We start from the raw sequence: 144179 nt of genomic DNA on the forward strand, positions 1-144179 counted from the left end.
AACACCACTCTAACGAAACCAGGAAAGTCATCATCACATGACAAGGCAAAAATACGAGAGTCATCTATACTCATCTAGCATCGTCACGAGACATCGTCGATCGTAACGTCATTAATCGTAACTAGTCAAGCACACCATCGTTAGGGAACCACCCCAACGATATCACTGGAGAGTCACCACTCCAAATGACCTTCATTAGAGAATCACCACTCTAATGGCATCGCTAGCGAATCACCACGCTAACGGCATTGCTGAAGCGTCACCACCCCAACGATATCACTGGAGAGTCACCACTCCAAATGACCTTCATTAGAGAATCACCACTCTAATGGCATCGCTAGCGAATCACCACGCTAACGGCATCGCTGAAGCGTCACCACCCCAACGATATCACTGGAGAGTCACCACTCCAAATGACCTTCATTAGAGAATCACCACGCTAACGGCATCGCTGAAGAATCACCACTTCAACTGTATCACTGGAGAGTCACCACTCCAAATGACCTTCATTAGAGAATCACCACTCTAATGGCATCGCTAGCGAATCACCACGCTAACGGCATTACTGAAGAATCACCACTTCAGTATCGTCATTAGGAAATCACCATCCTAATGGCATCATTAGCGAATCACCATGCTAACGGCATCGCTGAAGTGTCACCACCCCAACAGTATCACTAGAGAATCACCACTCCAATGACCTTCATTAGAGAATCACCACTCTAATGGCATCGCTAGCGAATCACCACGCTAACGGCATCGCTGAAGAACTACTCCATCCAACGGTACAGTTGGCGCTACCAGGAATCACCTCCTGAGCCAACACACCACTATCCTTCAGACAGTGGTGGGGGAAACAAAATTCCCGCAACGCTCTCTCACGAGCGGCAATGCCCTGGAAATCGGTGTCGAGCCATCCCCAGAACACGCCCTCTCAGGAGTCCAATGCCATCACCGGCATCCCACATAACATGCAAAGCACGAAACAACATATACGTTCTCATCACCAAGAACGACTGGGAAAAATGACAGTGTCAAGTATTCGCCTACGGGATAAGTAAGGGCTCACTGGCACCGACGAGGCTTCTACCTCTCTGTCTAAAAAGGTTCACATCAAACGAGATACCCTTCGTCAAGGACAGGACTACCACAATTCTAACGAGGTTGGAAAAGAGGGAAAACATCCACACCTGAACCTCACATGATGGTTCTCATCGAAGCCATCTCATCTATAACACGATAAGGCTAAAGCTCGATAATTGCTATGACATCTCAATCGTTTCCACTAACACAACGTGGAACGAGAAGGGTGAACTACGCAAGTAGCTCCCTAAATCTCAGTCGAAACTCCTACTCTCACCGGAGTCGACTCGATACAGCTTGGAAACTATATCCACCAGCACAAACGAACACTTAGGTTCCGATAAACGATGTCTCAAGCCTGTTACACGAGGCTTAAGCACGAAATGGGGCCTCACATCAGAAGACACCCGAAAGCACACCATTCATCAAATCATGCAGAGCAACTACTAAACAACAGAAACTGGGTTAGAAATACTCACAGTGCGATGGCTGATGCGTGCAGAGACTTGAACCACACTTCTTAACTCCGTTTAAAAACACTGCTCTGATACCAATTCTGTAGCGACCCAAACCCAGATTTCCCGACCTTTAAGGAAAACCTTTTTTTTTTTTTGAAAACCAAAGCACAAGCGCGGAAGAAACCAAAAGGGGAGACCAACAAGCGGGAAGCCCTGGGCGGTCACTACAGGTGTGAAACAACATTTAAATGAAACAACCTTTATTAAATACATCTTTACAAAATTGTATATCCAATCCCTTATACAAAACACTGCCAGGATCCAACAAGCGAGGTTCAGAAGTGTGGGTTCGAAGTCCGCTGAAGCACATCGAGCTCCACCGCACGTCGAAGTAAACCTGTATCCCCATAAAACGGGGTCAGTACTCTTTCGAGCTGGTGAGACAAACCAAGACACATTACCCAAGTGTGGAATACGAAAGCAAGCTATACAAGGTAAACTTAGCATGCCATTATACAATATTTGAGCAGTTGCAGCATAGACAAGTATAGAACAGTGATATCTACACATGGAGCATTATCAACGATTCTTATAGCATGCATCAAGACACATGATTTAGCAATGGATCAACATTTGTAACAAGGTATGCATCACAGAACATAAAGTACAAGTGTATCAACATGAAAGACTGTAACTAGCATACATCAATGCAAGTAGTCAAAGCATGAGTGACTATTATGCATCACAGAACATAAAGTACAAATGAACAGCCTTGTGCATTGTGTCATAGGTGAAAGAACTATCCTATGATGATTCCAACATCGTATGTTATGATGCTATGATGGGACAGTTAGAAGCATTTGGCATGAAAGGCTTAACTCACAAGCAGTGCCAAGGTTCCCAACCCGTACGTTGCAACCATAAGCGAGCTCATCTCGCTAACCACTCGCCAAGGAGTTCCAAGGTTGCGTAAGTCTTGCACCACTGCAATATCCATAGGCTAAATTGCATGTGTCTCGCACTACTGCAATATCCATAGTGCATCCCAAGGCATAGCAAGCACAATAATGCCCACGTTCCTTAATTGACAAACATACGAGATTTGTTAACATGAGTTAGTGATCACATTCATCACGCGTGTCATCTATGTACTTAAAAATTGTGTACCAACTATGCTAAGTCGAATCATGATGCATTACATCGATCCTCACACTTACATCGCATAAGTCAAAACACTTAGTGCACTTGTTGGGATATTGGATCCCACTCCAAACACACTTGCAGTCCTTGGCTATAGCTCGGATGTCTACTAACAAGGCTATAGGCACGACAATAAGAATGAAAATTTATATATAAAGTTTGCTTCGGTTTGACGAGCACAATCCATTTGTGATACAATGAGTCAAATCCATCACGTTGCTGGGGTATTGGACCCCGCGGTACGTATGCACATGCATCCGCATAGGCTGCAACTCAGATTGCCATAAACCAGCACTCAATGCGCAACCACGGGAGAAAAAATCATCTATTAGGACTGCCGGTCATTTGTTGTCATGTGGCAACTTGCGCACGCGCACCGGGTGCAGCTAAGAAAGAAAACCCAGGTCTGGACCGACTGGTCCAGACCTCACTTGGGGCTCGGCCAATACCAAAATGCAAGGGGTGCAGGATTTGCACCCGAAGACGACCCACCTGCTGCAAGTTGGTTGCAGCAGGCTGGCCCAACACAGTCCAGGACTGGACCGACTGGTCCAGATCCAGGTTGGCTTCGGCCAAAGGTCCAAGAGGTGTGCAGGCCTTCCAGCCTGCGTCTGGACACAGCCCAGCTGCTGCAACTACCACAATATGCCCAAAAATCTCAGCTGGCAGACGAAAAAGGGCTGACGCCCAATCCGACAATCATGGGACGGCCTTTGACAGGTCTGGACCATTTCGGTCCAGACCATGTCAGGCCAGAGATGGGGAAACCGAACCCACACCAACCCGTGTTGGTGGGTTCGGTTAATGCTCGAACTGAACCAAAAAGGGAGGAAGAAGGAAAGGGACGCCCACGCTGGGGACGGTCTGGGCTAACCTTGCTGGAACGTCCAGCAACAGGAAAATAACCAATGGTGCAGGCGTTATGGTCAAATGACAAAAAAAATGGAGTGTTAAACGAAATGGTGCGATTCCACCACAGCTCGGCTCGTTTAGCCCAAGCCGGCAGTACCCAAAATGGGCTAACCCGAATGGATGGGTTGGCTGGGCAGGTGCCATCCGCGGCCTCCTCGCCAATGAAATGAAGCATGGGAAAGAAGATTGATGCAACCACTAAACCATGCAAGACACAAACTTGAAACTTTTGAGGAAAAATGAAAGGCTAAAACATTTTCTTGTAAACACGTTTTACCAATGCTAAAACGAGGTTTAAAAAGTAACAATAAGCGTGCAAATATGAAGAACTGTATGGCCTTAAGCTATAGTGCCCATTTCGCACGAGGAGAAAGCTTAAAAATGTACTTAACCGAACATTCGTAATGCATGCCCCTCAATTCGTAAAATACATAAACGAGAAATGAGGAAAAAGGAATGGAAATGCTCAAATTGCAAGCCAAAGTAGAACCTTGCTCAAACGAAATCCAAAATAGGCATAGGGAAGGAGGTGTCTCACCTTCGCGGCTTTAAAATGGAGGAAATGAGGAAGGTGGAGGCAATGGTGTCCACGGCTGGAGTTGCTCCACACCACACCCACAAACTCACTCTCACTCGGTTTTGGAGAAGAAGAGGAAGAAGGGGAAGAGAGAGAGGTTCCTCCAAGAAAATCGCCCAAGAGGTCCTCTCTTTCTCTCTCTTGAAACCTTAAGTACATAGGGTTTACAAAAAAGAACGGCTAGGATTAAAACTCATAAGATAGAGGGATGGAGTGCTCCACGCCCCACCCATGGGTATCCACGCCCAATGCATGTTGAGCTTTTAAAACATTTCAGAAATCTTTCAAAAACGCCATTGCAAAGTGCCTTTAGTGTTCGAAAGTTTTACAAAAGAGCCACCCAAGCTCACCCAATCGGATTTTAGCATTTGGATTCTTTTGAAACAATTACAAAAACGCCATGGGGCGCCAACCCCATGGTCCCCTTTATTGAAAAACACCTTTCATGATGAGCTTCAAGGCTCATCATGAGTTTCAAAAAGAAGAAATGGCCAATCGTGGGCTATGTTTTAAAATCCATGAAATTCTTTACAAAAGTACCACTCAGCTGGTCAAACCTTGACCAGTTGGTCAAACATAGACAAAATCGTCCCCCCCCCTAGAGGGGCGCCCAAAGGTTTTGGGTCCTCTAGGTGACCCGGATCCAAGATCCAAAATCGCCAATTGATAAGTTTCAAAACACCACTTAATTAATGCCTTAAAACACTGAATAAATCCAATTAAATCTTTCAGTTCTGTTTATAACCTCAATTACTACGAAATGCATGAAGTCTTATAAGGAAATTCTCATCCGATTGCAAGAATTAAGCGTATTATGATTCGGGTTCAAACTTGGGCCCAAACTCGTAATTCACATGCACTGACGAGGTTTTTACACCGTATAAGTCCCAAATTTGAGGACAAACCATAAAAATATAATATAATTCAACCCTTAAATTCTTAGAGGCTAATTCATCCAGAATTAGACACTTCTTACTTGCACATTATATTTACACGATTTTCAGGTCGCGAATACAAGGCAAAAATACAAAGCATAGTCAAATTTCATCAAATCACGTGCTACTTCACAAGTACACACAAACATACATTCCAACTCAAATCACACAATAAAGCACTCAGAAATTCGCGGGTCTTACAGGAGGAGATTGTTAGGGACTTCTTTGACAGAAAAGAAACAATTCCTCGTTACACCTATGCTCGCAGCAAGCGCTATAGATTGCTTGGCCCCTTCTTCTGTGTTGATTATCAGCTAGAAAGATGTCTCAGACAGTTCTCGCAGCGGCAGGTTCGTGCCAACACCCGCTTCCCGACAGGCAACATGCCAGAATTCAACCTATAGTCAGATCAGTGGTCCGAGGCATACCATGTCACCAAATATACTTGGGATTCCTTCATTTCTCTATCTGTATTTCCTGGACCGAATGTATCTTCTAAATATCAAGAGTGGTGGCAAACTGTCTGCCCACCCTCTCTTTGTCTTTGAATATTACTATCAATAAAAATTACTTTTTGGGACAAATTTTATTTCTTGTATTATTTTATAGCACAAGTGGTCACGATTCTGGTGACAACCTCATCTCGGGTAAAGGGGACATTCCTCCTACTTTTCTTTAATATCTTTTATCATGGTTGACAACCTCACCTAGGTAATAAGGCACATTTCTCCGTTATCATCAAAATGGTAACACAATTGTCACAAATCTTGTGATGACCCAATCTCGGGTAATGGGATAATCTCTTGAAATTGTCTACCAAAATCCTTCATTCTTTTTCCTCAAAAAATTATGGTTTTTTAAAAGCTTCTCCATACTCTAACCATTCCCATATTCTGCAGAAAAACTTTGGCATCTCAAAAAAATGGTTCAGACGAGAACAGGCAAGCAGACTGTTCAGCAGCACAGCGACAGCGAGCAAGAAGAGATGAACTCTCCTCGATTATCCAAGAAACACAACTCAGGGGACGAGAGTGATGTTGATCCGGCCATGTACAGAGTCTTCCAAAAGATGATGTCAAAGATGATGGCTGAGCAGGCTAAGGCTGGTCCGAAGAAAGCAGCTGCTAAAGGCAATATTAAGAAGAAGCCCATGAAAAAGCCTGTCAAAATCAGTAAACAGAAAGTACAGCGTGACATCACCTCTGAGGACTCAGAGTCAGTAGAAGAAGTCTCTGAAGAAGAAGAGCAGTTGATTTATATCCCCAAGCATCTGCGGCAGCCTAAGAGAACAGTTGAAGAGCCTGTGCCAGTAAGCAAACCCAAATATGGGGCCCCTGCAGAAGATCTGATTCAGGCATTGACGAAGATAGTTAAGGATTTGTAGATCCGAGACAAGGGAAAAAGGTCATACACCAGGCAAGATTTCTACCTCAGCTTGGAAGTGGATAACAATCTAAAGAACCTCCCCCAAAAATTCATTAAGTTTGATGGATCCAGAGATCCTAAGGCCCACCTTGCCATGTTTTTCGCAGAATGCGCCCGGTTCAGCGAAGATAACCGTGACATTTTCCTCTGTTTCCCCCACAGTTTGGAGGGGATAGCTGCTAAATGGTATGCCGAGCATGTCAATCCCATTAAATTGAGGGATTTTGACAAAGTTGCTAACATGTCCATTGAGCGCTTTTTGTTCAATACAGAAGCTCTGCCTACGCTCAACCATCTGTGTAACCTCAAACATGAACCTAATGAAAAAGCCAGAGATTTCATCCATAAGTGGAGGAGCATTTGTAATAAGATGAGGAATCCTATTTCTAAGGAACATGCCCTTCAAGTCATTCTCAACAACTTCTCTCAGCCCCTAAAAAGCCTCCTTTTCCCATACCCATCCAAGTCATTCATTGAATTGACGGAACGAGCAGAATGGGTCGAAATGGGGGTAGAGAATGGAATGTATGAAGGTGTCACTTTGGCCAAAAATGTCCAAGATCCAAAGAAGAAGACACACTTTACTTATTCAGCCGATGCTCCTGGGGACAATCAGGGTAGTAGCAGCAAGAATGGCAGCGGCAGTGACACAAAGCCTGAGCAGAACAGAGGTAGAAAAGGAAAGTTCTTTAAAAATAATGATAAACCTCTCTCGACCGGTCCTCAACAAAAAGGGGATCTTCAGGAAAAGCCCAAGCACATCAATTGGAGCAGGGATTGAAAATTTACTCCCTTGGACCAGCCTTTGGAAAAAGTTCTGAAATATTTACTGTCCCACGGAATGGTGAAACTTCCCAAAGTTGCAGATCCGCTAGTGATCATGAAAAAGTTCAAGGAGCAGTATTGCAAGTTCCACAGAGCGACAGGGCACGATACAGAATATTGCTTTGTCCTGAAAAACTTGATTCAGGACTGCATTGATAAGAGCATCCTCATCGAAGATGAAGAGGAAGGCAAAATGGAAATCCTGTCCGCCCCATTCCCAAAACATTCTGCCACAATCATTTCAGAACATGCATTTCTTCTGCAAAACCATAGACATCCATGCTCCACTGAAGAATTAAGTCTCTATCATCAGGTCATGGTTCTACATCAAGATCAACCTGCATCTCAGAAGAAGGATATCTTCTCGCTTCTTAACCAAAGGAATGCATTAATTGAGAACGGAAAAACTCAAGTTTTTCCAAAAAGATTTCTTAAAAGGGAAGCCTGCGCAGAGGAAGCAAAAACCTCTAAGGCAGCAGAAGAGCGAGCCAATAATTTCAAGAAGCCGATTACAGCACTCTCCAACATTTCCATCTTCGAATTAACTCATGATTCTCCCAAGCATCGAGAAAAGCTAGATGATTTATTAAGAAAGATTAAGGTGAAGCCAGACACCACGCGAGAAGATATGGCGCAGATTGTAAATCAGGCGATGACTAACGCACCTATCACCTTTTCAGATAAGGACCTGTCAAAGCCTCATTATTTTCACAACAACGCATTATACATAGTGGTAAGGACCAGGGGCATGACTGTCCCACATGTACTTGTTGATGGTGGCAGCAGTCTAAACATTTGCCCAGAGATGACAACGAAGGCCTTGGGATTGAAGGAAGAAGAATATGTGCCTGATCCCATTACCATCTATGGCTTCGACAATCACGGGCAGACTGCAAAGGGCAAGATCTTTTTGGAAACTTTCATCAACTATTCAGTGCATACCGTCCTCTTCCATGTCGTCAATGTGCCACCAACTTATAATCTTCTGTTGGGACGAACATGGATCCACAATGCTAATGTCGTTCCATCATGTAACGACCCCAACTCATACCTTTGAAAAATGCAGAATTTTTTTTTCTAAGAGTTGCAGAAAACTTCCCAAAGACCTGGGGTCCTTACAGTTCCAATTTCAGTTAGATAACTACACACCACAAACAAACTTACATTTATCATCCATAAGAACCAACTGAACTCTTTTATTAATGAATCAATACGAGTCTCATACTCAATGTCAGCAGTGAAATAACAATTTGCAGGAAATAAGAAGAACTAAAAGAAAACAAAAGTAGAGCCACTATGTCCGTAAGTAAAGCCATCTGAAACAAATGTGACCCTCGTATCCCCTCAGAAGCGAGTCAATTTCACTGATCACCTGTGTCTGGGAAAAACCAATAAAAGAAGAGGGTCAGAAATCCGAAGAAATCTGCGTACAGGTTTCCCTAATGAATCAAATAAGAAAAAGAACATAAATAAGATCCAGGTAATATTTTTAGAAGGATACAATTATAACCAAATTATAAGGCAATTAACCATTCATGCAAAATAAAATAAACATTATGCATGAGGGAACACTAACTAAGTAACAGTGATTATAATTTAATCAATAAGGGCATTTGAATGCAAAAGAGATCAACCAAGTGAATAGGTAAACAGGCATGAACTAATGCATAGCATGAATATGCATGATTTATGTGCAATGTATGAACCCTTATTATCTTTCATTTAAGTTCCTCTCTTTTCATATGCATGTCCTATTAAATACACATAATCTTTAAATTCCTCTTTTTAATTTATCATTGCCCGCGGATACACCAAACAGTTACAGTCCCAGAGGTCAAGTAGGGTTCCCGGGGTAACTTCACACACAATTTGTATTTTATTACTGGGTTCCAAACTTAGCCCTCGACTGATATCAGGAAACAGCACCATCCATCGGAACCTTGGAAAACATCATCCAAAGTCGGGGACACCATGAAAAACAGCATCCACTGGCGCCACTTTATTGGTATACCAAAACAACAACAGCTGTGTCAAAACACACCACCCCCAGAAAAATTGGCGGACTCTCCCTAAACTGTGGCCAGGAGAAGAACCTCAATATCGAGTTCAGGGGTAACAACACACATGAAGTTTTTTGTATCCTCACGGTTTTCTCCAAACTGCAACATCCACGATTCCCACGCTAAAGCAGGGACATCAAGGAGAAGGTGAATTACACTGTTCTTTACTTTCTTTTATATGATTATTAATTCATTTCTTTTACATTTGCAAATTTACATGCAGAATTAATAACATAAGCTTGCACATCAGCATGCTAAGCTTTTCACGGGACCACAGCTCGTGACAACATAGAACAGTGCGATAAAACAATAATATCACATTTGATTTGTTGCAATACACCAAAATAACTAAAACAGAGAACTGGTTCTAGAGGCTCACCCAGCCCCTGATGATCCAATTTGGCCATCAATGCATTCACAAGCAAAACTCATCAATCGCATGCCCCTATGCAATAATTTCCACCCACCTTTTTCAATATACACTCATGAATGCAAACTTTTGAGTTGTGCAATAAACCAATTCTCATATGCATATGATCATATAATCACGCCAATTTCATGCTTCTATTTACGAATCTTCTCAAATGAACAAATGAACAATCATGCTATGGTGTACTTGCCAACCGCATAAATTCAATGTACACCCATGCAGAAGATGCAACCTTGTCATATTACTTTAATTCAGCATATTTATGACTAGTAGAGGTGTAGGAAAAGATTTAATTCTTTAGCATGTAGAGGGCTAGTTTTATACATAGACTATTATAGCTACTACATTCAACATCTATTTCTTGCAGATTGAGTGATTGTCCAAGATTGATCAACTTTAACACTCCCTAATGGAGAACAAAGTTATTGGCAATTAAAATTTTAGATTCCAATTTGATTTTTTTCCAACCAAAATTCTTTTACATGTCAGAAATCAGATTGTTATGGCATACCAAACATCAGGCCCTCAACCTGCTTCCCAAAACCATAATTAATGAAATCAAATTTTTAGAACTATTAACAAAATAATTTAAATCAGATTGGAGAATGCAATTTTCCACACATGAAACTATAACCAGATTTAAAAGCATGACAGTCAATGCACTAACTCCAGATTAACAACATAAGCAACACATAATTATACTAAACACAAGGTAAACCATTTTCAAGTAACAACACATAGGCAATGTATGCAAAAAAAATCAGGATCGTTAGTCAAGGAATCAACACATCAAAAACTTCAGAAAACTTTAACTGCAACCCTGAATGCATATACATATACATGCTGATCTGCGTGTGTATATATATATATATATATATATATATATATATATATATATATATATATATATATATATATATACCAGAATTTGTATGTTGACAGACCTATTTCAATAAACACACAAGAGTTCTACATACCAGGAGTTGTTACTACTGGTCACTGAGAGCAACCCAAAAAGATTGGTATTTAATAGACTTTCTCTTTGTGTTTTTCAACAAATATATATATATATATATATATATATATATATATATATATATATATATATATATATATATATATATATATATATATATACCCGTGCAAATTTAAATGGACCAATCTAAGATTTTATTATATTTCTCAGCCTCAAAACGTATTTCAGATCCACCCATCAAGATACTGCAAAAAGCCTAAGGTAACTCTGATTTTCATGCAGATGCAAACCCCTGATATAGTTATATGGAAAAAGAAAGAACAGATATGAACATAAACAAAGGACATCAAATTTTGGGACACTGTACAGATGTATGATGAGTATCCTGAGGGTGAGCAAGGTACTGATGCAGATAAGAACTTCTCCCCAATCTTAATTTAAATCGTTCTAACATTTCAATATTTATAAAACCTTAAATCATGAAAAATCTGGACCGTGATCCTTACGTAGATATTTTTTTTTCTAATCTAACCCACTTTCTCATGGGCTTTTCTCAAAAAGAAAAATACCACATGGAAACAAAATCCATGTTCTTCTTCTCATCCGAAACAGGAGAGAAAACCTGTACGAGCTGAAATTCCCCTAGCTTACTGAAACCAAATCCTTCTCAAGGAACAATGTGAAGATATGAGCATGTGAAAAACTCATAATTTAACCCCTCTGTGATTCAACCCACTTAAAGCCCAAAAGAGAAAAAGAACAGGAATTTCAAGATGATATTTTCCCAAAAAGATTACATGGAATCCAGTCCATACCCATTTTCTCACCCGATTTCAAGAGAGAGCATGCACCTCTTGAAGAATTTTCCGACGATCGAAGGCTGCAGTCGCGTGGGTAGGGTCGACTGATGTTGCCCCACCCACTGCTGTCGTGACAAGGGTACCTACCGTGGCTGCGGGTGGCTGCGGCTTTCCGGCAACCTCCACCTCCCCAATGCTCGCCCACACGAGAGAGAGAGACAGAGAGAGGGAGAGAGAGACGAGGGAAGAGAGATACGAGGGAGATGAGGGAAGAGGGTGAGACCCCCTCTTCCACCTCCCTTTTATCGCCGACCCCCCCCCCCCTCTTGCCGAGAGGCACGGGGTTTCGGTTACGCCCTGCGTACCCCCCCCCCCCTGCCCCTTTCTTGTTTTGTTGCAGACCTAACGGGCAACCCTTATCGGGTTGCCCCTTTCATTAAAAGGGCTTACACAGGGGCGTGGCTCGGGTCTGGACCCGAGACCCGTAACCCGACTCCAAGCTATATGGATCCACAAGTTGAATCTGAATGGATCCAACTGTGGATCCTTGGATAAATAAGAAAAAATTTAAAATTTTATTTATTTCTTCTTCTTATTCTTATTATTATTAGTTTTATTTAAAATTAACCCTATTCATACAATTTAACCCCCCATCAATATGGATCTGCAAGTCGGATCCATGTGGGTCCAATAGTGGATCCTCGAGTTTGTTATATATATATATACATATGTATTTATGTATATTTCTCTTTTATTACTAATATTAATATTTTTTTAGTGTAACGCAAATATTTAGGCATAAATACCCCTTTATGGGTCCCGGATCCGCGACTTGGATCCCAAACCCAAATCACATTGTTATTAAATATATATCATAATATATTTAAATAAAAGCCTAAAAATTAAGGTTATTACACATCAACCCTCCATCAGTGCATAAAATGGTCCAAAGGAGGAATGATTACCACCATACTAAGCAAAGATCCTGAAGAGAGGCTGCCACAACCTATGATTCCCCGTCCCACATTTACGGCAGATATTCCAAGCATCCGGGAAGCGGATGAAATCAACCTCAGTGAAAGTTTAGAAATGCTGAAGCTGAAAGATGTCATGGATGAAGAAAATGTTGCAGCCACGGTCCAATGGCAGGGACCTTGTTTCTTCAAATTAGGAGGGTGTATCAACTACACCTCCTTTAGAGATCATCCATTATTTCCATAATTTTCCAAAGCCAGAAAAGGATTCGATCTGCTGATAAAACATGGATATTAGCCATTCCGAGGCATGGGAAAAAATAAAGACGACATAATGGAGCCAATCATTCCTGCTTAGCATTCAGACAAGTCAGGGTTGGGATTCACAGGCCAAAATTCCAGTAAAACAACAGTTTTTGTCAGAGGAAGCCAATGAAAAGATGATGCTTAGTTTTTCCTACTTTTTTCATTCCTGTCCTTTCAGTTAACTCTTGTAAGGTTGACACAATTCCATCTCTTTTGTCAATCTTGTAAATATTATATTTCAATCAATGAAAGATCAATCTTCTCTTCATATTCGGGCATCTATCATTCTTTCTTATATTTTGTCTGTGCCATTGTTCTTTGCTTTGTACAAAAAGCTTGTTTTTTTGCTTGTATTTTCTCTTAAAACCCTTTCTTACATTTTCAGGATCATAACTCCTGAATCAATGAAGAAATTCATTATCAATCCCAAATATTTAAAATTGGCAAAAATTCCTTAGATAAAAAGAGCAAAGGTCAGCCAGGCAGCAGAGCAGATCGAAGAGCCAGCAGAGTTTGATTCAACTATCCAAGAATTGCCAGAATTTGCTCACATTCAGAAGCAGGATGAACCCTCATCTTTGGTTCAAGATCTGACTGAGGATATCAACATTGGATCGGAAGATGATCCGAAAATTCTCAAAATCGGTTCGGGTCTAAATGCGGATGAAAAAGCAAGACTCGTCCAATTCCTTAAGACGCATCAAGAAGTATTTGCCTGGACTTATGAGGATATGCCAGAATTAGATCCCAAGCTAGTTGAGCATGATTCCAGACCAATCAAGCAGAAACTAAGGAAATTAGACCCTCGAATTGAGTAGCAAGTTAAGGAAGGACTTGAAGATTTATTGAAAGCAGGCTTTATCCGAGCCATTGACTATCCAGATTGGTTGACAAACATCGTAGCAGTCCCTAAAAAGAACGGAAAAGTTCAGATCTGCATTGATTTCAGGGATCTTAACAAGGCTACCCCGAAAGATGATTATCCACTCCCCAATATTGATCTGTTGATTGATAGCACAGTGGGTCATGCCATATTTTCTTTTATGGATGAATATTCAGGCTATAATCAGATCAAGCTGGTCGTTCGCGATCAGTCAAAGACTTCATTTACTACACCATGGGGAACCTTTTGCTATACAATCATGCCATTTGGGCTCAAAAATGCTGGGGCAACTTATCAAAGGGAAATGACCGTTATTTTTCACGATCAAATGCACAAAAATATAGATGCATATGTGGATGACATTTTGGTCAAGTCTAAAGAAGAAGAGGATCACCTTGATGCTCTTAGTCAAGTTTTTGAAAGACTTATTCTCTACAAGCTGAGACTTAATCCTCAAAAAAGCGTTTTCGGAGTTGAGTCCGGCAAATTGCTCGGCTTCATTATCAGTAAGAAAGGAATAAAGGTGGATCCGGCCAAGGCAAAAGCCATTATTGATATGCCACCACCAACTAATCTCAGGGAATTGCGAAGCCTTCAAGGGCGTATTCAGTCTATTCGCAGATTCATCTCCAATTTGGCCATGAGATGTGAACCTTTCAACCATTTGCTAAGAAAAGGAGTTAAATTTGAATGGGAATCAAAATGCCAACTCTCGTTTGAGCGCATCAAACAATATCTCCTTAATCCCCCAGTTTTGAAGCCGCCAAAATTGGGGAAGCCGCTCTTACTATATATTTCCGTTAATCAGAACGCCTGTGATGGATTCCTCACACAGTATGAAGAAGGCAGCCTGATAGAGCATGCTATCTACTATGTGAGCAAAACCTTCATTGATTATGAAAAGAAGTATTCTCAGATGGAAAAGAATTCTCTAGCTCTGGTTTGGATGTGCTAGAAATTGAGACATTACTTGTTGGCATCTGAAATCAAATTTCTATCAAAGCTTAATCCCCTCAGATACATTCTTGAGCAACCATTTCTCACTAGACGGATTGCGAAGTGGCAAGTCCTTCTAATGCAATATGACTTAGAGTATGTCTCTCAAAAGTCAATTAAAGGCCAAGCGATCGCAGATCAGTTGGCAGATTTTCTTTTGACAAAAGAAATTAAAGCAGAGGATGATTTTCCTGATGAGCACATCTGCAATATCCAACAACCCCCAGTTTGGAATTTATTCTTCGATGGCTCTAAAAATATATCTGGCATAGAGATTGGAGTTTTGTTAATCACTCCAGAAAAAGAAATGATCCCTTATTCTCTCAAGCTTGGTTTCCAATGCACTCATAATATGGCCGAATATGAAGCTTTAATACAAGGCCTCAAAATTCCGCAAGGTTTCAATGTCAAGAGAGTGCATGCCTTTGGTGATTCATTACTTGTTGTTAGTCAAGTTAACACTGAATGGCAAGTGAAAGATCTCAAATTGATTCTGTATTAGAAGATCGTCCTAGCTCTTGTGGACAGCTTCGACGAATTTCAGCTCAATCACATAAGAAGAGAGCACAATCAGATAGCTGATGGTTTAGCCAGCCTGGGATCCATTTTATCATTCAAAGGCAGTGAATCATGTCGTTCTTTTGAAGTTGGCAGACTTGAGCAACCTGCTTTCATTTCAACCATGCGAGTAAACCAAATCAATCAAAAAGAGAAGCCTTGGTATCAAAATATACAAAGTTTCATTGAGACTGGTGATTTTCCACCAGAAATGCCAAAAAGGGAGCAGCGTGCAATTCAGCGCATGTCTACCCGTTATTTCATTCTGGCCAATGTCCTCTACCGCCGTGGGTTCAGTATTGAGTATTCAAGATGCTTAGACAAATAAAAAGCTATGGAAGTTATCCAAGAGGCACATGAAGGGATTTGTGGTGGCCATGTTGGCTATCAAACTCTCGTCAAGTAGATCGTCCGAGAAGGGTACTACTAGAATACCATGCAGCAGGACTGTCATCGATTTGGGAAGAAGTGTGTCAAGTGCCAAATGCATGCGACTTCCATCCATGCACCGACCATATATCTGCAATCAGTTGTTTCTCCCTGGCCATTTTCTATGTGGGTGTTCGACGTTGTAGGCCCAATTACTCCTTCTGCTTCAAACGACCACAAATACTTTCTGGCTGTGACAGAGCATTTCTCCAAATGGGTTGAAGCTGTTACTCTACGCACAGTAGAAGGCCGCCATGTGGTTTCTTTCATTCACAAGAACATTCTTTGTTGCTTTGGCATACCACATGATATCGTTTCAGATAATAGAAGCCATTTCAAGAATGAGAGGATGAAAACCTTCTGTTCTAAATTCAAAATTTGCCATCATTTCTCAGCTCCCTACTATCCTCAAGGGAATGGCCAAGCAGAGGCTACCAATAAGATTCTAATCCACATTTTGGAAAGGACCGTGAGAACAGGTCGAGATTGGCATGAGAAAATTCATGATGCACTTTGGGCTTACCGAACCACCATTCGGACTCCAACCAATGCCACTCCTTCAGAACTTGTTTACGGAACTGAAGTGGTGTTACCTCTCCATGTCCAGAAGCCCGCTCTCAAATTTGCTTCCCTTATAGAATTGCCACTTGATCAGTATCAGCAGCAGAGATTGATGCAGTTGGATTTACTGAATGAGAAGAGGCTCAAGGCAGCAGAGCATACTCAAGCTTATCGATAAAGGATAGCCCGACATTATGCCAAGTCCGTCATTGAGAGAAAATTTCGAGTTAACGATTTGGTGCTCAGATCAACGGCTTATCTCAAGCATCGACCATGGGGCAAGTGGTCACCCAATTGGGAAGGCCCTTATGTGGTTAAGGAAGCATTGCCTCGCAACTCGTATCGTCTAATCAACGCAGATGGGGTGGAAATGCCAGATCCTGTCAACGCTCTGCATCTGAAGAATTTTTATACTTAGAATTTTCATTCTAAAGCCTTTTGTACTATTCAAAGAGCCATTTCAATAAAACAATGATCTTCTATCAATTCTTACATTCTTCCCCATGATACTGGGCATTTTTATTTGTGATCTATAATTATCTTCCTTCATCATATGCAGGCAGGATTAGATAAAATTCTTTCCTCAAATTCTACTAATTTTCAAATGATCTTACAATCTGTAATGATTTCCTTCGTATGTTTTATTTTCTCAAATTAATCAAATTTTCATCAAATTATTATCAATGTTTGTCAAGTTTTAAACAATTTTCATCAAACTTATCTTTTATCCACCTTTATCTTTAAAAAGTACCCTTTCAGGTTAAGGGATAAACCTGATGCCTCCTTTCAATTAGTCATTTATGCGCAAAGAAATGATACCTTCTGAATGCCTTTAAATAAAATAAAGTTTTTACGTAATTAAGAGGGTTATGGAACTTCTCTTGTCATACACGACACAGCACAAATTATGTATTTATTAAGTGTATCATCACGTGTTATGTGTTGCAAGATATCGTAACAAAGTGCCCAATAATATGATAAACCCATCAATACGGGTAATGTGGATGCATACTTTTGTGCATGTGTTCGCTTTTGTATAGAACGCAAAGTGCCTGCAAATGATGACTTATCAAATGCCTTCAAAATAAGGTTTTTGCATAATTAAGTAACCTATGGCGTATGTCAAACCAATGAATACAATCATCATGCTCATAGCTGTTATTTTTTAATGTACGAATCAGCTTGACAATTATATGTATTTCCCTAAGTGCGAAGGGATCTCGAGATACATGTATAAGAATTATAGTCTTTTGAGACTTATGTGAGAATTGGAACTCCTTGGCGAGTTTTGGTGTGGGTGAAGGCCCCACCTTGCGAGATGAGCTCGCTTACGTTAGAGATACATGCTTTATATGCTTTTGCACGTCTCTTGATTCGTTTCTAGAGATGCCTTACCATGGAAAAATGTTTCTAACTATCTCATCGCAATGCTCAATGCTTTGTATCATCACATTGCTAGTTCACGTACTTGTGGTACGATGCACATACATGCACACTTGTATCTACGTACAATTCAAGGCAAATTATCTGTTCTGCATGACATATTTCCTTGCAATGTTACATTGGTTGATTATGTTCTGTGATGCATACCATGTTACAAATGCTATGAATTGTGTAATGGATAGTCGTCGTCATTTGTTCATATGTTGCCTAATTGCATCGACTTACGTTTTAAGAGCCTGTTATTGATAGTAGTTAACACTTATTGCTCCATGTGTAGTTTCGTTACTCTCTTGTATACTTACTCATGCTATACCTATTCAATTATTGCGAATGAATAAGAAGGCTATGTGTTTCATGACAAGCCTTGCTTTCGTTTTCCATATATTGGTATATTGTGATTGGTCTGTCTCATCAGCTCGCAAGAGTACTGACCTTATTTTATGGGGATACAGGTGTTGCTTCTAGGCGTGCGATGGAGTTCGATGTGCGACAGAGGACTGAACCGACTCTTCCAAAACATCAAGGATCTTGGCAGAGTTTTTGTAAAAAGGGAATGGTTATACTAATTGTAAAATGTAATAAATAAAAGTTGTTTCTTATCATTGTTGTTTCGCCCTGTGACCCGCCCAGAGCTTTTCACTTGTTTTCCCTTTTGGTACTTTCGCACTTGCGCAAATGTTTTCAAAAGAAAAAAGTTTATCCAAAAATCTAAAGGATTTTCAAAGTCGGAAATCCTGGGGCGTCTCACTCGCACTTAGTTCGGAATTAATTGAATGCACTTGTTTGACAATTCGAACACTATATTTCCCATTAGGGGTCTATGCCACTTAACACTTACACATTTTCTCGATGCACATAACCTTTGTTTGCGTGGGTTATGATAATTCTCGAATTTGAGAGATAGCTTTGGGAAAAGGCATGTGACTATGATGGAGTACGTGTCAGACATGACAATAATTTGTGTAACCATGTCATAGAACTCCTCGACAAGTTATCGTGGGCAACAAACCCACCTCGTGAGATGAGCTCACTAATGATAACAATGTGACATCATACATACTTTCTCTGCTAAGTGCATCTTGTGCGACGTATTTCTAGAGAGGCCTTGCCTTAGATAATCAGTTGACGAAGTACACCTTATTGCTGTTAAAGGCCATCACAGTTACGCTTGGTTCCTCTCTTTAAATAAACAAAATTGTATCACTGCAATGCACATACACGTATGCATACACTGTTTAAGTTATTTTACCGTGGCTAAATGTTTCTAACTGTCTCATCATGATGCACCTTGCTTCGTAATGTTATGTTGTTTGTTCTCGTACTTGTCACCGAATGCACATGTATGTTCACACACACACCTGTGCATTACTTGCATAATTTGTTTAATTGTAATGAATTATAAAGCATTCTATCACTCGATTGTCATCAAATATTGTTTCGTACGCACTCTTTACTGCCTCTTACTTGCTTATAGTTATGCATGTTCAATTATTGCAAATGAATGATAATGCTATGTTGGTAAATGGATTGTTGTGGTTGATTTCTCACCAGCTCGCAAGAGTACTGACCCTGTTTTATGGGGATACAGGTGGGCTGCTTATAGGTGTGCGATGGAGCTCGATGTGCGGCGGAAGACATGAACCTACACTTCTGGGATGTCAAAGATCTTGGTTGTTGTTTTTTTGTAAAAAGGGAAATGATTATACCATTTTGTAAAATGTATTAATAAAAGATGTTTCATATCTATCTTTGTTGTTTCACCATGTGATCCACCCAGAGCTCCCACTTGTTTTCCCTTTTTGGTATTTCCGCATTTGCGCAATGCATTTCAAAAAAAAATTAAAAAATTTACCCTGAGAATCTAAAGGATTTTCCAAGTTGGGAATTCTGGGGCATCACAGTTTTGGTATCAGAACCATGTTTTAGAAGAGTGTTACAGAAGTGTGGTTCAAGTCTCTGCACACATCAACCATCGCACTGTAAGTATGCTTAATTCAGTAGAATTGTATTCCTGTTGTTTAATTGCTTCTTCTGCATGTTTAGCTCAAATTCTATGATATTTCGGGTGTCGTCCGATGCGAGACACAATTTCGTGTTAGGCCTTGTAATTTTGGCTTAAGGTATCAAATGTCTGAACCAAGAGGTTCGTTTATACTTGTGGATATAGTTTCCCAAGCTAATTTGAGTCGACTCCTACAAGAGTTGAAGTTCTTGACTAAGACCTAGGGAACTACTTGCGTAGTTCGCTCTTCTCGTTCCACATTGTGTTGGTAGAGACGATTGAAGAATCGTAGCGATGATCGAACTTTATCCTAATCATGTTGAAGACAATGTGGTTTTGATGAGAATCATCGAACGAGGCTCTAAGTTCATGTTTTTCCTTCTCCAACTTCATTGGAATTGTTCGTAACCCTGTCTTTGACGAAGGGTATCATTGCAGATATGACCCTTTTTGGACTGAAGGCTGAAGCCTTGTCTGTGCCAGTTGAGCCTCTGTGTATCCCGTTGGAGGATGCTGATGATCCCCAGTTGTTCTTGGCGACTAAGAACACATACGATGTTTTGCCCTTAGCAAGTTGCTTTTGTGTTGCCGGTGATGGCATTTGACTCTTGAGAGGGTCGTATTTTGGGGATAGCATAACACTGATCTTCAGGGTATTGTTGCTCTTGAGAGAGCGTTGCAGTAACTTTTGTTTCCCAACCACTGTCGGGCGGATTGTGGTGAGTTGGCTCAGGTGGTGATTCCTGGTAGTGCCAATGATGTCATTAGAGTGGTGATTCTCTAACGATGCCGTCAGGGTGGTGATTCTCTGATGATGCCATTAGGGTGGTGATTCCTTAATGATGCTGCTGAAATTGTGATTCTTCAGCAATGTCATTAGAGTGGTGATTCTCTAACGATGCCATCAGGGTAGTGATTCTATGATGATGCCATTGGGGTGGTGATTCCCTAATGACGCTACTGGAGTGGCGATTCTTCAGTAATACCGCTAGGGTGATGATTCTCTAGCAATGCCATTAGGGTGGTGATTTTCTAATGAAGGTCATTGGGGTGGTGATTCTCTAGTGACACCGTTGGATTGGTGACTCTTCCACGATGCAGTTAGAGTGGTGATTCTCTAACGATGCCATCAGGGTGGTGATTCTCTAATGATGCCATTAGGGTGATGATGCTCTAATGATGCTGCTGGGGTGGTGATTCTCCAGTAATGCCGTCAGGGTAGTGATTCTCTGATGATGCCATTAGGGTGGTGATTCCCTAATGATGCTGTGGAAGTGGTGACTCTCCAGCAATGCCGTTAGAGTGGTGATTCTCTAACGATGCCGTCAGGGTGGTGATTCTCTGGCGATGCCATTAGGGTGGTGATGCTCTGATGATGATGCTCGGGTGGTGATTCTCCAGCAATGTCGTCAGGGTGGTGTAAACACCGCAAATTTTCCACATCCATTCTCAAATAACCCTCCTCGTGCAGTGCCAACCCTGTTAGGTCAGTGTAGGAGTCAAACCTCGAGTCAATTTCAGAAAATTACCACTTTACCCATTTTTATTAGGAAAAATACCATTTTACCCCTAGGTCATCCCGGACCCCAGTCAGTCGGAGTCAACAAAGCTCATTGGTCAGTTCAGAACAGTTAGAATATCAGTGATCTCAAGCTCACCCGAGCTCATAATGAACAAACCATTTTTATTTCTGACAATTCCTGCCAAAATGGGATCATTTCTTCAGAAATGAGCTCATTTCTCACTCGAATCCAAGCCAATTGTCTCTGAGTCAGTCATTCACAGTCAGTCATGTTTCTCTAAGTCTAACCTGAGCTCACTAGGAGTTCAAGTGCTCCAGTTTCAGTTCAAAACCATTTCCAAGTGTCTAGGAGCCCATTTTAGTCCATTTTAGCTCTTTCAGCTGAAATTGAGCTGAGTTCAGTCAATTGAGCTAGTGTTCAAGCTTTGATTTGAGTTCATATCAGTATTACTGACCTTTGTTCTAGCTCAAACCCAACTCAGGTTCATAATTCACTTCGCTCAAGTGACCATTCCGTACCATTTCTTTAAAAATGGCAGCTTTTCTTGAAAATTCAGTCGAAAAGGTCAGTTGAGTCAGTATCATTGTCAGCTCATTGGAGTTCTGAAACTCTAAAGCCCAGCTCAATATAGCTCATCTCAGTTCAATCCAGCTCGAACCCTAATTTCCAGTGTCATTCTAACCCAGTAGAGTCCAAAAACCATTTCTTCAACCATTTTGCAAATTTTATTAGTTTTAATGCTTTTTAAACTGGTACAAGTGTTAATCGGGGTTTAAAATCCAAAATTCTTCATTCAGGGTCTGCATTTTGCATGTCATTTCTCATCATTTCATATCATTTCTCAGCATTTCATAACATTTCATCACATTTCATTTCATTTTCGAAGTCCAGAACTCCAGTTTTATAAATTTCAATCCAGATCGAGTTTTAAAAGCTTTCATAAATCAATTTCAAACCCCAGGTTTCCAAAATTGACATTTTTACCCCCGAGAGTCTAAATTTGGAAATATTTTCTCAAGAAAAATAATCTGGATTTATTTCAAACACAAATTTTTGAATTCTACACTAGATTTGCTTCACAACAGGGTATTGAACTTCAAAATCCGAGCTCGTTTCAAAAACTGCCAAAAATAGTTCATTTCGTTTGGAAATATTTTCTTGAGAAAAATAATCTGGATTTTTTTCAAAATCAAATTTTCAAATTCTACACTGGATTTGCTTCGCAACGGGGTATTGAACTTCAAAATCTGAGCTCGTTACAAAAACTGCCAAAAATAGCTTGTTTTGTCTGAAAATTTTCTTAAAAGACTATTTTACCCCCTCTAATTGTCAAAATGAATTTCAAAAGTGGAATTTGGACCCGCTCTGAGATGGCCCACTCATTTATATTTCTGTTTTATTAAAAAAATATATTCATTTATTCCTTTCAATTTTCTTTTTATTTGTTCATTTTTGTTTTTTTTTATTATTTATTTTGCATTTTAGAAAGGTGGGACCCACAAGGTGGTCGCCCAAGCCTCCAGCCCCACTTTCCATTTTTTTTCTCATTTTTCTTTCCCTTTTCCTTTTTCCCTCATTTTCTTTCTTTCCTTTCTTTTTCCCTTTTCTTTCTTTTTCTTCTTTTTCTTCTTTCCTTCTTCCTTCCTTCCTCCGTTCCTTTCCCGAGCCTCCAGCCATTCACGTAGAGGGCTGTTCATCAAGGTTATCTCCTATTAGGAAACTTAGTTTAGGAGATTATTAGACCCTAAGTTATGATAAAAAGAAAAAAAAAAGAAAGGGAGATACGGCTGCCCACCTCTTCACGCATCTCTCTCCCTCTCTCTCTCTCTCTCTCTCTCTCCCTTGGTTTCCATTACATAGCTTCTCACCTCTCTACAGCAGCTTCTCCTTCACCACCTCTCCTTGCAGCAGCAGCACAACATCTTCACCAGCTTGCAGCTCTTCTTCAGCCACCACAGCAACCGGTATCACCACTACAGCCCTCTCCAACACAGCAGCCACAACTGTGGCATCCACCCTCAACCCCCTCTTCAACAGTTGTTGTTACATTTCCAGTAACCACAACACCTTCAGTCATCCCTACTGCATTCAGCCTCCAACAAGGCTAAGTTGCTTCAGCCCAAGCAGCCAACTCCTCCGTTTGCATTCATTCCAACTGATGTAAATAAGCAAGGCTTTCAAGGTAAAGTGCCTATTCCTTTTATTATTTGGAGGCTTTTTCTTGCTAACATGAGTTTTTTTTTTTTGTATTAGGCTATGAATACCATGTAAAACTAATTAAAACTGGATTTACATTGGTAAGAGACCTTGCTTTATGGATTTGAACAACATGAAATATTGGTTTTGTTATGACATGGCTATGCAAATGAGGTAATCCATCCGATAAATGGATTGGATCCCTCTACCACCAATAGCCAACATTAAAATGGATCATACCCTGTCAACTTTATTTTATTCTCATATTCCATGTAGTTTCATTTTTAAGTAATGCATTTAATTCATTTTCATTATTCATTTTATTCACTTTGTGTGGTTTTTGTTAACCTTTAGTTTAGAATATATAAGTTTTCGGTTATAGGTATGATCCAGATGTTATTTTGCATAGATTACTTCATCAATAAATTTTCAGATTTTATGATCTTTATATTTATGTGTCATTAAACTTCTGTAAAAAAATTGGATTAGCTTGAAAATCGGAACTTCATAAAAAAATAAAAGATTGACATTGGGTTTTTAACCCCTTGGAAATTTCCAATTTCTGCTTTAGCAGAAAAGAACCTCCGACACCACCCTTGTGAGAGATTTGGATCATCCTCCAAAAATCACAGTGGATTAATAATTGAATCTACTAGTGATATGAAAATTTTTATGTTTTTCTAAGCAGTGTTGATCTCTGTCAAAAACAGGTCTTCCCAGACCCCTGGGAAAATCTCGATTTTCCTTTGTCAGGGTATAGACAGACCCTAATGCATCAAGTCCATTCAATAAGTAGCCTGTCTGCAAAAACTTTCAACACAAAAGTTGTTCATAACATATTTTTCTGTCATTTCCCAAAATTTGGGGATTTTTGGAACTGTTTCCGTATTTTTCCCAAAAAATTCTTTTCTGTCTGACAGATTCCAATATCCAGAAATTCCAGAGATTTGGGTCTCTGATAACAGTGTGACCTTTTCCAAACCGTAACCCAAATCTTAATGATGTAAAAACATAAAATTTTACCCTGTTTGTCAGCGGCAGTTTTCCACAATTTCAGATATTTTACCATCTGTTTGATATTTTTCCCACATTTTCTACCGAAACCTGTCTGTTTCTCCTAAATCCTAGAGTCGCCGGATTTCGATCCGACTTGCCAGAACTGTACAGCTCCGACCATAGGTCAAAATTAGAAAGTGTAAAAGTAACAAATCCTTGCCTTAATGTCCTCTGTCACCCCATAAAATTTGGGAAATTTTTATGGAAGTTTGATATCCGAAATCCCCTTTAGAATCAACATTTTAGGCAAAAATCACAAAATTTAGGGTTTTTACTTGAATTTCCATATTTAAAAATACAAAAAAATTAAATTTTCGAGCTCCATTCTGTTTTTAGGGATATTTTAGGTGTCTATGCCAAATTTGGCTTAATTACAAGTTTATTTGCTCCATGTGTTAGTTTATCTTTAAATTCAGAAGCGAAAATCAGGCGAAAATCATGTTAAATTTGATATTTTATGATATTTTCGTCATTTTAGGGATTTATTCATGTAAATTAGCATGTAGAATCATATTAGGGTTAATTTCAATGTCATTTGCATTTCACATTTTCCATTTTTGCAAAATTTATTTCAAAAAACCCTGGTTTCAAGGCCATAGTCTTGTTGTCTGGGGTATTTTGGTCATTTTGACCATAATTTCGAAATTTCAATTTCTAATTTCATAAATTTTCATGCATATCATCATATTTTATCATATTATGTTTGATTTATTTCATTTGATTTTCCAAATTCCAAAATTCCAAAATTTACAAAAATTCTTTCAGAAAACCCTGATTTCAAGGTCATCAGGGGTATTTTGGTCATTTGGACCCCAATTTCGAATTTTCAAGTTTATTTTCGAAATTTATTCATTATTTATCATGTTTATATCAAAGGGGGTATGATTTTGGGTTTATATCTGAATAATATCTGATAATTTCCCATATTTTCGGATAAATTCAGAAAAACCTACATTTTTGTGGTAACCTTGTTTTCTAGTTTGCAGGAACATTCAAGAAGAAGATTTAACTTTTATTTCTTTTATTTATTTTATTTCAATTCAATGTAAAAATCAATGTAATATTTGGAATAAGAGTTACTTTTCTGCTTAGAATAGGGCTGCATTGCATATAGTTTAATTTCTGCAAAATTCCAATATCTGATGTATGATCCATGTGTATTTATTTCAAATCCACTATGGTTTACATGAATGGCACGTGCACAAGATTTTATGGAGTTTATAAACTCGGTGGGATTCGTATTTATGGCCATAGTCAGAATACGAAGAAAACCAAGATTTATGATCTTTATATCAGCCACATTCAGCCTACACTCTTAGGCTAACTTCAAAATGCACTGCATTTCTCAAAGTTTTAAAAGGATTTCCCAATTCCTCAATGAAATTTCCTTTTCAAATTCATATTCATTCATTCATATCATTCAAATTGCATCATTTTCAAATTCATTTTCCAATTTCAATTTTAGAAAAATCAATTTTCTCAAGGATTTACCAAGTCTTTCTTAGGATTTGATTTTCTCAGAATCCTAAGTTTTCAAATGACATTTCAAAGCGTTTCCTAAGTTCAAACCAAGACTTTCCAGTATTTTAAAATTCTCAAATTTCAAAATCCCAAGTTTTTAGAAATCGATTTTCTCAAATTTCCTATTTTCCTGAGAATCCAGTTACCTGAGAATCTATTTTCCATTTCAAAATCCTTTTCCAATGAATTTCTTAGATTTTCTCAGAATTCTCAAATCCATTTTTCTCAGAAAAGTAATTCCAAATTTCAAAATCGATTTTCCAAAGTTCAAGTTCTTGAGAAATCACTTTCCAATGCAAATTTTTGATTTCCAATGAAATTCAATTATTTTCTCAAGAATTCAATTTTCAAGTACTTTTCCAATTAATTTTCAAGCATATTTCAATTTTCCAAAGCAAACATCATATATTCTCAAACTTGCATTATTTTCAAAATTTCATAGCACAAGCCTGATTCTTTGTGCATTCTTGGAAAAATAGAGCATAATTTAGCTATTTGAGTCGAGTTAAAGCACATAATTGGTCCTTGGTTCAATTACCCCTAGTAAAGGCGCCAGGAACGGTTGAACCTCGTACCGACAAGCGGATCCCATTCCACGGAATTTTCCCACAAATTTTCAAATTGGAGGCGAGTTAATTTTCAAAAACCATTTTCAAAACTTTGGTCGAGTTTGACTCGAGAAAGTCGTTTCTCTCTCGCAAGGGAGGGGAAAAATTTTGCGATGATAACAGGTGGTGATTCTCTGACGATGCCATCAGGGTGGTGATTCTCTGATGATGCCACTAGAGTGGCGATTCTCTAACGATGCCGCTAGGGTGGTGATTCCCTAACGATGTCATATGAATGATGATTCTCTTTGTTTTGTTGTGTTAGAGTGGTGATTCTCTAACGATAGTTGTCTAGAATGGTGACTTTCTAGCGATAGTGGCCTTGTATGGTGACGCTTGAGGTTGTTCGTGAAACGTGTTTATATGTCGTGTTGCTGCATGATTTAGTTGTGACGTATTTTGCTTGAATTATGTGTAGTGCACCCGATAATTTTTTTGAATGATTGTTGCGATTATCGTTTAACAAGCATGGTTGTCGGACCGATCGATTAATTACTATATCTTTTTGTAAGACCCGCGAGATTTTCTGAGTAAATTACTGTTTGCTTTGAGTTGATATGTATGCTTTCGTGTGTTTATGAGGCTATAGCACGTAAATAAGTATAAATTGACTATGCTTTGTATTTCGGCTTTGTGCGCACGACCGAAAAATTGCGTAAATACACTATGTAAGTAAGAAGAGCTTCATTCCGGATGAATTAACTTCTGAAACTTTAAGGATAAGTTTATATTCTATTTGTATAGTTTGTCCCCGAATTTGGGACCTATACGACAAAAAAACCCCATCAGTGCATGTGAATTACGAGATTTGCTTAACGATAATACGCGAATCATAATAAGCCTATTTATCGCAAACGAAGGGGAATTTTCTTAAGAAGCATTGAACATTCCATGTTAATTGAGGGTTTAAAAATAACTAAACAATTTATTGAAGTCAATTTTATATTTAGAAGCATTAAATAAGCATTTTTTCAAATATGTTGCATTTGGCGATTTTGGATTTGGATTCGGATTGACTAGAGGAGGCCCAAACCTATGTGGAGCCCCCTCTAGTGGACGTTTTTGTCCATGGTGGACTAGCTGGTCCAGGGTTGACCAGATGGGTGGCATTCTTGCAAAAGAATGCATGGGTTTTGGAATAGAGGGCCACGATTGGACATAGTCATGTTTCTAGACTCATGATGAAGCATAAGGCTTCATCATGAGGGGCAATTTTCAAAAAGGGGAGCATGGGTCTGGAGCCCCATGGTATTTTTGAAATTAATTTGAACTATTTCAAATAGCTAAATTCGGTTGGATGGGTTGGGCGGCAGCCAAGGGCACACCTTTGTAAAATCTCAAAACCTTAAATGCATTTTAAAACCCCTACAATGGCATTTTTGAAAACTTTTCTAAAAGTTTAAAAAGGAAGACATGCATTGGAAAGCTGGGCGGCTATGGGGGGGCGTGGAGCACCCCAGCCCTCCATCTCCTCTCCTTAAGATCCCAGCCACACATTTTGTTTAGCCCAATGTATTTAAGACTTTAAGAGAGAGAAAGAAAGGCATTTCCTTGTTGGGCGATTTTGGTGGAGCCTCTCTCTCCCCTTTTCCTTCTCCAAACCGTGAGAGAGTGTTAGTGAGTGTGTGTGGGTGCTAGGCACCACGTTGTCTGAAGTTCTTCAAACCATGGCACCACCTCCTCCATTGTAGAAAGCCTCGAGGGTGAGATTCTCCATCCCCTTTATCTCCAATGTGTGGTGAAACCGTGAGCTACCTTTTCTCGTTTCAGTTTATACTTGTAGATTTTGATAAGTATGTTTGCATGCATCACATTTGTGTAGCTTATTGAGCATACTAACATGCATATTCGTTGTACAATATAGTAGTAAGGGACCACGAAATCGTTTTGGGTTTCCTTTGCTCTTGTTCCTTATTGGATGTATTTCGTTGAGCAAAATAGGGGTAGGACGCCATGAGATCAGATTTCGATGCTCTTGCTTTTCCATTTCACGTATTTGCTTTTTCTCATTTTTGCAATATCGCTGCAATATCGTTCGAAGCCGTTTCACATTTTCCTGCATTTTCCTTGTTTCAACGCACCTTGTCCTTTATGGCTTGTTGCGTGGCAGCCATGGTTCTGCCCGGCTGTGCAACAGATTTGGATTTTTGCTATAGGGTTTTGGTTGGCAAGGACACCATGAACCAGCCCCACGCCATGCAGCTTACCAATTTGAGCCAACCCCATTGGGTTAGGTGTTGTTGGCCTGGGCTAGTCGGGTCGAGCCTTGGTGGAAGTGCACCAGCAGTTTATACCTTTCCATTTATTTTTCTTTTGTTTCGTTCGGCCATAGATAGATGCCTTGGGCTGTTATTTTTGAGTCGTTTAAGCAAGTCCAGGCTGTTGGATGTGTCCAGCAGCAAGTGACCAGACCGCCCCCAGCTGGGGCGTTTCCCCCCTTTTTTTCCAACTTTTTGGTTCAGCGTGGACCTGGGCCGAACCCCACCAACTCGGGTTGGTGTGGGTTTGGTTTTCCCTCTTCTGGGCTGACATGGTCTGGACCGAATATGGTCCAGACCTGTCAAGGGCCCCATGTCCTGAACCGAGTTCAGTTGGGGCGTTAAACCCTTCGCATTCTTCTGTTTTGGGTTTTTGAACCTGCTGCACCCTTGCGCAGCTGTTGGGCTGCAGCCGGGTGAAGGCAGGTGGGCATGCTCCCCTCCCTTGGCTGTTGGCTGAAGCCAACTTGGGTCTGGACCAGTTGGTCCAGACATGGGCCGTTGTTAGGTGGGCCTGCTGCAACCAAGTTGCAGCAGGTGGGTCGCATTCGGGTGCACGCTGTAAAACCTGCACCTTCTGCGTTTCGGTAGGGACCGAACCTCACGTGGGTCTGGACACCTAGTCCAGACTGTGCTCTAGCTGAGTAAGCCCAGCATGGTCTGGACCAGTCGGTTCAGACCTGGGTTATGCGTGGGTAGCCACAACTCGGGTGTGTATGTGCGGACGTTTTCCCCGGACCCGACACACCTTGTCGTGGTGTTTCGGCCCTTGCAATAGGGTCACGTTGGCGCTGTGTGACAGCACAACCGACCGTCTGTCCTCTTCGTTTCAGCAGGGCCGCCCACTTTGGGCCTGCTGTGTGCGCATGGTGCCCCGTGGCACCGGGTGGCCGGTGGTCACAGCAGCTAGAATATATGTATTTTTTCCATTTTACTCGCCACACTTTGAGCTTGTTAGCGAACCTCCTTGCTGCAGCCTATGGGGCTGCATGGGTGCTTATGACACCGGTTTCAAATATCCCAATAACTTCATAATTAATTTTGACTCGTTATGAATTGTATGACAAGGGCGCGTTGTCCAATGCAAAATTACGTAAAAATGGTTACGTATGCGCAATGATATGGTAAAAACTGCCAATTGGAGTAGTATAGATTCACCCTCGTTGTGGGTATGGCCACCTTAGCGTAGAACGCAAAATGTTCGCAAATGCTTGCAAATGATATCTTGTTAAATGTCTTTTTATAAAAAATAAGGTTTTTTACGAAGTTAAGACGTTGATGGCACTTCTCTTGTCGTACACGACACGACACCAATTACGTGTTTATTTAAGCAAATCAACACGAGTTATGTGTTGTAAGATATTATAACAAAGTGCAAAATAAAATGATAAACCCATCGACACGGGTAATATGAATGCATATTTTTATGCATGTGTTCACTTTTGCATAGAACGCAAAGTACTTGTAAGCGATGCCTTATCGAATGCCTTCAAAATGAGGTTTTGCGTAATTATGAAACCTATGGCGTATGTCATCAAATGAATGTGGTCACATGGTCGTGCTTATTTGATTGCACGAATCACTTTGGTAATTGAATGTAATTTCCCTAAGTACGAAGGGAGATTGAGGCACACGTATGGAGATTATTAGTCTTTTGAGACTTGTGTGATAATTGAAACACCTTGACGAGTTTTGTTTTGGGCGATGGACCCACTTCGCAAGAAGTGCTCGCTTTTGGTTGAGATACATGGTTTATGTACTTTTACACAACTCGTGAGTCATGCCTTACCATGGCAAAATGTTTCTAACTATCTCATCGTAATGCTCGATGTTTTGTAATGTCACATTGGTAGTTCACGCACATTATGGCACGATGCACATGTATGCCTACTTGCATTTATGCATAAATCACGATGACATAGCTGTTATACATCACATACTCTCTTGTGTTTTTGTATTAGTTGGTTATGTTTTGTTCTGCATAACACATTGATTAATTATGTTCCTTGATGCATACCACGTTATTGCTAGTAATTGTCATTTATTGCTCCATGTGTAGATTTGTCACTCTTGTATACTTCCTCATGTTTTAACTGTTCAATTACTGTAAATAAGCATGCTATGTGTTTCGTGATAAAATGTGTTGTCGATTCTCACATATGGATATATTGTGATTGGTTTGTTTCACCAGCTCAAAAGAGTACTGACCCCATTTTATGGGGATACAGGTGTTTGCTTAGGTGTGCGATGGAGCTCGATGTGAGGCAGCGGACATGAACCCCCACTTCTAATACTTCGAGGTTCTTGGCAGTTGTTGTTTTGAAAAAGGGAATGGTTGTACCATTTTGTAAAATGTATTAAATAAAGTTGTTTCAAATCAGTGTTGTTTCACTCCTGCAACCCGCCCAGAGTTTTCCGCTTGTTTCTCCTTTTTGGTTCTTCCGCACTTACGTAATTGGTTTCAAAAAAAAAAAAAGTTTACCCAAAAATCCAAAGGATTTTACAAGTCGGGAATTCTGGGGGCATCACAAATTGGCATCAAAGCAGTGTTTTAAAAAGTAATACAGAAGTGTGTTTCAAGTCTGTGCACGCATCGACCATCGCACTGTAAGTATGCCTAATTTGGTATAATTGTATTTCTGTGGTTTGATTGCTTATCCTGTATGTTTAGATAAAACCTGTGTGTTTATCGGGTGTCGTTCGATGCGAGACACAGTTTCGTGTTTAAGCCCTGTGTATTTGGCTTAAGATATTGATTGTCGGAACCTAAGGGTTCGTTCGCGCTTGTGGATATAGTTTCTCAAGCTGATTCGAGTAGACTCCTGCAAGAGTTGCAATTCTTGGTTGAGACCTAAGGGACTACTTGCGTAGTTTGCCCTTCTTGTTCCACATTGTGTTGGTGGAGACGATTGAAGAATCATAGCGATGATAGAACTTTTATCCTGATCATGTTATAAATGAGATGGCTTTGATAAGAATCGTTGTGTGAGGCTCCGAGTGGATGTTTTCCCTCCTTTCCAACTTTGTTGGAATTGTTCGTAACCCTGTCTTTGACGAAGGGTATCTTGCTGGATATGATCATTTTGGACAGAAGGATGAAGCCTTGTCTGTGCCAGTTGAGCCTCTGTGTATCTCGTTGGAGGATGTATTTGATCCCCAGTCGTTCTTGGTGATGAGAACGTATCTGTTGTTACGCGCTTGGCATGCTGCGTTTGTGTTGCCGGTGATGGCATTCGACTCCTGAGAGGGTCATGTTCTGGGGATAGTTTAACACCGATTATCAGGGTGTTGTTGCTCGTGAGAGAGCATTGCGAGGATTTTTGTTTCCCCCACCACTGTCTGGAGGATTGTAGTGCGTTGGCTCAAGAGGTGATTCCTGGTAGTGCCAACTGTGCTGTTGAAGTGGTTACTCTTCAATAGCGCTGTTAGGGTGGTGATTCTCTAATGATGCCATCAGGGTGGTGATTCTCTGATGAGGCCATTGGGGTGGTGATTCCCTAATAACGCTACTGGAGTGGTGATTCTTCAGTAATACCGCTAGGATGCTGATTCTCTAGTGATGCCATTAGAGTGGTGGTTCTCTAGTGCTGCCATTAGAGTGGTGATTCTCTAATGAAGGTCATTGGAGTGGTGATTCTCCAGTGATACAGCTGAGGTAATGATTCTCCAGCAAGGCCGTCAGCGTGGTGATTCTCTGACGATGCCATTAGCGTGGTGATTCGCTAACGATGCCATTAGGATGGTGATTTCCAAATGAGGTTGATGAGGTGGTGATTCTCCAGCAAGGCCGTCAGCGTGGTGATTCTCTCACGATGCCATTAGCGTGGTGATTCACTAACGATGCCATTAGGATGGTGATTTCCTAATGAGGTTGTTGGGGTGGTGATTCTCTAGCAATGCCGTTAGTGTGGTGATTCTCTAACGATGCCGTTAGCGTGGTGATTCGCTAACAATGCCATTAGGATGGTGATTTCCTAATGATGCTACTGAAGTGGTGATTCTTCAGTAATGTCATCAGGGTGGTGATTCTTTTATGATGTCGTTAGAGTGGTGATTCTCTAACGATGCTTCTAGGGTGGTGATTCCCTAACGATGATAAGATTAACGATGTTAGTTGAGTAAAGATGACTCTCTTTGTCTTGATGTGTTAGAGTGGTGATTCTCTAATGATGTTGTTAGGGTGGTGATTCCCTAACGATGATGTGATTAACAATGTTATGTTTGACGATGTCATGCGAGTGATGTTTCTCCTCGTTTTGTTGTGTTAGAGTGGTGATTCTCTAACATTTGTCGTCTAGAATGGTGATTTTCTAGCGATAGCGGCCTGGTATGGTGTCGCTTGAGTCAGTTCGTGGAATATGCTTATTTGTCATGTTGTTGTTGCACGATTGAGCTATGATGTGGTTTTTGTCTGAATTATGTATGCTTATGATCTTTGTTGCGATTATCATTTCACGAGCATGGTTGTCAGACCTATCAATTGATTATTGTGCCTTTTTGTCATGATAGATGACTTGGAAGACTAGATGCAACAATATTATGGGCACTGTGAACAACCTTGCAAAGGTTGTGTAACAGCAAGTGGTTGCGATGCAACAAATGAGTGTGAACCTTCAACACGTAGCCCAAGGTGGGCAGAACACACATACAGTTACCTATAAGTGATTCATGGAATTGGATTCCTCTGCTTTTGAGGGTAAGACAGACCCTGAAGCTGCAGAATCTTGGATACGTGGGATAGAATGTATTTTTCGTGTTTTGGATGTCCCAGAAGAACTTAAGGTGAATTTTGGTACTTATTATTTGAAAGACCACACTGAGAAGTGGTGGGACACTGTCTCTTCAGTTAAATTCAAAGACACGAATCTTACGTGGGAAGAATTTGTTGAAGTTTTTAACTCTGTGTATTTTTTGAAACATGAGTGCAGTAAGAAGATGCAAGAATTTCTGGATCTGCAACAAGGAACAATGACTTTGTCTGACTATATTACTAAGTTTCGTTGTTTGGAACAATATTGTCTGAATGTTTACGTCGCGGAAGATGAACGAGCAATAAAGTTCGCTCGTGGTTTGAGGCCTACTTTGAGAACCAAAGTGTTCACTAGCGGGCCAAAGTCACTCGAAGAAGCTATTGAGGTAGCTACTCTATTGGATGAAGACCAAGTTGAGCCACAGACTCAAGTTTTTGCGATTACGAGTGAGAAGAATTCTAGTTGGATGAAGTCTTCGCCACCTACTAGAGAGCGGAAGTGTCAGAAAGTATCTCAGAACCGCCAGCAAAGGCGATCCCAGCGATCGAATGTCCAGCGGAAGTGTCGACGATGCGACGAAGATCATGCTTTTGGAGCTTGTCCTCTCTACGATGGCAAGTGTTTCAAGTGCAGACAACCCAGGCATATTGCCAAGTTTTGTTCGAAGAAGTCTACTAGAGACTTAGTTGTGGCCGATTAGGCACCATCAGAGGAGATCTGACCATTTTGTTGTTGCTTGTCGTTTTGTGATTTCGCGAACAAAATCCTTTTTAAGGAGGGTAGGATGTAAGACCCACGAAATTTTTTGATAAAATTATTGTTTGCTTTGAGTTGATATATATGCTTTCATGTGTATATGAGGCTATAGCACGTAATTAAGTATAAATTGACTATGCTTTGTATTTCGACTTTGTGCGTGCGACCCAAAAATCGCGTAAATACACTATGTAAGTAAGAAGAGTCTGATTCCGGATGAATTAACTTCTGAAACTTTAAGGGTAAGTTTATAGTGTATTTGTATAGTTTGTCCCCGAATTTGGGACCTATACGACAAAAAAAAACCCGTCAGTGCATGTGAATTACGAGATTTGCTTAACGATAATACGCGAATCGCAATAAGCCTATTTCTCGCAAACGAAGGGAAATTTTCTTAAAAAGCATTGAGCATTCCATGTTAATTGAGGGTTTGAAAATAACTAAATGATTTATTGAAGTCAATTTTATATTTATAAGCATTAAATAAGCATTTTTTCAAATATGTTACATTTGGCGATTTTGGATTTGGATCCGGATCGACTAGAGGAGGCCCAAACCTATGTGGTGCCCCCTCTAGTGGACGTTTTTGTCTATGGTGGACCAGCTGGTCCAGGGTTGACCAGATGGGTGGCATTCCTGCAAAAGAATGCATGGGTTTTGGAATAGAGGGCCACAATTGGCCACAGTCTTGTTTCTAGACTCATGATGAAGCATAAGGCTTCATCATGAGGGGCGATTTTCAAAAAGGCGAGCAAGGGGCTGGCATCCCATGGTATTTTTGAAATTAATTTGAACTATTTCAAATAGCTAAATTCAGTTGGATGGGTTGGGCAGCAGCCAAGGGTACACCTTTGTAAAATCTCAAAACCTTAAAAGCATTTTAAAGCCCCTACAATGGCATTTTTCAAAACTTTTCTAAAAGTTTAAAAAGGAAGACATGCATTGGAGAGCTGGGCGACTATGGGGGGACGTGGAGCACCCCAGCCCTCCATATCCTCTCCTTTAGATCCCAGCCACATGTTTTGTTTATCCCAATGCATTTAAGACTTTAAGAGAGAGAAAGAGAGGCATTTCCTTGTTGGGCGATTTTGGTGGAGCCTCTATCTCCCCTTTTCCTTCTCCAAACCGTGAGAGAGTGTTAGTGAACGTGTGTGGGTGCTGGGCAACACATTGGCTGAAGTTTTTCAAACCCTGGCACCACCTCCTCCATTGTAGAAAGCCTCGAGGGTGAGATTCTCCATCCCCTTTATCTCCAATGTGTGGTGAAACCGTGAGCTACCTTTTCTCGTTTCATTTTATACTTGTAGATTTTGATAAGTATGTTTGCATGCATCACATTTGTGTAGCTTATTGAGCATACTAACATGCATATTCGTTGTACAATATAGTAGTAAGGGGCCACAAAATCGTTTTGGGTTTCCTTTGCCCTTGTTCCTCATTGGATGCATTTCGTTGAGCAAAATAGGGGTAGGACACCATGAGATCAGATTCCGATGCTCTTGCTTTTCCATTTCACGTATTTGCTTTTTCTCATTTTTGCAATATCGCTGCAAAATTGTGATGCCCCAAACCCCGACCTTATAAAAACCTTTGGTTTTTGAGGAATTTTTTTTTTGAAGGGATATACAGAATGAAAAACACTAGCGGAAGTAAAGGAGGGAAACAGGGGCAAAGCAAAGGCCGCAAGTCTGAGCGAGCCACAGTGAGAAAACCAACCACAAGCTAAGTAGAATATTTTTCATTTCCACAATAGTTGCAATGATACAAAAACGAGACTGGGTACAAAAAAGGACAATCTCACAAAAAGGAGAGGTATAACCCCTTAAAACCCCAAAACCAGAAGAAGCCCAAAAACTGCTGCAAAGTGTGGGTCTCAAGGCTCCTGTTGTGCGCCGTCGCACCGCGCTGCATCTACTTGTCACCTGTATCCCCATAAAACGGGGTCAGTACTCTTGCGAGCTGGTGAGTCAAACCATCCATGCATTATCATTTTTAAGGAAAAGCAGAAGGTAAACAGCATGCTAAAAGTGTGCTAAGTACCAGGCTATAACTAGCATGATGGAACAGTTAGAAGCATTGGAAATAAAAGTACTAGTGCGTGTCAAGTAGGTGCACGTGCCACAAGACTGTAAATCTACAAATGAGTAACAGTGCAACAACTAGCATAACAAAGCAGAAACTGAACAACATAAAGTAGCAGCTAAAGTAACAGAGTAGGATCCAACCAACAGAGTGTAGCAACTGAACAATAGTATACACTACTCTAAGGTAACAACTACGGTAAGTTAGTCTGTTTGGTTAGTCTTTATGTTCTTCTTCTTACCTCCTTCTGGTACGCGAAGGAAAACCCTCGAGTTCTGTGAGACATGCACCCGGCGTCTGTTATTCAATTTCTAATGTGGTAACCGGGGATGCTACAGAATAAGAAAACCACCTGCGGGCGACACACAGCCAAGAGAAACCTTTTCCAAGGGTAAAGGATTGCAATCCGTGCTACTGCAGTAGCAAAGGTCCTTGTAGAGGGCAACCTTGACCTCCCTAACTCCGAGTGACTGGAGGTCAGAGGGCACATCGGCTCCTCTAAAGAACAAGTCGTAGTAACGACACGTCACTCGGGGATGTACCATTCACCCTGTCCCTGGGTGACCAAATTGTGAATGGGGCGCGACAGGTTTATCTTATTTAGGCTCAATCTTCCAGTCGTACCTCCTCTCGAGGTAGTCGTGCCTCGTGGTCCCCACGGGGTACGCAAACGAGGACTTGGCCTGCCTATTCACGTGCTCAGCCTCACACGGCCACCACGAGCACATCGCCTATGAAGACGATAATACACTATTTTATTTTATGCCTAGGGTGACACGAACATGTGAGCACATTCTCACCAACCCGGGCCATTGCCCGTAGACTCCAATCGAGTCTCAAGACCTCAATAGGTCAAAAGTGTCGTACCCTACAATAGTTCTAGTTCCTTTCCAAGTGTATGTCATGTCGAGTGTAAAGCATGCCTCTGTGCAGTGTACATTCGTCGATATACGAACGGAAGTCAAACAGGAAAGCACTCGACATCTGGGTCAGTGACATACTTGTCAAAACGTGCCGGCTTGCACGTACGAAACCCAGAAAACCCACACAGGTGTAAATTCATCCAAAAATGCGTGCCATTATCATAACGCGGCAGAATCTCGCGTAGCGAAGCCATCCGCCAGGGATGTTCGCGAGTCCGACACTCACGAGTGCCGAGGGATAGAATCCAACCTAATCCCATGCTAATGGGAATAACATTGGCATATCCAGATGCGCGGCCGCATGATTGGGGCACGAACAAGACCGCAACCTGAAAGGTCCGTAGAATCGGACAACCCCACGCAAGCGTGTGTCACGACACTGCTTGCAAGCTCAACCGCATGGCCACCCCTACGGGGATGCAGGATACGAGAAACCAAAACCTGAAGCGGCAATTACGTTGCTAACAAGCGACACATTCCGCTATAAGGCTCGAACACTTCCTATCGGCACAGATGAGCAAACGTCACCATGGGGGAGTTCCCGTGGGACTCCACGGGGTCATGCCCATCTTGCCGGAACTTGAGAGTGGTCCGGGCCCCAGGCCAGAGTCCAACAAGGGTTGCTTATACTGGCGGCAAGGTGGTCGGGTGCCTTGGCAACCGGTGCCGATTTGGCACCAACAGGGGACCAAAAACCCGGAGGGGCTGAACAAGTGGCCAAGCCACGGGGGCCCTGCCATCCTTGTCTAAGCCGAGCGGCAGTATAAGTGGGGCTGACAGCCACAATGGCTTCAGCCCACGCTGGCAAACCCGGGTGTGACAACACCCGGCTAAGCCTAGAGCGCCCGCAAGGGTGCTAGGCTTAGCCCAGGGCCCAACGGCCAACCAAGACCTCAAGCGAGGTCTGGTCCACACGTGACCAGACCTAGCTGGGTCATGAAAACCCCTGGTCTGAACCCAACCGTGGGTTCGGACCAGAGTGTTGGGCCTTAGCCCACACCCTTGAGGGTGCGGCTAACCCAACCACACCACCAAGTAGGTCAGACCCACTGATCTGGCCTGGGCCCTATTAGCCTAGGCTCAGCCGACTGCAAGGGGGCGTGCCCCACAGGCACCCCTGGTTTGGCCCAAGAGTGGGTCCAGACCAAGGTACCCAGCGGGTGCCTGCCAGCCCACAAGGGGCGCCATAGAGGAAAGGTAGGGCACCCACCCCAAACTGGGTGGCGCCACAACAAGGAGGTCTGGACCCCCCTGTGGGTCCAGACCCAGCCTGGTTACCCCAGCAACTGGAGTTGCTGGGGGGGGGGGGGGGGGGGGGGGGAAGCCACGCCCGGTCTTACCCAGCCATGGGTCCAGACCAGGCCCACAATGGGACCAGCGCGCCAGCAAGGGGGCGCACCCCACACAAGCCTGGGTGCTCTAAGCACCCGGCTTCAAGCTGCACAGCAGCCACACCTGGTCAGGGGGGGGGGGGGGTTAGCCACCTGCTATAGATCCTTGGTCTGTAGCATCTGGCTCAACCCGGCCCTGGGCTGAGCCAGGCCGCACCTACCTAGCACGCTTAACAAATGGGTGCGCCAAGGAGGTGGCCCGGGTGCCACACACACCGGGCCCTCAGCTGCTCCCAGGCAGCGAGCAAGGGGGAAGAGGGGCCTATACAGGCCCCTGGTTCGAGCCAAATGATGGCTCGAACCAGGGCTGTAGCCCTTGACCAAGCAGGTCAAACCCTAAACGAAAACCCCCGGGTGCTAAGGCACCCAGATGGTGTGTTTGGGCTAACCAAGGAGGGGGGGGGGGGCTCACCCATGGTGGGCTCACCAATGGATGGGTCCACTTCGAGTGGGTCTGGATCCAGGATGGCCCAGACCACCCTGCCAACCGTGGGCTGCAGCACGAGCTGCAGCCAGCCCAGCCAAAAGAGAAAAAGCCGGACTGACCAACTTTGGTTCAGTCCGGGGGCTCATTGCAGGGCCTGCAACGGCCCAGCCCACAAGCTGTGGGCTCAGCAAGGTCATCAAAAGGACCTGGGCTGGCCATGGAAAGGCTCAGCCCAGCACCCCACCAAGCACCAGCCCCAAAGGGCGTTCTACCACTATTGAAAAAAAACGAGCACGGACATGAATTTTTTTTTTTTTTACCATAGCTAAAATGCATAAGGGAAGGAGGAGCTCACCTTGCTGTGCAGGGTTGACCCAGCTGGAACCGCAGCTCAAGGGGGAGAGAAAAAGAGAGAGAGAAGTAGGAGAAGAGAGGAAAAAGAGGGCATCGACCCTCTCCCTCTTCCTTTTCTTTGCTTAAAAAGAGGGAGTGGGGCGATGGATGGTGGGGAGTGAAGGAGGGGAGATGTGTGGTCTCCCCCTCCCACGCCCCAACCTACTCTAAAGATCTTTGGGGGGGGTGGGTCCTAAGGTACCAAGTACCTCCCAACCACTCCCCTTAATCTAAGGGGAGTGGTTGGCCTTGACCTTTCAAGGTCAAGGTCAAGCCATCTTGTCGGAACCTGAGAGTGGTCGGGGCCCCAGGCCAGAGTCCAACAAGGGTTGCTTATACTGGCGGCAAGGTGGCCGGGTGCCTTGGCACCCGGTGCCGATTTGGCGCCAATAGGGGACCAAAAACCTGGAGGGGCTGAAAAAGTGGCCAAGCCACGGGGGCCCTGCCATCCTTGTCTAAGCCCAGCGGCAGTATAAGTGGGGCTGACAGCCACAATGGCTTCAGCCCACGCTGGCAAACCCGGGTGTGACAACACCCGGCTAAGCCTAGAGCGCCCGCAAGGGTGCTAGGCTTAGCCCAGGGCCCAACGGCCAACCAAGACCTCAAGCGAGGTCTGGTCCACACGTGACCAGACCTAGCTGGGTCATGAAAACCCCTGGTCTGAACCCAACCGTGGGTTCAGCCCAGAGTGTTGGGGCTTAGCCCACACCCTTGAGGGTGCGGCTAACCCAACCACACCACCAAGTAGGTCAGACCCACTGATCTGGCATGGGCCCTATTGGCCTAGGCTCAGCCGACTGCAAGGGGGCGTGCCCCACAGGCACCCCTGGTTTGGCCCAAGAGTGGGTCCAGACCAAGGTACCCAGCGGGTGCCTGCCAGCCCACAAGGGGCGCCATAGAGGAAAGGTAGGGCACCGACCCCAAACTGGGTGGCGCCACAACAAGGAGGTCTGGACCCCCCTGTGGGTCCAGACCCAGCCTGGTTACCCCAGCAACTGGAGTTGCTGGGGGGGGGAAGCCACGCCCGATCTGACCCACCCATGGGTCCAGACCAGGCCCACAATGGGACCAGCGCGCCAGCAAGGGGGCGCACCCCATACAAGCCCGGGTGCTCTAAGCACCCGGCTTCAAGCTGCACAGCAGCCACACCTGGTCAGGGGGGGGGGGGGGGGGGTTAGCCACCTGCTATAGACCCTAGGTCTGTAGCATCTGGCTCAACCCGGCCCTGGGCTGAGCCAGGCCGCACCTACCTGGCACGCCTAGCAAATGGGTGCGCCAAGGAGGTGGCCCGGGTGCCACATGCACCGGGCCCTCAGCTGCTCCCAGGCAGCGAGCAAGGGGGAAGAGGGGCCTATACAGGCCCCTGGTTCGAGCCAAATGATGGCTCGAACCAGGGTTGTAGCCCTTGACCAAGCAGGTCAAACCCTAAACCAAAACCCCCGGGTGCTAAGGCACCCGGATGGTGTGTTTGGGCTAACCAAGGAGGGGGGGGGGGGGTCACCAAAGGATGGGTCCACTTCGAGTGGGTCTGGGTCCAGGATGGCCCAGACCACCCTGCCAACCGTGGGCTGCTGCACGAGCTGCAGCCAGCCCAGCCAAAAGAGAAAAAGCCGGACTTACCAACTTTGGTTCAGTTCGAGGGCTCATTGCAGGGCCTGCAACGGCCCAGCCCACAAGCTGTGGGCTCAGCAAGGTCATCAAAAGGACTTGGGCTGGCCATGGAAAGGCTCAGCCCAGCGCCCCACCAAGCACCAGCCCCAAAGGGGCGTTCTACCACTATTGAAAAAAAAACGAGCACGGAGATGAATTTTTTTTTTTTACCATAGCTAAAATGCATAAGGAAAGGAGGAGCTCACCTTGCTGTGCAGGGTTGACCCAGCTGGAACTGCAGCTCAAGGGGGAGAGAAAAAGAGAGAGAGAAGTAGGAGAAGAGAGGAAAAAGAGGGCATCGACCCTTTCCCTCTTCCCTTGCTTTGCTTAAAAAGAGGGAGTGGGGCGATGGATGGTGGGGAGTGAAGGAGGGGAGATGTGTCTTCTCCCCCTCCCACGCCCCACCCTACTCTAAAGATCTTTGGGGGGGGGGGGGGGGGTCTAAGGTACCAAGTACCTCCCAACCACTCCCCTCAATCTAAGGGGAGTGGTTGGCCTTGACCTTTCAAGGTTAAGGTCAAGCCATCCCAAAGAAATCCCCCCCCCCCCCTTTTTTTTATTTATTTTTGAAATGCTTTGGGGCTACCCCCTAAGGGGCGCCCAGCTTACTCCCCCAAAACGTGGGCTGAGCCCACCCACTTTACAAAATTCCCTTTTAAGGCCCTAAGTTAATTATTTTTTAAACTTTTCAAAAATGCCTATGAAAGGTGAGTTTTTTTCAAATTATGTTTTTCATAAACTCTAAAAAGGACATGGGCTGAGGTGGGGCCCATGCCAAACCTTTCTAAATAGCAAAACCCACCCCATGTAAAAGTGTTTTCGAAAACCCTATTCTAGGTTTTGAGGATTTTGCAATTTACTTCTTCTTTTTTTTTGTAAAAACTCAATATAATGAGTATTTAAAAAGGACTCATCTAAACTAATTTAAAAATCAAAATTTTAAATTACATTATGTGAATTAAGATTTAAACTTTCATAAAGTATATTTAATTTCCCAATTACGGTGAAATTGGGCCTCGGTATGACTCATAATTACCGATATACCCCTATTTCGCCAAGATCCGTGAAATAACAAGATATTGTTCTCGTTTAGGCTCTAAATTCAGAGCGAACCCATGTAAATACAATATAAATAGAATCCCCAAGTATTGAGGTCTAATTCCTCTCGGTTTGCCCTGAATCACCTTGTAGAAAGAATCTACGCGATTCAGAACCTCAGACGGCGATAATTTGCCAGATTTATGAGCAATGCTCGTGCCGAACAAGGAATTTTCCAACAAAAAGTATATATCATTTAATATTCTTCAGAAAAACAGTAGGGTTTACATCCTTCCCTCCTAAAAGGGATTTCGTCCGCGAAATCACGAATGCTAGGCCACAAAAAGGTGAGGGTATTTCTCTCTCATACTGGCCTCTGGCTCCCATGTGCATTCTTCAATGCCATGGTGTTTCCACCGTATCTTAACCAATGGAATGGTCTTGGTACACAGAACTTGATCACGACGATCGACAATCTCAACCGGTCTCTTAGCCACAGTTAAGTCCTCTTGTACTTCGACATCTTCATATCGGATAACGTGCGATGGGTCCAGAATATACTTCCTCAGCATCGACATATGAAAAACATTATGAATTTGAGCATACTGCTGCGGTAGCTCAATCCGATAGGCTGCTCCACCGATCCTCTCAAGGATCCTGAACGGCCCAACGTACCTAGGACTCAACTTTCCTTTCTTTCCGAAATGAAAGACGCTCTTAGTCGGTGATACTTTCACGAAAATCATGTCATCCACATCAAATTAAAGCTCTCGCCACCTCTTATCGGTGTAACTCTTCTGTCTGTCCTGAGCTGCCTTCAGACACTCTCAGATCTTTTGCACTTGCTGGGTGTAGTGCTGAAGAACAATCGGCGATTCACTGGATCGATCGCTGATATCGTCCCAATATGACGGTGATCGGCAAGGCCTCCCGTACAAAGCCTCGTATGGAGCCATACCGATGCTAGCGTGATAACTGTTGTTGTAGGCAAACTCGACCAAGCACAAGTGTGAATCCCAATCACCCTTCCAGTCGAGCATACAAGCCCGCAACATATCTTCTAATGTCTGAATCGTCCTCTCCGACTGTCCATCAGTCTGAGGGTGAAAGGCTGTACTAAACTTCAACTTTGTTCCCAAAGCTGACTGCAATTGTCCTCACAATCGCGACGTGAATATGGGATCACGATCCGAGATGATAGATGTAGGTACGCCATGTAATCGTACGATCTCTCAGATATACAAGTCTGCTAAGCTCTCAAGCGGCTGACTAATCCGGATAGGTAAGAAGTGAGCAGACTTGGTGAGTCTGTCCACAATCACCCATATCGCATCGTGCTTTCGCCTGGTTCACAGTAAACCTACCACGAAATCCATCGTGATATCCTGCCATTTCCACTGAGAAATCTCAATCCTCTGCATGGAACCACCGGGACGTTGGTGCTCGATCTTGATTTGCTGACAAGTCAAACACCTCGAAACATACGCTGCGACTTCACGCTTCATCCTGTTCCACCAATACCTTCGCTGAAGGTCCTTAAACGTCTTAGTACCACCAGGATGGATGGTGTACTTCGACAAATGTGCCTCATCAAGAATCTCCTTTCTCAACTCAGGGTCATTTGGCACCCAAAGTCGACCCTTCATGCGGATACAACCGCCATCATCAACACGAAAGATTGAGCCCTCTTCACGAGCTCGGCCGAAAAACTTCTGATATTGAGCATTTCGCTTCTGCGCCTCGATAACCTTAGGCAAGAACTCTAATTGAATGGCCAACCCAGACAATCTGATCGTTCCATCTCTGATCGCGAATGGCTTCCAAGCCACGAAATCTTCGATCAACTTCTGGCTCCACACAAGACTAGCCAGAACACTGCTCGATTTGCGACTAAGCGCATCTGCAACGACGTTCGCCTTACCTGGGTGGTAAGACAACATAAAATCATAATCTTTGATAAACTCGAGCCAACGACGTTGTCTCATATTCAATTCCTTCTGAGAAAATAAATACTTGAGACTCTTGTGGTCAGAAAAGACCTCGAATGTATCTCCGTACAGGTAGTGTCGCCAGAACTTCAAGGCGAACACCACAGCCGCTAACTCCAAGTCACGCGTTGGATAATTTCTCTCGTGAATCTTCAGCTGTCGCAAAGCATACGCAATGACACGACCATGCTGCATGAGCACGCATCCCAATCCTGTACCTGAGGCGTCTGTGTACACCACAAAACCGCCTCGACCAAAAGGTAAAGCTAATACCGGAGAGGTAGTCAGCTTCGTCTTAAGGATCTGGAAACTCTCTTCGCAAGAGTCGGTCCACTCGAACTTGACTCCCTTACGCAAAAGCTTCGTTAAAGGAAGCGCAATCCTGGAGAAGTCCTGAATAAAATGTCGGTAGTAACCAGCTAACCCGAGAAAACTGCGAATATCGGTAACAGACTGAGGCTGCTTCCATTCCAACACTGTTTCGACCTTCGCTGGATCAACCGACACACCGTCACTGGATATCACGTGACCCAAAAACATGATGCGTTGAAGCCAAAACTCGCACTTAGAGAACTTGGCGAACAATCTGTGCTCCCGAAGTACTCCCAACACAATACGCAGATGCTCTCGGTGCTGCTCAGGTGTCTCTAAGTAGATCAAGATATCATCCATAAATACGATCACAAACATATCCATGAACGGACGAAAAATGCAATTCATCAAATCCATGAATGCTGCTGGTGCATTTGTGAGCCCAAAAGGCATCACAACGAACTCGTACAACCCGTACCTAGTTCGAAAAGTCATCTTCGAGACATCTTCTTCTCTGATCCGGAGTTGATGATAACCCGATCTGAGGTCGATCTTTGAGAATATCTTCGCTCTCTGCAACTGATCAAAGAGATCTTCTATTCTCGGCAACGGATACTTGTTCTTAATCGTCGCTTGGTTAAGCATTCTATAGTCAATGCACAACCTCAGGGATCCGTCTTTCTTCTTCACTAACAAAACAGGTGCACCCCACGGTGATGCACTGTTTCTGATAAACCCTTGCTCCATCAACTCTTCCAACTGACGCTTCAGTTCTTCGAGTTCTGCCGGAGCCATACGATACAGTGCGTTTGAGATCGGAGTCGTTCCAGGTAACAACTCAATACAAAACTCGATCTCACGCTTCACAGGTAATCCAGGCAGTTCCTCAGGAAACACATCAGAGAATTCCCGAACTACTTCAAGATCCTCAATAGGGGTTAACACCAATTCAACTGGGGCGATACTGACCAAGAAAGCAGTACCCCCATTCCGCAGATATTTCTGAACTTTAAACGACGAAATCATACGACTGTCTCGAATAGGTTGAGCAAGGCTGATCTCCAAAACCGGACGATCAGGAGGGTACAAAACCACCTTGCCTTCTTTGCACAGAACTTGAGCATGATACTCAAATAACCAATTCATCCCTAGAATGACATCAAACTCCGTCATATCTAGGAGGATCAAGTCAGCTGGCAAGTTCTGACTTGCCATCGACACTACTACACTTGGGATGTATAAAGTACACAAGGACTGATCACCAGTCGGCGTACGAACTTCCAACGGATAATTCAATAACACAGCAGACATAGGCAAAGAACTAGCAAATCTCGAAGCTATGAAAGAATGTGAAGCACCACAGTCAAACAAGGTAAAAGCTGCATGACCAGCGACTGGAATAGTACCTTGGACCAACTCTCCCTTGGTCACTTGCTCGATAGTGGCTGCGTAGGCACGCTCTGCCACCGTCCTCTAGTTACCCGTCTTCTGCTGGAAAGATTGCTGCTGCGGGTATGACTGTTGCTGCTGCTGCTGAGGAAGTCGCTAAGGTGCTGGCTGCGATGTTCCTGGCGTGTTCCTCCTTAGATTGTCAGACTGCTTCTTTCGATAATCCTTGATGTAGTGGCCCATCTTGCCACAATAGATGCATCCTCCGAGATCCCGTGGACACGGTCGGCCAGGATGATCCATTCGACATTTTGGGCAACCCGATGTTGCCACCATCTGTCTCTGCTGCTACTGGGGCTGGCGATTCTGTCGCTGCCGGTTGTTGTTGTTGTTATTCCTCTTTGCTGGCGGGGCAGACTTCTTTCCACCCGAATTCTGCTGAAACGAACGCTTCTTAGGCCAACTCTTTTGGCCTTGCTGCTGCTGGTTACCCTTGGACTGCGGAGTCTTCTGGGATTCTGTCTACTCCTGCTTCAGAAGTGTAGCCATCTCCAAGGCTTCCTCTAGAGTCGAGGGAGCATGCGTGAACACTCTTAGGCGTAGGGCTAACTTCAATCCACGAGCGAACTTCATTGCTCGTTCCTTCTTGGTCACATAGACATGAGGGCAGAAGCGCTCCAGGCTTCTGAACTTCGTGATGTAGTCCGCCAAGGTAGAGTTCCCCTGCTGAAGGTCGAGAAACTCCTGCATCTTTCGGCTGCGCTCGTGGGTCGGAAAATAGGCCGCGTAGAACACCTCTACGAACTGCTCCGCCTCCAAACTTGATATCCCAGGTGGTCGCCCACCACCTCTCGGCATCCTTCCGGAGCTGATACGAGCCAAAGTCCACTTTTCTGTCATCACTGACCTGCAACACATGAAAAATCCGCTCGATCTCCCGTATCTAATCCTCGGCTGCCTCGGGTGTAGACTTTCCGTCGAAGGAGGGAGGGTTCATAGCCATGAACTGCTTATAGGGCACGGCTGTCGCTGGAACTGGAGAGGGAGTAGGAACCGGGGTCTCTCGCTCCTGAGAGGTCCGCATGTTTGCTCCCATAGCACGCATGGCCTCAGCCTGCCTGCCCACAACCTCAGCCAGGTTGCTCATGGTGTCCATGATACGATCGCAACGCTCACGCCAAGCCATCTTAAACAAAAAGAAGACACATATAAGCGATGGGACAAGTCAAAGCATGAATTCATTACTTGAAATAAGGAGAGCATACATATGTCCAGTACAAGCCAAAATTACCCTTCTACAACAGGGTTACAAAGCATAAACTTCCGCAACAAAAGCGAAAACAAAGCAAGTCTTACAAAATGAACACTGACTCAGTGTTCCAACACACATGTTCACATATGAACAAACACAATCACCGCTGCCTACGAGTGTAGTAGTTGCGGTAGGTGTTCTGATTCCCGTATCGTCTCTGCATCGGACAAGGAGGAGAAGAAGGTGTGTACTCCGGAGAAACTGATCGAGAGTAGGAAGCTGGCGTGTACTCGGGAGAACCTGGTGCAACCTGTGCATCTCCAACTGGGTCAACTGCTGACTGTGCCTGACCGCCCTCAAAAGCCTCGTTCTCTTCGGTCTCAGCGTTACCCACTACGAGTTCTTCGCCCAACTTACGCTGACACTCGATCTCAATATGCCCCCTAAAGCCACAGTAGGGGCATATGCTCAAGGCACGAAGACAAATCTGTCCTGCGTGATACTGGTCACATCTCCCACAAGGAGGTGCCGGATGTGCAAGTATCCGGGCACTCCGCACAATCTGCTGAACCACTTGATCGAGGGTCTCCGTGCCTCGAATCAAGTCGATAAGAGCTCCGAGCATTCGCTCATTCCTCGAATCAGCAGGCATCTAACAATTACTTAACTAATCAAGCATGTAAAGCTACATACAACAGAAATCATTAAGAAGCAAATGAAAGCAATAATTCATAACATACTTACAGTGTGATGGATAATGCACGCAGAAGTCTTGGACCACACTTATAAACTGCAGCTCTGATACCAATCTCTGTGACGCCCCAAACCCCGACCTTGTAAAAACCTTTGGTTTTTGAGGAATTTTTTTTTTTTGAAGGGATATATAGAGTGGAAAACACTAGCGGAAGTAAAGGAGGGAAACAGGGGCAAAGCAAAGGCCGCAAGTCTGAGCAAGCCACAGTGAGAAAACCAACCACAAGCTAAGTAGAATATTTTTCATTTCCACAATAGTTGCAATGATACAAAAACACGACTGGGTACAAAAAAGGACAGTCTGACAAAAAGGAGAGGTATAACCCCTCAAAACCCCAAAACCAGAAGAAGCCCAAAAAGTGCTGCAAAGTGTGGGTCTCAAGGCTTCTGTTGTGCGCCGTCGCACCGCGCTGCATCTACTCGTCACCTGTATCCCCATAAAATGGGGTCAGTACTCTTGCAAGCTAGTGAGTCAAACCATCTATGCATTATCATTTTTAAGGAAAAGCAGAAGGTAAACAACATGCTACAAGTGTGCTAAGTACCAGGCTATAACTAGCATGATGAAACAGTTAGAAGCATTGGAAATAAAAGTACCAGTGTGTGTCAGGTAGGTGCACGTGCCACAAGGCTGTAAATCTACAAATGAGTAACAGTGCAACAACTAGCATAACAAAGCAGAAACTGAACAATATAAAGTAGCAGCTAAAGTAACAGAGTAGGATCCAACCAACAGAGTGTAGCAACTGAACAAAAGTATACACTGCTCTAAGGTAACAACTATGGTAAGTGAGTCTGTTTGGTTAGTCTTTATGTTCTTCTTCTTACCTCCTTCTGGTACACGAAGGAAAACTCTTGAGTTCTATGAAACAAGCACCCAGCGTCTGTTATTCAATTTCTAATGTGGTAACCGGGGATGCTAAAGAACGAGAAAACCACCAGCGGGCGACACGCAGCCAGGAGAAACCTTTTGCAGGGGTAAAGGATTGCAATCCGTGCTACTGCAGTAGCAAAGGTCCCTATAGAGGGCAACCTTGACCTCCCTAACACTGAGTGACTGGAGGTCAGAGGGCACATCGGCTCCTCTAAAGAACAAGTCGTAGTAACAACACGTCACTCGGGGATGTACCATTCACCCTCTCCCTAGGTGACCAAATTGTGAATGGGGCGCGACAGGTTTATCTTATTTAGGCTCAATCTTCCAGTCGTACCTCCTCTCGAGGTAGTCGTGCCTCGTGGTCCCCGAGGGGTACGCAAACGAGGACTTGGCCTACCCATTCACGTGCTCAGCCTCACACGGCGACGATGAGCACATCGCCTATAAAGACGATAATACACCATTTTATTTTATGCCTAGGATGACACGAACATGTGAGAACATTTTCACCAACCCGGGCCATTGCCCGTAGACTCCAACCGAGTCTCAAGACCTCAATAGGTCAAAAGTGTCATACCCTACAATAAATCCAGTTCCTTTCTAAGTATATGTCATGTCGAGTGTAAAGCACGCCTCTGTGCAGTGTACATTCGTCGATATACGAACGAAAGTCAAACAGGAAAGCACTCGACATCTGGGCCAGTGACATACTTATTAAAACGTGCCTGCTTGCATGTACAAAACCCGGACAACCAACATAGGTGTAAATTCGTCCATAAACGCGTACCATTATCATAACGCGGCAGAATCTCGCGTAGCGAAGCCATCCGTCAAGGATCTTCGCAAGTCCGACACTCAGGAGTGTCGAGGGATAGAATCCAACCTAATCCCATGCTAATGGGAATAACATTGGCATATCCAGATGCGCGGCCGCATGACTGGGGCACGAACAAGACCGCAACCTGAAAGGTCTGTAGAACCGGACAACCCCACGAGAGCGTGTGTCACAACACTGCTTGCAAGCTCAATCGCATGGCCACCCCTACGGGGATGCAGGATACGAGAAACCAAAACCTGAAGCGGCAATTACGTTGCTAACAAGCGACGCGTTCCGCTATAAGGCTCGAACACTTCCTATCGGCACAGATGAGCAAACGTCACCACGAGGGAGTTCTTGTGGGACTCCATGGGGTCGTGCCCATCTTGCCGGAACCTGCGAGTGGTCCGAACCCCAGGCCACAGTCCAACAAGGGTTGCTTATACTAGCGGCAAGGTGGCCGGGTGCCTTGGCACCCGGTGCCGATTTGGCGCCAACAGGGGACCAAAAACCCGGAGGGGCTGAACAAGTGGCCAGGCCACGGGGGCCCTGCCATCCTTATCTAAGCCCAGCGACAGTCCAAGTGGGGCTGACAACCACAATGGCTTCAGCCCACACTGGCAAACCTGGGTGTGACAACACCCGGCTAAGCCTAGAGTGCTCGCAAGGGTGCTAGGCTTAGCCCAGGGCCCAACGGCCAACAAGACCTCAAGCGAGGTCTGGTCCACACGTGACCCAACCTAGCTGGGTCACGAAAACCCCTGGTCTGAACCCAACCTTGGGTTTGGACCAGAGTGTTGGGCCTTAGCCCACACCCTTGAGGGTACAGCTAACCCAACCACACCACCAAGTGGGTTAGACCCACTGATCTGGCCTGTGCCCTAATGGCCCAGGCTCAGCCGACTGCAAGGGGGCAGGGGCACAAGGGGGCGTGCCCCTCAGGCACCCCTAGTCTGGCCCAAGAGTGGGTCCAGACCAAGGTACCCAGTGGGTGCCTACCAGCCCACAAGGGGCGCCATAGAGGAAAGCTGGGGCGCCCACCCCAAACTGGGTGGCGCCACAACAAGGAGGTCTGGACCCCCCTGTGGGTCCAGACCCAGTCTGGTTACCCCAGCAACTGGAGTTGTTGGGGGGGGTGGGGGGAAGCCACGCCCGGTTTGACCCAGCCATGGGTCCAGACCAGGCCCACAATGGGACCAGCGCGCCAGCAAGGGGGCACACCCCACACAATCTCGGTGCTCTAAGCACCCGGCTTCAAGCTGCACAACAGGCACACCTGGTCAGGGGTTGGGGGGGGGGGGTTAGCCACCTGCTACAGACCCTAGGTCTGTAGCATCTGGCTCAACCCGGCCCTGGGCTGAGCCAGGCCGCACCTACCTGGAGGTCGCCCGGGTGCCACACGCACCGGGCCCTCAGCTGCTCCCAGGCAGCGAGCAAGGGGGAAGAGGGGCCTATACAGGCCCTTGGTTCGAGCTAAATGATGGCTCGAACCAGGGCTGTAGCCCTTGACCAAGCAGGTCAAACCCTAAACCAAAACCCCTGGGTGCTAAGGCACCCGGATGGTGTGTTTGGGCTAACCAAGGAGGGGGGTGTTGAGAAACTCGGTTTTGATGTCACATAATATGATACACTGTCTCATTTGATTTTATATGATATGATAATATGTTCTCTTGAAATAATGTTATATTATGACTGAATATGTTTTGCCATAAATCTAACGAGTATTTGATGCAAGGATATCTCACCCAATAAGGATGGAGACTTCCTGTTCAAGTACAACTATGGTGCAATCATACTCCTTGAAGAAAAAGCTTGATGAGCCATGCTTTCCTAAAGTTCAAATGAAGAGATCGGCTACCTCAAGATGAAGATTTTTTCTTCTTCTTTAGAGTCATATGTAACAGAACCTTCAGGAACTTGCATATTGCATATTACATACTCATTCATAAACACTATATCATAAAAGTATACGATAGTTTAAAAAAAAACTCCTTTTTGAAAACCAATAAGTGTACCTTCTTACAACCTTTTATGAAAAAGATATTTTGTCATATAATAATTGTACCTTCTTACAACCTTTTATGAAAAAGACATTTTGTCATTGTACCTTACACTATATACAAGACAACATAAAAAAAAAAAAGGAATGTAGGAAAAAGACAAACAAACATAACATCGACTACATGGAGAAAACAAATAAAATATGTTTTTGAAAAGACTCTAGTTTTCCCTCTTTAAAGAAATATTTTTTATAAGAAGAAGACAAAAACATAAAATCGACTACATAAGAAAAACAAATAAAATATGTTTTTGAAAAGACTTTAGTTATCTTCTTTAATGAAATGTTTCTTAATACAAGAAGAAGACAAAAACATAAATCGGCTACACATAAGAAAAACAAATAAAATATGTTTTTAAAAGGACTCTAGTTACCTTTTTTCATAACCATAGAATGTCGACTTACTTGAAGTCATCATTCTCTCTACAAAGCATTAAATGCCTTCTGTAACAAATCCTTGTTAAATATCCTTCTCAAAGAATGTCGACCTTCTTTTGGTCCTTATTCTCTCTGGAGACTTTGAAAAACACAACATAAAGAAAACACTTGACATGACTATGTACAAATAAATATCTCAAAACACTCATAGTACTTACACTCATTTAAAGCAAAGAAGTACTAATGTACCTCAAATCATTAATTAGAATAAAGACAAAACTACAACCCAACGTTCAATGTACTATTGTAAGAAATAGACTTTTTACATAAAATATGTATTACCTAAAACAATACAACGACTAGTGTACCCTCTATTTTACTCTTATGGAAAAAGGCATTCTCGATCTTCTCTAAAAGATATTTTTGAAATGACATAACATTTCACATTTCAAAAAGTTACAATTCCAAAATGTAACGACTACTTTTTAAAGGCTATATAAACACACTCAAATAAACTATTCAAACATGGAATGAAATAGACGTGTGAGCTTACAAAGAGAAAAATTTCTATTCGTGATTTGAAAAGAGAGCCTTGAAAAAGAAAGAGAAAAAGAAAAAGGAAGAAAAGAGAAAAAGTCAAGTTCAGCTCTTTGACAAAGAGTATCCTCTGAGTGACAAACAGAACATTCTTAGAATCCTTCATTCGTGCATTCATATCATTCTGAAGGTTCTATAGGAAGTATTGTAACTCTGTTATTCACTGTATTCCTTCTTTGTTTAAAGAAGTAGACCTCTGTGAAAGAGGGTGTTGCCCTTCTCTGTTGAGAGAAGAAGACCTCTTGGGAAGAGGGTGTGCCCCTTCTCTGTTGAGAGAAGAAGACCTCTTGGGAAGAGGGTGTTGTACTATTTATCCGGTAACTCGGATGTTATAGTGGAATCTCAAGTGGTTTGCTTGGGGACTGGATGTAGGTCTGGATATTGACCGAACCAGTATAACTTCTGTGTTTTATGTGTTGTGCCTTATTGCTTAATTATTTTATTTATCGATCATTATCATATTTCACTATTCACCCCCCCTCTAGTGGAATTTCAGGGGGGGGGCTCACCCATGGTGGGCTCACCAATGGATGGGTCCACTTCAAGTGGGTCTGGGTCCAGGATGGTCCAAACCACCCTGCCAACCGTGGGCTGCAGCACGAGCTGCAGCCTGCCCAGCCAAAAGAGAAAAAGCCGGATTGACCAACTTTGGTTCAGTCCCGGGGCTCATTGCAGGGCCTGCAACGGCCCAGCCCACAAGTTGTGGGCTCAGCAAGGTCATCAAAAGGACCTGGGCTGGCAATGGAAAGGCTCCGCCCAGCGCCCCACCAAGCACCAGCCCCAAAGGGGCGTTCTACCACTATTGAAAAAAAAAATGAGCATGGACAAGATTTTTTTTTTTTTACCATAGCTAAAATGCATAAGGGAAGGAGGAGCTCACCTTGCTGTGCAGGGTTGACCCAGCTGGAACTGCAGCTCAAGGGGGAGAGAAAAAGAGAGAGAGTAGGAGAAGAGAGGAAAAAGAGGGCATCGACCCTCTCCCTCTTCCCTTGCTTTGCTTAAAAAGAGGGAGTGGGGCGATGGATGGTGGGGAGTGAAGGAGGGGAGATGTGTGTTGTCCCCCTCCCACGCCCCACCCTACTCTAAAGATCTTTGGGGGGGGGGTCTAAGGTACCAAGTACCTCCAAACCACTCCCCTTAATCTAAGGGGAGTGGTTGGCCTTGACCTTTCAAGGTCAAGGTCAAGCCATCCCAAAGAAATCGCCCCCCCCCCCCCCCCCCTTTTTTTTTTTTTTTTTGAAATGCTTAGAGGCTACCCCCTAAGGGGTGCCCAGCCTACTCCCCCAAAACGTGGGCTGAGCCCACCCACTTTACAAAATTCCCTTTTAAGGACCCAAGTTAATTATTTTTGAAACTTTTCAAAAATGCCTATGAAAGGTGAGTTTTTTTCAAATTATGTTTTTCATAAACTCTAAAAAGGACATGGGCTGAGGTGGGGCCCATGCCAAACCTTTCTAAATAGCAAAACCCACCCCATGTAAAAGTGTTTTCGAAAATCCTATTCTAGGTTTTGAGGATTTTGCAATTTACTTCTTTTTTTTTGTAAAAACTCAATATAATGATTATTTAAAAAGGACTCATCTAAACTAATTTAAAAATCAAAATTTTAAATTACATTATGTGAATTAAGATTTAAACTTTCATAAAGTATATTTAATTTCCCAATTACGGTGAAATTGGGCCTCGGTATGACTCATAATTACCGATATACCCCTATTTCGCCAAGATCCGTGAAATAACGAGATATTGTTCTCGTTTAGGCTCTAAATTCAGAGCGAACCCATGTGAATACAATATAAATAGAATCCCCAAGTATTGAGGTCTGATTCCTCTCGGTTTGCCCTGAATCACCTTATAGAAAGAATCTACGCGATTCAGAACCTCAGACGGCGATAATTTGCCAGATTTATGAGCAATGCTCGTGCTGAACAAGGAATTTTCCAACAAAAAGTATATATCATTTAATATTCATTAGAAAAACAGTAGGGCTTACAAAAATGGTTGGAAGCCGTTTCACATTTTCCTGCGTTTTCCTTGTTTCAATGCACCTTGTTCTTTATGGCTTGTTGTGTGGCAGACATGGTTTTGCCCGACTGTACAACGGATTTGGGTTTTTGCTACACGGTTTTGGTTGGCAAGGACACCATGGACAGGCCCCCCCCATGCAGCTTACCCATTTGAGCCAACCCCGTTTGGTTAGGTGCTGCTGGCCTGGGCTAGTCGGGTCGAGCCTTGGTGGAAGTACACCAAGAATTTATACCTTTCCATTTATTTTTCTTTTGTTTCGTTCGGCCATAGATAGATGCCTTGGGATGTTATTTTTGAGTCGTTTCAGCAATTCCAGGCTGTTGGACGTGTCTAGCAGCATGTGACCAGACCGCCCCCAGCTGGGGCGTTTCCCCCCTTTTTGGTTCAGCGTGGACCTGGGCCGAACCCCACCAACTCGGGTTGGTGTGGGTTCGATTTTCCCTCTTCTGGGCTGACATGGTCTGGACCGAATATGGTCCAGACCTGTCAAGGGCCCCATGTCCTGAACTGAGTTCAGTTGGGGCGTTAAACCCTTCACATTCTTCTGTTTTGGGTTTTCGAACCTACTGCAGCCTTGCGCAGCTGTTGGGCTGGAGCCGAGTGCAGGCAGGTGGGCCTGCACCCCTCCCTTGGCTGTTGGCTGAAGCAAACTTGGGTCTGGACCAGTCAGTCCAGACATGGGCTGTTGTTAGGTGGGCCTGCTACAACCGAGTTGCAGCAGGTGGGTCGCATTCAGGTGCACGCTGTAAAGCCTGCACCTTCTGCGTTTCGGTAGGGACCAAACCTCACGTGGGTCTGGACACCTAGTCCAGACTGTGCTCTAGCTGATTAAGCTCAGCATGGTCTGGACCAGTCGGTCCAGACCTAGGCTATACGTGGGTAGCCACAACCCGGGTGTGTATATGCAGACGTTTTCCCTAGACCCGGCACACCTAGTTGTGGTCTTTCGGCCCTTGCAATAGGGTCACGTTGGCGCTGTGTGACAGCACAACCGGCTGTCTTTCCTCTTTGTTTCAGCAGGGCCGCCCACTTCGGGCCTGCTGTGTGCGCATGGTGCTCCGTGGCAACGGGTGGCCGATGGTCACAGCAGCTGGAATATATGTATTTTTTCCATTTTACTCGCCGCACTTTGAGCTTGTTAGCGAACCTCCGAGCCGAAACCTATGGGGATGCATGGGTGCTTATGACACCGGTTTCAAATATCCCAATAACTTCATAATTAATTTTGACTTGTTATGAATTGTACGACGAGGGCGCATTGTCCAATGCAAAATTACGTAAAAATGGTTACGTTTGCACAATGATATGGTAAAAACCTACAATTAGAGTAGTATAGATTCACCCTCGTTGTGGGTATGGCCACCTTAGCATAGAACACAAAATGTTCACAAATGCTTGCAAATGATACCTCGTTAAATGTCTTTTTATAAAAAATAAGGTTTCTTACGAAGTTAAGAGGTTGATGGCACTTCTCTTTTCGTACACGACACGACACCAATTACGTGTTTATTTTAGCAAATCAACACGAGTTATGTGTTGCAAGATATTATAACAAAGTGCGAAATAAAATGATAAACCCATCGATATGGGTAATATGAATGCATATTTTTATGCATGTGTTCACTTTTGCATAGAACACAAAGTACTTGTAAGTGATGCCTTATCGAATGCCTTCAAAATGAGGTTTTGCGTAATTACGAAACCTATGGCGTATGTCATCAAATGAATGTGGTCACATGGTCGTGCTTATTTGATTACACGAATCACTTTGGTAATTGAATGTAATATCCCTAAGTACGAAGGGAGTTTGAGGCACACGTACGAAGATTATTAGTCTTTTGAGACTTGTGTGATAATTGAAACTCCTTGGTGAGTTTTGTTTTGGGCGATGGACCCTCTTCGCGAGAAGAGCTCGCTTTTGGTCGAGATACAAGGTTTATGTACTTTTACACAACTCGTGAGTCATGCCTTACCATGGCAAAATGTTTCTAACTGTCTTATCGTAATGCTCGATGTTTTGTAATGTCACATTGTGGCATGATGCACGTGTATGCCTACTTGCATTTATGCATAATTCACGATGACATACCTGTTCTACATCACATGTTCTCTTGTGTTATTGCATTAGTTGGTTATGTTCTGTTATGCATAACACATTGGTTAATTATGTTCCTTGATGCATACCACATTATTGCTAGTAATTGTCATTTATTGCTCCATGTGTAGATTTGTCACTCTTGTATACTTGCTCATGTTTTAACTGTTCAATTACTGTAAATAAACATGTTATGTGTTTCATGATAAACTGTGATCTCGATTCTCACATATGGATATATTGTGATTGGTTTGTCTCACCAGCTCGAAAGAGAAAAGACCCCGTTTTATGGGGATACAGGTGTTTGCTTAGGTGTGCGATGGAGCTTGATGTAAGGCAGCAGACATGAACCCCCACTTCTAATAACTCGAGGATCTTGGCAGTTGTTGTGGCACCCCAGAATCTCTACTTGGAAAATCCTTTGGATTTTTAGGGATTTTTCTTTTTTTGAAAACAATTGCATGAAGCGGGAAAACTGAAAGGGAAAAACAAGTGGAAACTCTCGGCGAGCTATAGAGGACAACAATAGTAAAGAAATAACTTTTTATTAAATACATTTACAAAGTGTACAAATCATTTCCCTTATACAAAACTAAACTGCCAAGATCCAGCAAGTATCAGAAGTGTGGGTTCAGAGTCCGCTGCAGCACATCGAGCTCCATCGCACGCCTAAGCAACATGTATCCCCATAAAATGGGGTCAGTACTCTTTCGAGCTGGTGAGACAAACCAAACACAACATACCAAAGTGTGGAAATCAAAGCAGAGCTATACATAACGTACATAGCATGCACATTTACAATAATTAAGCAGTTACAGCATGAGCAAGAGTACAAAACTATAAGTGGAAGTAACTAGCAGGAATTCATGAGCAGTAACTACGCTAATTCATTTCACAATCCATATCAACTGGTAAGGTATGCATCAAGAAACATAATAATCAAATGTGTTGTGAACGGTGTCAGGTAAGTACAAGTCAACTGAAAGGTAACAAGCTGTAGTAATCATAACAAGTGTTGGAAAAGAACAAGCAACTAGAGCAGCCGTATAACAAGTAACTAAACAACAAATCTGAATGGTAACGAATACTAAGCAGTAATAGCTGAAATAACTGTAACAAGTACTCAAGCAGTGACAAGTGCTGACAGCAAGTAGAGTAACTAAGCAACCACAGAAGCAAGTGATGTAACTGAAGTAAAGTCGACAGCACAAGTAAAGTAACAACTACTGTAAGTCAGCTGTTTGGTTAGTCTTTAAGTTCTTATGATTACTCCTTTGGGTACGCGAAGGAACCTCGCATTCTGTGAGACATGCACCCGGCGTCTGTTATTCAAATTATAGTGTGGTAACCGGGGAAGCTACAAACCGAGTGAACCTCATGCGAGCAGCACACGGCTATGAGAAAATACTCGCATAGGCAAGGATTGCAATCCATACTACTGCAGTAGTGAGGTCCTAAAAAGGCAACCTTGACCTCCCTGACTCTGAGTGACCGGAGGCCAAAGGACGCTACAGCTCCTGTCAAAACACATGTCGTAGTAACGACAAGTCACTCAGGGTTGTACCATCCACCCTCTCCCAAGGTGAACCATTTTGTGAATGGGGCAAAGCAGGTTTATCTTTCTTAGGCTCAAGTTCATTCATACCTCACAATGAGGAATTTGCCTCGTGGTCCCCACGGGGTACGCAAAACGAGGATTTGGCATGCCCATTCACGTGCTTAGCCTCACGCGGCCAACGGAGCACACTGCTCGTGAAAGTAGTCAAAACACCATCTTATTATTTCTCGTTAGGGTATATCACATAAGAGTCCATTCACAACACAAGGGCCACTGCCCGAGGACTCCAACTGAGCCCACAACAAGTCCATTCATTATTCATACCCAATGGTGTTATATTTTCATTTTATGAAGTAAGGGCACGTGGTGCGCTTACCAAAGCCTCAAGCAAGGTACCTCCTCAAAGTACGTACTACTCAACAACCGTGTGAGGATGTGACAAGTGCAAAGTGTAAGAGTATCACATGTTTCTATCTTTTGCACAAGCATAAACAACAGAGGCATTGCATATATCATTTCGGAGAGACAATTAACTGTACAAGCAAATGCACATTCACATGCATATGATATTTCATCAAGATTTCATTATATGCAACATTGTCTTCTAAAACATTAACAATGGCACTCGCATAACCACAAGCAAGGCAGAACAGTAAGAGTATGTACTGAACAATCAAGTGTGAGCATGCATCATAACTCAATGTAATAATATGAACTAAGCGAGTAAATCACAAGTGCGAGTAATCATGCATGAGAAAAATACGACAAGTACACAAACAAGCTAATACAACATTACAGAGCAGCTTGCCTCACGATGAGACAGTTAGAAACATATGGCCACGGTAAAACCGTTCTCAAACGAATCAAGACAAGAATACAAAGCATGTATCTTTAACATAAGCGAGCTCGTCTTGCAAAGTGAGTCTACAACTTGAAAACTCGCCAAGGAGTTCTACGACATAGATACACAAGGTATTGTTGTACCAACGCTTAAATCTCGTGAACCCCATAACTATACGACGAGGGACAAGTACCTCAAAAAATGTGCAAAAGCCAAATGTCATGAACACATAGGAGGAGACACACTGTTCGAATCATCGAACCAAAACATTTGGATAATCTAATCTCATGCAAGACAATAAAACACAAGGCTCTCCTTGGTTAACACTTAATCGCATCACAACACAAGCGGAGGGCACTAACTCCAATAACATTGCATGCGTAACCAAATACATGTTCAACTACTTATTATTACTATCAAGGCGGCGATAAAGTCAGTTGTTGTAAAAGGGTAAAGTGGAAACTACGTCGTGCAATTGGAAAGTACGTCTAGTCAACTAGCTATCTCATGCAAAAAGGCTGTGAAACTATAAGGACAAAGCCTGAACACTTTCTCCACCAAAACAGCAGCAACAACAACCCAAACTGACTGTAACAAGGGCCAACTCTTGACAAAAACCCACAGCACCATTCAACTAGAATGCAGCCAAAGTGCTGCAACCGCACAACTCGGGAATAGAGACTCCAAAACACCGTGAAGGTGACATGCCATGTGAGGCCACGTGGCCCGCTGGTTTGGACAACGGTACAGACGTAGGCAGCAGGATCATCAGGTCTTGTCTCGTAGGCACTAATGCAGCCTCATAGGCTGGAGTCCGGAGCTCTCTATCAAAATGGGGAAAACGACACTAAAGGGAGGAAAATCCAACGACTGTGTCAGAACAGTTCCCCAAACAGGTCGACAACCTTACCAACCACACTGATGTAAAAGACACTAAGCGCACACAGGCCTGCCCGGTTTAGGCTATGCTGCCGAACTGCGGCAACACCCACGACGAGGTGGTGACAACCCATAAGGGTTCAACTGAAGAAGAAAATGGAGACGAACAGTAAGTTGTACTGTCCCACATCCCGCACACTACTTGGACCGAAACCCCTGGACCAGGTAGGTTTGGCCCAGGAAGAACCATCAATGATGGTCACGGCAACCAGAAGAGGCATGCATCACAGAACATAAAGTTATTGATGTAATATTGTGAACTGTGTAGGAATACATGTGGACATGTATGTGCATTGTGTCATAAGTGCGAGAACTAGTCAAGCGACAATACAAACATTGCCCGCTATGTTGAGACAGTTAGAAGCATTTTACTACAGGAAAACGTGACTCAAAAGTTGTGCCAAGGTTCATAAACCATGGATTACGACCACAAGCGAGCTCATCTCGCTACATGGGTCCATTGCCCACAACAGGACTCGCCAGGGAGTTCCAGATGTCGCCTAAGTTTCACAAGACTGCGATTATTCATACGTGACTCAAACTCCCTCATACTTAGGGAAAATATCTGAGATTTGCCAAAGTTGAATCATGCATTCAAATACAACGAATATGATGATAGCATCAATTCGATGACATATGCCAAGGGTTTCATACTTAAGTAAAACCTTATTTACTTGAAGGTGTTTAACAAGGTATTTGCTTTGTGAATACACACACATATATATATGTTGTGTTTTATGCCACACAAACCTACGCACGGGAGTAGGTATTGACATTACCCATACTGATGGGTTTATCAAAATTTTACGTAATTTGATATAATATCTTCCAATCATTAACTCGTGATGGTTATGCATATAAACACGTAGTTTTGAGCCGTGTCGTGTACGACAAGAGAAGTGCTATCAGCTTCTTACTATCGTAAAAACCTTAATTTACGAAAGGCATTAAACAGAGTGTCATAATGCCGATTACGTACAACAAGGGGGGGGGGGGGGGGGTGCCAATACTATATTTATTTCACTGACATGAGCCACTGGTTCCTTAACTACGCAAAATCCTTATTTTGATTAGAAGCCTTCGATAGAGCACGAACATCGCGTTCTATTGCAAAGCGAAACACACGTACACAAGTAGGAGTCCATCGCACCACGACCATGAATTTGACATCTCTTTAGGCATTCATAACCGAATATGCATAACTTGCTTTGAACAATATCGTGGGTTTTGTCTAGGCCATTGTAAGTCCAAAATTGAGAGATGGTCGGGTCATTTGAAAACCGTGTCATAGCCACTTTTGCAACCCATAAGGCTGCGGTCCGAACTTGCTAACCTGCCTACAAGGAGCGGCACAAAAAAGGGAAAACTAGTAGCGGCTGGAGCTAAACCAACGCAGACTTACCAACCCAACAGCTGCAAACCCGATAGGAAGACAGCAACCATGTTGTCATACAGTCCAACAAGCGCAGAATACCCTGGACCAAATGGGGTCCGGTCAAGGAAGGGCCTCGACAACGAAGGAAAGGGGAAAGGAGACCCAGGTCTGGACTGTGCAGTCCGACCAAGCTCCAAGCTAAAACAACAATGAAAAGGGGTCTGGACTGGGTGTCCAGACCCAACAAGGCTCAGCCACTCAAAGTCGGTCCAGGTCTGGACCGATTGGTCCAGAACACGAAGGGCGTGCTCACGCTGAGCACGGTCTGGACCGTGCGTCCAGACCCAGCTGGCATTCAGCCAGCACCACAAGGAGGGGGAGTGCAGGCCTACTACCTGCACCCAACTGCAGCTCACGCACTGCATGGCTGCAGCAAGGTCCACAACCGAACCCTAAAAGAAAAGGGCGTGCAGAGCATGACGCCCACTGAGCAAGCTAGACCTTTGACAGGTCTGGACCGTGTTTGGTCCAGACCATGTCAGGTCAGCGGCAAACCGACCCACACCCATTCGGTTAGGTGGGTTCGGACAGGGTTCAAGCTGAACCAAAAGGGGAAGAAAAAGGGAAGACGTTCCAGCTGGGGGTGGTCTGGGTAACATGCTGAAACAACTCAAAGAAATAACAGCAAAATAATTGGCCATGGCCTTCATGGTTGGCCAACTCTAAAACTGAATGACCAAGACAAAAAGGGGGAAAATGGGCCTCTCAAGCATGGCTCGGCCTGCTTGACCTAAACCAGCAGCACCCAACAAGGGTGAACCCGGATAAGGAGTTTGCTGGGCTTAGGCCGAAGCGACGCCTCCTTGCCAACCGAACAAGGCTTGGGAAGAGCCTTGGCTGCTACGAAACAGTCCAAATGAACAAGACAAAAAAAAAAAGCAAAATGATTAAATGGCTTAAAGCCATTGTGCAACCGAAAGCCTCCGCTATGCATGCTAGTATACACTTCAAATCTAAAACTAAAATAGGAATATGTGATGTAGCTTATGGTTAATGTAAGAGCACAATGACTTACTCAAACAAAAAACCCCAAATCTGAAATAAAATGCATGCAAGGGTAGTTCACGATCATAAATGAACATGTAGGTTATGCATGATAAAAACCCAGAAAACCGAAATAACAACATGGAATAGCAGCTCACAAGAAATGCAAGAACATGGTTGTATTTGTTAAAAAACGAAACCCACGATTTGTGCATGCAAAGAAGGCTCACGAAAATGCCAAAAACATATAGAACAAGTTCAAGACGAAACCCATAACGGTAAATAAAAAGAGAGCTCACCTAACATAATGAAAAATATGCACTCATGCTTAGTAACATCCACAAGCACTATGCATGCTAACATAGCCATTAAAATCCATAAATCCGAAATGAGGCTTGCTTTAGTAGTGTAGCGACCCAAACCCAGATTTCCCGACCTTTGAGGAAAACCTTTTTTTTTTTTTTTGAAAACCAAAGCGCAAGCGCGGATGAAACCAAAAGGGGAGACCAACAAGCGGGAAGCCCTGGGCGGTCACTACAGGTGTGAAACAACATTTAAATGAAACAACCTTTATTAAATACATCTTTACAAAATTGTATATCCAATCCCTTATACAGAACACTGCCAGGATCCAACAAGCGAGGTTCAGAAGTGTGGGTTCGAAGTCCGCTGCAGCACATCGAGCTCCACCGCACGTCGAAGTAAACCTGTATCCCCATAAAACAGGGTCAGTACTCTTTCGAGCTGGTGAGACAAACCAAGACACATTACCCAAGTGTGGAATACGAAAGCAAGCTATACAAGGTAAACTTAGCATGCCATTATACAATATTTGAGCAGTTGCAGCATAGACAAGTATAGAACAGTGATATCTACACATGGAGCATTATCAACAATTCCTATAGCATGCATCAAGACACATGATTTAGCAATGGATCAACATTTGTAACAAGGTATGCATCACAAAACATAAAGTACAAGTGTATCAACATGAAAGACTGTAACTAGCATACATCAATGCAAGTAGTCAAAGCATGAGTGACTATTATGCATCACAGAACATAAAGTACAAATGAACAGTCTTGTGCATTGTGTTATAGGTGAAAGAACTATCCTATGATGATTCCAACATCGTATGTTATGATGCTATGATGGGACAGTTAGAAGCATTTGGCATGAAAGGCTTAACTCACAAGCAGTGCCAAGGTTCTCAACCCGTACGTTGCAACCATAAGCGAGCTCATCTCGCTAACCACTCGCCAAGGAGTTCCAAGGTTGCGTAAGTCTTGCACCACTGCAATATCCATAGGCTAAATTGCATGTGTCTCGCACTACTGCAATATCCATAGTGCATCCCAAGGCATAGCAAGCACAATAATGCCCACGTTCCTTAATTGACAAACATACGAGATTTGTTAACATGAGTTAGTGATCACATTCATCACGCGTGTCATCTATGTACTTAAAAATTGTGTACCAACTACGCTAAGTCGAATCATGATGCATTACATCGATCCTCACACTTACATCGCATAAGTCAAAACACTTAGTGCACTTGTTGGGATATTGGATCCCACTCCAAACACACTTGCAGCCCTGGGCTATAGCTCGGATGTCTACTAACAAGGCTATAGGCACGACAATAAGAATGGAAATTTACATATAAAGTTTGCTTCGGTTTGACGAGCACAATCCATTTGTGATACGATGAGTCAAATCCATCACGTTGCAGGGGTATTGGACCCCGCGGTACGTATGCACATGCATCCGCATAGGCTGCAGCTCGGATTGCCATAAACCAGCACTCAATGCGCAACCACGGGAGAGAAAATCATCTATTAGGATTGCCGGTCATTCGTTGTCATGTGGCAACTTGCGCACGCGCACCGGGTGCAGCTAAGAAAGAAAACCCAGGTCTGGACCGACTGGTCCAGACCTCACTTGGGGCTCGGCCAATACCAAAATGCAAGGGGTGCAGGATTTGCACCCGAAGATGACCCACCTGCTGCAACTTGGTTGCAGCAGGCTGGCCCAACACAGTCTAGGACTGGACCAACTGGTCCAGATCCAGGTTGGCTTCGGCCAAAGGTCCAGGAGGTGTGCAGGCCTTCCAGCCTGCGTCTGGACACAGCCCAGCTGCTGCAACTACCACAACATGCCCGAAAATCTCAGCTGGCAGACGAAAAAGGGCTGACGCCCAATCCGACAATCATGGGATGGCCTTTGACAGGTCTGGACCATTTCGGTCCAGACCATGTCAGGCCAGAGATGGGGAAACCGAACCCACACCAACCCGTGTTGGTGGGTTCGGTTAATGCTCGAACTGAACCAAAAAGGGAGGAAGAAGGAAAGGGACGCCCACGCTGGGGACGGTCTGGGCTAACCTTGCTGGAACGTCCAGCAACAGGAAAATAACCAATGGTGCAGGTGTTATGGTCAAATGACAAAAAAAATGGAGTGTTAAATGAAATGGTGCGATTCCACCACAGCTCGGCCCGTTTAGCCCAAGCCGGCAGTACCCAAAATGGGCTAACCCGAATGGATGGGTTGGCTGGGCAGGTGCCATCCGCGGCCTCCCCGCCAATGAAATAAAGCATGGGAAAGAACATTGATGCAACCACTAAACCATGCAAGACACAAACTTGAAACTTTTGAGGAAAAATGAAAGGCTAAAACATTTTCTTGTAAACACGTTTTACCAATGCTAAAATGAGGTTTAAAAAGTAACAACAAGCGTGCAAATACGAAGAACTGTATGGCCTTAAGCTATAGTGCCCATTTTGCACGAGGAGAAAGCTTAAAAATGTACTTAACGGAACATTCGTAATGCATGCCCCTCAATTCGTAAAATACATAAACGAGAAATGAGGAAAAAGGAATGGAAATGCTCAAATTGCAAGCCAAAGTAGAAGCTTGCTCAAACGGAATCCACAATAGGCATAGGGAAGGAGGTGTCTCACCTTCGCGGCTTTAAAATAGAGGAAATGAGGAAGGTGGAGGCAATGGTGTCCACGGCTGGAGTTGCTCCACACCACACCCACAAACTCACTCTCACTCGGTTTTGGAGAAGATGAGGAAGAAGGGGAAGAGAGAGAGGTTCCTCCAAGAAAATCGCCCAAGAGGTCCTCTCTTTCTCTCTCTTGAAACCTTAAGTACATAGGGTTTACAAAAAGGAACGGCTAGGATTAAAACTCATAAGATGGAGGGATGGAGTGCTCCACGCCCCACCCATGGGTATCCACGCCCAATGCATGTTGAGCTTTTAAAACATTTCAGAAATCTTTCAAAAACGCCATTGCAAAGTGCCTTTAGTGTTCGAAAGTTTTACAAAAGAGCCACCCAAGCTCACCCAATCGGATTTTAGCATTTGGATTCTTTTGAAACAATTACAAAAACGCCATGGGGCGCCAACCCCATGGTCCCCTTTATTGAAAAACACCTTTCATGATGAGCTTCAAGGCTCATCATGAGTTTCAAAAAGAAGAAATGGCCAATCGTGGGCTATGTTTTAAAATCCATGAAATTCTTTACAAAAGTACCACTCAGCTGGTCAAACCTTGACCAGTTGGTCAAACATAGACAAAATCGTCCCCCCCCCTAGAGGGGCGCCCAAAGGTTTTGGGTCCTCTAGGTGACCCGGATCCAAGATCCAAAATCGCCAATTGATAAGTTTCAAAACATCACTTAATTAATGCCTTAAAACACTGAATAAATCCAATTAAATCTTTCAGTTCTGTTTATAACCTCAATTACTATGAAATGCATGAAGTCTTATAAGGAAATTCTCATCCGATTGCAAGATTTAAGCGTATTATGATTCCGGTTCAAACTTGGGCCCAAACTCGTAATTCGCATGCACTGACAAGGTTTTTACACCGTATAAGTCCCAAATTCGAGGACAAACCATAAAAATATAATATAATTCAACCCTTAAATTCTTAGAGGCTAATTCATCAAGAATTAGACACTTCTTACTTGCACATTATATTTACGCGATTTTCAGGTCGCGAATACAAGGCAAAAATACAAAGCATAGTCAAATTTCATCAAATCACGTGCTACTTCACAAGTACACACAAACATACATTCCAACTCAAATCACACAATAAAGCACTCAGAAATTCGCGGGTCTTACAAGTAGTACACAAGAAGCACATGAACAAGAATGCACTTGTTCAATCGAAGATCACACTATGGATGGGAGGGAGTGGCGTCTCACCTTCGAGGCTTTACAATGGAAGAAATGGAGGAGGTGGTGTCCACGGTTGGAGCTGGAACTAAGTGCTCACACTCACTCACGTTGGGGAAGAAAGGGGGAGGAGGAGAGAGAAGCTCCAAGGAAAAACGCCCTAGAGGTCTCCTCTTTCTCTCTCTTCAAAGCTCTAAATAGCTAGGGTTTTTGGAGTGGACGGCTGGGATTAACCTAGCTAGGATGGAGGGCTAGGGTGCTCCACGCCCCCCTCCTATGAGTCCACGCCCAATGTATATAGGTCTTTTGAACTTTTAAAAAGTCTTTTCAAAAATGCCATTAAAAGGGTTTTAGAAAAACCTTTTAAACTTGAAAGATTTACAAGAGCTGCCCCTAAAGCTTAGCCAATCGATTTTTGTTATTTGAAATTCTTCAAAAGTATTGCAAAAATGCCATGGGGTGCCAGCCCCATGCCTCTCTTTGAGAAGTGTGCCCCCTTATGATGCTTCATAATGAGCCTTTTGAAAAAGCAATGGGCAATAGTGGCCTACTTTTCAAAAACCATGCAAGATATTTCAAATGTGCCACCCAGCTGGTCAAACCTTGATCAGATGGTTAACCATGACAAAGGATGTCAACTAGAGAGGACGCTCAATGGATTTGGGTCCTTTCCTAGATGATCCAGTCCAAATCCAAAAATTGCCATATGTTATACTTCAAAACCACACTTAATTAATGCACTAAAATATTAATTAAATTCAAATAAATCATTTAGTGCTCTAAATAATCTCAATTAATACAAAATGGTCAATGTTTTTCAATAAAATTTCCTTTCGTTTGCAAGAATTAAGCGTATTATGATTTCGGGTCCAAAACTCGTAATTCACATGCACTGACGAGGTTTTTACGTCGTATAGGCCCCAAATTCAGGGACAAACTTAAAAACACATTATAAATTAACCCTTAAATTTTCAAAGATCAATTCATCCAGAATTAGGCACGTCTTACTTACACAGTATATTTACGCGATTTTCGGGTCGCGCGTACAAAGCCAAAACACAAGGCACATCCAAAATATACTTAATTATGCAATATAACCTTGTAATTATACGAAAGCATACATATCAACACTAAGTAAGCAGTAAACTCCTCAGAAATATTCGTGGGCCTTACATCCTACCCTTCTTAAAAAGGATTTCGTCCGCGAAATCACAAAACAAGGAGCAACAACAAAATGGTCAGATCTCGTTTGACAACGCCTAATCGGCCACAACTAAGTCTCCCATAGACTTCTTAGGACAAAACTTGGCGACATGCCCGGGTTGTCCACACTTGAAACACTTGCCATTGAAGAGAGGGCAAGTTTCATGACTGTGATCTACGTCACATCGTCGACATTTCCGCTGAACTTCCGGTCACTGTGGTCGCTTTCGCTGGACATACGATCACTGGGATCACTTACGCTGGCGGTTCTGAGTTACTTTCTGACGCTTCTGCTCTCTCTCACGTATCAACGATTTGGAAGTCTCAGGGTCTGTCTCATCCTCAAAAGCAGAAAGATTCAAATCTATGGATAGCTTATAGGTATCCGCACTATTGTTCTGCCTATCTTGGGTTACGAGCTGAAGATTCACATCCAATCGTTGAATCGTAACCGCTTGTTGTTCCACAACCTCTGGAAGGTTGTTCACAACACCCAAAATATCATTGCGTCTAGTCTTCCGAGTCATCTATCATGACAAAAAGACAGAACAAATCAATCGATAGACCTGACAACCATTCTTGCTAAGCGATAATCGCTGAAATCATACAGAAATCACAAGCACACAACACACATAATCAGGCAACATTCATCATAATTCAAACAAAAGTCGCATTGCAACTCAATGGTGCAACAACATGACATAGAAACGTGTTCTACGAACAATCTCAAGCGACACCATATCAGGCCGCTATCGCTAGAAGGATCAACCTTACAGGTCACAACTGGCTATATCCAGTCAATACCAGAGAAATCAATGTTGCTCACCAAATATTTTCATCAAAATCACACAATTTACCTGCTAGATCGCCTGATCTGGGAAACGTACAACCTCACACGGATTTATCGCCCTAGATGGTTTACCTGGTCTTGGACAGTACACTTCCTCACAGTTCACCGTCTCCGCGGCTACCCGGTCTCGGACATTGTTTCCTCACAGAGATTCACCAAGCTAGTCGGATTACCTGGTCTTGGTTATACCTACCCTCACAAATACTCCATTGGAGATCAGATCCCCCAATAGATACCAAACACAACGATAATACAATCGACTGATCAAAATCATAGGCCGCACTCAGGGTCAGAAACCACTAACAAGGGCATAAGCACATATACTAACAGTACACATCACATCACTTCTCATGACAAATTAGGACAAAGAATCACACATTCTTTCAATAAGGTTCCATAAACCACAATCACACATCGGATCTAAACATCCACCGCATGCTATCGACAATTCTATTAAGATAACAAGACAATCACATCATACAAAAGCTAGCAAGGCCACAAGGAGTATTACATCCTTAACATGACTAGGATAATAGTTCAATCGTCGCTATAACAAATCAATCGTCTCCACCACACAATGTGGAACGAGAAAGGCAAACTACGCAAGTAGTTCCCTAGATCTCAATCAAGAGCTTCAACTTTCGCAGGAGTCTACTCGAAACAGCTCGAGAAACTAGGTCCACAAGCGCGAGCGAACCCTTAGGTTCCGACAATCGATATCTTAAGCCCGATATACGAGGCTTAAACACGAAATGGGGTCTCACATCGGACGACACCCGAAAAACATGCAAGATCATCTAATCAAGCAGAACAAATCATGAAACAACAGAAACAGAATTAGAAATACTTACAGTGCGATGGTCGATGCTTGCAGAGACTTGAACCACACTTCGTTATGTCTTTTAAAACACTGCTCTGATACCACTACCTGTGGTGCCCCGGAATTTCTACTTGGAAAATCCTTTGGATTTTTAGGGAAATTTTTTTTTTTGAAAACAATTGCATGAAGCGGGAAAACTGAAAGGGAAAAACAAGTGAAAACTCTAGGCGAGCTACAGAGGACAACGATAGTAAAGAAACAACTTTTTATTAAATACATTTATAAGGTGTACAGATCATTTCCCTTATACAAAACTAAACTGCCAAGATCCAGCAAGTATCAGAAGTGTGGGTTCAGAGTCCGCTGTAGCACATCGAGCTCCATCGCACGCCTAAGCAACCTGTATCCTCATAAAATGAGGGCAGTACTCTTTCAAGCTGGTGAGACAAACCAAACACAACATACCAAAGTGTGAAAATCGAAGCAGAGCTATACATAACATACATAGCATGCACATTTACAATAATTAAGCAGTTACAGCATGAGCAAGAGTATAAAACTATAAGTGGAAGTAACTAGCATGAATTCATGAGCAGTAACTACGCTAATTCAGTTCATAATCCATATCAACTGGTAAGGAATGCATCAAGGAACATAATAATCAAATGTGCTGTGAACGATGTCAGGTAAGTACAAGTCAACTGAAAGGTAACAAGTTGTAGTAATCGTAACAAGTGCTGGAAAAGAACAAGCAAACAGAGCAGTCGTACAACAAGTAACTAAACATCAAATCTGAATGGTAACGAATACTAAGTAGTAATAGCTGAAATAACTGTAACAAGTACTCAAGCAGTGACAAGTGCTGACAGCAAGTAGAGTAACTAAGCAACCACGGAAGCAAGTGAAGTAACTGAAGTAAAGTCGACAACACAAGTAAAGTAACAACTACTGTAAGTCAGCTATTTGGTTAGTCTTTAAGTTCTTCTGATTACTCCTACGGGTACGCGAAGGAACCTCGCATTCTGTGAGACATGCACCCGGTGTCTGTTATTCAAATTATAGTGTAGTAACCGGGGAAGCTACAGACCGAGTCAACCTCATGCGAGCAACACACGGCTAGGAGAAAATACTCGCATAGGCAAGGATTGCAATCCATACTACTGCAGTAGTGAGGTCCTAAAAAGGCAACCTCGATCTCCCTGACTCTGAGTGACTGGAGGCCAAAGGACGCTACAGCTCCTGTCAAAACACGTGTTGTAGTAACGACAAGTCACTCAGGGTTGTACCATCCACCCTCTCCCAAGGTAAACCATTTTGTGAATGGGGCGAAGCAGGTTTATCTTTCTTTGGCTCATGTTCAATCATACTTCACAACGAGGAATTTGCCTCGTGGTCCCTGCAGGGTACGCAAAATGAGGACTTGGCCTGCCCATTCACGTGCTCAGCCTCACGCGGCCAACGGAGCACACTGCTCGTGAAAGCAGTCAAAACACCATCTTATTATTTCTGGTTAGGGTATATCAGACAAAAGTCCATTCACAACACAAGGGCCACTGCCCGAGGACTCCAACTGAGCCCACAACAAGTCCATTCATTATTCATACCCTATGGTGTTATATTTTCATTTCATGAAGGGCATGTGGTGTGCTTACCAAAGCCTCAAGCAAGGTACCTCCTCAGGGTACGTACTACTCAACAACCGTGTGAGGATGTGCCAAGTGCAAAGTGTAAGAGTATCACATGTTTCTATCTTTTGCACAAGCATAAACAACAGAGGCATTGCATATATCATTTCGAAGAGACAATTAAGTGTACAAGCAAATGCACATTCGCATGCATATGATATTTCATCAAGATTTCATTATATGCAACATTGTCTTCTAAAACATTAACAATGGCACTCACATAACCACAAGCAAGGCAGAACAGTATGAGTATGTACCGAACAATCAAGTGTGAGCATGCATCATAACTCAATGTAATAATATGAACTAAGCGAGTAAATCACAAGTGCGAGTAATCATGCATGAGCAAAATACGACAAGTACATGAACAAGCTAATATAACATTACAGAGCAGCTTGCCTCACGATGAGACAGTTAGAAACATATGGCCACGGTAAAACCGTTCTCAAACGAATCAAGACAAGAATACAGAGCATGTATCTTTAACATAAGCGAGCTCATCTTGCAAAGTGAGTCTACAACTCGAAAACTCGCCAAGGAGTTATACGACATAGATACACAAGGTATTGTCGTACCAATGCTTAAATCTCGTGAATCCCATAACTATACAACGAGGGGCAAGTACCTCGAAAAGTGTGCAAAAGTCCAAATGCCATGAACACATAGGAGGAGACACACTGTTCGAATCATCGAACCAAAACATTCGGATAATCTAATCTCATGCAAGACAATAAAACACAAGGCTCTCCTTGGTTAACACTGAATCGCATCACAACACAAGCAGAGGGCACTAACTCCAATAACATTGCATGCGTAACCACATACATGTTCAACTACTTATTATTACTATCAAGGCAGCGATAGAGACAGTTGTTGTAAAAGGGTAAAGTGGCAACTACGTCGTGCAATTGGAAAGTATGGCTAGTCAACTAGCTATCTCATGCAAAAAGACTGTGAAACTACAAGGACGAAGCCTGCACACTTGTTGCACCAAAACAGCAGCAACAACAACCCAAACTGACTGTAACAAGGGCCAACTCTTGCCTAAAACCCGCAACACAATTCAACTAGAATGCAACCAAAGTGCTACAACCGTAGAACTCGGGAACAAAGACTCCAAAACACCGTGAAGGTGACATGCCATGTGAGGCCACGTGGCCCGCTAGTCTGGACAACGGTACAGACGTAGGCAGCAATATCATCAGGTCTTGTCTCGTAGGCACTAATGCATCCTCATAGGCTGGAGTCCGGAGCTCTCTATCGAAATGGGGAAAACGAGACTAAAGGGAGGCAAATCCAACGACTGTGTCAAAACAGTTCCCCAAACAGGTTGGCAACCTTACCTACCACACTGATTTAAAAGACACTAAGCGCACACAAGCCTGCTCGGTTTGGGCTGTGCTGCCGAACTGCGGCAACACCCACAACGAGGTCGTAACAACCCATAAGGGTTCAACTGAAGAAGAAAATGGAGACGAACAACAAGTTGTACTGTCCCACATCCCGCACACTACTGGGACCGAAACCCCTGGACCAGGTAGGTTTGGCCCAGAAAGAACCATTAATGATGGTCACGGCAGCCAGAAGAGGCATGCATCACAGAACATAAAGTTATTGATGTAATATCGTGAACTGTGTAGGAATACACGTGGACATGTATGTGCATCGTGTCATAAGTGCGAGAACTAGTCAAGCGACAATACAAACATTGCCCGCTATGTTCAGACAGTTAGAAGCATTTTACTACAGTAAAATGTGACTCAAAAGTTGTGCCAAGGTTCATAAACCATGTATTACGACCACAAGCGAGCTCATCTCGCTACGTGGGGCCATTGCCCACAACAGGACTCGCCAGGGAGTTCCAGATGTCGCCTAAGTTTCACAAGACTGCGATTATTCATACGTGACTCAAACTCCCTCATACTTAGGGAAAATACCTGAGATTTTCTAAAGCTGAATCATGAATTCAAATACAACGAATATGATGATAGCATCAATTTGATGACATATGCCTAGGGTTTCATACTTAAGTAAAACCTTATTTACTTGAAGGTGTTTAACAAGGTATTTGCTTTGCGAATACACACACACACACACACACACACACACACACACACACACACACACATATATATATATATATATATATATATATATATATATATATATATATATATATATATATATATATATATATGTTGTGTTCTATGCCACACACACCTATGCACGAGAGTAGGTTTTGACATTACCCATATTGATGGGTTTATAAAAATTTTACGTAATTTGATAAAATATCTTGCAATCATTAACTTGTGATGGTTACGCATATAAACACGTAGTTTTGAGTTGTGCCATGTACGATAAGAGAAGTGCTATCAGCTTTTTACTATCGTAAAAACCTTAATTTACGAAAGGCATTAAACAGAGTGTCATAATACCGATTACGTACGACAAGGGGGGGGGGGCTTGCCAATACTATTTTTATTTCCATGACATGATGTGAACACCCCAAATTTTTCAAAAAATTGCAAAATGACCCTTTTGCCCCTAACCCCGTTTTCTGAGAAAATCAAAGCGATTTCAAAGCTAAATTTTAGTCATTCTTCAGATTTTCTGAATTAAAATCCATATTGATATATTCAAAATCAACTCCGGATCCGAATCCAGTACTTTAAATCCATATTTCCTCAAAATTTGGATCAAAACCCATTTCTGAAGAAATTTTCTCAAAATAGCTTTTAAATTCTCAGAAAAACTCCCTTTTGTAAATATTTAAAAAAAAAAAACACACAAAAAAATTAGTTTTAACCTTTGGTTTCTCGTAAAATTTAGGATTTTATTCCAAAAATACAAAAAAATGAAAAATAACATAAAAAAACAAAAAATTTAGAAAAGCTACAAGAAAAAAAAATGAGTGATTCTTGAACTTTTGAAACCTTTTAATACAATTTTTCTGAAAACCTCACATTCAAACCATTTTTTTTAAATTTTCTAAAAAGGGGCCTTCTTTTGAGAAATTGGAAAAATCACAAACGGCCCCCTCCCGCACATTTCTTCCTCTGGAAGCTTCGTTCGCAGGATGGCTCCCCACCTTCAATCTCCAACAAAACCCATCTCCCTCCATCCTCCATCTCCAACGAACCACCTTCGGGAGTCTTTCGCTTGCTCTTTAAGAAGAGGCACTCAACCCCCCTCGTCTCACCCAAGAGACCGGATCAAAATTCTGATTTTCCATCATTTTTGGGATTTTCATCCAAAGTCCCATCACGATTTCCTCATTCTCTACTCAATCATATCATTCTTGAGGATTTCGTTTCCCCAAAACCATTCAGGATAAGGTCTTAAGCCTGAAGAGCCATATTTCCAAAATAATTCTTCCACACCCAGTTTAGATCTGTTGACTGGGGCATTTTTTAAAATTTGGAGTGTTATCTTTGCCACTAAGCTCGACTTTCAACCGGCTTATTAGCAAAGAGGGGCATCTGTGAACACCCCAAATTTTTCAAAAATTTGCAAAATGACCCTTTTGCCCCTAACCCCGTTTTCTGAGAAAATCAAAGTGATTTCAAAGCTAAATTTTAGTCATTCTTCAGATTTTCTGAATTAAAATCCATATTGATATATTCAAAATCAACTCCGGATCCGAATCCAGTACTTTATATCCATATTTCCTCAAAATCCGGATCAAAACCCATTTCTGAAGAAATTTTCTCAAAATAGCTTTTAAATTCTCAGAAAAACTCCCTTTTGTAAATATTTTACAAAAAAAACACACACAAAAAAATTAGTTTTAACCTTTGTTTTCTCGTAAAATTTAGGATTTTATTCCAAAAATACAAAAAATTGAAAAATAACATAAAAAAACAAAAATTTGAGAAAAGCTACAAGAAAAAAAAATAAACGAGTGATTCTCGAACTTTTGAAACCTTTTAATACAATTTTTCTGAAAACCTCACATTCGAACCATTTTTTAAAATTTTCTAAAAAGGGGCCTTCTTTTGAGAAATTGGAAAAATCACAAACGGCCCCCTTCCGCGCATTTCCTCCTCTGGAAGCTTCGTTCGTAGGATGGCTCCCCACCTTCAATCTCCAACAAAACCCATCTCCCTCCATCCTCCATCTCCAACGAACCACCTTCGGGAGTCTTCCGCTCGCTCTTTAAGAAGAGGCACTCAACCCCCCTCCGGGGACCATCGATTATCAACCTTTCCTCTGGAATCATCCATTATCTTCATCATCTTGGCCTCGCACAAATCCACCTTCTTCTCTCTGAATCACCGCGTGATGAGGATATCGGAAGAACAATCGCGAGGACCCTTCTTTTCCTTAAACAACTGATACAACAATCGATCCGGAGCACTCGACCTCTTTCACCAAACTCCTTCCTCCCCTCTGCAAAGCAAAGCAATCCACTTCTCCTCTGATCGACTGAAGGATCTTCGTTCCCAGCAACAACAGCAGAAGGTAAGTGACTCATTCCCCCTTTCTCTCCTACGTTACTCTCCCTTCTATTCCATTATCGTTTTTCCCTTGATTCCTCACGATTGGTTTTCTTATTTCTTTCTAATTTGCACTATTCACCTAATGCATCCCTGCATCATCGGCCTGTTTATCGCAGCATCGATGGTATATATATTGCAATAATAACCAGGCCTCTGTTTCAATGCTTCGGCATTTGAGGCTATATCTCTATTCCCCATTTTAATACATTTAATCTAGTTTTCTTTTTATTTTGTTTAAGTGTTTTGTTATTATTCTTTTTTTTGTAGTTATCATTGCTCATTGTTTTCCCCTCAATAATATCTCATAGCTTGCTATAGTCTCCCCCCTATTCGATCATCCTTTGCTTCATTTTGCTTTACGATGTCTGATATCATTTTCAGTATGGTTTTTTTTTCTGTGTTTTATTGAGATTTCTGGTTGCTTCATTTGTATATTTGAGTCACTTTACTTCATCAGTATGATCAACATCATATTCTCTTCATCTTCATTATGTGACCATTTGTGATTCATATGCATCATATTCACAGAGATTCATCTGCATCATAGCATCAATTATCGTCCCTACCCATTTCTCCATCATCAGATGTTATTTAGTTTTCAATTAATTTATGTGTTATGGTGTGAATCCCTATCCTTGGTTTATTTTTTTTTTATTCTCTGCCTTTCATTTAATTTTGCACAGCATCAACCTCGTTTCTTCTTTCCATCAATCATTCCTTCAATACATTCAGTTCTGCTTCAGTTTGTAAAATCTGCTCTACATTTCGTTATATCAAATAATGATTGGCAATGGTCTATTGCACGTCCACTATGTGTGATAAGGTTGTGCTAACTGTGGATGATGATGAGACCCTGTGATGGGGTTTCACCACTAGAGTCTGGTTCTTCGTGAGCCTTATAAGATGCTGCGATAACATATGGTTGTCCAATCAGGGAAAGAATGTAATTATTGTTACAGATGAGGTTGCCTCATAGCATCCATCTCACGGTGATGCATATTTCTGAAGATTTTTACCAGTTCATGGCTTGCATTCATGGAGTAATGTTTGCATGAGTTACATTTACCAACTATTGTGCATCTTTTCATGTTAGTTAAATATGATTTATCCCCTATGTAGGCATGTGTCTATGTTTCGCTATAGCACACGCACGGATTCTGGCTTCACCTTTGATTTCCTTTTGTTATGATTTATTATTTATATTTGATTTAAGGCATTTTATATGATTTGAGTTTTCCTGGTACTAAACATCCTGATCACTTCACATATTATCACTTCATACCCCTCCAACACATTAGCTATACATCACTTATAACCTTCAATATTAATTCAGGTAAGGACCCATTTCAGATGATCGTAATTATTTCCCCTCTTTTTTTTTTTGTTGTTCCTTTATATTCTGCATTACTGGTTTACTATCGTTATATTTTGTAGCATTTCCTGTTTTATATATGTCTCTTTTAAGAGGGTTCAAGTACCTGCTCATCATCTTATGTGATTTAGCAAAAGTTTTGGTCAATGAAGGGAATCCAGTGGGTGACTGGTTTTGGAAAATCTGAATCATGAGTTTTGGACATTGTCTAAGGTATGAGACAGGATGCTGCAGGAAGTTAGAGCTACCATTTTTCTTCTCTCTTTGATAAAACTTTCGTGATATCTTTTTTTTTTATTATTATTGACCTGTTTGCATTACCGAGAGGTAACACTCTGGCAATTGGAAATTATTAATTCTGAAGCTTGTTTCGACCTTTGGTATTTGTCTCTGTATGTTTGAGAACATTAAAATGAGCTGCAGCCTTACACTAATCAAAGTTGAAGTGAATCAGTTCTCTGTTACTCCAATCAAGTTCCATCCACCTGATATATACATTATTTTAGTAGTTGTCAGTTCAGGATAACTAGTTTTTTTTTTTTTTTTTCTGAGGTGCCTCATTCAGCGATCTTCACGCTGAGATCAGAACCCTGTGCATACTAAGAGGTCAGTCTGGAAGCAACTAATCGAGTACTTTACTCTACGAGAATCGCAGGGTGTATACCTGTCACGCAGCATCCAACTTTCCCCTGCCATTTGTCTGTATGTATGCTGCTGGGCATCATTAACACATTACCATTCCCCTTTTGTTTTACCCATTCATCCACTATTGTAGCTACACCCCAATGTAGCTCCTTTTCACCTTATTACAAATCCTTCATCCCATCACGTTTTAATGCCTTCACTCTACTGCTGTTGACAGGTTGTGTGGAGTGTTAGTCGATGCCTTATAGGTTCAACTGAAGAAGTCATCCAAAAATACCTACCACATGTCCAGTGAAGCTGGACATTTTACCTATACCAGGAATTAGTTCTTCGTATTGGACCTCCTAGAAAATGACTATAACCCACAGTTGTGATTCTTAAGGCAAGGTGTTCTGTGAGCATGTAATAGAGCTAAATGCTATTTCAAGGATATTTATATCATATATTCTCTGCATGTGTATATATATTCTTTTATAGTAATCCAACACAACACATCTCACCGCTAAGGTCTTTGGAATGTATCCCAGTCACCCTTAGCTTAGGATGCCCCTGATTTACATTACATGCACTATTTCATGTGCATTATCTATATTGGCTGTCATTTTTCTTGTTCATATATTCCCCTCTTCCATGGCTATACCTGTATTCAACATATACAGCCCCTACTGCTGTGGATCACCTATAACAGCACATTGCCATCCATTTATTTGTGCACTTACACCCTGCGTTTTTTTTTTTTTTTTGCACATATACACTGCTCAGCATAGCCTGTCATCTTCATTCCCCCATTATTTCTATCATACATGCACTAACACCACACTTATGCATTTGCAGGACAGTAAATGCATTTCAATTTCCATGATCCCACATAAGACCCAAGTGCCCAGCACTGATTTCCCTGCACTTACCTACAGCAACACATACAGTCATACCATCTACTCCACTTTATTCATATCCCACACCTTCCACTTCAGAACTAACATCTCCCAGTCGGCTACTCACTGCACCATTACCCCTTGCATTACCTCACAAACTTTGGACTTCCAGCTTAGGTGGTTACTATTCCCTTTAAATGTCATTATAGATCATCTCCTATTATCTCATTTTTCAAAGTTCGATATGTCATAACATATGCAGGGGGCATCATAATTATGTGTTTTGGGTCTTGATTGGTAATGCAACCTTGTATTATTTCTGAATAGTAGGTTCATGTGCATTGTAACCTCCTCCTCATTTCTAAATGTCTTCCATAAACATGATTAACACTTGTGCTTTTTCATCATCTTTGTCAAGGGCTAACCCTGTTTTTTTTGCAGGAAATATGTAGAAGATATCATTACTTGGGGTTGTAAATTTGATCTTATATGTTGTAATAGCTAGATTGGAATGAAAATTTACATTTCTTGCTTTAGGTAGAATAAATGAGCATTGTAAAATATCATGAATTGTTTGTTTTCATGCATTTTTTTTCTTTATTTCTCAAAATTCTCACAATGGTAAAACACAAATGGCATGTGCACCATTTCGTAAGAGATAATAAATACTAAGTTGATGATCCACATCAATGAACATAGTCACGGTGTGGACAAAACTTAGCATTTTTATCTTTTACAAAATAACACTGGATCCACACTGGATCCATTTTTCAAAATTCATCATATTTTTCTAAAATATTTTCTTCTTTTATCAGAATTTAACTTAAAATTAACTCAAAATATATACCAATGGCCATAGTCAGGGTATATTGAGGGTTAATTTCATTTTAAATTCTATAAAAGCACCAAAAAGGTATTTTATCCTTCATTTGAATTTACATATGACTATTATATAATACATTCAATGACCATAGTCAGGAGTGTATTATATCATTAATCTTATTTAAATTCATTTGAAGAATGAAATATAATTTTCAAATCCAATTTCAACTTATTCAAATTCATTCATCATATAGGATAGAATTGCATCATATGTTCAAAATTTCTTTTTCAAAATTCCAAGTGATTCTTCTTCTTCCTTTCTCAGATCAAATCTTATTCAAATCCAATTCTATCTCATTTCAAGATTCAAAAATTCAATTTCAAAGTCCAATTTAACTTTGAAATTCCAAAATCATTTTATATTCAAGCTCCAAAAATTCCAACCCAAATTCAAATTCAAAGCCCAATTTAACTTTGAAGTTATCTTTTGATCCTCTTATCTTCAATCAAGGTTTGGATTTGAATCCCAAAACATGAAATTTTAAATTCAATCTGGATTTTCAAAACCCAGATCCATCATTAAAGGTCCCACTTTGGGCTTTCAGAATCCAAATCTAAAATTAGATCCTAAATCCCAACTTGGATCCGGATTTCCAAGTACAACTCCACCTTGGATCTCAAACTTCAGATCCGAAATTTCCTTTAGGATCCAGAATCCAATTTCACCTTGGATCTCAGGCTTCAGATCCAATTCCATCTTAGGATCCAAATTTCAAAATCCACCTTTGGATCTCAGATTACAGATCCAAATTCCACTTAGGATCTAGATCCCCATTCTACATTGGATCTCGGACTTCAGATCCAAAATCCGTTCTAAAATCCAGAATCAAATTCTACTTTGGATCTCAGACTTCAGATCCAATTCTAGTCTAGGATCCAGAACCCAATTCATCTCGGATCTCAGATTCAGATCCGAAATCCATCCTAGGATCCAGAATCCAATTTTACTTTGGATCTCAGACTTTAGATCCAAATCCATTCTAGGATCCAGAATCCAATTCTATTTTGGATCTCAGACTTCAGATCCAAAATCCGTTCTAAAATCCAGAATCCAATCTCAGACTTCAGATCCAAAATCCGTTCTAAAATTCAGAATCCAATCTCAGACTTCAGATCCAAAATCCGTTCTAAAATCCAGAATCCAATCTCAGACTTCAGATCCAAAATCCATTTCTAGGCTCCAGCATCCAATTCCATCTCAGATCTCCAAATCTTGAATCCAATTCCATTCAAAAATTTAGATCCAAATTCCATCTTGATTCCAATTCTTATTCCATTTTCATTTTAGATTTCAAATCCAATTTCTATTTCCAGATTCTAAATCCAGAATTCAAATTCGAATCTCAATTCAAATCTTAACTTTTGAATTCAAATCCCATGAATTTCCAATTTTTAAATCAATTCCATTTCTCAATTCTATTCAGATTTCCTACATTTCATTCTGATTTCGAAACTTCAAAGATAGAATTCAATTCCATTCCAAATATTCATCCAAATCCAAATTTCTAAATTCAAAGTCCATTTATGACTTTGAAAGTTCCTTTCTTCTCTTTTCTCTCATCTCAGCTTCAAAATCATCTTGTTCCAAATCCAGATTTATTTTCCCCAAGCTCTTGACTATTTCCAAAAACTTAGAACTTTAAATCTTAAGTTCTAAGTTAGAAACCATTTCTTCACTACTATCATCAATACTTGGGAATTTTTCAAATCATTTTCGAAAGAGCATACATCTTTGCACTGCACAAGCATGATTCTTTGTGCATCTAGACTTAGATAATTTCTTAGCAAAACAAAAGGAATAAATTCGACCCTTGGTTCGATTACCCCTGGTAAAGGCGCCAGGAACGGTCGAACCTCGTACCGACGAGCGGATCCCATCTCCCAGTTTTCCCACAAATATTTCAAAACGAAGGCGAGTTATTTCAAATATTTTCAAAATTAAGATCAAGTGAGACCCCGCAAAAGAATTCCTCTTCTCTTTTTCTTCCTTTCTTTTCTCTTCTCTCTCTCTTTTCTTTCTTTTATTTTTCTCCCTTCAAAAAGGAGGAAAATAGAGGTTAGGAAAGGAAAAGAGGAGGAAGAGAGAGAATATTACGAGAGGAAAAATTTTGCGATGATCACAGTTTTGGCGATCGTGATGGGACTCGTCTTCGTCTGGTCGAATTTAATGCCTTTTCTTTTGCTTTGACATTATCTAATGTCTTTATTCTTCAAAATGTCAGCTACATTTTCATGCAACCCTTAGGAGCCTAGATTTTGTCCTAAGCTAACATTATTTGCATATAAGATCTAGGCATGGTTCGGTAGGACCATATTGAGGAGATTATTCCATGCTCACATTAGACTTAGGTCTGAAATACAACTCTCCTCAATTTTAGGGATTGAATGCAAACAATGCATGCAAGTGTATGCTTCTCTTCATTTTAATCTATCTCTTTAGGATTTGCATTAGAGCCATCTGATTTATTGCATGTTGAGCATATTTTGAAAACCTCCCTACCTAATATTGTCCTGGTCTTCACGTTGCTGGGCTGTCTCACTGAACCATAGTTCGAGAGAGAGCCTCACAACTGGACCACTTATTTGGGTTCGCGCCCCCCTACCACGTACCTAAGGGCCATAGTCCGAGGTATATCGGTAGGTGCTCAAGGATGTGGGGAAGCCATTACCTTAGAACCAGAGAAATATTCCTATGCCACGTACTTCGAGCTTCGGCTTGAGTATATCGGCGTATCTTGATTGGAATCAAGTGATCTAAACCCTAGAGTTAGGATTAAGGTCCTACAATCCATTTCAAATATTGCATTTAGAGTCAGCCTTTAGGGAGTGCTGTGTGCGCATCCTTGTTTGTGCAGCTTTAGTTGTATGATAATTCTCTTATTCTTTCATATATATGTATCAAACCCCTTTTTCAAAACCCTGGGTGTATTATTCAAAACTTACCTTTATTTTAAAAAACCTTAGGTGTATATTTCTCTCTACCTACATTTCTTTTCTCTTTTAGATCAATATTTCTTCAAAACCCTGGAAAATTCCTTTAAAAAATCATCAACCTTTTTAAAATTTCCAGGTTTGATTCTTTAAAGAGTTTATCCATAAGTCCTGCATTCTATCTAATTCTCCTTATTTCTTCTTTGCCCCAGTATCATTCCAATGACGTCCAATCCCTCGATGTTGTCTTTCCCAGAGATCATATCTTCTATGAGATTCAAGATGGATCCCCGGTTCAACGGGTCATCCAGTCTCGTCCTTTCTTCCCTTGGTGGTATTATTCTTGGTTCTCCACCTTCTCACGTATGTTCCCAGACCACTTGGATGACTGTGGGTTGGAGATGGCATCAGCGGTAGGCAAGCGAACCATTAATGGAGCTTTGATTCAGGCCATGGCAGAACGGTGGAATCCACGTACCTGCACATTCTGGTTCCCTTGGGGAGAGATGACCCTACTGATGGATGAGTTCAACGATATCATGGGATTGCCCGAACCAGCCGGTCAGCCAGATGATCCTGTCGAGCAACAATTTTTGATCAACATCAAAGGGGTGGATGTTCGAGAAGCCTTGGCCAGAGCAACAGGGAGCAAATCCTGGCCCCTTATTGAGATTGGTGGGAATCAATTCATCGACCTGTTTGAACTCTATCGCAAGTATGGAACTTACAAGGAGGTCGACACTTTGTCTCGAGCAGCGAAGAACAGGATTCAGCATGCCATGATCCTGTGCACAGTGGGGTTAGCTTTCTTCCAAGATGGTCAGAATTTCATAGATGTCAGAGTCACCCAGCTCTTTCAAAGATGGGGAAGTAAGCAGACCCGTCAGCTTTCAGTCTCCATGGCCGCATTAGCCTTTCTTTACAGAGGCTTGGCTCGATTTGCCCTCGGAGAGACCATTTTGGTAGAAGGATGCACTTACGCCCTGCAGTCGTGGTTCCTGCGACACGTTCCCACGAAGGTCAGTTCTTTCAGATTCAACAATAAGCAGCCGAAGTCAGCCATTCAGTGCAGAGCTTTGATTGAGAAACTGCATCAGGAGGAGATTACTTGGGATTTCTTTGACAGAAGAGAGACCGTTCCTCGATACACGTACGCTCGCGACAAGCGCTACAGGTTGATGGGCCCTTTCTTTTGTGTTGATTATTAGCCAGAACGATGTCTCAGGCAGTTTTCGCAGCGACAGATTCGTGCTAACACCCGTTTCCCGACAGGCAACATGCCAGAATTCAACTTGCAGTCGGATACGGATCAGTGGTTTGGGGCATATCATGTCGCTAAATATACCTGGGACTTCTTTATTTCTCTGTCTGTATTTCCTAGACCAAATGTATCATCTGAATATCGAAAGTGGTGGCAAACTGTCTACCCACCCTCTCTTTGTCTTTGAATGTTAATATCAATAAAAGTTACTTTTTGGCCAAAATTTTATTTCTTGTATTTTGTTTATAGCGCAAATAGTCACAAATTTTGGGTGACGACCTCATCTCGTGTAAATGGGACATTCCTCCCACATTTTCTTCAATATATTTTCTCATGGTTAACGACCTCGCCTAGGTAACAAGGCATATTTCTCTGTTATCGTCAAATGGTAACACAATTATCAAAATTCGTGTGATGACCCAATCCCGGTAAATGGAATAATCTCTTGAAATTGTCTGCCAAAATCCTTCATTCTTTTCCCTCAAAAAGTTATAATTTCCAAAAAAACTTCTCCATATTCTAACCATTCCCATTATTCTACAGGAAAACTTTGGCATCTGAAAATGGTTCAGACAAGGGCTGGTAAGCAGGCTGCTCAACGGCACAGCGACAACGAACCAGAGGAGATGAACTCTCCCCGATTATCCAAAAAGCATGACTCGGGGGATGAGAGCGATGTTGATCCGACCATGTACCGGGTTTTTCAAAAGATAATGACTAAGATGATGGCCGAGCAGGCTAAGGCGGTTCCCAAGAAGGCAACTTCCAAGACCAAAGCTAAGAAGAAGCCCATAAAAAAGCCGGTTAAGATCAGCAAGCAGAAAGTACAGCATGACAGCACCTCTGAGGATTCCGGGTCAGCAGAAGAAGTCTCCGAGGAAGAAGAGCAGTTGATCTACATCCCAAAACATCTGCGGCAATCCAAGAAGCCAGTAGAAGAGCCAGTGTCAGTGAACAAACCCAATTATGGTCCCCCCGCAGAGGATTCAATCCAGGCACTGACCAAAATTGTTAAAGACCTGCAAGTCCGAGATAAAGGGAAAAGGTCATACACTAGACAGGATTTTTACCTCGGCTTGGAAGGGGACATCAATCTGGAGAACCTCCCCAGAAAGTTCATTAAGTTTGATGGATTCGGGGATCCTAAGGCCCATCTTGCCATGTTCTTTGCGGAATGCGCCCGGTTCAGCGAGGACAACCGTGCCCTATTTCTCTGTTTTCCCCGCAGTCTGGAGGGGATAGCTGCCAAATGGTACGCTGAGCATGTCAATCCCATCGAATTGAGGGATTTTGATAAAGTTGTCAACATGTTCGTTGAACGCTTCATGTTCAACACGGAAGCCCTACCTACTCTGAACCATTTGTGCAACCTGAAACAGGAGCCCAACGAGAAGGCCAGTGATTTCATTCACAAATGGAGGAGCCTTTGCAACAAAATGAGAAGCCCTATTTCTGAGGAACATGCCCTCTAGGTCATCCTCAAAAATTTCTCCCAGCCCCTAAAAAGCCTCCTTTTTCCATATCCCTCCAAAACATTTATTTAACTGACAGAGCGAGCAGAATGGCTCGAGATGGGGGTAGAAAATGGGATGTATGAAGGTGTTGCTTTGGCCAAGAATGTCCAGGACCCGAAAAAGAAATCACACTTCACTTACTCAGCCGAGGTTTCAGGGGATAACCAGGGCAGTAGCAACAAGCAAGGCAGTGGCAGTGGCACAAAACCCGAACAGAATAGAGGAAGAAAAGGGAAGTTCTTCAAGAACAATGATAAACCTCTCCCGACCAGTCCTCAATAAAAAGGGGACCTTCAAGAAAAACCCAAACTTATAAACTGGAGCAGGGATCGGAAATTCACTCCCCTCGACCAGCCGTTGGAGAAAATTCTAGAATACTTGCTGTCTCACGGAATGGTAAAACTTCCCAAAGTCGTAGATCCGCCAGTGATCATGGGAAGATTTAAGGAACAGTATTGCAAGTTCCACAGAGCAATGGGCCATGACACTGAATACTGCTTCATCCTGAAGCATCTGATCCAAGACTGCATTGATAAAAGCATCCTTATTGAGGATGAAGAAGAAGGCAAAATGGACATCCTGTCCGCCCCATTTCCGAAGCATTTAGCATCAACCATTTCTGAACATTCCTTCCTACCGCAGAACCACATACGTCCATGTTCTAGCGAAGAAATGAGTTTGCACCATCAGGCGATGGTTTTATGTCAAAATCAGCCTGTATCTCAGGGAGGGGACATCCTCTCGTTTCTGAACATAAGAAATATGTCAGTCGAAAGCGGGAAAACCCAAGTTTTTCCAAAGAGATTTCTGAAAAAAGAAGCCTGCACAGAGGAAGCAGAAACCTCCGAGGCAGCAGTAGAGCGGGCCAAAAGCCTTCAAAAGCCAATTACCACGCTCTCTAACATCTCCATTTTTGAATTAACTCACGATTCCCCCCAGCATCGGGAGAAATTAAATGATCTACTGAGAAAGATCAAGGTGCAACCAGGCACCACGCCAGAAGACATGGCGCAGATTATAAACCAGACGATGACTAACGCGCCTATTACTTTCTCTGATGAGGACTTGCCTAAGCCTCATTCATTCCACAACAATGCACTGTATATCGTAGTCAGGACCAGGGGCATGACTGTCCCGCACGTACTTGTTGATGGGGGCAGCAGTTTAAATATTTGCCCAGAAATGACAACAAAAGCACTAGGATTGAAAGAAGAAGAATATGTGTCTGATCCCATCACCATCTACGACTTTGATAATCACAGGCAGACTGCAAAGGGCAAGATCTTCCTGGAAATTTTTATCAACTACTCAGTGCACACCGTCTTATTCCATGTCGTCAATGTGCCGCCGACTTACAATCTTCTGTTGGGACGAACATGGATCCACAATGCCAATGCCGTTCCATCAACTCTCCATCAGTGCAGCAAGTGATCCAAGGGTGGGATGATTACTACTATCTTGGGCAAAGACCCTGAAGAAAGGCTGCCACAGCAGATGATTCCTCGTCCGACATTTACAGCAGATATCCCCAGCATCCGGGAGGCAGAGGAAATCAATCTCAGTGACAGCCTAGAGATGCTGAAGTTAAAAGATATCATAGAAGAAGAGAACGTGGCAGCCACGGTCCAATGGCAGGGACCTTGTTTCTTCAAGTTAGGAGGACGCATTAATTACACCTCCTTCAAAGATCATCCCTTATTTCCTCAGTTTTCCAAAGCAAGAAAGGGATTCGATCTGTTGATCAAACATGGATATCAGCCATTCCGAGGCATGGGGAAAGATGAAGACGGTGTGATAGAGCCCATCATTCCAGTTCGGCATGCGAACAATTCAAAGTTGGGATTCACCGGCCAGGATTCCAGCAAGAAGACCATTTTTGTCAGAGGAAGCCAATAAAAAGATGATGCCTCAGTTTTCCTGCTTTTCTGTTCTCATTTCTTTGTTAAAATCTTGTAGGGACAATACAGTCCCATCTTTTGTCAGAGTCTTGTAAATATTTTACTTCAGTCAATGAAAGATCAAGCTTTTTCTTCATATTCGGGCATCTATCATTCCTTCTTATGCTTTGTCTATGTCATTGCTCTTTGCTTTATACAAAAATTTGTTTTGGCTTGTACGTTCTCCTAAAAACCTCTTTTTGGCATTTTCAGGACCATTAACTCTTAAATCAATGACAAAATTCGTTATCAATCCCAAGTATCTAAAATTGGCAAGGTTTCCTGGTATGAAAGACAGAGCAGAGGTCAGTCAGACAGCGGAGCAGACCGAAGAGCCAGCTGAATTTGATTCCACTATCAGGAATTGCCAGAATTTGCTCACATTCAGAGGCAGGATGAACCATCATCTTTGGTTCAAGATCCGACTGAGGATATCAACATTGGGTCGGAAGATGATCCGAAAATTCTCAAAATTGGGTCGGGTCTAAGCGAGGATGAAAAAGCAAGATTCATCCAATTCCTTAAGAAGCATAAGGAAGTATTTGCTTGGACTTACGAAGATATGCCAGGATTGGATATCAAGCTGGTTGAGCATCGACTCAAATTGAAGCCAGAAGCCAGACCAATCAAGCAGAAACTGAGGAAGTTAGACCCTCGAATTGAGCAACAAGTCAAAGAAGGACTTGAAGATTTATTGAAAGCAGGCTTCATCCGGGCCATTGATTACCCAGACTAGTTAGCAAACATCATAGCGGTCCCTAAAAAGAACGGAAAAGTTCGGATTTGCATTGATTTCATGGATCTTAACAAAGCCACCCTGAAAGATGATTATCCGCTCCTCAATATTGACCTGTTAATCGATAGCACAGCAGGTCATGCCATGTTTTCTTCCATGGACGGATACTCAGGTAATAATCAGATCAAGCTGGCCGTTTGTGATCAATCAAAGACTTCATTTACTACACCATGGGGTACCTTTTGCTATACAGTCATGCCATTCGGGCCCAAAAATGCCAGAGCAACTTATCAAAGGGCAATGGCCGTCATCTTCCATGATCAAATGCACAAAAATATGGATGCATATGTGGATGACATTCTAGTTAAGTCTAAAGAAGAAGAGGATCACCTTGACGCTCTTAGTCAAGTTTTTGAAAGACTTATTCTCTACAAGTTAAGACTTAACCCTCAAAAATGTGTTTTTGGAGTTGAGTCTGGCAAATTGCTCGGCTTTATTATCAGCAAGAAAGGAATCGAGGTGGATCCGGCCAAGGCAAAAGCCATTATTGATATGCCACCTCCAACTAATCTCAGGGAACTGCGAAGCCTTCAAGGGCTTATTCAGTCTATTCGCAAGTTCATCTCTAATTTGGCTATGAGATGTGAGCCCTTCAATCATTTGCTAAGAAAAGGAGTTAAATTTCAATGGGGACCAAAATGCCAACTCTCATTTGAGCGCATCAAGCAATATCTCCTTAACCCACCAGTTTTGAAGCCGCCAAAGCTGGGAAACCCTCTCTTACTATATATTTCAGTCAATCAGAATGCCTGTGGTGGATTCCTCGCGCAGTATGAAGAGGGCAGCCTGATAGAGCACGCCATCTACTACGTGAGCAAAACATTCATTGATTATGAAAAGAAGTATTCTCAGATGGAGAAAACTTGTCTAGCTCTGGTCTGGATGTGCCAGAAGTTGAGACATTACTTGTTGGCTTCTGAAATCAAATTTCTGTCAAAACTTAATCCTCTCAGATACATTTTGGAACAACCATTTCTCACTGGACGGATTGCGAAGTGGCAAGTCCTTCTGATGCAATATGACTTAGAGTATGTTTCTCAAAAGTCGATTAAAGGCCAAGTGATTGCAGATCAGTTGGCAGATTTCCCTTTGACAGAAGAGATTAAAGCAGAGGATGATTTTCCTGATGAGCACATTTGTAATATCCAACAGCCCCCAGTTTGGAATATGTTCTTCGATGACTCTAAAAATATGTCTGGCATAGGGATTGGAGTCTTGTTAATCACTCCAGAAAAAGAAATGATCCCTTATTCTCTTAAGCTTGGTTTCCAATGCCCTCACAATATGGCCGAGTATGAAGCTTTAATACAAGGCCTCAAAATTATGCAAAATTTCAACGTTAGAAGGGTGCATGCCTTTGGTGATTCACTACTTGTTGTCAGTCAAGTTAACACTGAATGGCAAGTGAAAGATTCCAAATTAATTCCATATCAGAAGATCATCTTAGCTCTTGTAGACAGCTTCGAAGAATTTCAGCTCAGTCATATCAGAAGAGAGCATAATCAAATAGCTGACGGTTTGGCCAGCTTAGGCTCCATTTTATCATTCAAAGGCAGTGAGTCATGTAGTTCTTTTGAAGTTGGCAAACTTGAGCAACCTGCTTTCACTTCAGCTATGCAAGTAAACCAGGTCAATCAAAAGGAGAAGCCCTGGTATCAAAACATCAAAAATTTCATCGAAACTGGTGAATTTCCACCAAAAATGCCAAAAAGGGAGCAACGTGCGATTCAACGTATGTCTACCCATTATTTCATTCTCGCCAATGTCCTTTACCGCCGTGGTTTTAGTTCTGAATATGCCAGATGTTTAGACAAAGAAGAAGCTATGGAAGTTATCCAAGAGGCACATGAAGGGATTTGTGGTGGCCATGTCGGCTATCAGACTCTCGTCAAGCAGATCGTTCGAGCAGGGTACTATTGGAATACCATGCAGGAGGACTGTCATAGATTTGTGAAGAAGTGCATCAAATGCCAAATGCATGCGCCTTACATTCATGCTCCAGCCACATATCTTCAATCGGTTGTTTCTCCTTGGCTATTTTCTATGTGGGCTTTCGACGTCGTCGGCCCGATTACCCCTTCTGCTTCCAACGGTCATAAATACTTCATGGCTGCGACAAAGTATTTCACAAAATGGGTTGAAGTTGTTACTCTACGCATAGTAGAAGGCCGCCATGTGGTTTCTTTCATTCACAAGAACATTCTTTGCCGCTTCGACATACCACATGACATTGTTTCAGACAATGAAACCCATTTCAAAAATGAGAGGATGCAAACCTTCCGTTCTAAATTTAGAATTTGTCATCATTTCTCAGCTCCCTACTATCCTCAAGGGAACGGCCAAGCAGAGGCTACCAATAAAATCTTGATCCGTATTCTGGAAAGGACTGTGAAAACAGGACGAGACTGGATGAGAAAATTCATGACGCACTTTGGGCATATCGGACCACCATTCGGACCCCGACTAATGCCACTCCTTCAGAACTGGTTTATGGAACTGAAGTGGTTTTGCCTCTCCATATCCAGCAGCTCGCTCTCAAATTTGCTTCCCTTATAGAATTGCCACTTGATCAGTATCAGCAGCAGAGATTGGTGCAGCTAGATTTACTGGACGAAAAGAGGCTCAAAGCAGCTGAGCACGCTCAAGCTTATCGACAAAGGATAGCTCGACACTATGCCAAGTCCGTCATTGAGAGAAAATTTCGAGTTAATGATTTGGTGCTCAGATCAACAACTCATCTCAAGCATCGACCACGGGGCAAGTGGTCACCCAATTGGGAAGGCCCTTATGTGGTTAAGGAAGCTTTGCCTCACAATTCGTATCATCTAATCAATGCAGACGGGGTGGAAATGCCAGATCCCATCAACGCTCTGCATATGAAGAAATATTATACTTAGAATTTTCATTCTAAAGCCTTTTGTACTATTCAAAGAGCCATTTCAATAAAACAATGAGCTTCTATCAATTCTTACATTCTTCTCCATGATACTGGGGCATTTTATTGATCTATAATCATTTTCTTCATCATATGCAGGCAGGATTAGACGAAAGCTCTTTTCCTCAAATTTTGTTAATTCTCAATTGATCTTGTGATCTTTATTTTCATTTCATTTTCTTTTGGGTTTTAATCAAATTTTTATCAAGCTACTGCTCATTGATGTCAAGTTTTAAATAAATTTTTCGTCAATTTTATTAAAATTCCATCTACCTTTAAAAAAAATACCCTTTCAGGATAAGGGATAAACCTGATGCCTCCTTTCAATGAGGTATTCTTTTTATTATTTCCCCCGTTCAGTATAAGGGGATAAATCCTGAATTATCTTTTAAAAACTCATTTTGAAAATCTAGCTCATCTTCAAAACTCAGTTCTCGCACTAGTTATTTCTCAAACTTTTTGATCATATATTGAGCTCATTTGGAAAACCCGGTTCTCACACCGGTAACCTTCTAAAATCAGTCTTCTGACCAAAGACCTTTCTCCTTCTAAATTTTAGTCCTGACTTAAAACTCCCAAAACTTCATGTATTTCCAAAGGATCCAGCATCTCGCTGGTCATGTATTTCCAAAAGGATCCAACACTCGTTGGTCATGTATTTCCAAAAGATCCAGCATCTCACTGGTCATGTATTTCCAAAAGATCCAGCATCTCGCTGGACATGTATTTCCAAAGGAACCAACATCTCGCTGGTCATGTATTTCCAAAAAGATCCAGCATCTCGCTGGTCATGTATTTCCAAAGGATCCAACATCTCGTTGGTCCTGTATTCCAAAAGATCTAGCTTTCGCTGGTCGTGCATTCCAAAAGATCAAACCCTTAGGGTGCGACTCCTCAATTCTATCATTTCCAAACCTTTAAGATCTTCAATCTCTCAAACTCTATCAGTTTCCCAACCTTTGGTGGCAATATCTTCAAAATCTCATCATTTTCTCAACCCTCGGGTTATAATCTCCCAAATTCAATCACTTTCAAAACATCAGATTAAATCCTTCATTTTCAAATCCAGTTTTATAACTGGTCGGGATTTTCAAATCCAGTTTTATAACTTGTCGGGATTTTCAAAATCCAGTTCTTATAACTGGTCGTGATTTTCAAAATCCAGTTCTTATAACTGGTCGGGATTTTCAAAATCCAGTTCTTATAATTGGTCGGGATTTTCAAATCCAGTTTCTATAACTGGTCAGGATTTGCAAATCCAGTTTCTATAACTGGTCGGGATTTTCAAATCCAGTTTTTATAACTGGTAGGGATTTTTCAAATCCAAATTTTCTATAACTGGTCGGGATTTTAAAATCCAGTGTTTCCACTGGTCGGGATCATCAAAATCCAGTTTCACATAAACTGGTCGGGATTTCCAAAAACCTAATGTATTTCATCAGTCCAGTTCTCTAAAGACTGAGCCTTACACCATTTCTTCAAATTACAGCTAAGTGTCTTACCAAAATCTATATTGAGTGATTATTTCACAGAGAATTCATGAAAACTTTGCCAATTTGCTAAAAGCATTTGTTGATTCTAAATATTCTTACTGCACAAAAAGAATTTTCTCAGATTACTTCTAGTATTTCCTTCCAAAAGGTGAAACTTTTTGCGAAAAAGAGGTAAAATTCAAATCTTTTCCTGTTGATCAACCAAAAGGATGTAAGAAATGTCCTCGATATGATCAATGAAAGAAATCTTCAATGATGTTGAAAAGCCAGAAGCGAATTGATATTGATCCTGGCTATGGCGCATGTTTTAAAATGACTTTCTGGCAATCAGGCAGTGAAAATATCTCGAGCTATAGAAAGAATCCACTCGACCCATATCTTCTCATTCGTTTAAAGTTACAATCAAATATCCGCAAAAGGGATCTCTCAACTGTCGTCAAGATGAAGACGAATATGCGAGCAGACCCCCGGGGCCAAAGAAGATTTGGATCACCTCCGAGATGAAGGAGTTTGTGAAGGATCCTTCCAAGGAAAGTTCAGATCACCGTCAAGATGAAGGCGAGTGTGATGAGCCTACCGACAAACCCTAAAAGATATTTGGTTTCTGCTATCATCTAAAGACCTTTTGAGCCGATGTCATCATATATAATCCCTGAGAAAAAGAAGGATCGGAGCATCTCCAAGATGAAGGAGTTTGTGACGTACCTTTCCCTGAAAAAGAGAGAAAAGTCAGAACACATCCAAATGAAGGATGATGAGAAAAACCGAGAAAGTTCAGTGACTCAAAAAGAGTGCAAAAAGATCATCGTAGGGAAAACACCCAGATATCAAACTGCCAAAGTTGCCAGAAGTCATCATTTCTCATGCAAAATTCTTTTATCAATATCTCTTCATTTTCTGCTTTTATGAAATTAAGAATATTTCTTCTATTCTCATATCAGGGAAATGGATAGCTTCCTTGAAGAAAATCATCAGCACTAATCTTTTGAATTTGACTCTTAAGGCTGAGGAGTTAACCTCATTGGAGGGAATACTCTAGGTAAAAGAGGGAATATCTTCGCACATACGTCCACATTTCCAAGCATTCGAATAAGCTATAATTTTATCTTGTTGGCAGAATTTTCTAGCTATTCCAAAAATGAAATAAACATTCAATATCCATTTTGATGCAACTTAGCGTTGTCTATATCTTCCAGAAGAGTTGCCTCATTCAGTTGAAGTATCTCTTCCTGTCCCATCGCGGTTTCTTCAGTCAAGGATTTCGTATGGTGTTTCCCACTCAGGTTAAGGGTCAAAACTTGTACCTTCTGCGAGAGGTCATTTGATTTCAAAAAGCTATTTTCAGTCTCAGCAAATGAGACACCCAAAATCATTCCTTTTTTTTCAAGCTTTAAGAACCCTATCTTCCTCCTTTCGCAAACCCCTTTCGGATTTGTTCGTCCAAATTCCGAAGGTCCCATTATGGTCTCTCCATTTGAGAAACCAGTATGGTAGATTTCCTATTCAGGCTAAAAGTTAACCCGAAACCTCGCTTTGCGAGGCATCTTCCTTGTAGGTTTGGGTAAAACCTGAGTCTTGTTCCTACAAAATTCCTCGTTTTAACAAGATAATTTCTTCCAGTCCCATCATGGCTCTTCTCATTGAGGAATCCATGCTTTGTATATCCATCCAAGAAAGGATTCCACTTGAGCATCATTTCACGAGGCATTTTTCAAAAATATCCCATCAAGGTTCTCATGTATTCCTTTCCTCATTCAATTCATTTGATGATATATCTTTGTCCCATCCAAGTTAAGGGCTAAACCTGAATCATTCCAAAAGAGTATCTCGTCTCACCCAAGAGACCGGATCAAAATTCTGATTTTCCATCATTTTTGGGATTTTCATCCAAAGTCCCATCACGATTTCCTCATTCTCTACTCAATCATATCATTCTCGAGGATTTTGTTTCCCCAAAACCATTCAGGATAAGGTCTTAAGCCTGAAGAGCCATATTTCCAAAATAATTCTTCCACACCCAGTTTAGATCTGTTGACTGGGCATTTTTCAAAATTTGGAGTGTTATCTTTGCCACTAAGCTCGACTTTCAACCGGCTTATTAGCAAAGAGGGGCATCTGTGAACACCCCAAATTTTTCAAAAATTTGCAAAATGACCCTTTTGCCCCTAACCCCGTTTTCTGAGAAAATCAAAGCGATTTCAAAGCTAAATTTTAGTCATTCTTTAGATTTTCTGAATTAAAATCCATATTGATATATTCAAAATCAACTCCGGATCCGAATCCAGTACTTTAAATCCATATTTCCTCAAAATCCGGATCAAAACCCATTTCTGAAGAAATTTTCTCAAAATAGCTTTTAAATTCTCAGAAAAATTCCCTTTTGTAAATATTTTACAAAAAAAACACACACAAAAAAATTAGTTTTAACCTTTGGTTTCTCGTAAAATTTAGGATTTTATTCCAAAAATACAAAAAATTGAAAAATAACATAAAAAAACAAAAATTTGAGAAAAGCTACAAGAAAAAAAAATAAACGAGTGATTCTCGAACTTTTGAAACCTTTTAATACAATTTTTCTGAAAACCTCACATTCGAACCATTTTTTTTAAATTTTGTAAAAAGGGGCCTTCTTTTGAGAAATTGGAAAAATCACAAACGGCCCCCTTCCGCGCATTTCCTCCTCTGGAAGCTTCGTTCGCAGGATGGCTCCCCACCTTCAATCTCCAACAAAACCCATCTCCCTCCATCCTCCATCTCCAACAAACCACCTTCGGGAGTCTTTCGCTCGCTCTTTAAGAAGAGGCACTCAACCCCCCTCCGGGGACCATCGATTATCAACCTTTCCTCTGGAATCATCCATTATCTTCATCATCTTGGCCTCGCACGAATCCACCTTCTTCTCTCTGAAACTCCTCTGAATCACCGCGTGATGAGGATATCGGAAGAACAATCGCGAGGACCCTTCTTTTCCTTAAACAACTGATACAACAATCGATCCGGAGCACTCGACCTCTTTCACCAAACTCCATCCTCCCCTCTGCAAAGCAAAGCAATCCACTTCTCCTCTGATCGACTGAAGGATCTTCGGTCCCAGCAACAACAGCAGAAGGTAAGTGACTCATTCCCCCTTTCTCTCCTACGTTACTCTCCCTTCTATTCCATTATCGTTTTTCCCTTGATTCCTCACGATTGGTTTTCTTATTTCTTTTTAATTTGCACTATTCACCTAATGCATCCCTGTATCATCGGCCTGTTTATCGCAGCATCGATGGTATATATATTGCAATAATAACCAGGCCTCTGTTTCAATGCTTCGGCATTTGAGGCTATATCTCTATTCCCCATTTTAATACATTTAATCTAGTTTTCTTTTTATTTTATTTAAGTGTTCTGTTATTATTCTTTTTTTTTTGTAGTTATCATTGCTCATTGTTTTCCCCTCAATAATATCTCATAGCTTGCTATAGTCTCCCCCCTATTCGATCATCCTTTGCTTCATTTTGCTTTACGATGTCTGATATCATTTTCAGTATGGTTTTTTTTTGTCTGTGTTTTATTGAGATTTTCGGTTGCTTCATTTGTATATTTGAGCCACTTTACTTTATCAGCATGATCAACATCATATTCTCTTCATCTTTATTACGTGACCATTTGTGATTCATATGCATCATATTCACAGAGATTCATCTGCATCATAGCATTAATTATCGTCCCTACCCATTTCTCCATCATCAGATGTTATTTAGTTTTCAATTAATTTATGTGTTGTGGTGTGAATCCCTATCCTTGGTTTATTTTTTTTTTTATTCTCTGCCTTTCATTTAATTTTGCACAGCATCAACTTCGTTTCTTCTTTCCATCAATCATTCCTTCAATACATCCAGTTCTGCTTCAGTTTGTAAAATCTGCTCTGTATTTCGTTATATCAAATAATGATTGGCAATGGTATATTGCACGTCCACTATGTGCGATAAGGTTGTGCTAATTGTGGATGATGATGAGACCCTATGATGGAGTTTCACCACTAGAGTCTGGTTCTTCGTGAGCCTTATAAGATGCTACGATAACATATGGTTGTCCAATCAGGGAAAGAATGTAATTATTGTTACAGGTGAGGTTGCCTCATAGCATCCATCTCACGGTGATGCATATTTCTGAAGATTTTTACCAGTTCATGGCTTGCATTCATGGAGTAATGTTTGCATGAGTTACATTTACCAACTATTGTGCATCTTTTCATGTTAGTTAAATATGATTTATCCCCTATGTAGGCATGTGTCTATGTTTCGCTATAGCACACGCACAGATTCTGGCTTCACCTTTGATTTCCTTTTGTTATGATTTATTATTTATATTTGATTTAAGGCATTTTATATGATTTGAGTTTTCCTGGTACTAAACATCCTGATCACCTCACATATTATCACTTCATACCCCTCCAACACATTAGCTCTGCATCACTTATAACCTTCAATATTAATTCATGTAAGGACCCATTTCAGATGATCGTAATTATTTCCCCTCTTTTCATACCCCTCCAACACATGATCGTTATATTTTGTAGCATTTCCTGTTTTATATATGTCTCTTTTAAGAGGGTTCAAGTACCTGCTCATCATCTTATGTGATTTATCAAAAGTTTTGGTCAATGAAGGGAATCCAGTGGGTGACTGGTTTTGGAAAATCTGAATCATGAGTTTTGGACATTGTTTAAGGTATGAGACAGGATGCCGCAGGAAGTTAGAGCTACCATTTTTCTTCTCTCTTTGATAAAACTTTCGTGATATCTTTTTTTTATTATTATTATTGACCTGTTTGCATTACCGAGAGGTAACACTCTGGCAATTGGAAATTATTAATTCTGAAGCTTGTTTCGACCTTTGGTATTTGTCTCTATATGTTTGAGAACGTTAAAACGAGCTGCAGCCTTACACTAATCAAAGTTGAAGTGAATTAGTTCTTTGTTACTGCAATCAAGTTCCATCCACCTAATATATACATTATTTTAGTAGTTGTCAATTCAGGATAACGAGTTTTTTTTTTTTTTCTGAGGTGCCTCATTCAGCGATCTTCACGCTGAGATCAGAACCCTGTGCATACTAAGAGGTCAGTCTGGAAGCAACTAATCGAGTACTTTACTCTACGAGAATTGCAGGGTGTATACCTGTCACGCAGCATCCAACTTTTCCCTGCCATTTGTCTGTATGTATGCTGCTGGGCATCATTAACACATTACCATTCCCCTTTTGTTTTACCCATTCATCCACTGTTGTAGCTACACCCTATTGTAGCTCCTTTTCACCTTATTACAAATCCTTCATCCCATCACGTTTTAATGCCTTCACTCTACTGCTGTTGACAGGTTGCGTGGAGTGTTAGTCGATGCCTTATAGGTTCAACTGAAGAAGTCATCCAAAAATACCTACCACATGTCCAGTGAAGTTGGACATTTTACCTATACCAGGAATTAGTTCTTCGTATTGGACCTCCTAGAAAATGACTATAACCCACAGTTGTGATTCTTAAGGCAAGGTGTTCTGTGAGCATGTAATAGAGCTAAATGCTATTTCAAGGATATTTATATCATATATTCTCTGCATGTGTATATATATTCTTGTATAGTAATCCAGCACAACACATCTCACAACTAAGGTCTTTGGAATGTATCCCAGTCACCCTTAGCTTAGGATGCCCCTGATTTACATTACATGCACTATTTCATGTGCATTATCTCTATTGGCTGTCATTTTTCCTGTTCATATATTCCCCTCTTCCATGGCTATACCTGTATTCAACATATACAGCCCCTACTGCTGTGGATCACCTATAACAGCACATTGCCATCCATTTATTTGTGCACTTACACCCTGCATTTTTTTTTTTGCACATATACATTGCTCAGCATAGCCTGTCATCTTCATTCCCCCATTATTTCTATCATACATGCACTAACACCACACTTATGCATTTGCAGGACAGTAAATGCATTTCAATTTCCATAATCCCACATAAGACCCAAGTGCCTAGCACTGATTTCCCTGCACTTACCTACTGCAACACATACAGTCATACCATCTACTCCACTTTATTCATATCCCACACCTTCCACTTCAGTACTAACATCTCCCAGTCGACTACTCACTGCACCATTACCCCCTGCATTTCCTCACAAACTTTGGACTTCCAGCTTAGGTGGTTACTATTCCCCTTAAATGTCATTATAGCTCATCTCCTATTATCTCATTTTTCAAAGTTCGATATGTCATAACATATGCAGGGGGCATCATAATTATGTGTTTTGGGTCTTGATTGGTAATGCAACTTTGTATTATTTCTGAATAGTAGGTTCATGTGCATTGTAACCTCCTCCTCATTTCTAAATGTCTTCCATAAACATGATTAACACTTGTGCTTTTTCATCATCTTTGTCAAGGGCTAACCCTGTTTTTTTTGCAGGAAATATGTAGAAGATATCATTACTTGGGGTTGTAAATTTGATCTTATATGTTGTAATAGCTAGATTGGAATGAAAATTTACATTTCCTGCTTTAGGTAGAATGAATGAGCATTGTAAAATATCATGAATTGTTTGTTTTCATGCATTTTTTTTCTTTATTTCTCAAAATTCTCACAATGGTAAAACACGAATGGCATGTGCACCATTTCGTAAGAGATAATAAATACTAAGTTGATGATCCACATAAATGGCCATAGTCAGAGTGTGGACAAAACTTAGCATTTTTATCTTTTACAAAATAACACTGGATCCATTTTTCAAAATTCATCATATTTTCCTAAAATATTTTCTTCTTTTATCAGAATTTAACTTAAAATTAACTCAAAATATATACCAATGGCCATAGTCAGGGTATATTGAGGGTTAATTTCATTTTAAATTCTATAAAAGCATCAAAAAGGTATTTTATCCTTCATTTGAATTTAGATATGACTATTATATAATACATTCAATGACCATAGTGAGGAGTGTATTATATCATTAATCTTATTTAAATTCATTTGAAGAATGAAATATAATTTTCAAATCCAATTTCAACTTATTCAAATTCATTCATCATATAGGATAGAATTGCATCATATTTTCAAATTTTCCTTTTCAAAATTCCAAGTGATTCTTCTTCTTCCTTTCTCAGATCAAATCTTATTCAAATCCAATTCTATCTCATTTCAAGATTCAAAAATTCAATTTCAAAGTCCAATTTGACTTTGAAATTCCAAAATCATTTTATATTCAAGCTCCAAAAATTTCAACCCAAATTCAAAATTCAAATTCAAAGCCCAATTTAACTTTGAAGTTATCTTCTGATCCTCTTATCTTCAATCAAGGTTTGGATTTGAATCCCAAAACTTGAAATTTTAAATTCAATCTGGATTTTCAAAACCCAGATCCATCATTAAAGGTCCCACTTTGGGCTTTCAGAATCCAAATCTAAAATTAGATCCTAAATCCCAACTTGGATCCGGATTTCCAAGTACAACTCCACCTTGGATCTCAAACTTCAGATCCGAAATTTCCTTTAGGATACAGAATCCAATTTTACCTTGGATCTCAGGCTTCAGATCCAATTACATCTTAGGATCCAAAGTTCAAAATCCACCTTTGGATCTCAGATTACAGATCCAAATTCCACTTAGGATCTAGATCCCCATTCTACATTGGATCTCGGACTTCAGATCCAAAATCCGTTCTAAAATTCAGAATCCAATTCTACTTTGGATCGCAGACTTCAGATCCAATTCTATTCTAGGATCCAGAACCCAATTCATCTCGGATCTCAGATTCATATCCGAAATCCATCATAGGATCCAGAATCCAATTCTACTTTGGATCTTAGACTTTAGATTCAAATCCATTCTAGGATCCAGAATCCAATTCTATTTTGGATCTCAGACTTAAGATCCAAATCCGTTCTAAAATCCAGAATCCAATCTCAGACTTTAGATCCAAAATCCATTTCTAGGCTCCAGCATCCAATTCCATCTCAGATCTCCAAATCTTGAATCCAATTCCATTCAAAAATTCAGATCCAAATTCCATCTTGATTCCAATTCTTATTCCATTTTCATTTTAGATTTCAAATCCAATTCCTATTTCCAGATTCTAAATCCAGAATTCAAATTCGAATCTCAATTCAAATCTTAACTTTTGAATTCAAATTCCATGAATTTCCAATTTTTAAATCAATTCCATTTCTCAATTCTATTCAGATTTCCTACATTTCATTCTGATTTCGAAACTTGAAAGATAGAATTCAATTCCATTCCAAATATTCATTCAAATCCAAATTTTTAAATTCAAAGTCCATTTATGACTTTGAAAGTTCCTTTCTTCTCTTTTCTCTCATCTCAGCTTCAAAATCATCTCGTTCCAAATCCAGATTTATTTTCCCCAAGCTCTTGACTATTTCCAAAAACTTAGAATTTAAATCTTAAGTTCTAAGTTAGAAACCATTTCTTCACTACTATCATCAATACTTGGGAATTTTTCAAATCATTTTCGAAAGAGCATACATCTTTGCACTGCACAAGCATGATTCTTTGTGCATCTAGACTTAGATAATTTCTTAGCAAAACAAAAGGCATAAATTCGACCCTTGGTTCGATTACCCCTGGTAAAGGCGCCAGGAACGGTCGAACCTCGTACCGACGAGCGGATCCCGTCTCCCAGTTTTCCTGCAAATATTTCAAAACGGAGGCGAGTTATTTCAAATATTTTCAAAATTAAGATCAAGTGAGACCCCACAAAAGAATTCCTCTTCTCTTTTTCTTCCTTTCTTTTCTCTTCTCTCTCTTTTCTTTCTTTTATTTTTCTCCCTTCAAAAAGGAGGAAAAATAGAGGTTAGGAAAGGAAAAGAGGAGGAAGAGAGAGAATATTACGAGAGGAAAAATTTTGCGATGATCACAGTTTTGGCGACCGTGATGGGACTCGTCTTCGTCTGGTCGAATTTAATGCCTTTTCTTTTGCTTTGACATTATCTAAAGTCTTTATTCTTCAAAATATCAGCTACATTTTCATGCAACCCTTAGGAGCCTAGATTTTGTCCTAAGCTGACATTATTTGCATATAGGATCTAGGCATGGTTCGGTAGGACCATATTGAGGAGATTATTCCATGCTCACATTAGACTTAGGTCTGAAATACAACTCTCCTCAATTTTAGGGATTGAATGCAAACAATGCATGCAAGTGTATGCTTCTCTTCATTTTAATCTATCTCTTTAGGATTTGCATTAGAGCCATCTGATTTAATGCATGTTGAGCATATTTTGAAAACCTCCCTACCTAATATTGTCCTGGTCTTCACGTTGTTGGGCTGTCTCACTGAACCATAGTTCGGGAGAGAGCCTCACAACTGGACCACTTATTTGGGTTCGCGCCCCCCTACCACGTACCTAAGGGCCATAGTCCGAGGTATATCGGTAGGTGCTCAAGGATGTGGGGAAGCCATTACCTTAGAACCAGAGAAATGTTCCTATGCCACGTACTTCGAGCTTCGGCTTGAGTATATCGGCGTATCTTGATTGGAATCAAGTGATCTGAACCCTACAGTTAGGATTAAGGTCCTACAATCCATTTCAAATATTGCATTTAGAGTCAGCCTTTAGGGAGTGCTGTGTGCGCATCCTTGTTTGTGCAGCTTTAGTTATATGATAATTCTCTTATTCTTTCATATATATGTATCAAACCCCTTTTTCAAAACCCTGGGTGTATTATTCAAAACTTACCTTTATTTTCAAAAACCCCAGGTGTATATTTCTCTCTACCTACATTTCTTTTCTCTTTTAGATCAAATTTTCTTCAAAACCCTGGAAAATTCCTTTAAAATTTCATCAACCTTTTCAAAATTTCCAGGTTTGATTCTTTAAAGAGTTTATCCATAAGTCCTGCATTCTATCTAATTCTCCTTATTTCTTCTTTGCCCCAGTATCATTCCAATGACGTCTAATTCCCTCGATGTTGTCTTTCCTCGAGATCATATCTTCTATCAGATTCAGGATGGATCCCCGGTTCAACGGGTCATTCAGTCTCATCCTTTCTTCCCTCGGTGGTATTATTCTTGGTTCGCCACCTTCTCACGTATGTTTCCAGACCACTTGGATGACTGTGGGTTGGAGATGGCATCAACAGTAGGCAAGCGAACCATCAATGGAGCTTTGATTCAGGCCATGGCAGAATGGTGGAATCCACGTACCTGCACATTCTGGTTCCCTTGGGGAGAGATGACCCTACTGATGGATGAGTTCAACGATATCATGGGATTGCCCGAACCAGCCGGTTAGCCAGATGATCCTGTCGAGCAACAATTTTTGATCAACATCAAAGGGGTGGATGTTCGAGAAGCCTTGACCAGAGCAACAGGGAGCAGATCCTGGCTCCTTATTGAGATTGGTGGGAATCAATTCATCGACCTGTTCGAACTCTATCGCAAGTATGGAACTTACAAGGAGGTTAACACTTTGTCTCGAGCAGCGAAGGACAGGATTCAGCATGCCATGATCCTGTGCACAATGGGGTTAGCTTTCTTCCAAGATGGTCAGAATTTCATAGATGTCAGAGTCGCCCAGCTCTTTCGAAGATGGGGAAGTAAGCAGACCCGTCAGCTTTCAGTCTCCATGGCCGCATTAGCCTTTCTTTACAGAGGCTTGGCTCGATTTGCCCTCGGAGAGACCATTTTGGTAGAAGGATGCACTTACGCTCTGCAGTCGTGGTTCCTGCGACACGTTCCCTCGAAGGCCAGTTCTTTCAGATTCAACAATAAGCAGCCGAAGTCAGCCATTCAGTGCAGAGCTTTGATCGATAAACTGCATCAGGAGGAGATTACTTGGGATTTCTTTGACAGAAGAGAGACCGTTCCTCGATACACCTACGCTCGCGACAAGCGCTACAGGTTGATGGGCCCTTTTTTTTGTGTTGATTATCAGCCATAACGATGTCTTAGGCAGTTTTCGCAGCGACAGATTCGTGCTAACACCCGTTTCCCGACAGACAACATGCCAGAATTCAACCTGCAGTCGGATCAGTGGTCTGGGGCATATCATGTCGCTAAATATACCTGGGACTCCTTTATTTCTCTGTCTGTATTTCTTGGACCAAATGTATCATCTGAATATCGAAAGTGGTGGCAAACTGTCTGCCCACCCTCTCTTTGTCTTTGAATGTTAATATCAATAAAAGTTACTTTTTGGCCAAAATTTTATTTCTTGTATTTTGTTTATAGCGCAAATAGTCACAAATTTTGGGTGACGACCTCATCCCGGGTAAATGGGACATTCCTCCCACATTTTCTTCAATATATTTTCTCATGGTTGACGACCTCGCCTAGGTAACAAGGCACATTTCTCTGTTATCATCAAATGGTAACACAATTATCACAAATCGTGTGATGACCCAATCCCGGGTAATGGAATAATCTCTTGAAATTGTCTGCCAAAATCCTTCATTCTTTTCCCTCAAAAAGTTATAATTTCCAAAAAAGCTTCTCCATATTCTAACCATTCCCATTATTCTACAGGAAAACTTTGGCATCTGAAAATGGCTAGAACAAGGGCTGGTAAGCAGGCTGCTCAACGGCACAGCGACAGCGAACCAGAGGAGATTAACTCTCCCCGATTATCCAAAAAGCATGACTCGGGGGGATGAGAGCGATGTTGATTCGGCCATGTACCGGGTTTTTCAAAAGATAATGACTAAGATGATGGCTGAGCAGGCTAAGGCGGTTCCCAAGAAGGCAGCTTCCAAGACCAAAGCTAAAAAGTCGGTTAAGATCAGCAAGCAGAAAGTACAGCGTGACAGCACCTCTGAGGATTCCGGGTCAGCAGAAGAAGTCTTCGAGGAAGAAGAGCAGCTGATCTACATCCCGAAACATCTGCGGCAATCCAAGAAGCCAGTAGAAGAGCCAGTGTCAGTGAACAAACCCAAGTATGGGCCCCCCGCAAAGGATTCAATCCAGGCACTGACAAAAATTGTTAAAGACCTGCAAGTCCGGGATAAAGGGAAAAGGTCATACACTAGACAGGATTTTTACCTCGGCTTGGAAGGGGACATCAATCTGGAGAACCTCCCCAGAAAGTTCATTAAGTTTGATGGATCCGGGGATCCTAAGGCTCATCTTGCCATGTTCTTTGCGGAATGCGCCCGGTTCAGCGAGGACAACCGTGCCCTATTTCTCTATTTTCCCCGCAGTCTGGAGGGGATAGCTGCCAAATGGTTAGCTGAGCATGTCAATCCCATCGAATTGAGGGATTTTGATAAAGTTGTCAACATCTTCGTTGAACGCTTCCTGTTCAACACGGAAGCCCTACCTACTCTGAACCATTTGTGCAACCTGAAACAGGAGCCCAACGAGAAGGCCAGGGATTTCATTCACAAATGGAGGAGCCTTTGCAAAAAAATGAGAAACCCTATTTCTGAGGAACATGCCCTCCAGGTCACCCTCAACAATTTCTCCCAGCCCCTAAAAAGCCTCCTTTTTCCATATCCCTCCAAAACATTTATTGAACTGACAAAGCGAGCAGAATGGCTCAAGATGGGGGTAGAAAACGGGATGTATGAAGGTGTTGCTTTGGCCAAGAATGTCCAGGACCCGAAAAAGAAAGCACACTTCACTTACTCAGTCGAGGTTTCAGGGGATAACCAGGGCAGTAGCAGCAAGCAAGGCAGTGGCAGTGGCATGAAACCCGAACAGAATAGAGGAAGAAAAGGGAAGTTCTTCAAGAACAATGATAAACCTCTCCCGACCAGTCCTCAACAAAAAGGGGACCTTCAAGAAAAACCCAAACATATAAACTGGAGCAGGAATCGGAAATTCACTCCCCTCGACCAGCCGCTGGAGAAAATTCTGGAATACTTGCTGTCTCACGGAATGGTAAAACTTCCCAAAGTCGTAGATCCGCCAGTGATCATGGGAAGATTTAAGGAACTGTATTGCAAGTTCCACAGAGCAATGGGCCATGACACTGAATACTCCTTCGACCTGAAGCATCTGATCCAAGACTGCATTGATAAAAGCATCCTTATTGAGGATGAAGAAGAAGGCAAAATGGACATCCTGTCCGCCCCATTTTCGAAGCATTCAACATCAACCATTTCTGAACATTCCTTCCTACCACAGAACCACATACGTCCATGTTCTAGCGAAGAAATGAGTTTGCAGCATCAAGCGATGGTTTTACGTCAAGATCAGCCTGCATCTCAGGGAGGGGACATCCTCTCGTTTCTGAACATAAGAAATATGTCAGTCGAAAGCGGGAAAACCCAAGTTTTTCCAAAGAGATTTCTGAAAAAAGAAACCTGCACAGAGGAAGCAGAAACCTCCGAGGCAGCAGTAGAGCGGGCCAAAAGCCTTCAAAAGCCAATTACCACGCTCTCTAACATCTCCATTTTTGAATTAACTCACGATTCCCCCCAGCATCGGGAGAAATTAAATGATCTACTGAGAAAGATCAAGGTGCAACCAGGCACCACGCCAGAAGACATGGCGCAGATTGTAAACCAGGCGATGACTAACGCGCCTATTACTTTCTCTGATGAGGACTTGCCTAAGCCTCATTCATTCCACAACAATGCACTGTATATCGTAGTCAGGACCAGGGGCATGACTGTCCCGCACGTACTTGTTGATGGGGGCAGCAGTTTAAATATTTGCCCAGAAATGACAACAAAAGCACTAGGATTGAAAGAAGAAGAATATGTGTCTGATCCCATCACCATCTACGACTTTGATAATCACGGGCAGACTGCAAAGGGCAAGATCTTCCTGGAAATTTTTATCAACTACTCAGTGCACACCGTCTTATTCCATGTCGTCAATGTGCCACCGACTTACAATCTTCTGTTGGGACGAACATGGATCCACAATGCCAATGCCGTTCCATCAACTCTCCATCAGTGCAGCAAGTGATCCAAGGGTGGGATGATTACTACTATCTTGGGCAAAGACCCTGAAGAAAGGCTGCCACAGCCGATGATTCCTCGTCCGACATTTACAGCAGATATCCCCAGCATCCGGGAGGCAGAGGAAATCAATCTCAGTGACAGCCTAGAGATGCTGAAGTTAAAAGATATCATAGAAGAAGAGAACGTGGCAGCCACGGTCCAATGGCAGGGACCTTGTTTCTTCAAGTTAGGAGGACGCATTAATTACACCTCCTTCAAAGATCATCCCTTATTTCCTCAGTTTTCCAAAGCAAGAAAGGGATTCGATCTGTTGATCAAACATGGATATCAGCCATTCCGAGGCATGGGGAAAGATGAAGACGGTGTGATAGAGCCCATCATTCCAGTTCGGCATGCGAACAATTCAAAGTTGGGATTCACCGACCAGGATTCCAGCAAGAAGACCATTTTTGTCAGAGGAAGCCAATAAAAAGATGATGCCTCAGTTTTCCTGCTTTTATGTTCTCATTTCTTTGTTAAAATCTTGTAGGGACAATACAGTCCCATCTTTTGTCAGAGTCTTGTAAATACTTTACTTCAGTCAATGAAAGATCAAGCTTTTTCTTCATATTCGGGCATCTATCATTCCTTCTTATGCTTTGTCTATGTCATTGCTCTTTGCTTTATACAAAAATTTGTTTTGGCTTGTACGTTCTCCTAAAAACCTCTTTTTGGCATTTTCAGGACCATTAACTCTTAAATCAATGACAAAATTCGTTATCAATCCCAAGTATCTAAAATTGGCAAGGTTTCCTGGTATGAAAGACAGAGCAGAGGTCAGTCAGACAGCGGAGCAGACCGAAGAGAAAGCTGAATTTGATTCCACTATCAAGAATTGCCAGAATTTGCTCACATTCAGAGGCAGGATGAACCATCATCTTTGGTTCAAGATCCGACTGAGGATATCAACATTGGGTCGGAAGATGATCCGAAAATTCTCAAAATTGGGTCGGGTCTAAGCGAGGATGAAAAAGCAAGATTCATCCAGTTCCTTAAGAAGCATAAGGAAGTATTTGCTTGGACTTACGAAGATATGCCAGGATTGGATATCAAGCTGGTTGAGCATCGACTCAAATTGAAGCCAGAAGCCAGACCAATCAAGCAGAAACTGAGGAAGTTAGACCCTCAAATTGAGCAATAAGTCAAAGAAGGACTTGAAGATTTATTGAAAGCAGGCTTCATCCGGGCCATTGATTACCCAGACTGGTTAGCAAACATCGTAGCGGTCCCTAAAAAGAACGGAAAAGTTTGGATTTGCATTGATTTCAGGGATCTCAACAAAGCCACCCCGAAAGATGATTATCCGCTCTCCAATATTGACCTGTTAATCGATAGCACAGCAGGTCATGCCATGTTTTCTTTCATGGACGGATACTCAGGTTATAATCAGATCAAGCTGGCCATTTGTGATCAATCAAAGACTTCATTTACTACACCATGGGGTACCTTTTGCTATACAGTCATGCCATTCGGGCCCAAAAATGCCGGAGCAACTTATCAAAGGGCAATGGCCGTCATCTTCCATGATCAAATGCACAAAAATATGGATGCATATGTGGATGACATTCTAGTTAAGTCTAAAGAAGAAGAGGATCACCTTGACGCTCTTAGTCAAGTTTTTGAAAGACTTATTCTCTACAAGTTAAGACTTAACCCTCAAAAATGTGTTTTTGGAGTTGAGTCTGGCAAATTGCTCGGCTTTATTATCAGCAAGAAAGGAATTGAGGTGGATCCGGCCAAGGCAAAAGCCATTATTGATATGCCACCTCCAACTAATCTCAGGGAACTGCGAAGCCTTCAAGGGCATATTCAGTCTATTCGCAAGTTCATCTCTAATTTGGCTATGAGATGTGAGCCCTTCAATCATTTGCTAAGAAAAGGAGTTAAATTTCAATGGGGACCAAAATGCCAACTCTCATTTGAGCGCATCAAGCAATATCTCCTTAACCCACCAGTTTTGAAGCCGCCAAAGCTGGGAAACCCTCTCTTACTATATATTTCAGTCAATCAGAATGCCTGTGGTGGATTCCTCGCGCAGTATGAAGAGGGCAGCCTGATAGAGCACGCCATCTACTACGTGAGCAAAACATTCATTGATTATGAAAAGAAGTATTCTCAGATGGAGAAAACTTGTCTAGCTCTGGTCTGGATGTGCAAGAAGTTGAGACATTACTTGTTGGCTTCTGAAATCAAATTTCTGTCAAAACTTAATCCTCTCAGATACATTTTGGAACAACCATTTCTCACTGGACGGATTGCGAAGTGGCAAGTCCTTCTGATGCAATATGACTTAGAGTATGTTTCTCAAAAGTCGATTAAAGGCCAAGCGATTGCAGATCAGTTGGCAGATTTCCCTTTGACAGAAGAGATTAAAGCAGAGGATGATTTTCCTGATGAGCACATCTGTAATATCCAACAGCCCCCAGTTTGGAATATGTTCTTCGATGACTCTAAAAATATGTCTGGCATAGGGATTGGAGTCTTGTTAATTACTCCAGAAAAAGAAATGATCCCTTATTCCCTTAAGCTTGGTTTCCAATGCCCTCACAATATGGCCGAGTATGAAGCTTTAATACAAGGCCTCAAAATTATGCAAAATTTCAACGTTAGAAGGGTGCATGCCTTTGGTGATTCACTACTTGTTGTCAGTCAAGTTAACACTGAATGGCAAGTGAAAGATTCCAAATTAATTCCATATCAGAAGATCGTCTTAGCTCTTGTAGACAGCTTCGAAGAATTTCAGCTCAGTCATATCAGAAGAGAGCATAATCAGATAGCTGACGGTTTGGCCAGCTTAGGCTCCATTTTATCATTCAAAGGCAGTGAGTCATGTAGTTCTTTTGAAGTTGGCAAACTTGAGCAACCTGCTTTCACTTCAGCTATGCAAGTAAACCAGGTCAATCAAAAGGAGAAGCCCTGGTATCAAAACATCAAAAATTTCATCGAAACTGGTGAATTTCCACCAAAAATACCAAAAAGGGAGCAACGTGCGATTCAACGTATGTCTACCCATTATTTCATTCTCGCCAATGTCCTTTACCGCCGTGGTTTTAGTTCTGAATATGCCAGATGTTTAGACAAAGAAGAAGCTATGGAAGTTATCCAAGAGGCACATGAAGGGATTTGTGGTGGCCATGTCGGCTATCAGACTCTCGTCAAGCAGATCGTTCGAGCAGGGTACTATTGGAATACCATGCAGGAGGACTGTCATAGATTTGTGAAGAAGTGAATCAAATGCCAAATGCATGCGCCTTACATTCATGCTCCAGCCACATATCTTCAATCGGTTGTTTCTCCTTCGCTATTTTCTATGTGGGCTTTCGACGTCGTCGGCCCGATTACCCCTTCTGCTTCCAACGGTCATAAATACTTCCTGGCTGCGACAAAGTATTTCACAAAATGGGTTGAAGTTGTTACTCTACGCATAGTAGAAGGCCGCCATGTGGTTTCTTTCATTCACAAGAACATTCTTTGCCGCTTCGACATACCACATGACATTGTTTCAGACAATGAAACCCATTTCAAAAATGAGAGGATGCAAACCTTCCGTTCTAAATTTAGAATTTGTCATCATTTCTCAGCTCCCTACTATCCTCAAGGGAACGGCCAAGCAGAGGCTACCAATAAAATCTTGATCCGTATTCTGGAAAGGACTGTGAAAACAGGACGAGACTGGATGAGAAAATTCATGACGCACTTTGGGCATATCGGACCACCATTCGGACCCCGACTAATGCCACTCCTTCAGAACTGGTTTATGGAACTGAAGTGGTTTTGCCTCTCCATATCCAGCAGCTCGCTCTCAAATTTGCTTCCCTTATAGAATTGCCACTTGATCAGTATCAACAGCAGAGATTGGTGCAGCTAGATTTACTGGACGAAAAGAGGCTCAAAGTAGCTCAGCACGCTCAAGCTTATCGACAAAGGATAGCTCGACACTATGCCAAGTCCGTCATTGAGAGAAAATTTTGAGTTAATGATTTGGTGCTCAGATCAACAACTCATCTCAAGCATCGACCACGGGGCAAGTGGTCACCCAATTGGGAAGGCCCTTATGTGGTTAAGGAAGCTTTGCCTCGCAATTCGTATCATCTAATCAATGCAGACGGGGTGGAAATGCCAGATCCCATCAACGCTCTGCATATGAAGAAATATTATACTTAGAATTTTCATTCTAAAGCCTTTTGTATTATTCAAAGAGCCATTTCAATAAAACAACGAGCTTCTATCAATTCTTACATTCTTCTCCATGATACTGGGGCATTTTATTGATCTATAATCATTTTCTTCATCATATGCAGGCAGGATTAGACGAAAGCTCTTTTCCTCAAATTTTGTTAATTCTCAATTGATCTTGTGATCTTTATTTTCATTTTATTTTCTTTTGGGTTTTGATCAAATTTTTATCAAGCTACTGCTCATTTATGTCAAGTTTTAAACAAATTTTTCGTCAATTTTATTAAAATTCCATCTACCTTTAAAAAAAAATACCCTTTCAGGATAAGGGATAAACCCGATGCCTCCTTTCAATGAGGTATTCTTTTTATTATTTCCCCCGTTCAGGATAAGGGGATAAATCCTGAATTATCTTTTAAAAACTCATTTTGAAAATCTAGCTCATCTTCAAAACTCTTTTCTCGCACTAGTTATTTCTCAAACTTTTCGATCATATATTGAGCTCATTTAGAAAACCCGGTTCTCACACCGGTAACCTTCTAAAATCAGTCTTCTAACCAAAGACCTTTCTCCTTCTAAATTTTAGTCCTGACTTAAAACTCCCAAAACTTCATGTATTTCCAAAGGATCCAGCATCTCGCTGGTCATGTATTTCCAAAAGGATCCAACACTCGTTGGTCATGTATTTCCAAAAGATCCAGCATCTCGCTGGTCATGTATTTCCAAAAGATCCAGCATCTCGCTAGTCAAGTATTTCCAAAAGAACCAACATCTCACTGGTCATGTATTTCCAAAAAGATCCAGCATCTCGCTGGTCATGTATTTCCAAAGAATCGAGCATCTCGTTGGTCCTGCATTCCAAAAGATATAGCTTTCGCTGGTCGTGCATTCCAAAAGATCAAACCCTTAGGGTGCGACTCCTCAATTCTATCATTTCCAAACCTTCAAGATCTTCAATCTCTCAAACTCTATCAGTTTCTCAACCTTTGGTGGCAATATCTTCAAAATCTCATCATTTTCTCAACCCTCGGGTTATAATCTCCCAAATTCAATCACTTTCAAAACATCAGATTAAATCCTTCATTTTCAAATCCAGTTTTATAGCTGGTCGGGATTTTCAAATCCAGTTTTGTAACTGGTCGGGATTTTCAAAATCCAGTTCTTATAACTCATCTGGATTTTCAAAATCCAGTTCTTATAACTGGTCGGGATTTTCAAATCCAGTTTCTATAATTGGTCAGGATTTTCAAATCCAGTTTTTATAACTGGTCGGGATTTTTCAAATCCAGTTTCTATAACTGGTCGGGAGTTTCAAATCTAGTTTTTCTATAACTGGTCGGGATTTTAAAATCCAGTGTTTCCACTGGTCGGGATCATCAAAATCCAGTTTCACATAAATTGGTCGGGATTTCCAAAAACCTAATGTATTTCATCAGTCCAGTTCTCTAAAGACTGAGCCTTACACCATTTCTTCAAATTACATCTAAGTGTCTTACCAAAATCTATATTGAGTGATTATTTCACAGAGAATTCATGAAAACTTTGCCAATTTGCTAAAAGCATTTGTTGATTCTAAATATTCTTATTGCAAAAAAAAAAATTTCTCAGATTACTTCTAGTATTTCCTTCCAAAAGGTGAAACTTTTTGCGAAAAAGAGGTAAAATTCAAATCTTTTCCTGTTGATCAACCAAAAGGATGTAAGAAATGTCCTCGATATGATCAATGAAAGAAATCTTCAATGATGTTGAAAAGCCAGAAGCGAATTGATATTGATCCTGGCTATGGCGCATGTTTTAAAATGACTTTCTGGCAATCAGGCAGTGAAAATATCTCGAGCTATAGAAAGAATCCACTCGACCCATATCTTCTCATTCGTTTAAAGTTACAATCAAATATCCGCAAAAGGGATCTCTCAACTGTCGTCAAGATGAAGACGAATATGCGAGCAGACCCCCGGAGCCAAAGAAGATTTGGATCACCTCTGAGATGAAGGAGTTTATGAAGGATCCTTCCAGAGAAAGTTCAGATCACCGTCAAGATGAAGGCGAGTGTGATGAGCCTACCGACAAACCCTAAAAGATATTTGGTTTCTGCTATCATCTAAAGATCTTTTGAGCCGATGTCATCATATATAATCCTTGAGAAAAAGAAGGATCAGAGCGTCTCCAAGACGAAGGAGTTTGTGACGTACCTTTCTTTGAAAAAGAGAGAAAAGTCAGAACACATCCAAATGAAGGATGATGAGAAAAACCGAGAAAGTTCAGTGACTCAAAAAGAGTGCAAAAAGATCATCGTAGGGAAAACACCCAGATATCAAACTGCCAAAGTTGCCAGAAGTCATCTTTTCTCATGCAAAATTCTTTTATCAATATCTCTTCATTTTCTGCTTTTATGAAATTAAGAATATTTCTTCTATTCTCATATCAGGGAAATGGATAGCTTCCTTGAAGAAAATCATCAACACTAATCTTTTGAATTTGACTCTTAAGGCTGAGGAGTTAACCTCATTGGAGAGAATACTCTAGGTAAAAGAGGGAATATCTTCGCACATACGTCCACATTTCCAAGCATTCGAATAAGCTATAATTTTATCTTGTTGGCAGAATTTTCTAGCTATTCCAAAAATGAAATAAACATTCAATATCCATTTTGATGCAACTTAGCGTTGTCTATATCTTCCAGAAGAGTTGCCTCATTTAGTTGAAGTATCTCTTCCTGTCCCATCGCGGTTTCTTCAGTCAAGGATTCCGTATGGTGTTTCCCACTCAGGTTAAGGGTCAAAACCTGTACCTTCTGCGAGAGGTCATTTGATTTCAAAAAGCTATTTTCAGTCTCAGCAAATGAGACACCCAAAATCATTCCTTTTTTTTCAAGCTTTAAGAACCCTATCTTCCTCTTTTCGCAAACCCCTTTCGGATTTGTTCGTCCAAATTCCGAAGGTCCTATTATGGTCTCTCCATTTGAGAAACCAGTATGGTAGATTTCCTATTCAGGCTAAAAGTTAACCCGAAACCTCGCTTCGCGAGGCATCTTCCTTTTAGGTTTGGGTAAAACCTGAGTCTTGTTCCTACAAAATTCCTCGTTTTAACAAGATAATTTCTTTCAGTCCCATCATGGCTCTTCTCATTGAGGAATCCATGCTTTGTATATCCATCCAAGAATGGATTCCACTTGAGCATCATTTCACGAGGCATTTTTCAAAAATATCCCATCAAGGTTCTCATGTATTCCTTTCCTCATTCAATTCATTTGTTGATATATCTTCGTCCCATCCAAGTTAAGGGCTAAACCTGAATCATTCCAAAAGAGTATCTCGTCTCACCCATGAGACCGGATCAAAATTCTGATTTTCCATCATTTTGGGGATTTTCATCCAAAGTCCCATCACGATTTCCTCATTCTCTACTCAATCATATCATTCTCGAGGATTTCGTTTCCCCAAAACCATTCAGGATAAGGTCTTAAGCCTGAAGAGCCATATTTCCAAAATAATTCTTCCACACCCGGTTTAGATCTGTTGACTGGGGCATTTTTCAAAATTTGGAGTGTTATCTTTGCCACTAAGCTCGTCTTTCAACCGACTTATTAGAAAAGAGGGGCATCTGTGAACACCCCAAATTTTTCAAAAATTTGCAAAATGACCCTTTTGCCCCTAACCCCGTTTTCTGAGAAAATCAAAGCGATTTCAAAGCTAAATTTCAGTCATTCTTCAGATTTTCTGAATTAAAATCCATATTGATATATTCAAAATCAACTCCGGATCCGAATCCAGTACTTTAAATCCATATTTCCTCAAAATCCGGATCAAAACCCATTTCTGAAGAAATTTTCTCAAAATAGCTTTTAAATTCTCAGAAAAACTCCCTTTTGTAAATATTTTACAAAAAAAAAAACACAAAAAAAAATTAGTTTTAACCTTTGGTTTCTCGTAAAATTTAGGATTTTATTCCAAAAATACAAAAAATTGAAAAATAACATAAAAAAACAAAAATTTGAGAAAAGCTACAAGAAAAAAAAAACGAGTGATTCTCGAACTTTTGAAACCTTTTAACACAATTTTTCTGAAAACCTCACATTCGAACCATTTTTTTAAAATTTTCTAAAAAGGGGCCTTCATTTGAGAAATTGGAAAAATCACAAACGGCCCTCTCCCGCGTATTTCCTCCTCTGGAAGCTTCGTTCGCAGGATGGATCCCCACCTTCAATCTCCAACGAAACCCATCCCCCTCCATCCACCATCTCCAACGAACCACCTTCGGGAGTCTTCCACTCGCTCTTTAAGAAGAGGCACTCAACCCCCCTCCGGGGACCATCGATTATCAACCTTTCCTCTGGAATCATCCGTTATCTTCATCATCTTGGCCTCGCACGAATCCACCTTCTTCTCTCTAAAACTCCTCTGAATCACTGCGTGTTGAGGATATCGGAAGAACAATCGCGAGGACCCTTCTTTTCCTTAAACAACTGATACAACAATCGATCCGGAGCACTCGACCTCTTTCACCAAACTCCTTCCTCCCCTCTGCAAAGCAAAGCAATCCACTTCTCCTCTGATCGACTGAAGGATATTCGGTCCCAGCAACAACAGCAGAAGGTAAGTGACTCATTCCCCCTTTCTCTCCTACGTTACTCTCTCTTCTATTCCATTATCGTTTTTCCCTTGATTCCTCACGATTGGTTTTCTTATTTCTTTCTAATTTGCACTATTCACCTAATGCATCCCTGTATCATCGGCCTGTTTATCGCAGCATCGATGGTATATATATTGCAATAATAACCAGGCCTCTATTTCAATGCTTCGGCATTTGAGGCTATATCTCTATTCCCCATTTTAATACATTTAATCTAGTTTTCTTTTTATTTTGTTTAAGTGTTCTGTTATTATTCTTTTTTTTTTGTAGTTATCATTGCTCATTGTTTTCCCCTCAATAATATCTCATAGCTTGCTATAGTCTCCCCCCTATTCGATCATCCTTTGCTTCATTTTGCTTTACGATGTCTGATATCATTTTCAGTATGGTTTTTTTTTGTCTGTGTTTTATTGAGATTTCCGGTTGCTTCATTTGTATATTTGAGTCACTTTACTTCATTAGTATGATCAACATCATATTCTCTTCATCTTCATTACGTGACCATTTGTGATTCATATGCATCATATTCACAGAGATTCATCTGCATCATAGCATCAATTATCGTCCCTACCCATTTCTCCATCATCACATGTTATTTAGTTTTCAACTAATTTATGTGTTGTGGTGTGAATCCCTATCCTTGGTTTTTTTTTTTTTTTATTCTCTGCCTTTCATTTAATTTTGCACAGCATCAACCTCGTTTCTTCTTTCCATCAATCATTCCTTCAATACATCCAGTTCTGCTTCAGTTTGTAAAATCTGCTCTGCATTTCGTTATATCAAATAATGATTGGCAATGGTCTATTGCACGTCCACTATGTGTGATAAGGTTGTGCTAACTGTGGATGATGATGAGACCCTATGATGGAGTTTCACGTCTAGAGTCTGGTTCTTCGTGAGCCTTATAAGATGCTGCGATAAACTATGGTTGTCCAATCAGGGAAAGAATGTAATTATTGTTACAGGTGAGGTTGCCGCATAGCATCCATCTCACGGTGATGCATATTTCTGAAGATTTTTACCAGTTCATGGCTTGCTTTCATGGAGTAATGTTTGCATGAGTTACATTTACCAACTATTGTGCATCTTTTCATGTTAGTTAAATATGATTTATCCCCTATGTACGCATGTGTCTATGTTTCGCTATAGCACACGCACAGATTCTGGCTTCACCTTTGATTTCCTTTTGTTATGATTTATTATTTATATTTGATTTAAGGCATTTTATATGATTTGAGTTTTCCTGGTACTAAACATCCTGATCACCTCACATATTATCACTTCATACCCCTCCAGCACATTAGCTCTGCATCACTTATAACCTTCAATATTAATTCATGTAAGGACCCATTTCAGATGATCGTAATTATTTCCCCTCTTTTTTTTTTTGTTGTTCCTTTATATTCTGCATTACTGGTTTACTATCGTTATATTTTGTAGCATTTCCTGTTTTATATATGTCTCTTTTAAGAGGGTTCAAGTACCTGCCCATCATCTTATGTGATTTAGCAAAAGTTTTGGTCAATGAAGGGAATCCAGTGGGTGACTGGTTTTGGAAAATCTGAATCATGAGTTTTGGACATTGTCTAAGGTATGAGACAGGATGCCGCAGGAAGTTAGAGCTACCATTTTTCTTCTCCCTTTGATAAAACTTTCATGATATCTTTTTTTTTTTTATTATTGACCTATTTGCATTACCGAGAGGTAACACTCTGGCAATTGGAAATTATTAATTCTGAAGCTTGTTTCGACCTTTGGTATTTGTCTCTGTATGTTTGAGAACATTAAAACGAGCTGCAGCCTTACACTAATCAAAGTTGAAGTGAATCAGTTCTCTGTTACTGCAATCAAGTTCCATCCACCTGATATATACATTATTTTAGTAGTTGTCAGTTCAGGATAACGAGGTTTTTTTTTTTTCTGAGGTGCCTCATTCAGCGATCTTCACGCTGAGATCAGAACCCTGTGCATACTAAGAGGTCAGTCTGGAAACAACTAATCGAGTACTTTACTCTATGAGAATCGCAGGGTGTATACCTGTCACGCATCATCCAACTTTCCCCTGCCATTTGTCTGTATGTATACTGCTGGGCATCATTAACACATTACCATTCCCCTTTTGTTTTACCCATTCATCCACTGTTGTAGCTACACCCCATTGTAGCTCCTTTTCACCTTATTACAAATCCTTCATCCCATCACGTTTTAATGCCTTCACTCTACTGCTGTTGACAGGTTGCGTGGAGTGTTAGTCGATGCCTTATAGGTTCAACTGAAGAAGTCATCCAAATGTAATAGAGCTAAATGCTATTTCAAGGATATTTATATCATATATTCTCTGCATGTGTATATATATTCTTGTATAGTAATACAACACAACACATCTCACCACTAAGGTCTTTGGAAAGTATTCCAGTCACCCTTAGCTTAGGATGCCCCTGATTTACATTACATGCACTATTTCATGTGCATTATCTCTATTGGCTGTCGTTTTTCCTGTTCATATATTCCCCTCTTCCATGGCTATACCTGTATTCAACATATACAGCCCCTACTACTGTGGATCACCTATAACAGCACATTGCCATCCATTTATTTGTGCACTTACACCCTGCGTTTTTTTTTTGCACATATACACTGCTCAGCATAGCCTGTCATCTTCATTCCCCCATTATTTCTATCATACATGCACTAACACCACACTTATGCATTTGTAGGACAGTAAATGCATTTCAATTTCCATGATCCCACATAAGACCCAAGTGCCCAACACTGATTTCCCTGCACTTACCTACTGCAACACATACAGTCATACCGTCTACTCCACTTTATTCATATCCCACAGCTTCCACTTCAGTACTAACATCTCCCAGTCGGCTACTCACTGCACCATTACCCCCTGCATTACCTCACAAACTTTGGACTTCCAGCTTAGGTGGTTACTATTCCCCTTAAATGTCATTATAGCTCATCTCCTATTATCTCATTTTTCAAAGTTCGATATGTCATAACATATGTAGGGGGCATCATAATTATGTATTTTGGGTCTTGATTGGTAATGCAACCTTGTATTATTTCTGAATAGTAGGTTCATGTGCATTGTAACCTCCTCCTCATTTCTAAATGTCTTCCATAACATGATTAACACTTGTGCTTTTTCATCATCTTTGTCAAGGGCTAACCCTATTTTTTTTGCAGGAAATATGTAGAAGATATCATTACTTGGGGTTGTAAATTTGATCTTATATGTTGTAATAGCTAGATTGGAATGAAAATTTATATTTCCTGCTTTAGGTAGAATGAATGAGCATTGTAAAATATCATGAATTGTTTGTTTTCATGCATTTTTTTTCTTTATTTCTCAAAATTCTCACAATGGTAAAACACGAATGGCATGTGCACCATTTCGTAAGAGATAATAAATACTAAGTTGATGATCCACATCAATGGCCATAGTCAGGGTGTGGACAAAACTTAGCATTTTTATCTTTTACAAAATAACACTGGATCCACAATGGATCCATTTTTCAAAATTCATCATATTTTCCTAAAATATTTTCTTCTTTTATCAGAATTTAACTTAAAATTAACTCAAAATATATACCAATGGCCATAGTCAGGGTATATTGAGGGTTAATTTCATTTTAAATTCTATAAAAGCACCAAAAACGTATTTTATCCTTCATTTGAATTTAGATATGACTATTATATAATACATTCAATGACCATAGTCAGGAGTGTATTATATCATTAATCTTATTTAAATTCATTTGAAGAATGAAATATAATTTTCAAATCCAATTTCAACTTATTCAAATTCATTCATCATATAGGATAGAATTGCATCATATTTTCAAAATTTCTTTTTCAAAATTCCAAGTGATTCTTCTTCTTCCTTTCTCAGATCAAATCTTATTCAAATCCAATTCTATCTCATTTCAAGATTCAAAAATTCAATTTCAAAGTCCAATTTGACTATGAAATTCCAAAATCATTTTATATTCAAGCTCCAAAAATTTCAACCCAAATTCAAAATTCAAATTCAAAGCCCAATTTAACTTTGAAGTTATCTTCTGATCCTCTTATCTTCAATCAAGGTTTGGATTTGAATCCCAAAACTTGAAATTTTAAGTTCAATCTGGATTTTCAAAACCCAGATCCATCATTAAAGGTCCCACTTTGGGCTTTCAGAATCCAAATCTAAAATTAGATCCTAAATCCCAACTTGGATCCGGATTTCCAAGTACAACTCCACCTTGGATCTCAAACTTCAGATCCAAAATTTCCTTTAGGATCCAGAATCCAATTTCACCTTGGATCTCAGGCTTCAGATCCAATTCCATCTTAGGATCCAAAGTTCAAAATCCACCTTTGGATCGCAGATTACAGATCCAAATTCCACTTAGGATCTAGATCCCCATTGTACATTGGATCTCGGACTTCAGATCCAAAATTCGTTCTAAAATCCAGAATCCAATTCTACTTTGGATCTCAGACTTCAGATCCAATTCTATTCTAGGATCCAAAACCCAATTCATCTCAGATCTCAGATTCAGATCCAAAATCCATCCTAGGATCCAGAATCCAATTCTACTTTGGATCTCAGACTTTAGATCCAAATCCATTCTAGGATCCAGAATCCAATTCTATTTTGGATCTCAGACTTCAGATCCAAAATCCGTTCTAAAATCCAGAATCCAATCTCAGACTTCAGATCCAAAATCCGTTTTAAAATCCAGAATCCAATCTCATACTTCAAATCCAAAATCCGTTCTAAAATCCAGAATCCAATCTCAGACTTCAGATCCAAAATCCATTTCTAGGCTCCAGCATCCAATTCCATCTCAGATCTCCAAATCTTGAATCCAATTCCATTCAAAAATTCAGATCCAAATTCCATCTTGATTCCAATTCTTATTCCATTTTCATTTTAGATTTCAAATCCAATTCCTATTTCCAGATTCTAAATCCAGAATTCAAACTCGAATCTCAATTCAAATCTTAACTTTTGAATTCAAATCCCATGAATTTCCAATTTTTAAATCAATTCCATTTCTCAATTCTATTCAGATTTCCTACATTTCATTCTGATTTCGAAACTTCAAAGATAGAATTCAATTCCATTCCAAATATTCATCCAAATCCAAATTTTTAAATTCAAAGTCCATTTATGACTTTGAAAGTTCCTTTCTTCTCTTTTCTCTCATCTCAGCTTCAAAATCATCTCGTTCCAAATCCAGATTTTTTTCCCCAAGCTCTTGACTATTTCCAAAAACTTAGAACTTTAAATCTTAAGTTCTAAGTTAGAAACCATTTCTTCACTACTATCATCAATACTTGGGAATTTTTCAAATCATTTTCGAAAGAGCATACATCTTTGCACTGCACAAGCATGATTCTTTGTGCATCTAGACTTAGATAATTTCTTAGCAAAACAAAAGGCATAAATTCGACCCTTGGTTCGATTACCCCTGGTAAAGGCACCAGGAACGGTCGAACCTCGTACCGACGAGCGGATCCCGTCTCCCAGTTTTGCCGCAAATATTTCAAAACGGAGGCGAGTTATTTCAAATATTTTCAAAATTAAGATCAAGTGAGACCCCTCAAAAGAATTCCTCTTCTCTTTTTCTTCCTTTCTTTTCTCTTCTCTCTCTCTTTTCTTTCTTTTATTTTTCTCCCTTCAAAAAGGAGGAAAAATAGAGGTTAGGAAAGGAAAAGAGGAGGAAGAGAGAGAATATTACGAGAGGAAAAATTTTGCGATGATCACACATGAGCCACTGGTTCCTTAACTACGCAAAATCCTTATTTTATTTAGAAGCCTTTGATAGAGCACGAACATCGCGTTCTATTGCAAAGCGAAACACACGTACACAAGTAGGAGTCCATCGCACCACGACGATGAATTCGACATCTCTTTAGGCATTCATAACCGAATATGCATAAGTTGCTTTGATCAATATCGTGGTTTTTGTCCAGGCCACCCAACTGCAGCCCACGCGTTGCACGGTTGCAGCAAGGTCCATAACCGAACCCTAAAAGAAAAGGGCGTGCAGGGCATGACGCCCACTGAGCAAGCTAGACCTTTGACAGGTCTGAACCGTGTCTGGTCCAGACCATGTCAGGTCAGCGGCAAATCGACCCACAACCATTCGGTTAGGTGGGTTCGGCTAGGGTTCAAGCTGAACCAAAAGGGGAAGAAAAAGGGAAGACGTTTCAGCTGGGGGCGGTCTGGGTCCCCAGTTGCTGGACACGTCCAGTAGCCTAGACATGCTGAAACAACTCAAAGAAATAACAACAAAATAAATGGCCATGGCCTTTGATGTCTTCTTTTTAAATCGTTGTAATTTTGAAAAGATTTTTATATGTAAAACATGTGAAAACCATACATCAAATAATAAAAACCGGTTCTCACTAGTGGATGAGACCGGGTCGAACTCAGGGAACAAGAATATTTCGTATTCAAGCACTCAAATCTAAACTATTCTTTATTGCCGAATTATTAAATGGAAAATGTACGAGTAAAGTAAAAACAACTAATTATTACAACAAATAAAATGCAATATTTACAAACCCAGAATTAAATTCCTAATTCTAAACTGAAAAGTAAAAAAAAAACTTCTACTCTTGCACCCTTCCGTGTCACATAATCGCTTCTTCTCCACTTCTGTGCTATCCTGTACAAGTCAAATGAACACAAGCAGTACCAGAGATAGAAATAGAAACTATACTAACTGACTAAATACTAAAAATACGAAGGAAATTATGCAAGAAATCTTAATTGACAAACTAACATTGATTTCTAATTAAATCTAACTACTAATTACTAATTACTAATTACTAATTACTAATTACTAATTACTAATTACTAATTACTAATTACTAATTACTAATTACTAATTACTAATTACTAATTACTAATTACTAATTACTAATTACTAATTACTAATTACTAATTACTAATTACTAATTACTAATTACTAATTACTAATTACAAACTAAGTACAAATGCTAATTATCTTACTTAACTAAATGAAACAAACTTATTCTCCTAATCCATAACAATTTGATAAACTAACATATAACTAGTCACTTAACTAAACAACTAACTAATTATTCAATTAACTAACAGTAATTTCAATTAACAACTAACACTTACTTATCAAACAGGAAATGAATTGAAAAGAAAACCCGAAATCAAGAAATATAAAACAAAAAATGCAATGAATTAGTAAACAAAAAATAAAACAGGAATGTAAAACAGGAATGACAAAACTGAAATTGAATGAAAGAAACAGAAAATTAAGGAATTCAAAACATGAGGAAAGAAGAAATTGGAAGGTAAAGAAAACAGTAAAAACTGATTTTAAAAACAAACAGAAATTTGCAAAACACAACAGAAAATAACAAATGAGATAAGATCTATACTACAAAAACTAACTCAATTGAAAAGCAGGAAATTAAAAACAATTAGAAAAAAAATGAGGAATTGAAATGTATATAAAAAAAAACAGACAATGCATGTAATGAAAGACAAGAGGTTCAATAAAATGAATAGCAAAACTCAATAAAATAACAAAACAAACAGAAATTCTGGAAAAACAAACTACAATTAAAAAAAACAATAAGAAGGAAAATTAGTAACGATTCAACTAAACAGGAATAAAAAAAATGGAATTTACTGCATAATCAAAGCCAAAGTTACTGAACTAAAACTAGAGTTTAGGAAAAGAAAAAAATTACTGAACTGAAATTTATGCTTGAACCGAATTTGCTAAACTAAAACAAAAACAGGAATTGGAAATGGAAGAAATAGGAATTACAGATTTCAGAAAATAACAACAGGTGATAAATGAAAAAACAAAGAAAAAAACTGAATGCAGAAACAACAAAACGAATTTCAGTACAGGATATTAAAGCATAAAAAAAACAGAAAATAAATGTGATGCTTAACAGAAAACTCAAGGAATGAAATAAACAGAAAATCTGATGGTGAATCAAACTAGAAAATTACGATCAGAACACACAATAGATCAAATTAATGAATGACAAAATACGATATAGCTATGAAATAAAAAAAACAAACAGAACAATCGGTGAAATCAAATTTTTTTTTCTCTTTTTTCACACAAGAATAATTGCAGAAAGAAGAAGATGAAACTTAAGAATCTGAAAAAGAAGAAGAAGAAGAAGAAGAAGAAGATGATGCTGAAATCAAAATTAAGAACCAGACAATGAAGATGCAGAAGATCGGGAATGAGAAGATGATGCTGAAATCAAAGTTTGATTATATTTTTTTTTCTGAAACAAAGAAAACAGGAACGATTAAACAGAAAGAAGAAGAAGAAGAAGATGCAGAGGACTTACCGAACCAGAGGGGTTAGAAGAGAATTTGGCCTCCACCGTTCACGCCGTCGTCGAACTGAAGAGTGTCCACCACCATCGGCTGGAGATTGAACAAAGAAAGAGGGAGAAGGGGAAAGAAGGGCAAGAAATAGCCGACGATGGTGGAGAAGGGTGAGAAGAGAGGGAAGAGAGGAAAGAGAGGGAAAGAGGGGAAAAGGGAGAGGTTTCAGGCGTAAATGGGTGAAGACGATGAAAATTTTTCACATTTTCGGTTTTTAAAGGGATGCAAACCGTGTAAACCGATTTGTTTTATTTTTTCAAAAATCTAAAAAAACTGTTTAAAGAACTTTTATTTGTTAAAAACCTCAAAACAAAATTAGTTTATTCTAACCTAATTCTAATTATTATTATTATTATTTTTTATTTTTATTAAAAGCTAAAACTACTACGTAAATAACAAACATTAAAAATATGCTTAAAAATATACAAATAAAGCTATTTTTCATACATTTTCTATTTTGAAATCATTTTAGTTCATTTAATGAAAACTAGCATAAACTTGGGTTTTAAATCAGTTTTTTATGAAATCAAGCATATTTTTAATGTTAATTAACTCTGAAATATATGCATGATCAACCTTCATGGCCGACCAACTCTAAAATTGAATGACCAAGACAAAAAGGGGGGAAACAGGACTCTCAAGCATGGCTCGGCCTGCTTGACCTAAACCAGCAGCACCCAACAAGGGTGAACCCGAATAGGGAGTTTGTTGGGCTTATGCCGAAGTGACGCCTCCTTGCCAACCGAACAAGGATTGGAAAGAGCCTTGGCTGCTACGAAACAGTCCAAATGAACAAGACAAAAAAAAAGCAAAATGATTAAATGGCTTCCAGCCATTGTGCAACCGAAAGCCTCCGCTATGCATGCTAGTATACACTTCAAATCTAAAACTGAAATAGGAATATGTGATGTAGCTTATGGTTAATGTAAGAGCACAACGACTTACTCAAACGAAAACCCCCAAATCTGAAATAAAATGCATGCAAGGGTAGTTCACGATCATGCATGAACATGTAGGTTATGCTTGATAAAAACCCACAAAACCGAAATAACAACATGAAATAGCAGCTCACAAGAAATGCAAGGACATGGTTGTATTTGTTCAAAAACGAAACCCACGATTTGTGCATGCAAAGAAGGCTCACGAAAATGCCAAAAACATATAGAACATGTTCAAGACGAAACCCATAACGGTAAATGAAAAGAGAGCTCACCTAACATAATGAAAAATATGCACTCATGCTTAGTAACATCCACAAGCACTATGCATGCTAACATAGCCATTAAAATCCATAAATCCGAAATGAGGCTTTCTTTAGTAGTTCACAAGAGGCACATGAACAAGAATGCACTTGTTCAATCGAACATCACACTATGGATGGGAGGGAGTGGCGTCTCACCTTCGAGGCTTTACAATGGAAGAAATGGAGGAGGTGGTGTCCACGGTTGGAGCTGGAACTAAGTGCCTTACACTCACTCACGTTGGGGAAGAAAGGGGGAGGAGGAGAGAGAAGCTCCAAGGAAAAATGCCCTAGAGGTCTCCTCTTTCTCTCTCTTCAAAGCTCTAAATAGCTAGGGTTTTTGGAGTGGACGGCCGGGATTAACTCAGCTAGGATGGAGGGCTGGGGTGCTCCACGACCCCCTCCTAGGAGTCCACGCCCAATGCATGTAGGTCTTTTGAACTTTTAAAAAGTCTTTTCAAAAATGTCATTGAAAGGGTTTTAGAAAAACCTTTTAAACTTGAAAGATTTACAAGGGCTGCCCCTAAGGCTTAGCCAATCGATTTTTGTTATTTGAAATTCTTCAAAAGTGTTGCAAAAATGCCATGGGGCGCCAGCCCCATGCCTCTCTTTGAGAAGTGTGCCCCCTTATGATGCTTCATAATGAGCCTTTTGAAAAAGCAATGGCCAATAGTGGCCTACTTTTCAAAAACCATGCAAGATATTTCAAATGTGCCACCCAGCTGGTCAAACCTTGACCAGTTGGTCAACCATGACCAATGATGTCCACTAGAGAGGATGCCCAATGGATTTGGGTCCTCTCCTAGATGATCCGGTCCAAATCCAAAAATCGCCATATGTTATACTTCAAAACCACGCTTAATTAATGTTCTAAAATATTAATTAAATTCAAATAAATCATTTAGTGCTCTAAATAATCTCAATTAATACGAAATGGTCAATGCTTTTCAATAAAATTGCCTTTCGTTTGCAAGAATTAAGTGTATTATGATTTCGGGTCCAAAACTCGGAATTCACATGCACTGACAAGGTTTTTATGTCGTATAGGTCCCAAATTCAAGGACAAACTATAAAAACACATTATAAATTAACCCTTAAATTTTCAAAGATCAATTCGTCCAGAATTAGGCACCTCTTACTTACACAGTATATTTACGCAATTTTCGGGTCGCGCGTACAAAGCCAAAACACAAGGCACATCCAAAATATACTTAATTATGCAATATAATCTCATAATTATACGAAAGCATACATATCAACACTAAGTAAGCAGTAAACTCCTCAGAAATATTCGCGGGCCTTACAGTTGTTGTTTTGAAAAAGGGAATGGTTGTACCATTTTGTAAAATGTATTAAATAAAGCTGTTTCAAATCAGTGTTGTTTCACTCACGTGACCCGCCCAGAGTTTTCTGCTTGTTTCTCCATTTTTGTTCTTTCGCACTTGCGCAATTGGTTTAAAAAAAAAAGTTTACCCAAAAATCCAAAGGATTTTACAAGTCAGGAATTCTGGGGGCGTCACACTTTTTGTCATGATAGATGACTTGGAAGACCAGATGCAACGATATTATGGGCATTGTGAGCAACCTTGCAGAGGTTGTGCAACAGCAAGTGGTTGTGATACAACAAATGGGTGTGAATCTTCAGTCCGTAGCCCAAGGTGGATAGAACATAAGTATGATTACCTATAAGTGTTTCATGGAATTGGATCCTCCTGCTTTTAAAAGTAAGATAGACCCTGAAGCTGCTGAGTCATGGATACGTGAGATAGAACGTATTTTTCGCATTTTGGATGTCCCAGAGGAACAGAAAGTGAACTTTGGTACCTATCGTTTGAAAGACCATGCTGAGAAGTGGTGGGACACGATCTCATCGGTTAAATTCAAAGACACGAATGTTACGTGGGATGAATTTGTCGAGGTTTTTAACTTGGTGTATTTTCCTAAGCATGAACGAAGTAAGAAGATGCAAGAATTTTCGGACCTGCAACAGAGGACGATGATCCTGTCCGACTATATTACGAAGTTTCGTTGTTTGGAGCGATATTGTCCAAATGTTTACGTTGTGGAAAAGGATCGAGCAATGAAGTTCGCTCGTAGTTTGAGGCTTACTCTGAGAACCAAAGTGTTCACTAGCGGGCCAAAGTCACTCGAAGAGGCTATTGAGATAGCTAGTCTATTGGATGAAGACCAAGCCGAGCAGCAGACCAAGGTTTTTGCGATTATGAATGATAAGAATCCTAGTAAGAAGGAGTCCTCACCACCTACTAAAGAGCGGAAGCGTCAGAAAGTACATCAGAACCGCCAACAAAGGCAATCCCAGTGACCAAATGCTCAGCGAAAGTGTCGACAATGCAACGAAGATCATGCTTTTGGAGCTTGTCCTCTCTATGATGGCAAGTGTTTCAAGTGTGGAAAACCGGGGCATATTGCCAAGTTCTATCCAAGGAAGTCTACTAGAGACTTAGTTGTTGCCGACTAGGCACCGTCAGAGGAGATCTGATCATTTTGTCGTTGTTTGATGTTTTGTGATTTCGCGGACGAAATCCTTTTTAAGGAGCGTAGATTGTAAGACCCACAAATTTTTCTGAAGAATTCACTGTTTGCATAGAGTTGAAGTGTATACTTTCATGTGATTATGATTGTAGCACATAATTAGATATAATTTGATTATGCTTTGTATTTTAGCTCATTATGCGCGAGACCCGAAATCGCGTAAGTACAATATATGAGTAAGAACAGCCCAATTATGGATGAATTAACTTATGAAAATTTAAGGGTAAGTTCATAATATATCTGTATAGTTTGTCCTCAAATTTGGGACCTATACAACAAAAAAACCTCGTCAGTGCATGTGAATTACAAGAATTGCTTAACGATAGTACGCGAGTCGTAACGAGTGTATTTCTTGCAAACGAAGGAAAATTTCTTTATATAGCTTTGAGCATTTCATGTCAATCAAGAATTTGAAAATGAGTGTATGATGTGTTGAAATCAAATTTGATTTTTAAATCATTAAATGAGCATTTCCTTTTATATTATTGCATTATCTTTTTGGACCCAAAGATGGCCCAGACACATGGGACGACTCAGACCCATTGGGCGACCTTCCATGTGGATGTTTGTGGCCATGAGGACCAGCTGGTCCATGGTTGACCAGCTGGGCGGTGGCAAGGGTGTAAAAACCCCAAGTTGGATTTGAATCCCAGCCATGGGTTGGCCAAGTGGGAGGCAACCCATGGCAATTTTGAAAAGATTTTGGTGCAACCAAAAGGCTGCACATGCACTGGTTGTAAAGAGAGGCAACCCTAGGACATTTCTTGTAAATTTCAAAGGTCTTAATGTCATTTTAAAACTTTAAGGAATGGCGTTTTTGAAAGAATTTTCAAAGATTTCAAATAATGGAGTTCGTATGGAGGAGTGGGGCGGCTATGGGGGGGCGTGGAGCACCCCAGCCCTCCATCTTCCCTCAATTAATCCCAGCCACTCCTTTAGAAACCCTAGGTATTTAAAACCTTGGAAGAAGAGAGAGAAAGCCCTAAGGGGCGATTTTCCATCTCTCTCTCTCTCTCCTCTCTTCTCTCCCTTCTCTCTAATCTCCCTACCGTGAGAGGCGTAGGTACTAGGCACCATTCTCGTGGAAGCATCCTCTCCATCGTTTTGAAAGCCTCGGGGGTGAGGTTTCGACCATTTTTTCTTCCATTCGCATGTCTTCTTGTTTCATTAAAAAGAGGTGTATGTTGTTCTTTCCTTCGTAATGGCAAGAAACCGAATTTCCTATTATGCATTATACGACATGCATAGAGATTTTTGGTGGATTAGGTATTGCATGTTTGTTATTTTGATTTGGCAATGCTTTCTCATGCTTAGTCGTGCTTTGAATGGGTTTGTAGCATGAGATTTTCCTTTTTCTCAATGATGCTTTTCGGGGCTGCTTGTGCTTCTTTTTCCCTTTTTGAGTTGGTGGCGTGGGTGTAGCCTGCTCCGTTGCAGCCACCATCTCACGGTGAAGGAGGTAGCAGCAACGCTGCCACCTTCATGGTTGGGTTTTGGGTGGCGGTTCGGGCTTGCACTTAGCCGAGCTCGCCATCCCCTTCTCTCTCTCGGTTTTGTCTCAGTCCGAACCAAGTTGGTTCAGACTGGACATTGGCACCCCGGGTTTGAGCACGGGCTCAGACCAGTCTGGGGTGGCCTTCGGTGTGCCCAGGCCACGCTGAGTGCTAGAAGCACACTCGGTTAGCCTGTGGTGCTGGCGCCCATGCGCCAGCCGCTGGCGCCCTTACGGCGTTGCCACTCTCGTGGCAGACGCAGGCTGCAGCACTCTGCCCCTTTTAGTTTGGTGCGACCCGCACCCTTGCTGGTCTAGACACCTCTGTTCGGACAAGTGCTCATAACTCCCGCATGGACCCAGGCTTGAGTCAGACGATTGCAGCACCCGGACCGAGTCCGGTTAAGGTGGCGCGCCTAGGTGCTTGTGTGCAGGCAAGTCTGAACTGAATTTCCAGACTTGCTGTTGGCGTTTTTTGGGGGACCACCTGGTCCAATGGCGTGGGTCTGGACCTCTGTCCAGACCAGTGGGCTGCTAAGCTCTGCATGTTGGCAGCACCCTATGATGGTGGGTTGGGAGGCATCACTCCCGAGTTGTGCCCAGTTGTGTGGTTGCAGCGGTTCGACAACAGCGTGTGGTGATGTGCTCGGTTTCACGACCGTAGTGAAGCCTTGGTGCAACCCCGGGTAATGCGGTTGTTGCGGCTGTTGGAGGCAGCAGGCTGTCGACCTCCGTCATTGTCATATTTTGAGACTCCCCCATGTCGTGGCCCCAATGGCCGTTTGAGGTGGGTTTCGCAGGACAAGCGTGACCACCTTTTTCACGTCACCTTATGGCACGTGTTTCCCCCTTGTTTACCTTGTATGTATAAAAATAAATATTTTCTATACGTATGATAACCATCCACTGGCACTTTAGGTCACCGACGTGCGTTGTTGTCAGCTTATTATCTTTACGCTATGGAGTGGATCATGAAATACTTGTGCCATATTAATATGTAATGTTAACGATACAACGAACGGTAAAGAAACCACTTGCGTGCAACATAGTTAGTTTTTCCACGCAATTATGTGGTTGGCAACATACAAGCGGGAAAAAGATTTTTATGCAATGAATGATGCAAAGAATAGCAAGGAAACCACTGGCATAATGCCCTCGCACTTAGTTCTGAATTAATTGAATGCACTGGTTCGACAATTCGGACACTATGTTTCCCATTAGGTGTCTATGCCACTTAACACTTACACATTTTCTCGATGCACATAACCTTTGTTTGCATGGGTTATGATAATTCTCGAATTTGAGAGATAGCTTTGGGAAAAGGCATGTGATTATGATGGAGTACGTGTTAGACATGACAATAATTTGTGTAACCATGTCATAGAACTCCTTGGCAAGTAATCATGGGCAACAGACCCACCTCGTGAGATGAGCTCACTAATGATAACAATGTGACATCATACATACTTTCTCTGCTAAGTGCATCTCGTGTGACATATTTCTAGAGAGGCCTTGCCTTAGATAATCAGTTGACGAAGTACACCTTATTGTTGTTAAAGGCCATCACAGTTATGCTTGGTTCCTCTCTTTAAATAAACAAAATTGTATCACTGCAATGCACATACACGTATGCATACACTGTTTGAGTTATTTTACCGTGGCTAAATGTTTTTAACTGTCTCATCATGATGCACCTTGCTTCGTAATGTTACATTGTTTGTTCTCGTACTTGTCACCGAATGCACATGTATGTTCACACACACACACACATGTGATTTACTTGCATAATTCGTTTAATTGCAATGAATTATAAAGTATGTTGTCACTCGATTGTCATCAAATATTGTTTCGCACACACTCTTTACTGCCTCTTTCTTGCTTATAGTTATGCCTGTTCAATTATTGCAAATGAATGATAATGCTATGTTGGTAAATGGATTATTGTGGTTGATTTCTCACCAGCTCGCAAGAGTACTGACCCCATTTTATGGGGATACATGTGGGCTGCTTCTAGGTGTGAAATGGAGCTCGATGTGCGGCGGAAGACATGAACCCACACTTTTGGGATGTCAAAGATCTTGGCTGTTGGTTTTTTTGTAAAAAGATAAATGATTGTACCATTTTGTAAAATGTATTAATAAAAGATGTTTCATATCTATCTTTGTTGTTTCACCCTGTGATCCACCCAGAGCTCTCACTTGTTTTCCCTTTTTTGTATTTCCGCATTTGTGCAATGCATTTCAAAAAAAAAAAAAAATTACCCTGAGAATCTAAAGGATTTTCCAAGTCGGGAATTCTGGGGCGTCAGAGCTATTGCAAGACAGAATGTCTTGTTTCTTGTTGAGACATGTTGTTAGTCTCACCGCCCTACTGTTTTCTTCGTTTAGGTAGTCATGGGTAAGTAGCATTGGTGGCGATGGATGTTAAGGACCTCAAATATCTTTGAAGCTGGTTTGGGGACTCTTCTATTCTTGGGACTGCTTTTTGTGTTATAGGTCTATTTTGTATTTGAGGCCCTTGTATTTTGGAACTATTACTATCATTACCATGTTGGGATGTTTTGTAAACAATATTCATAGTTCACCAACCTTTTGTGTAGAACTTGAAAATATTCATAAGATTATTTTAGTTTATGCTATGAAATGATGTTTTATGGAAAGTATATAATGAATGTTTTATTCCATTGTGCAAACAAAATTCTAAATATAAATAAAATGTTCTTTCAATTGGGTTTTAAAGGAAACCTTTTTAATAGCTTTTCTTTCATTGTGTTAATCTCTTTGAATCAAATCCTTAAATGGATTTACTAATTTAAAAAAAAATGGCTTAGATTTTTCTATTTGCTCGGTGTTACACCAAATGCTTCTTTTGTTTTCTCTTGTTGAGGACAAGCACCAACCACTTCTTTAAAAGCTCCAACCACCGCTTGTTCATATTAGACCACTTCCCTGCTCTGATGTGGCTTCTCCACATTCTCCTACAGCTTAAAAGTACAATAAGTGAATCCACTTGCTACCACCTTAAGATGTGCCTCAAGATTCACATGCACCTTGGAAGCTTCTTGTTCGCTACTGTCCTTCCCCTCCTTAGAAGCTTCATGTATGGGAGTCGATTTTCTCGTACCAAATGTCAGAACTCTCGACCTTTGCTTATTGAAGCTATTTTTTTTATTACATCAGACATTCATGTTCATTGATATGGTAAAGTTAGCCTTTCAATCCACTCATTGTAACGCCCTCAAAATTTTAACCTTAATTATTGTTCAAATATTGAAATTTCAAGACCATTTTTTTTTATAAGTAAATCAGATCTTATAATGCAAAAACTGTGGCGCCCTAAACCCCGACTTTGGAAAAACTAGGAAATTTCTGTGATTTTTTTTTGAAAGGTTTAGATAGAAAACCAGCGGAAAGCATGTGTGAGAAAAACAACAAAGCCGCAAGTCTGGGCGGCTACCACAGGTGAGTGCAACAAGTAACCAACAGTGTGACAAAAGTGTAGCTGCGAAGTAAAAAAGGGTAAACACCCCAACAATATAAAGAGTTTACAAAATACAAGTACAAGACTCAAAATAGGGATTACATCCTGAACAAAATCCCAAAACCCAAAACCACCAGGTACAGGAACTGCAAATCAAGTGTGGGTCCTCCGAGCCTCCACCGTATAATCATTGCATCTGCACTATACCTGTTTGTCACCTACATCCCCATAAAACGGGGTCAGGCCTCTTGCGAGGAGGTGAAGAAACAACCACAACATATACAAATATCGAAAGATTAAAGCAGTAACAAAATTGACAAGTGTATGTGTCTGTGTCACGTAAGTGCAAAGTGACAAGTACTAATCAACAACTGTAGTAACAGGGAAACAAGCAGCTAAAGCAACAAACTGAACTGTAAAGTGTACTGAACAACAAGTAACTAAGTAACAACTGAAGCAAGAAAAGTAGCTGAAGCACAGTCTACGGCACAAGTAAAGTAACATCTAATGTAAGTCAGCTGTTTGGTTAGTTCTTAAGTTCTTCTGATTACTCGTTCGGGTATGGGAAGGAAATCTTGCATCCTCTGAGACATACACCCGGCGTCTGTTATTCAATTATGGTGTGGTAACCGGGGAAGCTACAGACCGAGTCAACCTCATGCGAGCAGCACACGGCTAGGAGAAAATACTCGCATAGGCAAGGATTGTAATTCATACTACTGCAGTAGTGAGGTCCTAGAAAGGCAACCTCGACCTCCCTGACTCTGAGTGACTGAAGGCCAAAGGACGCTACAACTCCTGTCAAAACACGTGTCATAGTAACGACAAGTCACTCAGGGTTGTACCATCCACCCTCTCCCAAGGTGAACCATTTTGTGAATGGGGCGAAGCAGGTTTATCTTTCTTAGGCACATGTTCATTCATACCTCACAACGAGGAATTTGCCTCGTGGTCCCCGCGGGGTTTGCAAAATGAGGACTTGGCCTGCCCATTCACGTGCTCAGCCTCACGCGGCCAACGGAGCACACTGCTCGTGAAAGCAGTCACAACACCATATTATTTATTTTTGTTTAGGGTATGTCACACAAGAGTCCATACACAACACAAGGGCCACCGCCCAAGGACTCCAACTGAGTCCACAATAAGTTATTTTTGTTTATTCATACCCTATGGTGTTAGATCTTTCTATTCTTTTCATTTCTTGAAGTAAGTGCACTTGGTGCGCTTACCAATGCCTCGAGCAATGTACCTTTTCAGGGTACACATTACTCAGTAACAGTGTCAGGTTGTGCTAAGTGCAAAGTGTAAGAGTAATATAAGCTTTCAGTCATTTTGCACAATAAAATAATTAGAGGCATTATACAATTCTATCTCTGGAAGACAATCAAGTATGTAAGCAGGTAGGCAGTTTCATGTACGTGGTATTTTATCAATTCTCATTCTCAAAGGATTAAAATAAAATTTATCTAAAGTCGCATCTTATGGGAATAACATTTGCATTCCCGAGGGTTTGAAATTGAATTTAACCAATCCTCTCATCTAATGGGAATAACATTGGTTTTCCCAAGGTGATACGTCGGTCTTGCAGTGAAGGTGCAATTGCGACCCAAAAGATCATTACCCGTGGTTCAACACACTTATGTGTTTATAGCAAGTCTGGGATATTCTGTCTTATCAGAATAACATTATCTATTTCCACGGTATAGGTGTCGCGCTTGCGGACCCGAAACAAAGACATTTAACAACACTTGTGATATACCACGACATGGTCTATAAGTTTATGAATTTACAATAACGACCAAAGCATACCGTTTTGGTCTATCGAATGTAGACTAAAGCATAAGGGATTTCCTTACACAATACGACACACATACATGTCAAAGGTGATTCTGAAGTAACCCATCTAATGGGGATTACATTAGCATTACCACGGTTTGGGGTGCCGCACCCACAGACCCGAAACAAATCGTTTGCCAAACCGAAAGTGGAACAACTCTATGGAATTCTATATTTAACTCGGAGCGTAACATCATCTGGAGAAAAATACTTGGACGGGACACCGGAGTGTCACATGTCCATTCGGCTATGCCGAAGCAATCATCATGTGGCTGAATATACAGGGCTGTATATATCCATACCTAGGTATATATGCATATATATATATATATATCCCGTATAAATATATATATATATATATATATATATATATATATATATATATATATATATATATATATATATATATATCCCGTATCCAATTAAACTCAATAAGGCACGACTTTATATATATAAATATGTACACGTACATATGTACACTCGCGCTTAAATATATATATATATATAAACGCCCATAAATATATATATATATATATATATATATATATATATATATATATATATATATATATATATATTTAAGATTCGATGAAAACCCAAGGCATGTGTATTAATGCCACAAACCTAACCGAAGTGCGAGGACGGTGCGGGGAAATAATAGGGCTAACCTGAACCTAACAGGATTCAGCTCGAAGTTGGTGCGAGCTGGTTGTTGCTAAAACGTGTTGACAATCATAATAGTGGCGTAAACGAGGTTGCAAGTGTGCCAACACGAGGATCCGCACACTTGCTGCCAAAACTCCAATTAAAGCGATAATCTGGTCCTACGGACCAGACTGTCGCGCTGCTAACCGAATCTGGTCCGTCTTGTGGATCGGACCAGACCACTAACAGGGGTTCGGTTGGGGCTGGTCCAAGCCTCGACAAGGGTCAACCGGTTGTCCAATGAAAAGGTGCACCAACTGCGGGTCAAAGTATATGGTCCCTAGGACCAAACAACGACTAAAACAGATTAGGGTCTGAACCTTTTCAGTTCAGACCCGAACCTAAGGTGGTTCAGCCGAAAGAGAGGTCCCGGGGGTGGTGTCCATCATTAGTTGGCTGGCACCCGGCTCCAACTAGGTAGAGCCGCGGCTAGCACTAAGTGCTAGCTGGGCTGCCAAGGGGTCCAGGTCTGAACCGTGGTTCAGATCTGCGCCAACTAAATGTCAATCGGAATGCTAAAGGTGCACAACACCAAAGGTGTGCACCCAGCTCCAGCCAAGGAGGTAACAACTAGGCTATGCTCACGCTAACAGCCGGTCCAGACCAGGCTATGGTGCTGGTCTGAACCTTGGGTTCACACCGGCACCTAGCCAAGTCGAAAACCCAACCAAAATAAAAAAAAAAGAACAAAGGTGAAATCGAATGGTCTTTTCACAAAAAGGAAAAGAGCAAATAAATATTTAAGTTACGTAGGCTGGGCGCCTAAGTGCTACGCGCATGCACAAATCATCCGAACAGAGCCCAGCTCTAACGCCTGGTAAGCATGCTGGCTGAAGGGTCTGGTCCACTAGACCAGACCTTGCGCCACTCCCAACTCACGATCAGAGGTCCAAAGGGGTCGAACAGCCAACCCCAAAAGGGTGTGGCCTTGAACAACTGGGCTTACTTGGTCGGTTAGACCATGTGGTGCCCTAGTGCGCCAAACGAATGGACTCAAACGGAAAACCAACAAGGGTCGAAAATAAAAAAAAATATATACGAAACAGGCGTCACCTTATTGCTGGAATTGCCTAGGGGTTCCACGCCCAAGCAGGGCTGGTCACGACGTGACCCAAGCCCAAAGTCTTGGCTGCAACCCCAGTCTCAATGTGTTGGGACTGGGTTGAGCCCAACACCTCAAGAAGAAAGTACAAAGGGAAAATAAAAAAAATGCTAATGGCTGGAACGCACTAGTCGGCGTTCCAGCACCTCAAGAGACCACCAAACGGACTGGGTGTAGGCTGGACGAGCCCAGCTCGGTCCAGTACACTCTAAAAATGAGAATTCCATGAACCTACCAGAAAAAAAAATAAAAACATGGCAACACTATCATGGTAAAATAAGCAACTAACATGCATAGGAGAAAATGAAACACAAGCAAAGATATCAATGTAGAAATCGAAAGGAAACAAATTGCAAATGCTTGCAGCACAAAACTAATGTAAAACTTATGAAGATTTAAGATTTAGAACTACATTTCTAGCTAATCCGCCATTTGGGCTTGCATGCATTGATGCAAAGCACCATTGGCTTCATGTCAAACTGAAACCATGGATGTACAAGGTGAGTCTTCACCTTGGTTACTTGAAGAGGATGGAAGATGTTGAAGTGCTGCAGCTACTCCACGCCAAGGAGAATCCCACGGCTGGAGTGAGGAAACTAGAAAGAAGAGAGGAGGTTTGGAGAGAGAGAAGACAGAAAGAAGAAGTGAAGGAGTTCTTGCAAAAGTTATCCAACAAGAGGGCCCCTTTTTTTTTTTAAGTTTTTATAGAGGTTGGCTTAGAGTTGGACGGTTGGGATTAATCCCTCCAAGATGGAGGGCTGGGGACCTCCACGCCCCCAACCACCAATGCATGTTGATCTTTCAAAAAGTTTTATAAAACTTTCAAAAACGATATTTAGAAAAGCCTTTAAAACTTTGAAATTTTACAAGGGGGCGCCTTTGGCTGCCACCCAACGTGTCCAATGGGTTTTGAGAGTTTGAATATTTTCAAAAACCTTTTAAATTTGCCATGGGGTGCCAGCCCCATGGCTCCCTTTTGGAATTGTCGCCCCTCATGATGGAGCCTAGGCTTCATCATGAGGGTGTTGGAAAAGATACATGGCCAATGAAGGCCTTCTTTAAAACCCATGCAAAAATAGTTTCAAAAAATTCCATCCAGATGGTCAGCCCTGGACCAGCTAGTCAACCATGGCCATGGACGTCCACTATAGGGGTCGTCCATGGATTTTGGATCCACTAAACACTCCGGATCCAAATCCAAAAACCACATATTGTATATATCTTAAAATAATGCTTATTTAATGCATTAAAATAATAATTTAATTCTAACAAATTATTTAGTTCTCTTTGTAACCCTAATTAACATAAAATGGATTTTGCCTCTTGAGGAAATCACCTTTCGTTTGCTAGAATTAAGCGTTCTAAGATTCGGGTCCATTATTAAATCAAGACTCGTAATTCACATGCACTGACGAGGTTTTTTCGTCGTTCGGGTCTCAAATTCGGGGTGAAACATCACAACCTTATTCCAAACTTACCCTAAACGTTTCAGAGGTTGATTCGTTATAGATTTCTCGAAATCGCTCTATTTATATAAAATTATGTGATTTTACCCGATTCTCAAAATAAGCAAATCTTTAGAAATTGCCAAAACATAAAAATTCATTGATTTCAACATAATTACGCATTATACATCAAAATTAAAATCGTGGATCTTACATCGTCCCATCCTTAAAAAGGATTTCGTCCGCGAAATCACCCTCAGGAGGTTACAAAAAGTTCTGGATATGTCTCTCTCAAGCTCGCTTCTGGTTTCCATGTGCATTCTTCAATTCCATGGTGTTGCCACCGTACCTTAACTAGCAGAATAGTCTTGGTACGCAAAACTTAGTCTCGTCGATCAACAATCTCAATAGGCCGTTCTGACAAAGTCAGATCTTCTCGCACGTACACATCTTTGTAATGAATGACATGGGATGGGTCAGGAATGTACTTCCTGAGCATCGACACGTGAAAAATATTGTGAATGTGAGCATATTGTGGAGGCAGCTCGACACAATATGCCACTTCACCAATCCTTGCCACAATCTCAAACGGTCTAACGTATCTCGGACTCAACTTTCCTTTCTTTCCAAAACGAAACACGCTCTTAGTCGGCGAAACCCTGACAAAAACCATGTCTCCAACATCAAAAGACAAGTCGCGATGCCTCTTATCGACGTAACTCTTCTGTCTATCCTGCGCTGCCTTTAAACGCTCGTGAATCTTCTGCACTTGCTACGTGTATTGCTGAAGAACAATCGGTGATTTGGTTGATCTATCGCTGATGTCGTCCCAATAAGATGACGACCGACAAGGTCACCCATACAACGCTCCATACGGGGCCATCCCGATACTAGCATGGTAACTGTTGTTATACGCGAACTCTACCAAACATAGGTGTGAATCCCATTCACCCTTCCAATCAAGCATACAAGCTCGCAACATATCTTCCAATCTTTGAATCGTCCGCTCAGACTGTCCATCTGTCTGAGGATGAAAGGTTGTGTTAAACTTCAACTTCGTCCCCAAAGCAGATTGCAACTGACCCCACAGTCGCGAAGTAAACCGGGGATCACGATCGGAAATGATAGATCTCGGCACACCATGAAGTCGAAGAATCTCTCTGATGTACAAGTCAGCTAGGCTTTCAAGCGACTGACTGATCCTGATCGGCAAGAAATGGGCAGACTTGGTGAGTCTGTCCACGACTACCCATATCGCATCGTGTTTACACCTAGTCAGTGGCAAACCTACCATAAAATCCATCGTAACATTTTCCCATTTCCTATAAGGAATCTCAATCCTCTGCAAGGTACCACCGGGACGCTGGTGTTCCGCTTTGACTTGCTGACAAGTCAAGCACCTCGCAACGTAAGCCGCTATCTCGCGCTTCATGCCATGCCACCAATACTTTCGTTGTAAGTCCTTGAACATCTTCGTTCCGCCGGGATGAATCGTGTACTTCGACATATGAGTTTCGTCAAAAATCTCTCTCTTCAGCTCAGGGTCGCTCAAAACCCAAAGACAATCTCTCATACGAACGCTGCCATCACCAGATACTCTAAAAGAAGAGTCTGCTTGCTCCGCCAAGGCTAGAAACTTGCCATACTGGTAGTCAAGCTTCTGAGCCTCTACGATCTTTGGCAAAAACTCGGATCGAATGATCAGACCAGACAATCTGATTGAACCATCACCAACAGAAAAAGGTTTCCAGGCTACGAAATCTTCAATAAGCTTCTGGCTCCACACAAGACTAGCCAGAACACCACTCACTTTGTGTCTAAGCGCATTTGCCACAAAGTTCGCCTTACCAGGATGGTAAGACAACGTGAAATCATAGTCCTTGATGAACTCAAGCCATCGTCGATGCCCCATGTTCAGCTCCTTCTGAGAGAACAGATACTTGAGGCTCTTGTGGTCTGAAAAGACCTCGAACAATTCCCCATACAGATAATTTTGCCACGATTTCAATGCAAAAACGACTACTGCTAACTCCAAATCGTGCGTCGGATAATTCCGCTCGTGAGTCTTCAACTGTCTAGAGGCATAGGCAATCACTCGGCCATGCTGCATAAGCACGCAACCTAAACCGGTACCAGAGGCATCTGTGTACACCACAAAACCACCTTTGCCAGAGGGTAAAGCTAACACCGGCGAGGTCGTCAGCTTCAACTTCAGGATCTGGAAACTGTCCTCACAGGCACTGTTCCACTCGAACTTAACACCTTTGCGCAGAAGCTTCGTCAAAGGTAGGGCAATCCTCGAGAAGTCTTGGATAAAACATCAATAATAACCGGCCAATCCAAGAAAACTACGAATCTCAGACACATTCTGGGGTTGCTTTCAGCCCAGAACTGCTTCGACTTTCGCTGGATCGACGAATACTTCATCCTTCGATATTACATGCCCAAGAAACATGACTCGCTCGAGCCAAAACTCACACTTAGAGAACTTGGTGAACAACTGATGCTCACGAAGAGTAGTCACAAACGATACACAGATGCTCTCGATGTTGCTTCGGACTCTCCGAGTAGACCAAGATATCGTCGATAAATACTATTATGAACGAGTCCACAAAAGGATGAAAGATTTGGTTCATCAGATCCATGAATGCTGCTGGAGCATTCGTGAGGCCAAAAGGCATCACCACGAACTCGTATAACCCATATCTAGTCCTGAAAGTTGTCTTCGCAATGTCATCTTCTCGAATACGAAGCTGATGTTAACCCGATCTGAGATCAATCTTTGAGAAAACCTTCACCTTCTGCAACTGATCGAAAAGGTCTTCCATCCTCGGTAACAGATACTTGTTCTTGATCGTCGCTTGGTTGAGCATCCGATACTCGATGCACAACCTCAGGGATCCATCCTTCTTCCTCACGAACATCACTGGTGCTCCCCACGGTGAAGCACTAGGTCGAATAAAACCTTGATCGAGAAGTTCTTCCAATTGTCGCTTTAACTCTTCCAATTCTGTTGGAGCCATACGATATGGTGCTTTGGAAATTGGTGTAGTTCCAGGCATCAACTCGATACCGAATTTGATCTCTCGCCTCGAAGGTAACCCAGGCAGCTCCTCCAAAAATACATCGACAAATTCTCGGACTACGTCCAAGTCATCGATCAAAATCATCTCGGGTTCAACTGGGGCAATACTGACTAAGAATGCAGTACCCCCGTTCCACAGATACTTCTGAGCCTTGAAAGAAGAAATCATGCGGCTATCGCGCAGAGGTCGAGGAAGCTTGATCTCCAAAATAGGACAATCAGGCTGGGAAAGAACGACCTTGCCTTCCTGACAAAAGACTTAAGCATGGTACTCAAAAAGCCAATCCATGCCCAAAATGACATCGTACTCTGTCATGTCTAGCAGGATAACGTCAGCTGATAGGTTCTGCCCTGCTACTGACACCTCGATGTTCGGAATGTACGAGTCACAAAAAGATTGCTCTCCAGTTGGAGTGCGAACCTCCAACGGGAAATTCAAAGACTCGACTGTCAACGGTAAAGTATTAGCAAATCTAGCTGCTATGAACGAATGAGTAACACCATAATCAAACAAAGTAAAAGCTTCATGTTCGGCTACTGGGATCGTACCTTGGACCAACTCTGCCTTGGTCACTTGCTCAACCGTTGTCGCGTATGCTCGACCGACAATAACTTTATGATTCGTTGGCTTTGGTGGATACGACTGTTGCTGCTGCTGCTGATGTGTCGAGGGTTGTCTCTGCTGCACCGGCTGGAAAGTACTCGACGTGTTCCTGCGCTGGTCATCTGCCCGTTTCTTTCTGCAATCTCTGATATAATGACCCATCTTCCCCCAATATAAGCATCCGCCTGTGTCTCGAGGGCAGGGTCATCCCAGATGGTCTGTGGTACATTTCGGACAACTGGCCGCAGTAAGCTGCTTCTGTTGCGGCTGCTGGCGCTGCTCATACTGAGGTCTACGGTTCTGATACTGAATCTGGCGGGTGTTGCTGTTGTTGTTGTTACGCTGCTTCTTTGACTAAGGATGGAACTTCTTTCCACCCTGGTTCCTCTGGAATTGTCTTTTCCTCGGCCAACTCTTTTGGCTAGGATGTTGCTGTTGTTGACGTGGTGCGGGAGTCTTCTGCGATTCAGTCCAGTCATGCTCCAGTAAGGAGGCCGTCTCTAAAGCTTTGTCTACCGTCATTGGTGCACGTGTGTACACCTTCGTCCATAAGACTGGCTTCAGACCCCGAGCAAATTTAAGTGCTCGCTCCTTTTCCGTTGTGTACAGGTTTGGACAAAATCTCTTCAGGCTGCGGAATCGGGTAACGTATTCCGCAAGAGAAGAATTGCTCTGCTGAAGGTCAAGAAACTCCTGCATTTTCTGGCTCCTCTCGTGAGCTGGAAAGTAAGCCGCGTAGAACGCTTCTACGAACTGCTCCCAATCCACTGGTTGATTGTCAAATTTTATTTTCCAGGTGGTCGTCTACCACCTTTCTGCATCTTTTATGAGACGGTAAGTCCCAAAATCAACTTTTTGATCATCTCCAACTTGTAAAACATAGAATATATGCTCTATTTCTTGGATCCAGTCTTCAATAGCTTCAGGCGATGCTTTCTCGTCAAATGAGGGTGGATTCAAACTCATAAACTGTTGGTATGGTACCACTGCTACCGGAATCTGGGCAAGTACTCTCTGTCCCTGGGCGGCCTGCTGGATATGCTCGCCCATGTTCCTCATGGTTTCCGCTTGTCGTCCGACAACCTCCGTAAGGTTGTTCAAAGTCTCCATGAGGTCGTCACACCTTGTATGCCAAGCCATCTAAATACGAAAAATTCATGCATAAGAAACTGGCAAGTACACAAAGATAGAAAATTTTCATTTTATTAATAAGGAAACTGGAAACATTACGTAAATAACCTTCGTCAAGACAGGGTTAAACAAGCACTGCGAACAATTCAAACAAGACAAAACCAAAAATGAAACAATGTCTCAGTGTTTCTAACATCAAAACATCACATCACAATTTCATGACTTGCTGGTGTAGAAGTCCCTGTAGTCCTTCCGACTACCACAGCGCCTCGGCCTAACACGTGGAGGAGAAACAACATTCCTCAGCGGCGTGTTAGAGATCTTCTGAACTTCCATCTGGATTGGCGGCATATACTCTGAAGAAACCGCACATGGATAGGACTCGGGAGAATATTGGGGAGAATCGATCGCTCCATGCATTTCTCCGTCCTGGCTATACACTTCCACAACCAATGGTCCGGTGACCGAAGATACGTCATCGATGTCTTCCGCGTTGCTCTTTCAGAGCTTATCCCTCTGCTTCGTCTGGCATTCCTCTTCGACATGCCCATGAAGACTACAGTAGGGGCACTCAGCCAACTCACAAGGACAGATTTGTCCCGCGTGATCCTCCAAACACCTTGCATAGGGAGGTGCCAACATATGCACATTGCGTGCCAAATGTCGCACGGCTCCGCTCAAGGCCTCTTTGCCTCGAGTCAGGTTTTGGAGAGCCTCCAAAATCTTGCCATAGGTCGGGTTTGTCGACATCTAATACATACACAGAACCAAATACACAAAACTATCTAAGAAGCAAGAACTAAGGAAATAAAGAAGTAAAGAAACTTAATTTATACTTACAGTACGATGGATGATGAACGATGAAGCTCTAACCACACACTTAAACTTTGCTCTGATACCAAACTCTGTGGCGCCCCAAACCCCATCTTTGGAAAAACTAGAAAATTTCTGTGAATTTTTTTTTTGAAAGGTTTAGATAGAAAACCAGCGGAAAGCAGGTGTGAGAAAAACAACAAAGCCGCAAGTCTGGGCGGCCACCACAGGTGAGTGCAACAAGTAACCAACAGTGTGACAAAAGTGTAGCTGCGAAGTAAAAAGGGTAAACACCCTAACAATATAAAGAGTTTACAAAATACAAGTACAAGACTCAAAATAGGGATTACATCCTGAACAAAATCCCAAAACCCAAAACCACCAGGTACAGGAACTGCAAATCAAGTGTGGGTCCTCCGAGCCTCCACCGTATAATCATTACATCTGCACTATACCTGTTTGTCACCTACATTCCCATAAAACGGGCTCAGGCCTCTTGCGAGGAGGTGAAGAAACAACCACAACATATACAAATATCGAAAGAGAAAAGCAATAACAAAATTGACAAGTGTATGTGTCTGTGTCACGTAAGTGCAAAGTGACAAGTACTAATCAACAATTGTAGTAACAGGGAAACAAGTAGCTAAAGCAACAAACTGAACTGTAAAGTGTACTGAACAACAAGTAACTAAGTAACAACTGAAGCAAGAAAAGTAGCTGAAGCACAGTCTACAACACAAGTAAAGTAACATCTAATGTAAGTCAGCTGTTTGGTTAGTTCTTAAGTTCTTCTGATTACTCGTTCGGGTATGGGAAGGAAATCTTGCATCCTCTGAGACATACACCCGGCGTCTGTTATTCAATTATGGTGTGGTAACCGGGGAAGCTACAGACCGAGTCAACCTCATGCGAGCAGCACACGGCTAGGAG

The sequence above is a fragment of the Nuphar pumila genome, chromosome 10 (assembly GCF_984573655.1).
Source record: "Nuphar pumila chromosome 10, dmNupPumi1.hap1.1, whole genome shotgun sequence".
Lineage (NCBI taxonomy): Eukaryota > Viridiplantae > Streptophyta > Magnoliopsida > Nymphaeales > Nymphaeaceae > Nuphar > Nuphar pumila.